This window comes from Xenopus laevis, chromosome 7S, assembly GCF_017654675.1.
Source record: "Xenopus laevis strain J_2021 chromosome 7S, Xenopus_laevis_v10.1, whole genome shotgun sequence".
Taxonomy (NCBI): domain Eukaryota; kingdom Metazoa; phylum Chordata; class Amphibia; order Anura; family Pipidae; genus Xenopus; species Xenopus laevis.
Genome location: NC_054384.1, coordinates 43,533,693 through 43,650,101, shown reverse-complemented (window position 1 = coordinate 43,650,101; position 116,409 = coordinate 43,533,693). Strand labels below are relative to the sequence as shown.

General features: G+C 38.5%; 4 protein-coding genes, 1 long non-coding RNA gene and 6 other non-coding genes across 12 annotated transcripts; 3 read left to right on the top strand and 8 right to left on the bottom strand.

Annotated features, from left to right (window-relative positions):
* Positions 1 to 16,778: 16,778 nt before the first annotated feature.
* LOC108703379 (elastase-1) lies at positions 16,779 to 28,037 on the top strand. The gene is made up of 6 exons (XM_018239455.2): positions 16,779 to 17,159; positions 19,895 to 20,004; positions 21,233 to 21,327; positions 21,600 to 21,880; positions 23,064 to 23,227; positions 27,843 to 28,037. The coding sequence occupies exons 1-6, from the start codon at positions 17,063 to 17,065 to the stop codon at positions 28,020 to 28,022; spliced, it is 927 nt and encodes a 308-aa protein (XP_018094944.1). The 5' UTR covers positions 16,779 to 17,062; the 3' UTR covers positions 28,023 to 28,037.
* Positions 28,038 to 45,240: 17,203 nt separating this feature from the next.
* ncoa4.S (nuclear receptor coactivator 4 S homeolog) lies at positions 45,241 to 64,614 on the top strand (the record flags this gene model as incomplete). Its single annotated transcript, NM_001095769.1, is given in 10 exon segments — positions 45,241 to 45,492; positions 46,943 to 47,088; positions 49,772 to 49,912; positions 50,990 to 51,078; positions 51,360 to 51,468; positions 51,570 to 51,674; positions 53,693 to 53,842; positions 59,081 to 60,028; positions 60,911 to 61,003; positions 62,222 to 64,614. Coding segments are annotated over 10 exon segments (1,878 nt in total). The 3' UTR covers positions 62,228 to 64,614.
* On the bottom strand, positions 64,615 to 69,100 carry LOC108703380. Its single transcript, XR_005962980.1, has 2 exons — positions 65,557 to 69,100; positions 64,615 to 65,347 (listed from the first exon to the last, which is right to left on the bottom strand). It is a non-coding gene; the product is annotated as an uncharacterized LOC108703380 (long non-coding RNA).
* A 499-nt stretch (positions 69,101 to 69,599) lies between these two features.
* LOC108703381 (mitochondrial import inner membrane translocase subunit Tim23) lies at positions 69,600 to 86,104 on the bottom strand. Its single transcript, XM_018239457.2, has 7 exons — positions 85,968 to 86,104; positions 85,222 to 85,280; positions 83,816 to 83,909; positions 80,450 to 80,534; positions 75,811 to 75,869; positions 71,972 to 72,082; positions 69,600 to 70,412 (listed from the first exon to the last, which is right to left on the bottom strand). The coding sequence occupies exons 1-7, from the start codon at positions 86,071 to 86,073 to the stop codon at positions 70,297 to 70,299; spliced, it is 630 nt and encodes a 209-aa protein (XP_018094946.1). The 5' UTR covers positions 86,074 to 86,104; the 3' UTR covers positions 69,600 to 70,296.
* On the bottom strand, positions 71,430 to 71,599 carry LOC121396706. Its single transcript, XR_005963145.1, has one exon. It is a non-coding gene; the product is annotated as a small nucleolar RNA SNORA74 (small nucleolar RNA).
* Positions 73,154 to 73,357, bottom strand: LOC121396703. Its single transcript, XR_005963143.1, has one exon. It is a non-coding gene; the product is annotated as a small nucleolar RNA SNORA74 (small nucleolar RNA).
* LOC121396702 lies at positions 74,372 to 74,575 on the bottom strand. The gene has a single exon (XR_005963142.1). It is a non-coding gene; the product is annotated as a small nucleolar RNA SNORA74 (small nucleolar RNA).
* LOC121396700 lies at positions 75,580 to 75,783 on the bottom strand. The gene has a single exon (XR_005963140.1). It is a non-coding gene; the product is annotated as a small nucleolar RNA SNORA74 (small nucleolar RNA).
* On the bottom strand, positions 79,000 to 79,202 carry LOC121396701. The gene has a single exon (XR_005963141.1). It is a non-coding gene; the product is annotated as a small nucleolar RNA SNORA74 (small nucleolar RNA).
* Positions 82,045 to 82,244, bottom strand: LOC121396705. The gene has a single exon (XR_005963144.1). It is a non-coding gene; the product is annotated as a small nucleolar RNA SNORA74 (small nucleolar RNA).
* Positions 86,105 to 86,281: 177 nt separating the features above from the next.
* On the top strand, positions 86,282 to 112,400 carry haus7.S (HAUS augmin like complex subunit 7 S homeolog). Of its 2 annotated transcripts, NM_001127757.1 has the most exon segments (10): positions 86,324 to 86,437; positions 88,105 to 88,220; positions 89,007 to 89,074; positions 91,443 to 91,504; positions 99,198 to 99,307; positions 103,028 to 103,186; positions 104,788 to 104,878; positions 106,728 to 106,937; positions 107,622 to 107,733; positions 111,647 to 112,400. In NM_001127757.1, coding segments are annotated over 10 exon segments (1,047 nt in total). In that variant the 5' UTR covers positions 86,324 to 86,383; the 3' UTR covers positions 111,712 to 112,400.
* Positions 112,401 to 116,409: the final 4,009 nt, after the last annotated feature.

The following is a 116,409-nucleotide window of genomic DNA, read 5'->3' as shown; positions in this document are numbered from 1 at the left end:
TTTGCTATGGGTTACTGCACCTGGACACCTGTTATAAAAGTTACAAATAGAAAAAAATGCATAAATAAGAATAAAAAGTCAAATTTTGCAATGTTAGACTCTTAGAATATTGTGTATAGCTGACTTATGAGGCATTCTTGAAGGTGGCATAATCTATTGGAGTAAACAACTTTTTCATAAATAGAACAGAAATGGTTGTCATTTAAAATGATATTAAATCATTACTGTTCTCAATATATTCCCTTAAGGAGTAAATGTAGAAGCTCTAAGAATCATCCTATGTGGCTTAATACAGAAGTAAAGAAGTTAATAGGAAAGAAGAGAAAGGCATTTAAAAACTACAAATCTGTTGGGACAGAAGCTGCATTTAATGAATATAAACACTGTAATAAATTTTGTAAATCAGCAATCCGGAAGGCAAATAAAGGAAATGAAGAGTTAATTGCAGTGGAGGTAATAGTAAAAAGATGCAGGTTGAGAGTGTTGCTCCATTAAATAATGATACCAGTATGGTTGTAACAGATACGGAAAAGGAAAATGTGCTAAATCAGTTCTTTTCTTCTGTGTATACAATAGAGGAGTCGGAGTTCCCAGGCTCACTTTATAGCTGCACTAATGGCTCAGCATAATCTAGCCAGTGGCTGACTCAGGATATAATTCATAAAGCTTTAATAAAAATTAATGTAAACAAGGCTCCAGGGCCTGATGGCAAACACCCCCGGGTTCTAAGAGAGCTTAGTTCAGTTTTAGACCAGCCCCTATTACTGATTTTTTCAGATTTACTTTCATCTGGTATGGTGCCTATGGATTGGAGAAAAGCTGATGTTTTTCCAATATTTAAAAAGGGATTACAATCTCAGCCTGGCAATTACTGGCCAGTAGGTTTAACATCTGTGGTGGGCAGATTAATTCACATTCAAAATTTTGTGCTAGTGAATGGTATTATAAGCAGCAATCAGCATGGCTTTATGAAGGATAGGTCATGTCAGACAAATTTGATTGCTTTTTATGATAAGGTAAGTAAGATGCTGGACAGTGCAGCAGGACAGGAGATGTGATCTATTTGGATTTTGCCAAAGAGTTTGATACTGTGCCCCACAAACGACTGCTTTCTAAACTAAGGTCTTTTGGGCTTAATGAAGTAGTTTGCACATGTATAGGAAACTGGCTACAGGATCGGGTACAGAGGGTGGTTGTTAATGGTACATTCTCTACTTGGAGTAAGGTTCTTAGTGGGGTCCCTCAGGGCTCGGTATTGGGTCCACTTTTATTTAACTTGTTCATTAATGACTTAGAGGAGGGTGTTGTAAGTAATGTATCAGTGTTTGCAGATAACACAAAACTATCCAGCCAAATTAATTCCATCCAGGATGTGGCAAGCTTGCAACACGATCTTGACAAACTGGGCAGCTAAGTGGCAAATGAAATTCAATGTTGATAAATGTAAAGTCATGCACCTGGGATGTAAAAATAAGCCACTTATACCCTTAATGGGACTGCACTAGGCAAATCCATAATGGAAAAGGACCTTGGAGTCCGTGTAGATGATAAACTTGTCTGTAGAAAGCAATGCCAGTCAGCAGCATCAAGGGCAAATAAGGTCTTGAGCTGTATTAAAAGGGGCATAGAATCACGGGAGGAGGGGGTCATTCTTCCACTGTATAGAGCACTTGTAAAGCCCCATCTAGAATATGCCGTGCAGTTTTGGTCTCCATCACTCAAACAGGACATTGTGTTATGCAATATGTTGGCGCTATATAAATACATGTTAATAATTGTATTACAGAGGGTACAGAGAAGGGCAACTAATCTGGTAAAAGGTATGGAAAATCTTAGCTATGAGGAAAGACTGGCCAAATTGGGGATGTTCACGCTGGAGAAGAGGCGCTTAAGGGGAGATATGCTAATTATGTATAAATATATAAGGGGATCATATAATAATCTCTCTAATGCTTTATTTACCAGTAGGTCTTTCCAGCTGACACAAGGTCACCCATTCCGATTAGAAAAAAAAAGGTTCCACCTAAATATTCTGAAGAGATTTTTTACAGTGAGATCTGTGAAGATGTGGAATTCCCTCCCTGAATCAGTGGTACATGCTGATACATAAGATAGCTTTAAGAAGGGGTTGGATGGCTTTTTAGCAACTGAGGGAATACAGGGTTATGGGAGATAGCTCATAGTACAAGTTGATCCAGGGGCTAGTCCGATTGCCATTTTCGAGTCAGGAAGGCATATTGGAGAGGCTTCAGATGGGTCTTTTGCCTTCCTCTGGATCAACTAGCAATTAGGCAGATTAAAAAAAAACTAAAATGTTGAACTTGATGGATGTGTGTCTTCTTTCAACCTTCCTTACTATGTTACTATTTTATTACATACACTGTGTAAACTATACTGGTGCAAACTGTACTGATTACTTAGAGTTTGAAATTTTGCCCTGTTTACTGCAATAAATAATAAAACACAAGTATTTCAAGGTTTTGTCTTAAAGGAACAGTTCAGTGTAAAAACAAACACTGGATAAATAGATAGGCTGTGCAAAATAAAAAAATGTTTCTAATATAGTTAGTCAGGCAAAAATGTAATGTATAAAGGCTGGAGTGACTGGATGTCTAATAAAACAGCCAGAATCCAACTTCCCTCTTTTTCAGCTCTCTAAAGGTGGCCATAGACGCACAGATAATATCGTACGAAACGAATTTTCGTCCGATATTCGTTGCGTGTATGGTGGAAAAAGAGCCGACCGATATCGGCAGAAGACTTGGATATCGGTCGGCTCGTCGATCGGGCTTTGTTAATGCTGAATCGTCAGATACAGGTAGAATTCTATTGTTTCTTCCGTATATCTACCTGTATATCGGACGATTCAGCTCTACACGTGTGTATTGAAACGAACGATCTTTCTTGGAAAGATCTTTTCCAAGAAAGATCGTAATTGTTACGTCTATGGCCACCTTTTTACTCTGAGCTAGTCAGTGACTTGAAGGGGGGCCACATGGGACATAACTGTTCAGTGAGTTTGCAATTGATCCGCAGCATTCAGCTCAGATTCAAAAGCAACAGTTATGACCCATGTGGCCCCCTCAAGTCACTGATTGGTTACTGCTTGGTCACCAGGGTAACCAGTCAGTGGAAAATATTCTCAGATGGAGGGCACTCCATCTATATGTATATATAATATGTATATAATATGCAATATTATTAACTTATGGGTGCAAATAAAGTCCAAAAGAAGCCCCCATATAAGGCCAAACACAGAATAATGTTAGCAAAAAAAGGGGCCTGCGCTCCAAATAAATAGATAGACCAAGTGGTATTTGAATAGTCATATATTTATATATTTAAAAAGAAATACATGCATAATACAGGGCAAAAAACATGCCAGAAGATATCACAGAAAATCAATTATACATACCACTTAAAATATGGTCAAACAGCAATATGAAAAAGAAAGCGGATACACCTGCCCTGAGAGGAGAATCACCCCGACGTTTCGGCTTTTAGCCTTTCTCAAGGGGAATTCTGACCTTTGTGTTCAGCAAGCAGCTATAAATACCTTTATGGCTTCACTGTCATCGTTCAGCGTTTTCGCGCGCTGCAGTTCCGCACGTCGCAATGTGCACACTTCCGGACATGTCATATCCGTGGACGTTGTGTCCAGATCAATGACGCGGTTCACGGACTTAATTTGGAACGCAAGCAACTAACCCTAGTAGCCATTCATTGGCATAGTATATCTTAGCAACCGCTTTATGCCCTGCATAATATTGACATTGCGACATTATAACACTTTTATTTAGACACTCTCTTACTTTTATATATAGCCACTATACATATACAGAGTTTATCGCAAAAAACTTCTATCCGTTCTTGTGATAATGCATTGAGATCCACTAATATTAAGTTACCACAATACACTCCAATTAAGATCAATATCCTTTAAAAACATGCGCATATTGTATTAATTTTAAACCATATTCACTTATTATACAAGGACTTTCTTCTAAATCAATTATAAAATATCTATTTATTTGGAGTGCAGGCCCTTTTTTTGCTAACATTAACCAGTCAGTGGAAACCAAGAGAGCTGAAAAGCAGGAAGTAGTGTTCTGTTAGTCATCCAGTCACTCCAGTCTTTATAGATTACATTTTTGGCTAACTAACTATATTAGAAACATATTTTATTTTGCACAGCCTATCTATTTACCCAGTTTTTATTTTTATACTGAACAATTCCTTTAATGTGAAATATGAATGAAATCTGTAGAAAATATTGTTTAGAACAAGCCCAATTTATTGAACTAATGCTGACGAGGGGGTATACAACCCCTGAAAAGTGGACCTGTCACCCAGACACAAAAATCTGTATAATAAAAGTCCTTTTCAAATTAAACATGAAATCCAATTTCTATTTTTTTTTAAAGATTTCATAGCTGTTGTAAGCTCATTTAAAAATCTCATCTGTCAATAAAATATTGTCTGCCCCTCCTCTATGCCTTAGGCATAGAGGCGGGGCAGACAATTACTTTCACTTTCCACTGCTCCCCCATTCTGGTGCACATACAATATTCTGAGATGATGCAACGCTTGCCTTAATAACAGTGTCCACAAAATGGCTACTGCCTGCTTGCTATAATTCTGAATTCCCAGACTGAAGGAAACAAGATTCAAATAATTTATATAGTGTAATTAAAGTTTATTTTGCCACTTCCCTGGCCTACACAAATACCCTGCTCCAAACCCAGCTCTCTCTGTTTCAAGTCATACCCCAATCCACCCCAAAACCCTCAACTAAAAAAACTAAAGCTAGAAATGCATTGGTCCTGCTGGCTATACTCCCCATAATACAAGGCTGATGTCTATTTAGCTATGAATTAAAATGCTGGGGAATTCCCTGCTACTCAGTTGAACTGAAGAAGGCCACTGTCCAGAACATTTCTAGCTTGATTACAGCTGTGCTTCTCATCTACATTTAAAGAAAACACCCCTCAGAATACAGTATATAACAGCTATCATGAGAAATGGATTGTGATTCAGATAGGGGTCCCTAATACATAGTAAGTTAGGTTGAAAAAATACACACGTCCATCAAGTTCAACCTTCCAACCTTTTTAACCTGCCTTACTGCTAGTTGATCCAGAGGAAGGCAAAAACCCCCATCTGAAATCTCTCCAATTTGCCTCAGAGGGGGAAAAAATTCCTTTCTGACTCCAAAATCAGACTAGTCCCTGGATCAACTTGTACTATGAGCTATCTTCCATAACCATGTATTCCCTCACTTGCTAAAAAAACATCCAACCCCTTCTTAAAGCTATCTAATGTATCAGCCTGTACAATTCCACATCTTCACAACTCTCACTGTAAAAAAAAACCCTTCCGAATATTTATTTCTTCTAAATGGGATGGTGACCTCGTAATAGGTTGATAGAAATATTCCGCCATCTGACAGTTGTTACAACTAAATGCACAACATGGGAATGTACCTCTCCTAGGAGGGAATAGATACGTCTATGATCCTGTATCAGCTTTAATGAAATAATTAATACACCATCCCCTATATGTAAAAAAAGTCACTGTTTGCCTAGGAGCAGTAACCCACAGTAACCAATGAGATGTTTTTGACCATTAAATTCTACCTGCTGATTGATTGCTATGGGTTACTGCTCCTGGGCAAACTTAGTGTATGTTATTACATAACCCTCATTATGTTTAAATAGATAGCACATTTAAAGGGGTAGTTCATCTTTGAGTTAGTTTACTTTTCATTTGGTCTTCATTTTTTATATTGTATAGGTTTTTAAAAGATTTGTCTTCTTCTGCATCTTTCCAGCTTTCAAATGAAGGTCACTGACCCCACCAGCCAAAAAACTATTACTCTGAAACGCTACAATGTAGCATAACTAAACTAAATTTTAACTGTTGAACTGCCCCTTTAAGATGGCAGGGGCATTACTTCTGAATAAAATGGAAAGTTTGTTTGCTGACTGTTTATTTTGTTGGTGCGTTGGTAACAGACAAAACTTTTCTAAAGAATGAAATATTTTCTCTTTGTTTAAAATGCTGCATTTGTGTTCTAGAACAAGAAGTATTTTCCACATGCACCTCATATTACTCATGCACCACTTCCCCAAAGCACCCTTTGTTGGTTAAAGAAGTTTTTTTGTTAGACACCATTCCTTTGTATAGTTTTCTATGTCAGAGAATAGAAACCTAATAAAGAAAGCAATCCTCTGCTGCTTGCATCAGCGGGTTTTAATCAAGTGACATCTTGTGGTTAAGCTCATGATTGCAGTATTGTTAAAAATGAAAGTAAACTAAACTGAAGGTCAATGAATCCAGCAGTCACAATAATAATAAAAAAAATTCTTGCTTGATATTGCCTGTGAAGGAAAATGATTAAACAGAGCAGACTTGTTTGCAGGGACAGTTGTTAGTGCTGTAATTTGTCATGTCCTGTAGAGCAAAAATTCCATACCCAGAGAAGTTAAATATATGCCCCATAGATGTACTGTATTGCTTTACTTGGAAGGGACAGCTGCAGTAGGGTGGTCTGTACATCATTACAGAAAGGCAATATGGTGCAGGTTACACTTTATAGCAGGATGTTTTGCTGAAATGCTGGGCATATGTCACTAAGGGCAGCCCTGTGGTAGTCATGTTCAGTATTACATTTATGTTGTCTTTCTCACCCTTTATTTAAAAAAAACTACCCATTGATTTCCAGCTTTTGTTTTTTTTAAATTTGGCGGCTTGTCCAATGCTTCATAAATGAGACCATATAGCTTTTAAGATAGCAGTAAAGTTTTCAGCAATAGGTTTCACATAGGCAGATTTTAGCTGACAGCGCAGCTCCTTCAGTTTTAGTTGGCAGCTAATCTACTTGTGTATGTGGCACTCGACAGGCCTATCCAACTGGTTATCTGCCCATCAGACTGGTTTAAAAATCTTGGTCTGTATTCCCATTAGTGATGTGCGGGCCGGGCCGATACCCACAGGACCCGTAGGTTTAACCGCATTTTGGGTGGGTTTGGGCTGACTTCGCTTCCCAATTTGCAGGTTCCGGGTTGAGCTCATCTGCCTGCTCTCCCCACCCACGACCTTACAGTGCCAGCTTCCGTTTTTTTAGATGCGCACCTGCTCGCCCCGCCCTTTTGTGACGTCATCGGCAGGGCGAGTCGGTGCAGGTCTATAAACGGAAGGGGGAAATCAGGCGCGGGTGGGTGCGGATTGATGGAGGTCAGGTGCGAGTCAGGGAAAACTCGCTAATTCCTGTTATTGTGGTCCAATATAGTCCACCTCAAAGTGGGCATATTATAACATAACACTGTTTCAGTCTGGCAGCTCAGTAATCCAGGTGCAGATTCTAAACTGGTACAATTTGCTCCATTAGTTGATATATTTCTCAACAATCCTGCTATTGTTTTGTAACCTGCCTCCAAAATTGGTTCTCACAGAGGAAGCACTGATACACCCTATTAAACTGGCTGCAATCCCATGGATACTGTATGTTAATAGACCCAATAACCTTACCCTAATGCTAGAGCAGACCCTGAATACCCGGGACAAGATAAAATATAAAACAAAGCTGCTATCACCTCACTGCCCAGCTGCTTCCATCCTGGGCAATGCAGAATTCCCACCAGTATATGAGGGGAATTGTGGAAGCACTCAAGGCTAAATCAAAATATATCCAAATATAATGGAAGTGCTACTTACAATGCACTTCCCTGGGCCCCTGTCTCATAAATAATTCAGTATAAATGCAAGTGCATATGTTTACAAAACAGGGGTTTTTAGTTACCAAAGTTATGATCATAAAATTGAAAAGCCACCATACCACGTCAAGGTAAACCCCATATGGCGGTCCCTAACTTGCTTACTTTAAAAAGAGATACTTCTCTGCATAATAGCATTACCTGTGTTCAGTGTGAGCATTGGTTTCAATTTGAAGGCTGAATCCTCCCCCGCCAGTAAAGGCTTTTAAGAGAGAGAGATTGCCCAAACCAACGCCCATATTTAAAAGCGTAGGACCACCATTAGTTTTAAGGGGGGGTATGGGGTGCTATTGAAAAACCACATAAAGCTATGCCACAGCTTCAGGCCAATATACAATATATGAGGGGAATTGTGGAAGCACTCAAGGCTAAATCAAAATATATCCAAATATAATGGAAGTGCTACTTACAATGCACTTCCCTGGGCCCCTGTCTCATAAATAATTCAGTATAAATGCAAGTGCATATGTTTACAAAACAGAATTCCCACCAGGCCTAAATGGGAACTCCTTTGGGTGGTGGAAATCTAGAGGCCTTACAATGCTAAAACACCTATATGGTCTATCAGGCCCCCTACAATGGGACAGATTTTAATAGCTCTATTCCCCCCTATTGGAGATCTATTTTGATTTATACAAGTAAAGCATTTCTTGAAATAAAACCATAAATGTTCGGGTACACCACCTTCATCCTATCTAGAAACAATATGCATAACCTACCCCTGCTCCAAAGAGTACTATCCCACTTAAAGCAAATAATAACAAAAGCTTACTCTCTGACAACCCTTCCCTACGCACAAGCCTGAGAAGGAGATTTAGGCCGGCCTCTAGATTAGCAGGAATGCCTCACAATATAGAATGTCTCACAATATAGCTCACAGGTCAATTAATACCACTTTACTGGAAGAGGGGTACAAAGTTCTATTCCGTTGGTACCTGGTCCCAACCTGATTACATAAAATAAATACCCAGTATCACCCAGCATGCTTCAGAAGGTGTGGAAGTGAGGGTATGGTACATCATATATATATATATATATATATATATATATATATATATAAAAAGTTTTTTTGGGGTTAATGACGTCATTTTGGGTGCCAAATTCAAATGGGGGAGTGGTATAAATTCACTTTTTTGTTGTACATGCATTATCCTTGAGAAAGGCCCTAATGTGGGCCGAAACGTCGGAGCTATGTACGAAATAAAACACTTTGGTTAAATGAAAACTTTGGTGTGCGGATCCTTGCTGACAAATCGTTATATGAATCTTTTGGACCCTGCACCCACCAAGAGAGAACTAAGTCCGGTCTTCAGAGTGCGGTCGTTTGTCACAGACTATATATATATATATATATATATATATATATATATATATATATATATATATATATATATATATATATATATACATACATATGTATATACATTCAAGTTTTTTTTCCTCCAAAGAATGGTGTTTTTCCCTTTAAAACTCCGACCAGAAAAATATTGGACTTTAATTAAAAAAAACCCTTAAAGGAGTAGTTCAGTGTGAAAATAAAAACGGTTTCTAATACAGTAAGTTAGCCAAAAATGTAATTCAGTTTTCTAGCACAGTGCAATTTCTCTTTGTGCTAGCGATGCGGCCCCCACCGGCGATCTGAAGTTAAGTGCGGGGAAGGGGGCTGGCATTCATATTCACATAAGACGGGGAGGAGGGGAGGCATTCCAAACACCGCCTCAGGTGGCATTAATATCCGAAACATGCCTGGAAGGTGAACAACCCCTTTAAAATTTCTGTCTCTGGTGTTTCCGTCTGGCAGCTCAGTGTTCCAGGCGCAGATTCCAAATTGTTACATTTTGCTCCATTAGTTGATACATTTCTCAGAAGCATTTATGTACTATTAGCAACTAATGTATAAATTATAACAGGGCCAAATATAAGAAATGGGTAGATACACTTTATCAAGTGTACAAAGACCATTACCATGTGCTAGTATATATCCAAAATAACCTTTAACCCAATTAAACCTAGGGTACTCTGGGTAAACACTTCAATTAGACCTCATTAGGTCCATAGTGATTATATACACATTTTCAAAACCATAACATTCATATATATTGAATTGAATAAGTCATTAATACAATGTGGCATATAAGTGCAAATAGTAAAAACATTATAAATACAAAAGGAGAAATATGGTTAAGAAAAAGTCCAAAATCATAGTCCAAAATCATCCATAATCAAAATTTAAGCACAGATTCCTTTGGAGAAACCACAGGGGCATCAAGCATAAACAGTCCACACTTATGGTTGGCCATTATATAAACATGGCCCTCCCGATGATGGGAAACTGCCCTGAAAGGGCCTATCCCAGGTACCATACCCATATGTTGCAGAACTACAACTCCCAGATTGATTTGACTCTTGATTCTGTATTGGAGAATGGTGGGAGTTGAACTACTAGCAATATCAGTTTACAGCATAATATTAAGCAAGGTGGCATAGACATTTGGTAAAATATACAGTTTATAGAGTACTCTAAAGAAGCCAGCAAAAGCATAATAGAATCTCCTCTAACTCATATATGTGTAATGACAGCAGGAGATCATTGTAATACTGCAACTAGCTGGCCATTTCTTAATGGCTTAAAACAGCTTAAAGGACAAGGAAAGTTAAACTAAAGAAGTAGGCTATAAATTTTGTAAATTATGTTTTGGGCTTTTGTACCAGCCCCAGGCAATTAAAGCCATTTAGCAGTAAATATCTGTGTCTCCAAATATGCTTCAGTAGCTCCCCATCTTCTTTTCTGCTGATTTACTGCACATGTTCTGTGCTGATGTCAGTAACTGAGTTTAGGGGCTGACTCAAAATATATAGTACACATAGAATATAAATGTCACAGTATAAGGCTCATTAGTAATTCATATGAATAATTACTACATGCCAGAACAGAAACCAGTGCAACTAGCATCATAATTTAATAATCAGCCCTGTAGCATCAGCTTATATGACAGGCCAACGTCATTCTCTGCTTGATAATTTGCAACAACCCCTAAGCTTAGCTCCTCAACAGCTACTCAGAGCCCACTGAGCATGTGAGTGTCGCAGACACTTTCCAAGATGGTGACCCCTTGTGACAAGTTTGAAGTCCTGGAACATTGCTACTATTGCGAAGCTGAAACTTTAGGCTGGTGCAATAAGTTCAGTATATAACATGCCATTTTCAGCCCTATTAATTTTTAGGGTTTAGTTTTCCTTTAAAGTAAACTGATCATTCATACCTTTAGGTATGATACTATCCAGGCGACTGATCCACCTGGCCTCCCTTCGTAGCAATAGGTTATTCCAGTCTCCACCTCTCGTAGGTTTCAGAACCAGTTCTAATAACTTCCATTTAAGCTGGCAAGCACTATGTTTATTATTGAAAATGTCTGGACACTGGAGTCTCCGTATATGAATCTGTATTGAAAGTACGAATAGTACTCTTATATTCTTGTATACGGGTATACACTGGGCGTATGATCTTCCCTACAGCATTCCGCAAGAGCATTTCAATGCATAAACCACAAATTAATTTTTGCATTTGGCATATGTTTTTAAAGGGATTTCCACCTCACTGGATGGATGGTGTATGTTGGGCCCCTTAATAATAGAACTGAAACAATTGCAGGACAGGCAGAGTAAAGTGCCAAATTTAGGTTTACTCCTCTTCTGTTATCGAATCTAGGGGAGTTGCAAAAAAGTCCACCATATTTTGTATCTGACTTTAGAATAGGCCAAAATTTTCTTCTATTCTATGGATTTTCTTTTCATATCTGTTAACAAACAGACACCTGTTATCATAACCTGTCTTTGGTTTGGATTTAAGCAAGGTTTCATGGGTAATTCACCAACCTTATTGGCAATATGTTCCAGTTACTAAAATAACCTCTCTTAACGAAACACTAGTCAAATCCTTATATAGGGGGTCATTATTTTCCTAGCTCGCATTAATTGATCCTAGGGTATAGCCTTTAAGGTTCGAGCGTGGTGGTAGCTTTTTGTATGCAATAGGTTATTCCTGTCCATCTTTTTGCGATAAAGCCCAGTCAGCAAAATGTTATTAACCAGTCTAATATTATCGTCCAAAAAATTAAGTTCACTGGCTGAAATTTAAAAGATAAATTTAACTGTGGGGTGGGACGTATTAGCTATATTTACCATCTGTTCAAATTTATGTATCGGACTGTCCCATATAATCAGGGTATCGTCCACATATCTAAAATATTGTAATCCTCATTAAGGAATAACTCTTTTTCCAGCCCATACATGAATAAATCAGATAGGGATTTTGCAATTGCAGAACCCATAGATGTCCCCTGTTTCTGCCAGTAGAAGGACCTATTATAAATTAAATAATTCTTTCTCAAGACCATTTCGAGGCAGTCTATGATAAAATATACCAGAATTAGGTAGATCAGTGTCAAGTAAGGCATTTTCCACACACGAGACCCTCTTCCTGTTGGATAGATATAAACAAACTCTCGATGTCGATACTGCAAAGTAAAATATCACATTCTAGAGGGCCCAAATTGTTTAATTTATTTAACAGATCAGTTGTATCTTTAAGGCATGTAGGGAGATTGTCAACTAGTTTATGTAGTTCTAAAACAGAGCCCCACACCAGAGACTATTGGTCTACCCAGCAGATCAATCACTGTTTTGTGAATCTTAGGTAATATATACATTAAAGGAATTTGTGGAAATTTAGTAGTTAGAAAATCTATGGTATCTTTATCAATAGTTCCCAACAAAAATGAATTATTAACCCTACTATCTATATTACTTTTGATCACACTGGTGGGGTCAGAGTCAATGATACAGTAGTGTCCCTGTATCCTCAATAAATGCATTACCTCATCATTATATTTATGCGTATCTATAACCACCACAGCCCCTCCTTTGTCTGCCTTCCTAATAGTAATGTCAGAATTATTTCTCAATACTTTTAATGCATGACGCTCATTTTTTGAGAGGTTAGGGTAATGTGGTAAAGTTACATCTTTCTCCCAGACTTCTTTAACCTCATTTGTTACAACTTGTGCAAAAGTATCTAGACATATGCTAGAGATATTAGGCAGGTATTTACTTTTCTTTCTGAGTGAGGGTCGTGTTGTGGGAGGACTTGGAAAATCGGAAAAACACATTTTTAATTTTAATGTCCGAATAAACTTAAAAAAAACAACTTCCCAGTCAAAAAAATGTGGTGGAATAGTCTGGAACAAAACCTAACCCCTTATTGTGAACCGCTATTTCAAAACTAGTAAGACAAATGGAGGAAAGGTCAACCACCAAATTATTTACCTCCTGCTTCTGCAGGCTCTCTGGGGGTATGCTTCTCTTCTCTCTGCTGTACTGCAAGTTGGAGTGATTTCACCCCCTCCATTCCCCCCCCCAACAGCCAAACAAAAGAACAATGGGAAGGTAACCAGATAGCAGCTCCCTAACACAAGATAACATCTGCCTGATAGATCTAAGAACAACACTCAATAGTAAAAACCCATGTCCCACTGAGACACATTCAGTTACATTGAAAAGGAAAAACAGCAGCCTGCCAGAAAGCATTTCTCTCCTAAAGTGCAGGCACAAGTCACATGACCAGGGGCAGCTGGGAAATTCACAAAATGTCTAGCCCCATGTCAGATTTCAAAATTGAATATTAAAAAATCTGTTTGCTATTTTGAGAAATGGATTTCAGTGCAGAATTCTGCTGGAGTAGCACTATTAACTGGTGAAAAATGTTTTCCGATGACAGGATCCCTTTAAAGTTGAGCAATGCAATCTTAAATGCACAAGTCTTTTTTCAAGCTGTAAAAGCCCATTGGCTGGTTCATTAGTAACATTGAGTCAAAATTTTAATTCAATTGGTTGCTCCTCTCTCCCTCCTCCCCTCCCTGCTATAATATGAGCCTAGCGCTATGAGTGAGCAGGGAGGACTCAGGCAGGAAGTGATGTCACAGCAAGAGAGAGCTTCTGTTTACTCAGGTATGGTAAAACATTTTGCAGAATAAATATAGTCTTATAGCTTGCACTATTGTGGCTAATCTATTGGCAATATACAGCTTCACTAGCTTACCTTCTCCTTTAAAGATACTTGTGCCTAAATCCTTTCCTGGCATTTCCGCATAGTTGCACTCAGCACCACTCTGGGGAACCCAGGACCTATTGCCATCCTTGAATGTGACAGTAGCTTTGGGGTTCTCACAGCCTGCGTCAACAGACAGCGCCAAAGCATTGTGTGAAGACGTATTTTTGACAGCAACTGCCAGACATTCTTCAAAATCCCATTCATGATGTAGGACACAGTCACATGTACACGTGTAAGTGTAAAGACTGCATTATCTATACATGCCTCTACAACGTTTTCATTAGTATTTTTAGCCTTTTAATATATAAACTTTGCTATTGTTTTTAAAATGTTTTTAATATTCCCCTTTGCTATCTACTGCTCAGAATGTGATATTTACATTAACTGTAGCTTGGTAAATAGACATTAGACTAACAAAAATGTCACCACTGCAAAATATTCCAATAAGCAACCCTTTGTGAATATTTTTATTGGTTTCATTATTTAGGGGTACACACAAGGCCACCATCAGAAATCACGGCAATACGACAAAATTTCCTGGGGCCCCATTGCATCAGGGGCTTAGCCTCCTCCTTCTCACTTACATTTGGGGGTCTATAGCATACTCCTAATATGCTGGATTCTTTACAAACGGTGAAGAGCTCCACCCGTAAGACTTCTGCCCCCCTCATTTTCTAACATCACCTTCTCCTTTATATTAGTTTTCAAATCCTGCCTAACAAACAGACATACCTCTCCTCCTTTATTGTTGCCCCATCCCTCAGCCTCGTATTAAATCTCCCTAAGCTCCCGCTGTCTTCTTAACGTTGCTTGTGGCACAGGTAATATCTATGTGTACCAAGACCGTCGGGTCTTCCGGAGCCCCATCTGTCCACTCGTTCCACCAGATGCCGAACCTTAGCACCAAGCAAGCAGCAGACTGTTCGTCATGAAGGATCCTTGCAGCAGATTACCCTATCCACCTTTCTAATAATTGAATCCCCTATAGCCAGAACCTGCCTTTCCTTCCTTGCACTCCCCCCACCACCCATATTAGAGCCACTGCCTCCCAGGGTGCTCTGAGAGTCAACCTGCTCCATACATGCCAGTGCAGAGCTGTCCTCCCCAGCTTCTTCAGCCAAAATGGTGAATCTGTTGCTTTGGACAAGCTGTGAACCAACCCCCCTACACTTCTGTTCCCTACTTCCCCTCCTAACTGTCACAAACCTATCTCCATTTTTAGCCTCAACTGCCCCTTCTCCACCCCCCACTACACAGGCCCCTGCCAGTGGTTGCTCTGTCAGCCTCCTTTCCTCTTACTTTTTGCCACTGCCCTCAGTGCTGCAAGTTCCTAGGATTCCAAGATGAAAACCCACCCACATCTCTCACATGTAAATACTGCATGGAACTGCTGCTCCAACACCACATTCATGTAACGAGACACACACTGATAAATACCAGCAAACCCACTTGCACTCATTTACACTGGGTACTTACAGTCTCCCAAGTGGAATTCCTAAAATAGCCTTTTTGGTTTTAAACGCTGGTAACAATTAATTCACATGCAGCACTTAGATCACATGCAACACTCGCTTAGCAGCTTCCACACTTGCTGTGTAGTCAAGGACTTATTGAGGTTTCAAACCAAAGAACACAAAGCCTGGTCAGAATTTACCTGATTTACTCCTCCCCCTTAATTAGCAGGCAGAGGGAAGAAAGAGAAAAAAAACAGTCGAGGTAGGAAGAGGTCAGAAAGTGTTTCAGGCAAGGGGAGCATTTATGGGCTGATGGGGATCACTATTTTTGCTGTGTCCCGCTGTACGGAATGCATTTTAGGACATCATGCTGCTAAATACCTGTCCTGCATGCGATGTCCTATGCCTTCAGAATGGCCCATCGGTTGCTTTTGCCATCACCGATCGTCCAAATCTGCAATCACACCTCCGTCCTCTACCCTCCCTTCTCAGCTGTCAGTCATACAAACTCCCCCCCCCGCACCCTTCTGCCCTCAGACTTCCGACCTCAGTCTTCTGCCCTCTGCCCTTCATCCTCCTCCCTCAGTCATCTGCCTTCCTCCCTCATTCCTCTGCCTTCCACCCTCAGTCCTCCTCTTCCTTCCGCCCTCGCTCACCACTTTATAAACTTATGGATAAGACTGTCTGCTGAAAAGAGAGATCTGAGGGGCGAGGGCTGAGCAGCGAGGGCGGAAGGAAGAGGACTAAAAGGAAGAGGACTGAGGGCGGAAGGCAGAGGACTGAGGGCGGAGTATTGAGGGCTGAAGGCTGAGGGCTGAAGGCTTATGGCAGAGTTCGTATGACTGATGGCTGAGAAGGGAGGGTAGAGAACGGAGGTGTGATTGCAGATTTGGACGATCGTTGACGGTAAAAGCAACCGATGCGCCATTCTGAAGGCATAGGACATCGCATGCAAGACAGGTATTTAGCAGCAGGAGTCCTTAAATGCATTCCGTACCGCTGATCCAGTCCGTACTTGACCATACATGTACCAATAATCACATTATTTATAAGTGTGTGGCCAGCTTTAGGTGTGAAGAAATTCTTGTGACCGATGGGAAAAGGGTATTATATTGGTCGAAACTGCACACCTTCAATTAGGTTTAGGTGTGCCCAGTGACCGTATGCTTATTTTAACCTTGTAAAAAGCAAACTCTAAAGCAGTAGTTCCCACTGGGGGGTTGGTCTCCCTAAAGGAGCCAAGTCAGTGGAAGGGGTTCAGAAAGATTGAATTCAACAAATAAACTTTTGTTTAGTGTTTAAGAACTGACCCAAAAAAAAGTGGAAGTATGTTAAGAAAAGCTATAAGATTAGCATTTTCTAGAAACTGCAATGATTCAATTCAACTAACTGCATGTAGAACCAATATCATAATTTTAATATAATTTGTGAATATGAAGCATGAGAACCAGTCAACCAACTAAAAGTTAAGCATTCTTATATGATCCTGGCTGAGCTTGTTTTTGACTTGCACTGTAAAAGTGCTGATATTTTATCCCAGTGTCAGTTTGTACCTAGAATGCTGGGCACAGGCAGAACCATCCAGGCCCATGTGTTTTCAACAGGCTGTATTGTTGAAGTCTTTTTATCACACCACTGGTCCCCTGTGTAACACTCGTTATGACAATTCCTGTGCTGTATAAATACCAACAATGCCTTCATTTTGTTAGTTCAGTCTCCTGGAAATGATTTTAAAAGATTTATTTTTCCTGCCATTTGTGCTATCAGTAGCACAAGCTGCTTTACCCCAGCACAGAATTTATCCAAAGTTCCTGCACCTTGGTAAGTAACACCAGAATTTTTTTTTATTTTTCCCATACTGATATTGCGAAAACAGGTACAGTAATAGTTTTTATTTTCCCTTGTTCTATGGATAACATTGTGAATACTTACTATTGCTTATACTGTGTGTAACATGCATTATATCTCAGTATAGCTGTTCAATGTATATTTGTAAGTTCTCTGTGTACATAAACACACACATTTATATAATATTATATACAGAAATGTTTATTATGTGCTGTTTTAATTTAGAATACTATATTTTGGCAATAAGCTTCTATTCTACATATCCTGTGATTAACCTCAGTCATATGTTCACCTGAGCACCTCAATGCCAAATATCTGTGTGAAATTGGCACTATGCAGTATAAGAGCAACAAACTGGAATGTCAGTGACCTACATTAAAACTCCACATACATTTAAGATTCCCTGGACGAGTTGCTAAATCTGTTCCACCATTGGGCTGGCACACGTTATTAAAGCTTAAGTATCGTAGCTACAGGCACAAGGGCTGTGATGAAACAAGTGCAAAGAAGCCCTGCTTAGTGTTTAGCACCTGTTTATTGCATTTTGCAAAACATCTCCCCATTTGTAAATGAGCCTATATTTTACCATATGTACCAAAAAAGGTGTAACTAGAGTAAGGTGCAGAGCACCAAGCTTTGAAAAGCTGCAAGTGCTAAATGAATGGTACCATAAATGAGTTCAATTTCCTGACTCATAGCACAGCGATGTTGTCTTGCTCCAGGAATCACACTTTAAAGCTTCAGATAATATATAGGCTACAAAATAATATATGTAACATTATATAATAATGGGCTATATTCTCGCCTATACATGCAATTATACCAGGCATGTAGCCCCATAAACAGGGGTCATTATATTGTTCCCTATTAATTGGCCCCTATTAATTCCAAAGTAAATAGCTGATCCAATATTGCATTGCACAATATACTACTGTATCTCTCACTGCGAAACTCAAACGCTGGACATGGAATCATTTTCTCTCCATAGCTCTCAGGTTCCCAAATAAGCCAAGCAGTTCTGAGCACTGATTAGATCACATGCATTATTCGACTGATGGTGTGTGAACCATGCATTTTACTTATGAAGTCTTTCTAATGCTTTGCAATCCCCATATGTCCCTACTCAATCTACATTATACCCAACAAGTCTATGGCAGGGCTGTAACTAGGGGTAGGGAGATGAGGCATGTGCCTAGGGCGCAATGTTGTAGGGTGAAGGGGCTACCCAGGTGGCCCAGCTCTGGTTTATGAACACTTATCGGGATACAAAATGAATTAATCAATCTCTGAAGTCTTCACACTTAATATGGACGAGTGAACTAAGAAGATCCTTCAATCCAATTTTAATTATTAATAGAGAGCATCTCATATTAAGTATCTTGGAGTTTTTATAACACCCCAGTACCATAGATTGTATCAAGCAAACTACATACCCTTGGTAAAAAATATAGTTTTAGATATGCAGGAGTGGAAACAGCATACAGTCTCATTGCTAGGGTTTATAGCTGCTTTCAAAGTGAACATTCTACCTAAGTTGCTATACCTCTTTGAAACACTGCCTGTTTGAGCCACTACCACAATGCTGAAATGCATTCAAACAAATATTTATGTACATCTGCAAATACAAACAGTAGCTAGCAAGAAATAAAGAGGTTTGGCAATCCCTTATACTGGTAAATATTATGAGGTGGCCCACCTATGTCAAACTCTAGCCTGGTAATCCCCTATTATATGGCCTCCTACAAAAAGTTAGAGTTCCCCTGGTCCTATCCATTCCATATAAGTAATCTTCTATTGTCTGCTATCATGCTTAGTACCAAAGCCTACATATGATACAACAGATGCAAGCAGGGCACTCTAACTCACACTCTCTGACTCTAATTGGTCAATAGGTACATGTGAATCCTACACCCCTTGAGAAAATACTTAGGGGCAGATTCACTAAGGGTCGAATTTCGAAGTAAAAAATACTTCGAAATTCGACCCTCGAATTGAAATCCTTCGACTTCGAATATCGAAGTCGAAGGATTTAGCGCTAAACGTTCGTTCGATCGATCGAAGGATTTTTCGTTCGATCGAACGATTAAATCCTTCGAATCGAACGATTCGAAGGATTTTAATCCAACGATCGAAGGAAAATCCTTCGATCAAAAAAAGTTTAGCAAGCCTATGGGGACCTTCCCCATAGGCTAACATTGACTTCGGTAGGTTTTATCTGCCGAAGTAGGGGGTCGAAGTTTTTTTTAAAGGGAAAGTACTTCGACTATCGAATGGTCGAATAGTCGAACGATTTTTCGTTCGAATCGTTCGAATCGAAGTCGAAGGTCGTAGTCGAAGTAGCCCATTCGCTGGTCGAAGTACCCAAAAAATACTTCGAAATTCGAAGTATTTTTCATTCGAATCCTTCACTCGAGCGTAGTGAATCGGCCCCTATGGGTACATTTCCATATAGAGGCCTGATTTCCCAACTGTACCAAAATATGCATACCCTGCCAGAAGACCCTTTCTTGAAAAATGCCTATATCCAATATTTGTAAATAATCATGGAAAAAGTGTTTTCCCCTACAAGTGGGACACAATTTGGGAAAGAGCGCATAAAATAGTAGTGTATACCCACAGTAGTGTTCTTATATTTAGAAACATTATGAAAAATATTTGTCCTGTCCCTACTGTTTCATGCTTCAGCTTTTACTTATTGAATTTTCTAGACTGGCCAGCAGATTGTGGTGTTGCATTTTTCCAGCAAAACACAGCAGAAAGGATTGTGTCTGGAAATGAAGTGCGTCCCTTCTCTTGGCCTTGGCAGGTTTCATTGCAGGTAAATTAGTCTGGGTGTCTGAGCATTGTTTTTTTCTGTCTGCCTTTTTTCCATAGTATATTGAGTTCAACAAAGTTAAATGTAATAAAATGAAGTTAAAAGGTCAATGGCTATATAGATAATATTCAGAAAACATGTTTTTACCTTTACTCAGTTCAGGTTTGTTTTCGCAGAAAAGTCAGATTTCAGAAATATAAAGGGAAAAAGGGAAAAGCAGGATTTACAATAGAAAAATGTTCAGGGTACATTTTAGTATATTGTAAGTTATTCTAATGCAGGAGCCTTAATTATCTGCATATGTAGTACAGTCAAGATACTCAGTGCTTTAAGATACCAAACACTGCACACCAGTGCCCTACCTGCTTCAGAAGCTGAAGCCCAGAAGACTGCAAGATATGAGGTGCTGGGGGACGTCTTATGGGCAGGCCAAATGCCAATGTTAAAAAGAAAATGTAGCTTCCAATGGGAGCAAAAGCAGAAGAACAAAAAAGGCACAGGAAGATGGACGTGGTTTTGGGGAGGGTCCTTCTGATGGGAGCAGGGGGGAAGGGCTACCCTGGTACGTACCGATACGCCATTCAGCAAGGAAAATTGATGATATTTGTTAGATGACAGCAATGTCTTCCACTGATATTGTCTAGACTTTTTCCCCTTAGCTGATTCCCTTTCTTTATCTAATGTATGTGATCCTGAAAAGAAAGGGTGCCTATGACACAATGTTTGTGATATATCTGCCTGCCACTCCTTTTTTTACTATTGCGGGGCAGCTTTATTAAAATGTGAGTTTAGAGCTTAATTAATAAAAACATTATATTCATTCCAATGTGATTTTTAGAACCATAATTATCAAATGGTGAGTTCTAACTTTTACCCATTAATAAATACAATTCTAAAAATACAATAGAAATAGACTAACAGTGCATGTAAACATTTATGAGCCAAGGTTATCTCACTGGTGGTAACAGGCAGGCACCAAAACACCACAGTAAGCTTTTCTGCATGGGGGTCCACCATCACCATCAGTGTTTACCATAGAGAGCAGCATTCCCATGTTTTTCTATAGAAAGCAGTGAGGAAAGTGTGCCAAGTAAACTTTAGTACACCTAAGGTTTGCGAATGTCCATTTAGTCAATTGATTTGTTTAGTGAACATAGTGTTTAACATGTAGTACTTTTCAGTGATATGCAGTGTATTACAAATATGTTACATTTCCTTTTGTTTAAACAAGGTTAAACCTCGAGGAGGTAAGAAATATGCTCATGTGTGTGGGGGGACACTCATTCATAAGAACTGGGTTCTCACTGCCGCCCACTGCTTCCAGAAGTAAGTGTTTAAAATAGTTAAGTGTTTTATATATTTATTTGGAAGTAAAATATCATCTATTATATTTATTCTACAAAACTGCCTTTTAAAATATTTACACAGAAAAGTAAAAATAACAACAACAATAATAATATTAACAAGCTTTAATTATAATAGGTTTACAAGGTATGATATGGTAACTTCTTCATATTTGTCAACTGAATATGCCTGTGTCTGTAGTAAGGCAATAAATATAAATATGTATTTACATGTTATATGTGTTCATTGATAAGGGGGAAGGTAGAAGATGCAGCAAACTGGAGGATTGTTGTTGGAAAGCATAATCTCAACCGTACAGAAGCTACACAAAAGGTTTACTCTGTAAAGCGCATATACAGACATGAACGTTTTAGCTACCCTCAGCTTAATGACCTGGATTACGACATTGCTTTGGTCAAGTCAGTAGAAGACATAATAACAACACATTTCATACACTATGCCTGTCTTCCAAAAAAAGAAATGGCTATGCATCCCGGGCACTTCTGTTGGGTGACTGGATGGGGGGATACCAGAGGTAAGACCACGGTGTGCATCCTTCTTAAAACTTCTTTCTTTTCAAAGCTGTAACACTTAAAGGACTACAAAACCTAATGTACAAGTTCCTTAATCAGGGCCAGAACTAGGGGTAGGCAGGACAGACACCTGCCTAGGGCACAGTTGGTGGGGGGGGGGCAGTTTAGAGCACAATTGGAGACTGGTGATAGATACATGGTGTTAGTGATTGACATGGTGGCGGGGAATGACTGCCAGGGACAAAGTGAGGAAGTGAGTGACAGCAAAGGGTGGGTGCAATGCGCATGCTGAACTTGCTAAAGCACAGGAGAGGGGGTAGAAGGTGAGTTTGCAAGTGGAACTGGGGGGCCCACCAGTAGGCAGTAATACTTCATAACGTGGGTCTGTCCTTAATGCATTGCTCTCAGTTTTTTACATTTTGTACTCTCCCCATTTCTTGGGGTGGTATTATATATTACCTAGAAAAAGTTTCTTTTTTTTCAGGACATGTAAGCTTAAAAAGTTTTTGTATAATTCCGCTTTCACTTCCACATTCTAAAAATGCATATCAGAAACCTATTTTATGTATGAGAACACAAATAATTTGGAAAGTCCCATGTCACCTGAACATTCCAATTCATAATATGTATAGGTTTATAGAGATTACTTACTCAAAAAAATTCCCAGAACTAAACAACTAGATTTATAAAGCATTTTATAAGGGTAAACATTTCACCCCAGCAAACCATATATTTTTAAACATTCTCCCAAATCTATAATGGGTAAATGTGTCTCTCTGAACTGATTTGTTAAAATATTAATATTGTTATTCATTTTTGAAATTGTGTGCTGTGAGTGCGTAAAACTCCACCCGCCCCAAAATGTTAAATGTGTAAGTGTAAATATGCATGAGTGTAGTGTAATATTGTGTAGGTACTTATGCAAGAATCGTAGGGCTAAATTTTGAATAATAAATGACATCCATACTAAGCTATATCCAAAGGAATTTCCACTATTGTTGTTGCTTATAATAATATATAGTATACGGTAAATCTGTTCCAATGTGAAAGCTTTTTGTTCAAGATAATGTATACGTTGTGGAAAACCTACAGAGCATATGTTGACTAATGCACACCAGTACATTAGTAAAATAAGTGGGGTTTATATGGGAAATTCTGAATATTTCTATAACTTGTTTAATAAAGGTGGTCAAGGAAATGTAACACTTTCAGAAGTTCTGAAACAAGCCAGGCTACCAATCATCGACACAAAGACATGCAGGCAGAAGAAATTCTGGGGTGATAGAATACGGGAATCAATGATATGTGCTGGTTTTCGTGATGTTGGAGGTCCTCCTGCTGCATGTCAGGTAAAGTGAAATTAAAAATGTTATTGTCTTTATTTTCAAAAATTTATAAAAATTATTTATAAAGCAAAACTCCATATTTAATAATAGTTACTATTACAACAAATAACAACATACTATCACCTTATTTGAACAGTAAGGGGCATATTTATCAAGGGTCAAATTTATAGTTTATGGGAGTTTATAAAAACAACCATAAACTCGAAATTTAAAAAAATAATTACCAATTTTATTAAAAAATTTTTTTTTTTTTAAAATTCGGATTAATAGGATCGACCTGCAAACTCGAATCCTACAAATTTATTGTAGGAGATCCACCATAGGCTAAAACACCAATTTGGCAGGTTTTAGATAGCAAATAGTCGAATTTGAATTCTTATAGGAACAGTACATGATAAATTTTTAAATTTGAATTTCACATTTTTTTAGGGGCAAATTTACTTATGGTCGAATATCGAGGGTTAATTAACACTCGATATTCGACTGCCGAATGGAAATCCTATTTATTTATTATTTAAAAATTCTGATTTTGAATAATCCCCTAAATGACTCTTAGGGGCAGATTCACTAAGGGTCGAATTTCGAAGTAAAAAATACTTCGAAATTCGACCCTCGAATTGAAATCCTTCGACTTCGAATATCGAAGTCGAAGGATTTAGCGCTAAACGTTCGTTCGATCGATCGAAGGATTTTTCGTTCGATTGAATGATTAAATCCTTTGAATCGAACGATTCGAAGGATTTTAATCCAACGATCGAAGGAAAATCCTTCGATCAAAAAAAGTTTAGCAAGCCTATGGGGACCTTCCCCATAGGCTAACATTGACTTCGGTAGGTTTTATCTGCCGAAGTAGGGGGTCGAAGTTTTTTTTAAAGGGAAAGTACTTCGACTATCGAATGGTCGAATAGTCGAACGATTTTTCGTTCGAATCGTTCGAATCGAAGTCGAAGGTCATAGTCGAAGGTCGAAGTAGCCCATTCGATGGTCGAAGTACCCAAAAAATACTTCGAAATTCGAAGTATTTTTCATTGAATCCTTCACTCGAGCTTAGTGAATCGGCCCCTTAGTTAGGCTTTTAAAAAGTCCTGGCGGGTGAAAACTAGTTGTTTGGACCTGTTACTCTAAGAAATAATTACAAATCCTTTCATATATTAACTGAGCAAAACAAACTTTATACTAGATCAATTATTTATTTCTTGTTTGCTTCAGCCTGGTAACTCACTATCACAGCGAGCAGTGGACACTGTTAATAGGGAAAATTTTGTATCACCCCAAAATCTTGAGTATGTGCCAGATTAGGGGACCTAGTGTCCATAACCATGCAATGCATTATAGATGGTGAGAAGGGGGGGGTTATATGAAGAGTGCAGTGACATCTAGGAAGTGCTGAATGGAAAGTGAAAGTGATTGGCTATATATGAATACTTAAGCAACAGAGAGTTTATATATAATTAAGTGGCATATTAAAGAATCTTATCAAACTGGAATATTTATTTAAGTAAATATTGCCCTTTTACATCTCTTTCCTTGAACCCCTATTTCATGATGGTCTGTGGGCTGCCTCAGAGATCACCTGACCAGAAATACTGCAGCTCTAACTGTAACAGGAAGAAGTGTTGACGCAAGAGACACAACTCTGTCTGTTAATTGGCTCATGTGACCTAAGAAGTATAGTTTGTTTGGCATGTTTGTGTGCACAGTGAATCGTACAATCCCAGGGGATGGCCCTTATTTTTTTAAAATGGCAGTTTTCTATTTATGATTACCCAATGGCACATACTACTAGAAAAATGTTTTTTTTACATGAAGCAAGGTTTTACATATGAGATGTTTTATGCAATACCTACATTGTTTTTGTTGTGTATAGTTTTCCTTTAAACACATTAATAACAGTTATGAATATTTTAATGAAAAAATTATTTTGATTCCATGTTAAATTTGCAAAGAACTTTTTTATACAGCTTTTTATGTGTGGGTGACAGGCCCCCTTTAAGCTAATTTTTTTTAGTTGGCTTTTTATCAGGGTCGGACTGGGCCAACGGGGCACCTGGAAAAAACCCAGTGGGCCCTGGCCCTGGTGGGACCACCGGCCCAGACCCAATTCAGGCCTAGGCCGCTGATCTCCCTTCCTCGACGCACTGACGGTAGGTTTAATTTACGTGCCTTCAGGAGAGAGAGTAGATTGGGAGGAGGTGGCGCTTGTAGGGAGGTGTGGGGGCACGGCAGGAACCCCTTGAGGGGGTGCGGGGGCCCCTGGGGTTGCAGCCGTGGTGGCCCGTGCACCCACCATTCTGGCCTTGCTTGCTATAAATGGAGGTAACAAAGCATAAATCTATATACTAAATATTCAATAGAATGTAATATAATAGGGTCAGACAAAAACTGCAAACCTAAAACCTAATAATGGAAAATGTGATTTTTGCATCAGTTAATAGTGCTGCTCCAGCAGATTCCTGCACTAAAATCCATTTTTCAAAACAGCACACGATTTATTTATATTTAATTTTTAAATCTGAAATGGGGCTAGACATATTGTCAGTTTTCCAGGTGCCTCCAGTCATGTGCTCTGATACACTTCAGACACTCTACTGCTGCAGTGCAATGATATCACCCTTCCCCCTCCCAGCAGCCCATTAGCAGAACACTGTCAAAGTCACCAGATAACAGCACCCTAGAATATACAAAAACAGCATTCAATAGTAAAAACTATGTTCCACTGAGGCTACTCCAGTTACACTGAGTAGGAGAAACAGTAGCAAAAGGAAGGCAGAATGGAGCAGGATGCAGTGACACAATGCTGGTGCCCCTCTAGCAGTTTGTATGATGTGTGAACAGGTGAACAATGTGGACACTTTCAGTCTGGGTATGAGGTATTAACAGTACAGGGCTTTAATGTTACATGTGTGAACAATGCAGGAGGGATTACAGGTGTGAACAATGCAAGATTTTACAGTCAAACGTTTAAAGTTTATACAAGGTAAGGAATCAGAGCAGGCATAGTTTAGTGGGAGCTACACAAGAGGGGGTTGAGGACCCCAGTTGAACAGCGGTGTCCAACCAGGGCCAGAAATAGCTTATTTGTAGCTTTTAGATTAACAAATATAGATATAAAAAAAATTTACTTTTTGATGTTAATGGCCCTTTAATGCACAAAACGTTTTTTACATACATTAGATAGACAGATTCTTTTGGAGTCAGAAAGAAATATTTCCTCACGCAGACATATTAGAGATGGCTTTGGGGTCCCCACACCCTTCCCCTGGATCATCTAAATGGCAGGATTCACTTGGACAAAATTTTAAACTTGAAAAATGTGTGTTATCTACTATGTAACCATGTTTATACTGTCATCACAAAATGATCTTTTATTATGCCATTTACTTTTTTAAAGTGGACCTGTCACCCAGACATAAAAAGCTGTATAGAGGTGTAGGCATAGAGGTGGGGCAAGCAATTGCTTTCACTTTCCATTCAGCACTTCCTAGACGTAACTGTACTCCCCACAGTTCTCTTAACCATTTAATTGTGTAGCCAGTGCATGGGGATGGACATCAGGTCCCCCATTCTGGTGCACAAACAAGATTTTGAGATGATGCAAGGCTTGCCTTAATAACAGTCCACAAAATGACTCCTGTCTGCTTTCTATAATTATGAGTTCCCAGACTGATGGAAAAAAGATTCAAATAATGTATACAGTGTAATTAAAGTTCATTTTGCTTGACTAACATGATAAAATCGGATTTGGAATATTTTTTTTGGTGACGGGTCCCCTTTAACAGGGTTCTGTTATTTTCTACCAAAATACAGGCCTCAGCTAACTGCACCCCTTGCATTTACTCATTTACAAAGTACTTGTCCTTTCAGCTCATTAATTCTCAGAGTCATAGGCATTCCCAGCAGAATTGCAGAGAATGTAAATAGCTTTTTGAATAATAGTATTTCAGTTTTTAAGGGCATTTTGAAATACAACTGCGAGCAAATGTAAGGTGGAAAACTGAGTGCATAACATTATTCACTCAGCCAACTTTGAAAAAATGCACAGAAGAACAAAGGTAGGTTCTTTCACATGGTGTAATTCCAATATAACAAATAAATTATACATTAAGGCATCTCTACTCTATATGGGCGCTATACATGGTATGACCAACTTTCTGTTGTTCCATTGACCCATACCATTGGAGCTCCAGTACATTTTCTCAGCTGACAAACACAGTATGCACTTGCTGGCATAGTTCATGTTTTTGTTTTATTAAACAGTAAATACAACCATTGGATGTATCATAAAATGGTCACATTGTGTAGGACATTAAAAACAAGGCATTAGTACAATCAAATAAAAAACAAACTTAAGAAAATATAGTAAATAATAAAAGGTAACTAAGAATTAAGAAAATATTTTTTTTAATTGTCTTATTACAAATATTTTTGTGTATTTACATTTTACTGAACTGTTTTAATTTAGTCTGGTCTTCCTACCTGTGGCCATTGGGGAGATTTTTTAAAAAGTACTTATTACAGACAATACATTGTAATATCTTTAGACAATTCTAGAGACATTTTAACATTTTTGGTTGCTAATCTCGTTCCCTTTGTAATCAAACATATCTATTTGCTACAGGGCGATTCTGGTGGGCCATTTGTTTGCCAAAATGGAAGAGGTAGATGGGAAGTGCACGGAATAGTCAGTTTTGGTCCTGTTGGCTGTACAGTGGAGAATAAACCAAGTGTCTTCACAAAAACTTCCACATATATTCCTTGGATCGAAGCCACAAGGATCCGTGATCTTTTCTTGCAATAAAGAAAAAATGGAGAAGCTCAAGTGTATCATTTGTTCATATCTCAGAAAGGGAATTGATGCTTATCATTTGCTGCAGAAATATAGGTTTATCACAGGGAACACTTTGTTACATAGTTAAATTAGGTTGAAAAAAGACAAAGTCCATCAAGTTCAACCCCTCCAAATGAAAACTCAGCATCCATACACACACCCCTCCCTACTTTGTTGATTATAGCATCCACCTCTGTGGCACGGCACACTAACTTACAGTAGGTTAAATGAGTAATAGTAGTGAATAACAATAAACACAGCATAAAATATAGAATACATGGCTAATTCATAAAGTGTACACTCACATTCCCTGAGGAGTAGTAATCTGCTTTTTCTTTGTAAACACAAAAAAGCCATTACTAAGACCCATTAATTATCCTCCACAAACCCTATAATTTTGTAAGTCATTTAATTATAGTACAAAACAGTTGAAAATATGTATTTCAACAACTAATGTGCAAGTTGGTAAACATAGAGACCTTATGGGAATTGTACAGTGTAAAAATAAAAACTGGGTAAATAGATAGGCTGTGCAAAATAAAAAATGGTTCTTATATAGTTAGTTAGCCAAAAATGTAATGTATAAAGGCTGGAGTGATTTTATATATAACATGTCAGTCAGAACACTACTTCCTGCTTTTCAGCTCTCTTGGTTTACACTGACTGGTTACCCTGGCTACCAGGCAGTAACCAATCAGAGACTTGAGGGAAGGCCACATGGGTCATATCTGCTTTTGAATCTGAGCTGAATGCTGAGGAGCAATTGCAAACTCACTGAACAAAAATGTACCATGTGGCCCCCCTTCAAGTCGTTGAATAACTCAGAGTTATAGAGCTGAAAAGCAGGAAGTTGGATTCTGGCTGTTTTATTAGACATCTGTTCACTCCAGCCTTTATATATTACATTTTTGGCTAGCTAACTAACTATATAAGAAACATTTTTTATTTTGCACAGCCTATCTATTTACACAGTTTTAATTTTCACACTGAACTGTTCCTGTAACATAATTTTTGAAAAACACATCAAAAGCTGTACTTTGCACCCACTCCCACAAAGGCAAACTATCTTGACTATGATTGCCATTGTTCTTTTGAAAAAGCACATGGTATATGCAGTACATATAAGTGCAAACTTCAACTTTAGGCATGTTTTTTGCTGACAATGTATCATTTTTTTCCCATAGTTCCAGGGTAACTGGGACTGCTATATTTTAATGAAAATTCAATAAAAAGAATTTTAAAAGAAAGAAAAATAAACCACCCCTAGATCAATGCTGTTCAACTGGCGGCCCCTGTGGTGCATCTGGCCCTTGCCCCCCCCCTTGTGTGGCCCTCCATTAAAGTCTGGCTACTTTGATTGCTTGCCTTTGTGTAAGCTTCAAAAGGTATCAGAACTGAGATGAACTTACCCGGCCTTTATCACATCTCAGATTGTCAGTGCCCACACTATTCAAACCTCAGACAAATCACAATCTAGAGTAATTGGAGAGGTTGTGATGTCACTAAGGGAGGAGCATCAAGGTGGGTTTTGTGTTAAATCTAAATTATTTGGAGTTTTGTATTTTACACTTGATAAAGGATCCATGTTGATCTGAAACATGTTGTGATTAATAAAGTATTTTGCAGCAGAGCCTGCGAACTCGTGTGCTCCATCCTATCCCTCGGCTTGAAAGTATTACATTGGTATTACATTTGTCTGGCTGGTGTGACCTAAGCAAGGAAAGAGAGCATTAACACATGTGGTTGTTGTTAGAACAAAGTCTTTCTTAACAATTTACTTTTACGGACATTTCTGAGCTTGCAATCTTGCAAGTAGTGCTATAGCACACAGAGATTGTGACTATTATTGCCCTCAGTTAGCAAACATCAGCAGTGAAACCATCTGCCTGTCACTGCTCCTGAAAAGGTATGTACAGAATGGACTGCAGTGATAAGTGACCTTGAGTCTAAAAATTCAAGTGAGAGGTTTTGCCTGCCACTATTCTCAAAGATATTTAGGCCTCTATTGTTCTCTGCCTGAGGTCAGTGGGGGTCAAAATTCCCATACGCCCTTTAAAATAATGTATTAAACGAGAAGGAAAGGTTAAAACTAAGTAAGCCTTATCAGAAAGGTCGATCAAAATATACCAGTAAACCTCAAAAGTAGTGCTGCTCTTAGTCCCCTGTCAAAAGAAACACTGCATTTCTTTCCTTCTATTGTGTACACATGGGCTTCTGTATCAGACTTCCTGCCTTCAGCTTAAACCTCATTGCCCTGGGCAAGAGCATGCTCAGTTTGCTCCTCTTCCCCCGCCCCCCTCCCTTCTCTACTGTAATCTGAGCCCAGAGCAGAGAGAGACTCAGGCAGGAAGTGATGTCACACCACGTTAATACTGCAGCTCCTATCCTAAACAAACAGAGAGTTTCTAGAGCTTTTTACTCAGGTATGGTAAAACATTATACAGAATAAATATAGCATTATATAGCATTGCACTATTGCAGCTAATCGATTGGCAATAAAATGCCTCCGTAGCTTTCCTTCTCCTTTAAAAAGGTAACTTTGCTATTTTAAGAGGTAGACTGTAATATGTAGACTGTAAATGTATAAATGTGTAATAATTTAAAGAATATATTCTAAGGGTTCAGTATTGGATCCACTTTTATTTAACTTGTTCATTTATGACTTAGGGGAGGGTATTGTAATTAATGTATCAATGTATGCAGATGACACAAAACTATCCATCCCCAATTAATTCCATCCAGGATGCGGCATCCTTGTAACAGAATCTTGACAAACTGGCAATCTCGGCAGCTAAGTAACAAATGAGATTCAATGTTGATAAATGTAAAGTCATGCACCTGGGATGTAAAAATATTCAAGCCACTTATACCCTTAATGGGACTGCACTAGGCAAGTCCATAGCTGTATTCATGGGAGGAGGGGAGATCAATGGAGGGAGGGGAGAGCAGTACAGGGGAGTGAATACGGACTAGGGGTAGGTAGAAGACCCTTCAATGGGTACCTGCCCAGCGCCCCCCCCATAATTCCATCCTAGGCAGGTGCCTCTTTTGGCTACCTATAGTCCCGGTCCTGGAGAGACTGCTGAGGGGACATCCATCAGACATTGTCTCTTTGTTATGTAGAATTGCCACTTTCCTGCACCTCACATTAGGGAGTCCTCTGACCTGCAACCTGCACCCACCACCACCCCACTATAACCCCTACCCAGACCCACTACATGGCCCACATCTGCAAGGGTTTACTCACCACCTGACCCCTGGACCTGCGCAACCAGAAGTGACATCACCATGCTTAAATACAGGAGGAAGACACAAAATTTTATAAATTGCAAAACACGTGTCTGGCATGAATGGTTTTTTTTGGAAAGATGATGGTTTGAACCTCTTTGCTTAACAAGTATTTCCTTTGTAAATTGTACAGAGCACTGCAGCCCACTGGTATACAAACAATATTGTGTACATTATTGTACTATTGTACTGTGTACAATTTACTATTAGTACATTCTTATAAGGTGCCAATATATTCTGCAGCACTGTACAATAGATGGTTGTATACCGCAAACAGACAGCATGCTGCGATGGTTGACTATACTAAATTGTGAAAAATTGTAAGTTTCATGCAGAATGTTGTTACTGCAGAGAGATTTGGCTAAATTGGACAACTGAGCATCAAATTGGCAAATGAGGTTCAATGTTGATAACTGCAATGTTATGCAGGTAGAAATAATCGTGAAGATTGGGGGGTCTTCGTAAATAACAAACTCTAGACACTCAGTCGCTACTAAAGACAATAAACTGGTGTCTTGCATAAAAAAGGGATAACAAGATAATTTTTTGGCCTTGGTCTTAAAGAAGGATATTAGTGGGCTTAATTGAATTGAGAAGTATTTTATGAGGGTATACTATACAAATTGAGGTTCTTTTCTCTAGAGCAGTGATCCCCAGTGGCTCATAAGCAACCTGGTGCTCACCAACCCCTTGGATGTTGCTCTCAGTGGCCTCAAAGAAAGTGGTTATTTTTAAATTACAGGCTTGGAGGCAAATTGTGTTTGCATAAAAAGCAGGTGTAAATGCCAAACAGAGCCTCCTGTAGGCTGCTGGTCCACATATGGTATACCAAATAGTCACTCTCTGCCTTTTTTTGGCACCCCCATGGACTTTTTTCATGCTTGAGTTGCTCCCCAACTCTTTTAACATTTAAATTCGGCTCACTGGTAAGAAAGGTTGGGACCCCCACTCTAGACAAAAGATGCCAGTGAGGAGACATTATTACTCTTTACAAGAATATTAGATGAAGTTATACAAACACAGAACAAGAAGACCTGAACTTTTGTTGGATTCCAAATGCATTTTGTGAAAATACAACTGATACGAGAGGTAAAGAAGGCTCTGCTCAGATATGAATATTATTACTCAGTTGACATTATCCCTGTTTCTTTGTCTGTTTTCTGTGGTTTTTTTCAGTTAAGCGGAAGTTATTCTATGCACCAATATATGAGTCTCTTACTTGACATATGGTATACCTCTATGAGAAAAATGAAGTTGCTTGCCTGTTGAGGGTTTGTTTGCATTCCACTGGATAAACTTTTGGAGGGGTTGGAAACAGTTAAACCTGATTTTTTATATAATTATATTGTTATATTTTGATAAGAATAATTTGCCCATCCACTTGTGTAGCCATCACAATCACATAGAGTAGTGGAGAAGTATGAATCATAATGTTTCATGCCTTTTCAAGCCATTTAAGCAATTCCAATTGATTACTTTTCCCACTAGATTTTCGGAATACCAACAGTATGAAGAAACACTCCTAACTAATATCTTAACAGGTTTTAGTTGGAGTAATTAAAAAATAATTTTATGGTATTTTTTTAACAAAGTCTGTCTTGTATTTAATTTCTCTTACCATATGTACCTACATCTTCAACAAACAATGGATATAGATTTCATTATTTGAATAGCTATTCCAGATTTAAAGTTAAGAAACAAAGTGCCAAAACTGAAGTATGTAACTGAATGGCTCTTAGTTAGGCATTAGTGTGCAACTGGATCAAGGCAGTGTTCTTTTGAAGCAGTGTCATGCAACTTCTATGAAGAATAGAGGTCATAAAATCTTTAGAAGGGCTGGGACAGCCATGTTGTAAAGAATAGCAAGCTGAGATTACCTGCTCTAGTACCAATTTACAACTTCCTATAAATTCCCCCATTATTTACCTTTTTTGAAAAATGTATTTTATGTATCTTTGGACAAGACAATTTTAGCTGCAGGGGTGGAACTACCGGAGGTGCACCCTCTTGGGGCCCTCCAGATGCTCGCGCCAATGTGAATACAAGGCGGAGTGTGGGGGGCCAAGCTAGTCTCCCTGCCCCATTGTTGATAGTTAATGTTTAGCTGTTTTAGCTGTTAATGTTTAGCTTATGGTAGTTGACAGATGTTAAATGCAGTCATAAACAGTAAAACATTAAATGTTTTGCCTATTCTAAACAAGATATTTTTTTTATACCTACTTACTCACAAAGGGGCAAATACACTAACCAGCGAAAATTCGCCAGTGCTGGCTTCGCGCCCATCGCAACACTTCGCCAGGCATAAATTCGCCTGGACAACGTAATTTCACGAAGATCCGAAGTTGCGCATAGGGTACACTCAGCAGTTCGAAGTTACGCTAGCATTGGCTAATTAGCATATGGCGTGCAGTTAAAGTACAATGGCCGCATATGCAGCAGCAAATACATTACACTACACAAGGCCAGGGAACTTTAATAAAATTATTTAAAATTGTTATAATGCCCTACACATGTGCCCACAGTATAGTTTAGGTGCCATATGTTAGCAAATGTAGGGGGGAAGGAGTGTACCCCAAAAAAAAAATGTACGATCTTTTTCAGTCTATCACCCTTTAAATAGGAAAAAACCCCAGCGTTTTTTTTTGAGGAACTCCTATCTACTCTATTGCACTTCGCCTGGTCTGAGGTGGCGAAGGCAAGTCTGGCGATAGAGGTAACGTTCAGTATTATCAAAAACGTAGCGACTTTGCGTAGTAACACTACCAAAAATTCACCTGGCGTTAGAGGGCAAAGTTGCGCCAGAGTCTATCTCCTTGGCGAAATTACGCCAGCTACCATTAGTAAATCAGCAAAGTGCCTAAATGACGTCACGCTGGCGAATTTTCACCAGTGTTAGCCACTTCGCCCTTAGGCCAAGTATATGCCCAAGGGCATCACTTAGTATCCACACTTTTCCATAATCCGAACAGCTGTATACAATAATATTTTACAAATTTGCCTGTCTCTGTTTTTTTAGTTGTTTTTGTTCCCGTTCCATATTGCCTGATGAAGCAGGAAATGCCTGCGAAACGCGAAATACTGTTTTGTGAATAAACTATTATTGAAAATTACCACTTTCGTTGGTGTCTGCTTGGAGGAGGTAAGTTCATTACTACCTCCTCTGAATTACCCATTGGGTTTTTAAGTGCTTTTAGCTATTTTTATCCTTTTTGGCGCCTCTGTTTTGTCTTACTACCATATTGAGTCCACCCCGAGTGGAGGGGTATCATCCCCGTTTTCTTCTTCTACAGAAGTGGGGTCAGGATAATCTCCCCACCTGCCTATACAGTGGTTGCCTATCGGTAACCCTGGTTTGTGAGTATTAACTTGTTTACTCTACCATTACTTCTTGTAAAAACATATTACACTATTGGGGCTCTTGGTGTTCCTTTTTGTCTCCTTGATCTTTATATACTTTATCTCATCACATTTCAATTATCTCTTGCTGCACATGGTAGTAGGGATTTAAAATAAGAACATAGTAGCCTAAGTTGTACTATAATTATTTAGAGGTCTATTTACTAACAATAAAATTTCTAAGCTTTTCCATGAATCACAAAAAAAACTTGTGGTTTTTCCTATTTTTCGAAAAAGTTATAAAAATGTGAGAATTATCCAGTGAAAAAAACAGTAAAAGCCTTTCATGCCAAACTTAGCCAAGAAAAAGTTGTTTAGGTACTGTAGAAATCAATAGGAGTAGCATTGTCCCTATTGGCCCATTTTGAAACCAAAAAGAATGTTATAGATTTTTGGTTTCTTTTTCTCAATGAAGTGTTCAAAAAGCTTGAATTATTAGAGCTATTCATGGTATTTGGATTTTTTTTATAATCAGAACTATTAATACATTCAATGACAATCATGGTTTTAGAGTGAGATTAGGTTTACAAAATCTCTTAAACCACTAAAATCCGATGTTTAATAAATAAGCCTCCACTTGATTTGTCTTAGTTTGTGAGCACAACTTAGGGGGTGATTTTTTAATGTTACAATTTAAATTTTTGCCACAATTTGAATTTTTGTTGCAGAAAAAGATGAATTATATTTTCAAAAACTAGAATTTTTGGTATTTATTAAGCACAAAAAAATGTAAATCTTCAGCATCTAAAAGCGTTCAAGTTCACTTACAAGTCAATGGGAGTTGTCCTAGGCATTCCAATGTTTTTTTAATTAAAGATTTTTGAGTTTTTGAGTAAACTCACTAATTCGAGTTTTTGTTTTTAATTTTTTGAACGTGTAAACTCACAAATAAAATTTTTTGAGTTTTTTCACAACTGTATACAACTGAGTTTTTTTATTTGGGTTTTTTAATAAATAAACAAACAATTTAGTTTTTATAAATTGTGAGTTTATTTGAACTATAAAAAAACTCAGAAATTAGATTTTTATAAATAAGCCACTGCATCAATCGGCACAGGAGATAGCTGTTCTCAGCTAAAGGGAAGTGCAAGGAGCGTCTCTTGCACATTTTTTGTTATTTTTCTTCTCAGGTTGGTTAATCACAGAGCGTGATTATTATTCTTTATTTAGTCCTGACCAGCAAGGAATTGTCGGAAATCTTGGTGGGACGAGCGCTGGCAATTTACTAAAAGGCGAAGAAGATAATTCGCTAGGGAAAACAATAGAAGTTTCATGCCGTTTTGCCAGACGGACAATAGCTAATTCACAAACTTATATTATTAAGTGTGAACTTTTCTTTACCTTACCCTTTTCGCCAAAGATGAAGCTACATCATCAACATTATTATGCCAGTGATATCATATCCTGTATTCCATATTTGTGGGTTGTATTCATGCTTTGGAGCAGGAGGTGGGGGGCCAGGAGAGTACAGAAAATAGTTAGGAATATAAGATCTACCATGGTCTGAACTAGGGGAGCACAGGCAGGAGGGGTACATGCAAAGCAGTCCACAAACTTTGCGTCCTAGGCACATGCCTACCCCTAGTTCTGGTCTTAATACAGTTACATTAAAGATTAAGAGCTAAGTGTCAGAGAGACAAGCAGATGGAGGTTCCTACATCATACAGCTTACAATCTAATTGGGAGGGCAAATTTCAGACGCAAATAGAAGGATATTAAGTGCTGTAGAATACAGGGTTGACACTGCAATATAAATGCCAGTTCCCAGTTCAGATGTTAGGCAAGTGCTCCAAGAGGTCAAAATAACTTTATCCAATTAAGGATGTAAGATAAACTAAATGACAAATTGTTTTAGAGAGAGAGCATTTACTCAAATCCTGTTTATATAATGTACTAGCTTTCTAACAACAACCATTAATGGCATATAAAAAGGTTGGGAACTTAAAAGATCAACTTGTAAAACCTGATATTGGCACCTTAAAGGAGAAGGAAAGCTAAGGAGGCATTTTATTGCCAATAGATTAGCTGCAATAGTGCAAGCTAGAATGCTACATTTATTCTATAGAATGTTTTACCATACCTGAGTAAAAAGCTTTAGAAGCTCTCTGTTTGTTTAGAATAGGAGCTGCAGTATTAATGTGGTGTGACATCACTTCCTGCCTGAGTCTCTCCCTGCTCTGGGCTCAGATTACAGTAGAGAAGGGAGGGGGGTGGGGAAGAGGAGCAAACAGAGCATGCTCTTGCCCAGGGCAATGAGGTTTAAGCTGAAGGCAGGAAGTCTGATACAGAAGCCCATGTGTACACAATAGAAGGAAAGAAATGCAGTGTTTCTTTTGACAGGGGACTCAGAGCAGCACTACTTTGGGGGTTTACTGGTATATTTAGATGGACCTTTCTGATAAGGCTTACTTAGTTTTAACCTTTCCTTCTCCTTTAAAACAGCATCTGACCCAACTCCTGTGTAGCCCAAAAGTTGGGAGATATGTGATTACTACACTTGTAAATTTTAATTTATAGTGTAACTATTAAATTACCCCTCTAAATTGGTAAAACCACACAAAAGGTGAAAGACTTCCATCATGCTAAACATTTAGTCAGTCAATTATGTTTCCAAGTCACTGATTCAGTAGTCAGTAGATTTGTATGCTTAAAAATTGACATGCAGTGTATACCATGTGGCCACGATGAATCAATAGGAATAATACCCTCGCAAAGTTTATTTAGACTTAATTAGGTATGACTATTCTGCATTTATGGAGTACAGAACCAAAAACAAATGCTGTCACAATTCATTGATTGATTTTACTCATTCTCCCTAACTTCTCTTTTGAAGGATTTGGATCTACAATTAACAGCCTGAGTGTCAGCGCATACATTGCCTCAGGTATAGTGCTGTATCTTACAATGGAATCAGGGGGTGTCTTAGGCACAGACAGCTCATCTGTTTTAGAAGGTACTTATTTCAATCCTATTTCTAGATGTACACTGATGTGAGTATATTCATTTATTTCAGGCCTGGACTGGAATTCAAAATAGGCCTTGGCATTTCAAGTACACCGAGGCCCAAACAGCCCAATAAATAGTAACTGTCTGTGGCACCTTATAGCAGCCCATTCGGCATTTGCCAAAACCCACAGATTGCCAGTTCAGGCCTGATTTATATGGACACTGATATAGATACGGACTTGGTGGATTTAACCCTTTAACCACCAAACACGTACGGCGTACGTGCTGGCGGTTCAGGGCTCAGGCTTCCAAGAACGTACCCCGTACGTTCTCCTGCAGCTAAGCCCTTCTCTCTGCATCTGCGGCTTTTGCCGCCTCTGCAGAGAGTCAGGGGGGAAGACAGCCCCCAGGGCAACGTGGCTGGGGGGCTGTCAAGTCGGTTCTGCAACACGATTGTCGCAGATCCGACTTCAAAGTAGCAAATGCGCAATGTGAGCGCTGCTGCTGCTGCTTTCCTTACCTGCTCCACGTCGCACACCCGCCCACTCACTTCCTGCTGCGCATTTACTCTGCTGACACGCTGCCTTGGAGTTCTCCTTCGGTTCCTGCGAGCCTCCTGCTTCAAAAACGGTCAGTGCACGTTTATTTACACACTTACCTGAACTTACACATACTTACAGTACATTTATACACTTACACACACATTTTAGTAAAGATTGGTATTTTTTATTTTAGCACACTTGGTCCCTTTTGTACACTTATTTACATGTATTTGCACAACTTTTATAAATGCACAAATATGTTTTTCTAACTTATTCATTGTACTGTTTGTTTTGCCTAAAAACATGTTATTTTGACAGCGTGACTATTGGATAATCGATTTCAGCCACTAATTACGCTGTCTGATCAATTATTTTGTTATTTCGTTGATTTACGCTATTTTTGTGGTTTTATTTCAATTTTATCCTTGCATTATTGTTCCTTATGTATCTTGAGTATAGTTTTGCTGTTTGGTGCATTGGTATAGAAAGATTTATTTTACTTTTTTTTACTTAGCCAGAATATATGCTTTCCAAAAATATATAGTTTTCGGGGGGTCTTTTTACAGTTAGGGGGTCTTACGGCACATAACGCACAGTTGGGGCTCTCTTTTCTGCTGCTTAGTTGGCTAGCGTGAAAATTCATATGCACGTTTTTCATTTTGGGTCTGTACACACCACATGCATTGGTAAATCTATGCATATTGGGCATCAAACTATTCAGTAGACCTCTGACTGGTATATTTAGGGTGATTTTTCTTTGTACGTAAAACATTGTGTGCGATAAATGCGGCAAACTGCAACAATTTTAGTTGATTTTCAGAAATGTTATAAAAACCTCTACGTTTAGAAAAGCTTTGCAGTTTGGTAGTTTGGTGTAGAACTACGTCTTTATCTTTCTTGGATTTGTCAGAATGTGTACTTTCCAGAAATATATGGTTTTGGGGGGTCTTTGCTGTTAAGAGAGTCTTGAGGCACATAATATGAAGTCAAGGGTCTATGTTCACAGAAGGCGAAGCGGCAGCGGAGAAAAATCATATGCACTATTTTCATTTGAGGTCAGCACATGCCAGCTGCCTTCATATATCAATGCTTATTGGGCATCAAACTGTTCGGTAGACCCTTGGCATCAGTATTTATGGTGTTTTACAATTGTATGTAAGAAATTGGGTGAGATAAATGCAGCCAATTGCAATATTTTTAGGCAATTTTCAGAAATGTAAAAACTGTTGCTTTTATCGCCAAATTTAGAAAAGGCTTGCGACTTGGTACTTTGGAGTACAAAGAAATGCATACCCAATTTGGATTCGAAGGAATGTGTACTTTCCGAAAATATATGGTTTTCTGGGATGAAAGTACTTTTTTCTACCTTTGCTCCTCCCCAAAACTATGTATATGTGTTAATTTTGCAGTACCTGAAATGACAGACTAAATGGGGGTCTTCATTTGGGGCCCCTATATGCCACGTGCTTGGGTACACCTATACATATTGAGCATTAAACTGTTCAGAGGACCCTAAGCTTTCATATTTGGGGTGATTTATCTTGATACCTAAAAGTATGTGGGAAATACGATGTTGCAGGGTGGAAATTTTTTGAGGTGATTTTTGGAAATGTCACCAAAATCACCAAATTTAGGAATGGTTTGCGGCTTGGTACTTTGGAGTACAAAGACATGCATACCCAATTTAGGTTTGTGGGAATGTGTACTTTACGAAAATATATGGTTTTCTGGGGTGAAGGTACTTTTTTCTTCCTTTTGCCGCCCCCCAAAACGATGTAAATGTGTTGATTTTGCAGCACCTGAAATGACAGACCATATGGGGTCTTCATTTTGGGGCCCCTATATGCCATGTGCTTAGGTACACCTATACATATTGGGCATCAAACTGTTCAGAGGACCCCAGGCTTTCATATTTGGGGTGATTTATCTTGATACTCAATAGTATGTAGGACATACAATGCGGCAGGGTGGAAGCTTTGAAGTGATTTTTGGAAATGTCACCAAAATTGCCAAATTTAGGAATGTTTTGCAGCTTGGTGCTTTGGAGTATAAAGACATGCATACCCAATTTGGATTCGGGGGAATGTGTACTTTCCGAAAATATACGGTTTTCTGGGGTGAATGTACTTTTTTATAGCTTTGCCGCCTCCCAAATCGATGTAAATGTGTTGATTTTGTAGTACCTGAAATGGCAGACCATATGGGGTGTCTTAATTTTGGGGCCCCTATATGCCACGTGCTTGGGTACACCTATACATCTTGGGCATCAAACTGTACAGGGGACCCCAGGCTTTCATATTTGGGGTGATTTATATATGTACAGTAAATGTATTGATTTTGCAGTATCTGGAATTACAGAACTGATAGCTCAAATGAGGTGTCTACATTTTAGGGCCCCTATATACCACATGCTTAGGTAAACCTATACATATTGGGCATCAAACTGTTCAGTGGACCCCAGGCTTTCATATTTTGTTTTACATTGATACCTAATGATGTGTGGGAGATATGATGCTGTAGAGTCATTTTTCAAAAAATTCACCAATTTCTATAAAACATTATAACTTTAGAAAACAATTGCAACTTGGTAGTTTGGAGTACAAAGATATATTTACCCATTTTTGATTCACCAGAATCTGTTCTTTGTAATAATGGGTAGTTTACTAGGGTGAACCTACTGTTAGCGGAATGTTTGGCCTTGAAATCAGCAGTATGCCGTTTGTGGAGCGTGCTTTGGAAATTTGGTAGTGTACTGCTTGTAGATTTTGAGCTATACAAGTGAGAAATCTCCATAAAACTATATATATTTGGTATTGCTGTGTTTTCGTATATAAAATAAATTATGTTTCTGATATATGTGATTGTTCTTTGTGAAACATGATTTTTTTCATTTTTTTAGACACTAAAGCTGGCCATAGATGTTGAGATTTTTAAAAGTTCTGATCCTCACTCATCGTGAGACCACAATTTTCTCGGAACGACCATCAACTAAAAAGACCAATTTGCCAGGAAAACAAAGGGGAGCTGCCTGCTTGGCCCTGCAAACATAGACAGAAGCACTGGGACCAATAAAGATTTTTTGACCTGCCCGATCAATTTCCTGACAGATGTCGGCCGAAAAATCGCAAGATGTATGATCGTTCGAATCCCACTAGCCGCACGATAATTTTGAAGGATTGGTCGGACTTCCCTAAAATCGGTCGTTCGGCAAGAAGAATTGTTGCGTCTATGGGGAGCTTTAGAAGCCAATATTTTTTTACAGTAGAATTACACCAAAATTCTTGCATATTTTGAAAGTTCAGGTTGTCCTGAAAAAAAACAATATTTTGTTTTCCTGGGTAAACTAAAAGACCAGCCCAGGAAAGGCCCTTAAAGTGAAAGAGTGCAAAATATCTAAAAACTGCTTGGCAGTAGATGTTCACATCTAGGACAAAATGGTTGGCAGGGAAAGGGTTAAAGCCAGTTTATTTGCATCTCCCTTAAGGACTCTTTGAATAATGGACTATGTTACGGGGCAGAATTAGCCTCCTTTGCACTACTTAGATCATTCTTGCTGTTAGACCATTTAGGCTTGACAGTGGGCCCTGTGTTAAACTAAAATGTTGCCACTACTTTGTGAGATAAGGAAATATTATCACCTGCTTTACAGCATCAGAAGTGACATTTGTGTTGTTTTTTAAAGTACAAGTTATGAAGAATTGCAAGTGAGACCTGAAACCAACCTGACCCAGCAGACTGAACTCTTGCACTAGTGTGAAAAAGCCCTGAGGCCTCATACTTTTGTTTTGCACAGGGTTCAAGTACAGTGTGTGACACATTTTACTTGCTGGCATGGTATTTTTAATAAAATGTCATATTTTCCACCTGTAACACTACCAGAATGTGGGCGTCTCTATGGAACAACCAAGTTGTTCCTTTAGCTGTATGTTGCTTTGTCTGATTTTGACAGGACCAGTGGTATAAGGTCCTAGGATACATGGAGTGTTGGCTCTGCAGTTCTCAGCCAAAGCAGATCCACTCCCTTCTGCGGCTCCGTGTAGCTAGGGTTGCCACATTTTCTGGGGGAAAAAGCAGGCTTCCTATATTTTTATGTTTTTTTTCTTATTAATAACATTGCAACAAGCATAATTTTTTACCAGCAAGGTGGCAACTCTACCCAGAGCAGTATTGACAACCACGTTATGTGGAATATTTGTTTTCCGCACCTTCTAGCAATTCAACACTGCCCATTAGAAGTCCAAAAATTATAGATGTGCGTACAACTCCATGAATTAGCAATTATTAGATACTCAAAAGAAAGGAACTACCAGAAGAGTTATTAGTGTTGTACAATCCATTAATTAATTAGTGTAAAGTTCATTGTGTTTAAAAAAATTTTTTAACAAGGGAACAAAAAGAAAAATCACTTTTTTTCTTGTGTGTCATTCATTAACACTCTAACACTCTAAAATCACTAAAATAAAATCAACCAAGTTCATTAAGTGAAAACCATTCCTTGGTGTGATTCTTAAATCAATTAGTATTAATTGTTAAAGGAAATCATTAGTAGTAAAGTGCTTATAGTGAATAAACCTGATTAAAACACAACATTTAATAGCTCTGTCAAAAAATTACGAGGGAAAATTCATAAAGTTAAAGGAAAACTATACCCCCAAAATGAACACTTAAGCAACAGATAGTTTACGTCATATTAAAGGACCAGTAACATCAAAAATTTTTACAAAAAAATTTGTTACAATACAACGAAAAAAAACATCAAGACCAATTGAAATTTAAAATAGCAAATCCTTTATTAAGATATAACTTACAGAAACTCCACTTCCTGTCTTCTACAGAAACGGCGAAAGGGCGACCATCCATCCTGTTGTGCTTGATTGCTCTTCCCTGGCAGCGTGTCGATCTCCTCCAGCTCTTCAGAAGGCCGCAGCGGTGTTATTATGCCTGTCCCCACTGTAACATAGCAGACCGCCAGCATACAAGGGTAACCCAGAACCCCCTGCCCCTGCATTATTTTAACCCTCCTGGCACTGAGAATATTCCTTCTGCCTGCTGCTGTGGGCTGCTGGGGAGATGCGCAGTCAATGTATGGATCAGTAAAGGGAGCAGCGTTTCTTCAGATCCTGCCTTCGGAAGGTGAACCAGCAGACCGGCATTTTTGTGAATGGCAGGCCCCTGCCCAATGCTGTCCAGCTCTCTCCGCAGATCCCCAAGGCGAACTGCTGCCTTAGCAATGGCTCCAATCACCTAGCAGCCTAGTTCCCTGTGCCGAGACCCTGCAGCTCCCGCCTCTCGTTTCCGGATTCCTCCAGAGCGGTTACATCAGTAACTAAAACCAGAGTAATTCCGGCACCAAAAGGAGAGCCTTGCACACAATAAGGAAGCCCGAGCGGGGCAAAAGGCTGAGGATTGTATAACCTCCGCTCTGGAGGAATCAGGAAACGAGCGGCGGGAGTCTTGGCGCTGCTAGGTGATTGGAGCCATCGCTAAGGCAGCAGTTCGCCTTGGGGATCTGCGGAGAGAGCTGGACAGCATTGCACAGGGGCCTGCCATTCACAAACATGCCGGCCTGCTGGTTCACCTTCCGAAGGCAGGATCTGAAGAAACGCTGCTCCCTTTACTGATCCATACATTGACTGTGCATCTCCCCAGCAGCCCACAGCAGCAGGCAGAAGGAATATTCTCGGTGCCAGGAGGGTTAAAATAATGCAGGGGCAGGGGGTTCTGGGTTACCCTTGTATGCTGGCGGTCTGCTATGTTACAGTGGGGACAGGCATAATAACACCGATGCGGCCTTCTGAAGAGCTGGAGGAGATCGACACGCTGTCAGTGAAGAGCCAGGGAAGAGCAATCAAGCACAACAGGATGGATGGTCGCCCTTTCTGTAGAAGACAGGAAGTGGAGTTTCTGTAAGTTATATCTTAATAAAGGATTTGCTATTTTAAATTTCAATTGGTCTTGATGTTTTTTTTCGTTGTATTGTAACAAATTTTTTTGTAAAAATTTTTGATGTTACTGGTCCTTTAAGTGCCATATTAAAGAATCTTACCAAACTGATCTATATATTTAAGTAAATCTTGCCCTTTTACATCTCTTGCCTTGAGCCACCATTTCGCGATGGTCTCTGTGCTGCCTCAGAGATCACCTGACCAGAAATACTTCAACTCTAACTGTTACAGGAAGAAGTGTTGAAGCAAAAGCCAGATCTCTGTCTGTTAATTGGCTTATGTGACCTAAGAAGTATAGTTTGTTTGATTTGTTGTGTGCACAGTGAATCCTACGATCCCAGGGGGCGGCCCTTATTTTTTAAAATGGCAATTTTCTATTTATGATTACCCAATGGCACATACTACTAGAAAAGTATACTATTATTAAAATGGTTTATTTACATGAAGCAGGGTTTTACATATGAGCTGTTTTATGCAATATCTTTTTATAGAGACCTACATTGTTTAGGGGGTATAGTTTTCCTTTAATAACATTTAAAAAAAATGATGTGTATCAGGGATTTCAGCATATATAAATATTTGTCATGCTGGTCTAGGTGGGACTAGCAGTGTCTGACTGGGACACCAGGGGTCCACCAAAAACCTTTGACCAGGGGCCCCCTCTTAGTATTATTTTTCTTCCTCTCCTCACTCAATTTCTATTCTCCTAGTCTCTTTTCTTTACATACTATACTCTATTTTCCCAGCTATTTAGCCTCTTTGTTCTCATACAAATAGGGAATGACTCTGAAATAGGCCAAATTTTTAGCAGCATGAGGTCCCACAGACACCTGGGCCCACCGGGACTTTTCCTGGTATCCCTGTGGACCAGTCCGACACAGCATGACAAATATTTTATTTATTGCTTGGTTAATGTATGCAGCTCTTACGGGCCTAACTATTTATACTTGTCTATATTCTTTCGACCTGTAGACACAGGAAATTTCTCATTTAGCTCACCAAATTAGCTGATCATGCTGGGCTATGTAGGGCAGAACATGATCTTTGTTTACACAAGCACGCTGCTGATAACAAACTCCCTCTCTAAAGTTATCTTGAACAGGCCTCACATTAGGTCTTTATCTGCTCCGACTTCTCAGCCGCCCCCTCCCTTCCAGCCCTACGTGTGAGTCAGCTCTCAGCTCGTGGCGTCTAATTTTTAGGTCCTCCCCGGATTTTTATTTTGCGTCACCATGGAACGTATCGCTTGTGTGGGGAGAGAGACGGCTCCTTCCTGTTCTGTCAGCAGCTGGAGAAGGTCCATGAAACCGTGCAGCCACACAGGTACTAGACGTTTTGTTGGTGATCTGGGGATTGTGTCACGCTGGGGGGTGGCTGGACACATGCACGGTATCTTCTGCATTCTTTCGTTGACAAAACGATTTGGCTGTTAGGCTGTCTGGTCGCCATTATTATGCACATTGATGGTGGCAATTCGTATGCCGAAACAGTTATTTACTGTATGGCTTTTCGGCCGAAGCTACTCAGGCTAAGGGGTCTCAAAATGGCGTCATTGTGCTCGTTGTTGTTGTAGGTTACGATTAAGTTTTTCTGAACCGCCACTGAGTTCAGAGGAAAAGAAAGTGAATGTGAACAGCTCAGAGGTTCTCACTCTGTCCCCTGGTTGTGCCGGCCAGCTGCCAGGAGGACTGTGTGACTTTTTCACACTAGAGGACATGAATATGGCTGAGCACTTCGCGTCCCTTTCCTGGAATTGTCGAAGTCAGGTGGTACAACTGGCTAAGAATTTAACCCTTTCACTTTTACACGCGCAGGTAGTATTTTCTACATAGATTAAAAACGGACAGCTATCATTGTACAGTACAGTAATGAACTTTGTTGTGAAAGACAAAAGACTCATGGTATTGATTTTTATACACGTACAAAGGAATAATTTGTTACATAATAATCAAACTAGGAAACTGTAGTAACAGTCCAATATTTTATATTTTAGTATAGTAAGACTGACAACCCAGAGAGCCCAATATGTTAACCAATAGGTACAGAAAGGAACTTTGTGTGTGTGTGTGTGTGTCCCACGATCTGCCTTTACATTTTGTTCCTCACTGTATCTGAATGCTTGGTTGCTGTTGTATTATTATTATTATTGCTGGTAAGGTACTGCTAACCATCCTTATTTGAGCAATCAAACATTGTCTGTGTCAAATTTCCACCTAAAAATGCCCAGAACTGTACACTGTGGGGATTGTATGATTGCACTTTTATACGAAAACTCTGTAAATTCTAAGCAGATGGCACATAGAGGTTTCAACCGTGTGTGTGTGTGTGTGTGTATATATAAAAAAAAAAAAAAAATATATATATATATATATATATATATATATATATATATAAATATATATATACATATACATACACTAGTGTCTGCATTCGCAGAAAAAGATAAAAAGTCAAAAAGATCAATGGTGCTGATTAGCTCCAACGTTTCTATACTAGAACCTTCCTCAGGGAACAGAAGATATATATATATTAGATTCCTGAAGAAGGCCCGCAGACAGGGGGCGAAACATTGAATTAACTTTTTTGTTCTTTTCACCATCATGAAATTATTATGATTATTATCTGGATGTTCGTTGTGCACCAGGATTGGGACTGTTTGGTGTTACTTGTCATTTAAATTAAAAACTGGTACTTCTTGGCCAGGTCTTGTCATATATTGAGAGTAAGTAAATTCTGTGGATTCTTTATACTTCTGTATTTGTTTCTTCTTCAGGGCTAACAAAAATGAATTTGCACCAAGATCATGAATTTAGCAGCCAAGATCCGCTTTCTAAATGTCTCGAAGCTAAAAAGGAATTGGAATCTGCTATTTCAGCAGTGCTGAAAGCGGAGCAACAAGTTAAAGAAAATGGAAGAGAGGTACTGGAAAATCTGTGAAAAGAATTTGCAACACCCGTGCAGAGTAATTCTGCAACACCAGCACTCTTGTTTGTTGTCAGCATATGACATACAGCTTGCTGCAAAATAGCATGGTGTGACACGCAGACTAGTTTATTTTAAAACAAAATGTTTTTATTATTTAAAGTTGTGTGCAGGAATGGAGCCTTTCAAAATACCTCATAACTTCTATACAGTATATAGTAGTGGTAAGTTTATGTAAACAGGGCTTAGTGAGTAATCGTAAAGCGATACTGACATCAGAAAATAACCTTTTTTATTATCTATCATAACATTGTCTTTGAATGCTTTTTATAATTTTGCCATAAAAGTATTTGCCTGATACTTTTACATTACCTTTCTTACTACCCTGTTTATTCTATGACGGGGCTGCCATATTTTTGAAACAGTAGTCCCTTAGCATAAGAAACTCTAACTGACAGGTAAAGAAGGAACAGTCAGGTTTAGGAACTTCAAGTGACAATTACTTAAAAAAGCAGAACTATGAGCGAAAAACGATCAACATGGTAACTTTACTGTAGATTAATATTTTGAAAAGAAATTTTTTTTGTGTCAGTGTCACTTTAAAGGGGTTCTGTCACGGGAAAACATGTTTTTTACAAAATGCATCGGCTAGTGTTGGTCCAAATCTGAACCGAAACCAGTTTTTTTTAAAAAACATTTTTTATATTTAATTTTCAAATCTGTCATGGGGCTAGACCAGGGGTCAGCAACCTTTACTATCAAAAGAGCCATTTTGCCCCTCTTCCACTAGAGAAAAGTAGTCTGGAGCCGCAAAATATAACACAGCTATAAACGTTTAAAAGTTTTAACCTTTTTTAATTGTAGCTGTTACAACAACAGAATACAACAAACAGAAGTGTGTATGTGTAGGCCTATTTTGAAATAAATTAAACACTGAATAGCCCTATTAAATGTTAGTGTTCTCATCGGTTTAATGTGACTTCTGTTTCTGATCCATGCTGATCTTCCCTCTCTTGTCTTGAGTGTATGACCGCGGCAAGGACCATGATGAATCATCTTGCTGCGGCTCGGTCTTGCCTGTCATTCCTGGGACGTCTATACAGCCCTCACACCTGCTGACAGCTTCTTGAGTGTGCTTACCGCGGTCGCACAGGGCTGTATAGACAACTGAGCCGCAGCAAGCAGGATGAAGAGCCACATGAGGCTCCTGAGCCGCGGGTTGCCTACCCCTGGGCTAGACATAGTGGGGGTCATTTATCAGTACTGGGCAAATTTGCCCATGGGCAGTAACTCATGGCAACCAATCAGATTGCTGCATTCATTGCAGTGCAGTGTAAACAATGTAATCTACAAATAAAAACTACACCATAAAAATCATGACTGTATCCCTTTAAGCACAAATCAATTGAGTTCAGGTCTAACTTATTACAGCTACACACAGTATATCATGAACATGATGGCCGAAAACCATTGTGCACATTCTCGTTAGGAATATGCGGTTGGTTTCTTCAATGTATTTAGAACATACCTTTTTTATTGTTGGAAAATTCCAAGCTTATTAATGGAGTTGTTCACCTTTGAGTTAACTTTTAGTATGATGTAGAGCAGTGATCCCCAACCAGTAGCTCGTGAGCAACATGTTGCTCTCCAACCCCTTGGATGTTGCTCCCAGTGTCCTCAAAGCAGGTGATTATTTTTGAATTCAAGGCTTAAAAGCAAGTTTTAATTGCACAATAAATAAGCATAGTGCCAAGTAGAGCCTCTTGTAGGCTGCCAGTCCACATAGGGCTACCAAATGGCCAATCACAGCCCTTACTCGGCACCCCAATGGGATGCCTGTGTTGCTCCCCAACTCTTTTTACATTTGAATGTGGCTCATAGGTAAAAAAAGGTTGGGGACCCCTGATGTAGAGAGTGATATTCTGAGACAATTTACAATTTGTTTAATTTAAAGAGAGTGGAATATGAATAGGAGAGGGCCTGAATAGAAATGAGTAATAAAAAGTAGCAATAACAGTACATTTGTAGCCTTACAGAGAATTTGATTTTAGTTTAGCTGATCCCCATTTGAAAGCTGGAAAGAATCCAAATAAAAAGACAAATAATTCAAAAACTATAAAAAAAAAAAAAATGTTGAAAACCATTTGAAAAGTTGCTTAGAATTGGACATTCTATAACAAACTGGAAGAGAACGTAAAGAGCCAACCCTTTTAATATTTTCTGTTTACAGGAAAAAAAGAAAATGCTAAAGAATAATTGATGAAACATTCTGGGAAATGTAAAACCTTAATTCGGTGTCTAATATGTGATAACACATAAGTAATTCACCCAGTATCTTATTCTAATTGCAGTTCACTTATATGGGCCCTAGAGAGGGGGCAAACCAACAGGAAGGGTGGAACCTCTGGCTAATAGTGGTTGTATTAAATGCCTGAGAAGCAATTTTCTCAGTAGCTTGTACAATTTTCTTTTGTAGCGTATATATTGTCAGCTGGGGATATTTAAATTCTTTATGGAAATTCCAGGCAATTTCAAGTTGTACAGAGCTTGTTTGCTTATGTTTATATAAACAAAACATTGCACTAGTTGTAGCTTGTACATTCTTTACATCATACAATCTGTTATTTTTTTATTTCTGTAGTAAATGCCTAAATATTTGTATTTTTCTCTTACTTTTTAGGTGAAGTCTCAAGTTCAGTCATACATTAGCCGCCACTTGGAGTGTCTCCGAAGTCGGGAAGTATGGCTCTTAGAGCAAGCAGACCTTATTCAACAGCTAAAGGAAGAGACATTGCAGCAGCAATCTCAGCAACTTTACTGGGTAAAATCTTCTTACTCTAACATCCTTAAATGGATTAATGAATGTGTGCACTGTTTTGAGAGTAAGGGACAAATGTTAAGCAAGATTAAGGAACATAAATGTGAGTGTATAGATTTTAATATTTAATAATCTTAATTTGAAATATTTTATACAACAGCGTGTTTCTAAGTATATTTGCTTGTTATAGAATATATTCCAGTAGTATTCTATAGTAATATTTTTCTTATTAAAGACAAATCATCCACAAAATGCACACAGCATTGTTTAGTGGAGCAGTGCAAGGCCGTCAAGTGAGATCTGCTCACCCATGTGCTGGGTGAAATTAGGCTGTATATACAATGGGCCTACAGAAATTCATCATCTTAGGACAGTGCATTTAACAGGATTTTCAAAACAGATAGATATCTCATTAATTTTTGACCAGCGCTTGGTCCAACTGATACATGAACCAATAAGTGTATAACTTGTTCTGGTTGAGTTATATCTGTATAAATAGCCTAGTACATAATTTACCAGTTTTGATGGTATTTGGCAGAATTGTGAAGTATATAAAATCCCTTTCCTCACTTAAAATTACTTCAGAGCTTCTCATTTCTTCTCTCTGGTTTTTAAATTTGTTAATATTACACTAACAGACTTCTCATCTTACTAACCTGTGTTGGGCTCCAGCACGGCTTGAATTGAAAAGCTTTGTAAGTGACAGTGTGCTTGAGGATGGGAAAGTGCTCTGACTGGAGGACAAATTAACCCGTGCCTCAGCCTATGAACTTTACCCTGACACCACAGAGCGAAGTAAGCAGGAAGTTGCTCAACTTCAAGCCATGCCAGAGACTGACACAGGTTAGTAAGGGGCGATGGTTTATGTAAGCATAGTGACATGTACCTGTTAAAATTGAAACATGTCACTTTCACTTGAAATGTCAAGAAGAATCCACATCACTCTTTTCAGTTAGGAGTATTCACCCAAACCAACACAATTCTTTCATATAGTTTTAACTTAAAATTCCCACATGTCTGAAGATATATATTAACCAAAGTTTTTCAGGCAGATTAATTTTTGTTTGACTATATTTACAGTTGCTGGGACAATTCAATTGCTTGATTCACCAGCTGGAAACTCCTCACAGCACTGATCTAGTCCATCAGATTTCAGTTTGCTTGGAAAGGTAAATGCAAATATATTTGGTTTAACAAATGTTTACCTCTGTCCTAAATTTTACAAGCTACATTGTTTACTGTGATGCAAACACATTTTGTATCTAGAAGTAGTTCTGCTGCATGTTATCCTGTGGCTTTAACCTTCAAAGTTTTACCATTGGCTAATATATTGCAAAAGCGGGTTTTGTGTTAATGATTCATAGTGTCACTGGTCCTTTTTGTTGCTAAAACAAGTTTAGTCTCAAAATATGACCAAGCTTTTGTATGTGGTTTTATTCTGTGACTACAGGTTAGGTAACCTTGCTCTCAAACCGGAAGAGTCTTCCACTCTATACTTTGAAGCAGATGTTCCCTTTCTTCGACAAGCAATTGCAACATTTGGATCCATTAAAACTTTGGTAAAGATTATTATATTTAAAATTATTAATCTTTGTGGGTATGGAGTCCTTTTCCCTGCAAATGTCATTAATGCTACGTTTTTATATTACCATTTTCCTAGAGTTCCAGTGAAGAAAAGCAAGTTCTTTCCACTGCTGTGCCATGCCCCTATGTGAGTCAAAATCCGTGGCTCCTAAATAACTGTTTTGTTCCAGCAGCTGAACAGGTAAACCATGCTAACCCAGATCAGTATTCCATTCATATTTGTACCCAATGCTATGTGAAAAAGTTTTTAAAGGTATACTGTCATGGGAAAAAAATGTTTTTTCAAAATGAATCCGTTAATAGTGCTGCTCCAGCAGAATTCTGCACTGAAATCCATTTCTCAAAAGAGCAAACAGATTTTTTTATATTCAATTGTGAAATCTGACATGGGGCTAGACATGTTGTCAATTTCCCAGCTGCCCCAAGTCATGTGACTTGTGCTCTGATAAACTTCAATCACTCTTTACTGCTGTACTGCAAGTTGGAGTGATATCACCCCCCTCCCTTTTCCCCCCCAGCAGCCAAACAAAAGAACAATGGGAAGGTAACCAGATAGCAGCTCCCTAACACAAGATAACAGCTGCCTGGTAGATCTAAGAACAACACTCAATAGTAAAAACCCATGTCTCACTGAGACACATTCAGTTACATTGAGAAGGAAAAACAGCAGCCTGCCAGAAAGCATTTCTCTCCTAAAGTGCAGGCACAAGTCATATGACCAGGGGCAGCTGGGAAATTGACAAAATGTCTAGCCCCATGTCAGATTTCAAAATTGAATATAAAAAAATCTGTTTGCTCTTTTGAGAAATGGATTTCAGTGCAGAATTCTGCTGCAGTAGCACTATTAACTGATGCGTTTTCAAAAAAACATGTTTTCCGATGACAGGATCCCTTTAAATACTATGCGAAAAAGCTTTTTACGCAAATAATAGTTCGTTTTTGGATGGAGGAAGCTTTATTAAAGTGTGCTTGTGTGTTAATATCTATAACAGTCTGTACCACAGAACTTCTAGATCTACTGCCGAGGTGAACATGCAATATACAAATGACAGCAGCACTAATTGGTTCGAAGACTTCTTATAAAACCTTGGCAAATAGAAACTATATACAGATATGGGATCCGTTATCCAGAAAGCTCAGAATTATGAAAAGGCTGTCTCCCATAGATTCCATTTTATCCAAATCCAAATTTTTTTAAATTATTTCCTTTTTCTCTGTAATAATAAAACTGTACCTTGTACTTGATCCAAACTGAGATATAGCTAATCCTTGTTAGAAGCAGAACCAACCTATTTGGTTTATTTAATGTTTATAATTTTCTAGTAGACTTAAAGCATGAAGATCCCAATTACGGAAGAAGATCAGTTATCTGGAAAACCCCAGGTCTCGAGCATTCTGGATAACAGGTCCCATACCTGTATAAACATATTCCACTAAAACAAATAATTGCAGGGTTCAGTGTAAACCATATATTCACATGAAGTTTGCTGATCCTAAAATTTTATGATCAGCAAACTTCATGTGAATATAGGGTATGAAATATTGAGCACTCTTGGCACTGTCAGGCATTACTACCTCATTACTAATGTTTAGCATCAAATAATTTTAATATTCATGGTTCTTTCAGGCAATATCATCCAGGAAATTGAACAATGTCTAAAATGATTCTAAGTCATATTAACCAGATCTTAAGGTTAGAAAAGGAGACACAAATAGAGAAAGGCTAGCTATCTAGATTGATAGCATGAAAAAATGTTGTGTTAAAGCAACAAATTATGTAGACTGTTGTAATATTTTTGCATAGAGACGTGTTCAGTGGCTAAGATACCCTTTACACAAGAACAAATTGCATAGTCCTTTCAAACATTGCAATTAAAAGTAACCATGTTAGTGTACTCTATAATTCAAAAAGTACAAAAATATGATCTTTGAACTAAAGATCCATTTGCATTCCGCTTGTAGTAGTCATTGGGACCTGTCACCTCCTCTAGGAAAAAGTGTACATGGGTCAGCAATCATACATTTAAGGACTAAAAGTGGGTGGCCCTTTTTCCATAAAAGTCTGGTAGTTCGTTATCCAATTTTGTAGCTCAGCCTAGCATTAGGATTTGAGACTTAACAGAATTCTTATGAGAGCCAAAAGTAGCTGTGTTTCTGTAAAATACAAGACCTGGCAATATGCATTCTTTGTTGTTGTAGCGACCTTTATCTGGAATGTGGAATACCCCGCTCTCTGATTGGCTGCAGCAAAAGAAACCAACTTCTGTCTCTCAATGCTACACTCCATACATTCCAAGCCTTTGCACCCAGGATTGGCTTTTGAAAAACCACGTTGCTGAGCCAAATGAGGTACATATTACATTGTTCGTTAAAGTTGTTGTCTAAATGTTTATGGATGTAATATGCAATTACACAGTGTAGACAGGTGTAATCAAGCCAGCATACCATAGCATAAATCAGTTATATTCCAAGGTTTCCTGCTGCAAATACATTATGCATGTTGCCAACATTTGCATCCATTTGAAAGATCGGTTGTGTGGTGTGGTTTGATGATTAGATATTAGACTGTAAGCACATGTAGAATGATGTCTGACTTTACTTCCAGTGGTGCTACTGAAAGGGAATGTAGACTATACATGTCTTTGAGAGCTCTCACCCACTCAGTTGGCTTTAAATATAATCTGTACGCTAATGATATCCAAATATATTTAGAAAACCCATTTACAGTGATCCTGGAGAAAGCCCCTTGTCTAGGCCCTCCTGCAGAAATTGTAGTAGTTGATGGATCTTAAAGACAGGAAATGAGAGTTTTTGGTGGTTGCACCAGTCCCTATATCAACACCATACTCTGTAATACGTTCTAGAAGATACTGGTTTTCTTGCTGCAATCATGGTTCGGATGACTGAGTCAGAAAATCCTTTGTTTTTAAGCACTAGGGTTTCAACAGCCATGCCGTCACATTTAGCATCCCTGGATTGGGGTGAAGAATAGTCCTTTGCAGTAAGACATCTGGTCGTGTGGGTAGAGTCCATTGGTTGCCTCTGGCTAGGTTGATCAGCTCTGAGAACTACACTCTGCGTGGCCACCTTGGTGCTATGAGGATTACTGTGCACCGTTCTCGTTCTCAAATCTTTCTTAACACCCTTGGTAGGAGAGGTATCGGTGGGAACCCTAGTTGGAATTTCCAGGGTGTTGTGAGTGCGTCGGCTGCCAGGGCAAGAGAGTCTCTGTAACGAGCCATGAACTGTGGAACTTGTCTGTTTGAACATCAAGTATATTTCCGGCACGCCCCACCGTTCGTTGATCGCTAGAAAGACGTCCTTGTGTAGTGACCACTCTCTGGGTCTAGAGTCTGTCGACTGAGGAAGTCGGCCTGCCAGTTTTCTGGACCTGGAATGTATACTGCTGATAAGCTAGTGTTGTTCTTCTCTGCCCAGGATAGGATGTGTCCTACTTCCTGAAGGGCTTGACAACTGCAAGTGCCCCCTTGATGATTGAGGTAAGCCACTGTGGTGGTATTGTTGGACTGTACTCAAACATGTAATAGGGCTAGCTCACCGCCCTCTGCTCCAATATATTTATGTGGAGACTAGTTTCTTTTGACGACCAAAGTCCTTGAGTGTCTGGGACTGCCAAACTGCTCCCCAGCCTTTGAGCCTGGCGCCTGTGGTGAGAATTATCCATTGTGGTTCCGCGAGGGACCGGCCCTTGGAAAGATTTAAGGGGCGGAGACACCACGTTAAGGATACTCTTGTTTGTGGAGAGAGTATTATTCGCTGGGACAGGTTGCTGCTTTTCCATTGTGAAAAAATGTTTCATTGCAGCTCCCTGAGGTGGTATTGAGCAAAATGAACGGCCTCCATGGACAACACCATGGATCCTAGACTCTTCATGGCAAATCGTACTGATATGCGTTTCTCGCTCAGAATTTGTCTTATCAAGCTTTGAATGTTGGTTATCCTGTCTTGAGGCAGGAATACTCTCTGTAGAGTTGTATCGAATATCATGCCTAGAAATGTGAGGCGTGGGCTCGGAGTGAGGTTGGATTTCTTTTTGTTGATGATCCAACCCAGACTGTCCAGGGTGTGCAGTGTCTGAGACAGTGTGGTCTGGGATTCTTGTCTGGACGGTGCAGAAGGATATCCTTAGAATCGTCACTGCTGCGGTCATCACCTTCGTGAAAACTCGGTGCAGACGTCAAGCTGAACGGAAGGGCAACAAATTGGAAGTGCTGATTGCCAAAGGCAATTCTTAATACATTTCTGATGGTGATGGAAAATAGGAATGTGTAAGTACGCATCCCGAATGTCTAGAGAGGCTAGTAATTCGTTGGGTTTCATCCCTGCGATGACGGATCTCAGAGATTCCATTTTGAATTTTACCGGTCGAATGAATGTATTGAGCTGTTTTGAGTCCAAAACTGGTCGATAGGTTCTGTCCTTCTTTGGTATTATGAACAGGTTGGAATAGAACCCTCAAAATCTTTCTTTTTGTGGTACAGGGGTGATCACTCTCTTTTAGGAGGTTGGTGACTACTGTGAAAAAAGGCCTTCTTCTTCTTCTAAAGTTCGACTGGAACACTGGACATGAAGAATCTGGGAGGAGGGGTGGATGTGAACTCCAGATGATACCCCTGTGATACAATCTTGTGCACCCAGCAGTCTTGTGTGTTTTTTTTAGCCAAACTTCCTGAAAAAGAGCCAATCTGCCCCCGACTGACGACTGTGAGGGGGGATTGTTGTGGTAGTCATGCCGAGGAGGACTTGTAGGTAGACTTGGTCTGATTACGTCTGGTCTGCCAGTTGGATCTGAACTTTCCTTGAAAACAGGGTTTAGAATTTGAGGAATGTGTGGAATAGTCTCTGGAACTTGCCCCCTCGTTTGTGGGGGAGGGAGGGGCGAAAAAAGCGTCCCCTTCAGAAAGTAGGCTTTGGTTTTGATTGCGGTAAAAGGGTACTTTTTCCCCCCTGTTGCTTGGCTGATTATTTTATCTGGACCAAAAAGAAGTTTTCCTTTTAAGGGAATGGTTGTAAGTGATTTTTTTTGATGAAAGGTCTGCTACCGCCAAGGCTGAGGTGCATCCAATAATTTGAACTGCATCTAATGTTGCCTCCCCCAAGTAGTCTGCTACTTCCTTAATCTGCGAGGCAGTGTTTAGTAGTTCGTGTCTGGGCTTGCCAGCTGCAATGTCATCCATCAATGAGTTTGACCATGACTGGAGTGCTCTGCTAACCCATGCTGTAGCGAGAAAAGGGCGCACGGTTTCTCCTGCCGCTGTGAATACGGACCTAAGGAGGCCTTCCAGTTTTTTGTCCATAGAGTCCTTAAAAGAGGAGATATCTGGAACTGAAAGTGTGGTGTTCTTTGAGAGAAGGAAACTGGAGCGTCCACTGATGGACGGATAGCCCATTTGTCTGTGCTTTCCTTGGGAAAGGCATATAGTCGCTGAAAACGACGACTAGCTTGAAACCTCTTCGCTGGATGGTCCCATTCTGCTTGAATAATGTCATCCAGTTTTGGATGTGAAGGAAAATGGGCACTGACTTTTTGTGTCTTTTGAATAGAGATTGAGTGGCCTCTGCAGTAGAATCGTGTTCTTTTGAGGTTGATACATTTTAGTACTGCGAATATCAATTTATCTAGTGACTGATGAAGATTTTGGCAAATCTTCTTCCTCCTCCGCTTGATTGGAGTTAACCTCTCCTTCGCTGAGTGATTGGTTATCCTCAAGGGTAGTGTTAGAAATCGTTTCGTCCTCACTGAATTCCTCTGGCAGTAGTTGCTTGTGTGACTTTGGATCTATGGTACCTTGTCAAGCAGCTTATCAAGGCAGGCTGCTAATTTTGGAATGCCTGAAGATAAGTGCAGGGCCCAATCAGGTGGATAGAGGAAGACCTGCTATTTTCCCCCTAGGTGGAATACTTCAGTCGCTCGTCCGGGTCTTAGCACCACAGTCTCTGAGACCAAAACCAGACTCGAAGAAGCACAAGAAGTCTAGTGGTGCGTAGCCGCGGTCTCTGCTGTATCGTGGAAAAATGTCTTCCGCCGGCAGATGCCGTCAGCTGTATTGGCGCCAACTTGAGGGGAGGAACTATGCACGCATGAGAGAACTTCGATTCCCTTGTGTTCCCCAGTGGAATGCATGGATACGCTTGCGTTGGCTCTAGTTAGAACAAAAGGGCCGGTACAGAGCAGAATACTCCGGAATCAGAGTGAGGGACCCAGGGAGAAACAAACGGCTGGCAGAGGAGTACAAATTGGGAAAGGCTTTGAGGGTAATAGAACAGACCCGCAGCCATTTAGTTACCATACCAGGGTAGGCGCTGGCGATACTCACTGTTAGTGTTGCGTATTCGGGGGTTCGCTTGCACTGAATAGCAGGGCTCATTTAGTATAGAGAGACCCTACAAGCTGTGCGGCTTGCTCTCAATGGGAGTCTTATTAGCCTTCGTGCAGCTATCCCACGCAGGAGGCAGCCCTTCTGTAAAGACTTCCTTGTTTTGAGTGCTCTGAGGCAGCCCCTGTTTGCCTAGACTAAGGCCTGGCAGTCACCGGTTTCATAATTGATACCTGAATTTTTTGTCTTTCTTGATGAAGACGGAATGATAGACGTCCTGTCTCCTTGAGGACACTAGAAAAACTGAAGTCCTCTAAAGTCCCTATTGGGAGTATAGCATGAGGGAGGAGGAGTCGGCTTTTTACTCTAGTGTCCTGCCATCTAGCGGTAGATGCTATACCCCAAGGTCCCTGTGTCCCATAGACACCTGCAAGAGAAATACTATTATCTGGCCTCCCTAACTTGCACCTCTCTCTCCACTACAGTTTGTATTACATTCTGCTGCTAGAATTCTCTTCCTCTCATTAAAGATAGTTCAGGCCCCTCCACTGCTAGAAATCCTTATTGTGGCTTCCCATAAAGCAAACAATAAATTATAAACTCCTTCTCCTAACTCTCAAAGCCCATAATTTTTCTGCACCTCATTATATCTCTTCTTGTGTCTTCATAAATTCCTGGCTGCCTCCTCTACTACCGCTGCTGATCATGCCTTAGACCTTTGTGTCTTGCTGCTTCTTGCATTTGGAATGCCATCCCTGAATTCCTTTGAAGAATATCATCCCTCAGTCTCTTCAAAAATAAACTTATGGACTACCCCTTGGAGAACTCGCATAACATTTGACCCAGTTCTGGCACTTATAGAGCAGGGATAACCACTGTAAAATGCAGCACTTAACTTCCTTCCATTTGTGTCTCTTAGTTAGTCAGCCACTTAAATTGTAAGCTCTATGGAGAAGGGACTTCCTTCCTCATGTCTTTTTATCACTTAACAATCTTTAATGTAACTGCTTTTTTTTTTTTTGTATTGATTTTTGTAGTGAACCTTTCTTGTTCTATTACTTCATTGTTCTGCTTTACATGAGTAGCGCTATATAAATACTATATGTATTTACATATAAATACTTATATAGTCGCGCTATATATGTACGTATACATAACTGTTTTATTATTAAACTGTATATAGTGTGAAATCCATATAGGATAACATCAGTGTGTATATTGGGCTAATGCTTGTCTGTATAACTTATAGGAGTTGAGCAAACCTAACATGGAGGAAATCTGGGGTCAGCTGGGAGAACTGAACAACTGGTTGCTGCAGTCTCAGCAGAAGGAGAATTTGGAATGCAAGAGCTCCAGCTCTCAATTCTCCATAGAAAAGCTTGAAGATAAAGATGCAGAGAGTCAAGATCTAGAAGATATGGATTTGTCTGATTGGTTGATATCTCCTGAAGTAACTGAAGATCCAACAGATGTGGCTGTTTTTAAAGCGTTTGATGAGGACTACAAAATAAATGACTGGCTACTAAAAGTTGAAGCATGTGGTAATTGTTGTGGCCGTCAGACTTCTGCACTAGAGATTGAAAACCTTGGGAAACTTAAGTGCCTCAATGACCAAATTGGAGGAAAGAACAATGTTAGCTCCAGCAATGATATATGGCTTTTGCAATCCTCACAACCAGTGTTTAAACCACAAGATGTCTGTAAAGCAAATGAGCAATGTTCTACCTTTGCAGAGTGTGTGTGTGATGAAAGCTGTGAGAAAGAAGCTCTTCGCAAATGGCTTTGGAAAAGGGAAGGAAAAGACAAGAATGGAGTACTGCAGAAACAAAGGCAAAATCTTAAAAATCGTGAACCTGAAAAGGCAGAACCTTCCATTAGCATGTGGCTTCATCCCTGCAGAAGAGATGCACAAAGCAGTACCCAGAAGACACAAGAGTGTGATCCCTCTGTTAAGCATATGATGGATTTGGTTGAAACTCCTTTGAGCAAATGGATGGCAAAGTCTAATCTAACAGAAGAAAAAGCAAGCAAGGAAACCACACAAAGTAAATGCAGTCCCCAAGCAGAAACTCTATCTCCATTCCATCTGCCTCTGAATGCTGCTAATTGGGTGTTGCCCTTAAAGACTGTTGATAAGTTGGAAAAGTCTGAACAGTCTGCAATAGAGGATAAGTGGTTGCTACGTAAAAAGGCACATGTAAGTTTCTGATACGGACTTTTAACTTAATTATCTGTGCACATTGGGGGGGGGGGTTTAAATGGATGACTTGTGCACAGTGCTGTAAATTCTCTCCTCATATCTTAATAGGGTTGAAGCTATTATGTTGATTTTGCTGATAATTCATGCTTGGTAAAGTGTACTTAATACTTATTTTAATAAAGTCAAAAGGTTAACTGGTGCTAACAGAAATAATATATAAAAGTTGCAGAAGATACTATTGCACTCTAGGGACTTTAGCAGATAAAATGAACTTTATTTAGATTGACGTTTCAACCCTCACTGGGGTCTTTATCAAGATAAAAAACATAAGTCAAGACAGCATATTTATAATCTCATTGGTACACTAGACAAGTACTATCAAAGTGTCCAACATTGAACCAGAAAGTCCCATGTACCGTGTGTAGATACTAGCAAACACTGCCACCTAAAGGTGAAACACAAAAATGACCAAAATAAAGGAGTAGAAATATTTTTTAGTAAAAAGACACTTTTTTAGTTACAAAGTTTGTACAAAGTATGCATAAGCTGATGCACCCTGTCAAGGCAGTGTCCATGCGTCAGTCTTAACTAAGTGAAAAAGGGAGTATTCCCTTTAGGGGGAGAAAGACCATGCCTGCTTTTCTCTTTATTTGGCATGATCTCTTCCAAATAAACCATTAGACAGTGGTTGGTAGAGCAGGCATTGAGGAGAGAGCCACCTCCCCATAATACAGAAACAATATGCCAGTGCTGTCAGTGTTCCCTAAAATTTGTCTTCTTGTGGACTTTGCTGTAGTCATTGCTTAATGTTTCAAGTAAAGTTTTTAAGAATCTTCTACATATACCCTTTCAGCATTTAAATGCATTTTGTTCCTATAGGACTATTATGGACTTCCTAGTGTTTGTGACCTGTTTGCTTGCATGAAGCTAGCAGCTGACAAAGAGAAGTGGCTATACCAGTCTCCCTTGCAGGTAAAGTTATAAAGAACACGACTTCTCTCTAAATCTAGTTAATCTACAATAAATAAAATACACATTATTCAGAAAGGATTATGCTGTTATCCATATAAAGGTATGGAATCCATTATCTGGAAAGCCCTTATCCAAAAAGCTCTGAATTACTAAAAGGTCATCTCCCATAGACTTTATTTTAATCACATAAATCAAAAAATGTTAAATTATTTCCTTTTTTCTTTTTAATGATAAAACATTATATTGTACTTAATTACCAACTAAGATATAATCAGTCCTTATTGCAGGCAAAACAATTCTATTGAGATTAACTAATGTTGCAATGATTTTTTTTAGTTTAATTAATCTGGAAAACCCCAGGTCCTGATCATACTGGATTACAGGTCCTATACCTTTATGTACACTTTGATAGAACCTGAGCTAAATGGCTATTCAGCTCGGGGAAGACTCCAGTCCATATTTAATTTCAACAATACTTTGCATTAAGTGATGGGGCCAAAATTAAAGGTTCTTAAATCTGCCCCATTTCTTAAGTGAATATTTGTTCACTTTTTTTTATCTGCATGGAGTGTTTTCCTGAATACGTAATATCAAAAACAGAGTTGTGTGCCTCTAGCCTGTAGACAATGTTGTTAAACATCTATCCTGGTTTTGTGTAGACATGCATGTCTAAGCTATGATGAACTTCACTTTTTTATTGTATTTTTAGGTCAAAGGCACAATAGTGTATTGCCCGCTTCTCTCCACCTATCTGATGACTATCAATGAGGCAGAGAGAAGCAGATCCGCTGAAGTCAGTGCCTGCATGTAAAAGTACAGTTTCTGCCTGTTTAGCAACACAGAGTTGAACGAAGCAGAGATAAGCTTCAACATGCCTGCTTTTGGTTTTTTTCAGGCTGATCTCCTCTCTGCTCTGTATAGCTGCACACATAGGTGTAAAACTGTACTTTTAAATGCAGATACAGGAAGTGTTGATTTTAGTGCATCTACTTCTCTCCACCTCATTAATATTCACCAGGAGGAGAGAAATACACACACACACACACACACACACACACAAAACTTAGTCGGATAATTTTCCTTTTTTCTAATTTTGCACTGTATGGAAAATGGCCTTGCCATATTTAACAGATTTCTGAATTACAGGTTTCCCAATAATACATGCTGTGCATGTATTACAAAAAAAAGCATGACACATTTTTTCCTCTCTATTTGCAGATGTGACTTGCCTTGTGAATCCTAGACCCCCAGCTGACATTATTCTGACATTATTGTTGATGACGCACAATCATCGATCTTCGTGGCAAATCCTTTTTCACCATGCTTGTTTTTGCCTTTAAGATTGTGTACTATTGGCATGTAGAAAAAAAAAGTGAAGTCTGAGGTGAAGCAAATCCCTTAACAGACTGAACTATTTACTACTGAGTAAGTAACATAAGGAAAACTGTCAGACACTTCAGCACTTTCTAGTTTTAAATTCGGAATTTGACACAGTTCCCTTTATATAGCAGATCATTATGTTCTGTTGTCAATTGGCTTTGGCATTTACTGTTATAGATTTAAATATCGGCTATCCGTCTGCTCACTTTAACATTTAATTGAATTAGAGCATGGTGATAAGATATTTTATTTGGTCAAACTATTGCCAATAAATTGCTAATATTTTAACATTTCCATGGCAATTTGTTTATTTTCATGGACCTCATCTCCAATTGGCATTTTTTAAATCAAAATTACACTTCTTAATACATTATTTCTGCCGGTATAGTTTAAAATTGCTCCGTTATGCATACTTGTGGCTTTCATTTTTAGAACTTTATTTAGATTTATTGGTAGGCATATAAGCCTTTTATCTCCATAACCTTAATCATTTTTATTTGTCTGCTCATAAATTCAACCATTTGATTTTTCTTTTGCTTAAAAGGGTAAATTAATTTGTACTGTTTTAGTTTCCTTTTTAAAATATTAACTAATCTAACAAATCTGACTGAGCTAATACTTCAAATGCAGCAGTATGCACTCTCCACAACCCAACGATGTCTCAGCTGTGGAAGCTGCTGAACTTCCTTTTTATAAGACAGGAAGTGTTTTAAAACAGCCATATAATACCATTAAAATGTTATAGTTGAGAAATGGCTATACTAGCCTTATTACTCAACCTATTGCGTATTATGATTACCTGCTGTTGTGTGCTGAAAATCCATTTTCTATGAAACTTGATCAGCATAACCAGTAGGGTGAGACTGTGATGGTGTATGGTTACAGCAAGATATAAAGCTCTATGGATTCTGGACATTGGTCTGGAATGATTGATGGTAATTTCTCTCAATATAAAGGCAAATCTCTGCTTTTGGAACATACTTTGTCTGATATTTTTCCTTGATTTGATTGATCAGCTTAGCCTCAATGAAGACTTCTCACACTCTTTCACTTTGTTTAGCATTTTGCACAGAATAATGAGAACATGGCAATTTCTACAAATGGGTTAATTTGAAGCTTGCCTTAAGGATCTTTTTAATACATAAAATCATTGTTATAGATACCTTTCAGCTTAGAAGAATGGGGGGGGGTCTACCATTCACATGGTATGGTTTTTATAAAAGTGATTCCACACCAACTCATCTGTTGCAAAAGTCAGAATCACATCTTTGTTTTGCAGTTCTATGGAGTAGTTTAGGCTGCAGCTTTAAACCAGAGAAAAGTAGCACAGCAACCAGTAATTAGTAAACCTTTGTTGAAATGGTAGACCACTTGTTTTAAAGAGCTGAAAGATTACTATAACATAAGATTTCCAAAAAAAAAATTTGATTAGAAGGTATACAACCCCTTTAATCATGTTAACCCTGTTTGTGCCATACTGCTTCGCTCTGTATTACTAATAATTATATTGCATGGTCTAGATCGAAGATGAGACTAGAATCTATGGTGCTGGCATCGAAGTACAGTCTGGCTAACACTATTGATTCTACAATCCTTTATCTTGGGTATATTGTATCTTGTCCCTGCAATAGATTGTGCTTTTCTGTTCTGTATGGAGAATGCCTTAGCTGAGTCAAGCAGTGTTAAACCTGCTGGATACATTTATAAATTACAATGGGCAGAGGAGCTAGATCCCTATAAATTTTTTTTATTTATGGGAAATAATGCAATTTAAGTTTTTCTGGAATACATGTAGCCAAGTTGCTTTAGAATTTTTTTTTAATGTTTAGGCTTTGAATCTAAATTTCGGTGCCCATTTTGCTAATGGGGAGTTCACCTTTGACCTAGTCTTTGCAGCTTTTGTAGTTGATCTCCATTGTTTTTGTATGGCATATAAATCATTAGGAATTCCACTCATCCTATTTTTAGTCTGCAACTAAATATGCTACATAATTAGGATTTGCGGTAGACTGTTTAAATAAAGACTGGTTGCAAATTGTGGGCCTCCTATATTGACAGGGTATAATTTGCATCAAAGTAAAATTCTTTATTGTTTGAACATATAACAATATTAATGTTTAACCTCATTACAGTAAACCCTGTGCTTTTATCAGATATGCTAATTCATACAAATAAGTAAGCTAGTACATTTAACTTCATATGTAATTTTCCATTAAAGAGTTACAACAATACAGCTTTCTGGTGGTTTTTATTTTGAAAGTCTGTGTCCAGATTTTGATGAACAACATGCCCATTCATCACATTACTTAATGGGAGTGTATTTCTCTGTTGTCTCAGGGGGGACACAGGAACTATTGGGGTTAAACTGCACCCTCTAGGAGACAGGACACTTAGAACTAAATAAGAGGGGGCGTGTCTGGGACCCCGGTTTAACCCCACACTGCCAATAATCCCTCAGTTTTTAAGTGTCCTGCTTACTAGGATGAGGGACAACCATCCTCCTAGACGCAAATGAAGTCGGTTGCGCTGTGGTAACGTTATTAGGTGAGCGATGTCTGTACCTGTTTTTTTTCCTGCTAGGACCTTATGTAAAGAGAGTAAGTGCTGAAAGTGGTAGCTCCCTTCCCTGTGAGGCGGCAGAAAGGCTAGATACTGCATGGTGGGGGGGGGGGGGGGGGAGACAGGCAGGCACTGTTATCTAGAGGTTTCCTTCCCGTTCAGCCAGTCTGTTCGTGCCCTGAGAATAGTTCTGCTTCCCTGTATGTCTAGGCTGGTGCAGACCTCTGTGTAGGGGGAACAGCACCCCTAGGGAAAGTTGGAGCTTGCCTGCAGTCCTCCATAAAGCGGTAAGGCAGACGGGCAATCTATTTACTTAGCTGGTGGTGGAGTCTTTTCAGCTCTCTGGCTCCAGGGTGGCATGACCCCAACTGTAGTATAGATAATTTGCTCGAGCCACGGAGGTCACTAAAAGATAAACTGAATGTATAATTACTTTAACTCTATATCAGATAAGAATAAGTTTCACATACAGGCTCGAGAAGCGCTAATAACTATAATACCTAAACAGGATAAAGACCCGCAGTTATGTTCAAGCTACAGGCCCATATCTTTAATAAATATTGATATGGAATTATATGCTCAGATATTGGGGAAGAGAATGAAACAATACCTACCTTCTCTAATACATTCCGACCAAGCAGGATTCGTACCTAAAAGGGAAGCAAAAGACAATATAACAAAAACAATATCGGTAATTCAATATGCAAAAAAAACATACTCCATTATGCTTGCTTACGACAGACGCAGAAAAAGCGTTTGACAGAATTTCATGGACATTTCTAGAAAAAACTTTGATAAATTTTGGATTTAGAGAACAATTTAGAAATAGAATATTGGCACTATATGATAAACCGTCTGCCAAAATAAAAGTAAATGGTATTCTTTCACGGAGGGTCCAGATATATAATGGTGCAAGACAGGGATGCCCTTTATCACCTCTCTTGTTCCTTTTAGTGATGGAGGTCCTCTTAACACATATCTGGAATAATAGGGATATATCGGGTCTTCAGATTAAGAGGCAAGAATATAAGAGTGCAGCTTTTGCAGATGATCTCTTGTTGTATATAACGAAGCCATTAGTAACAATACCAAATGTGCTTAATTTGTTTAAACGTTTTGGAGAAGCTTCGAATTTCAGAATTAATTATTCAAAATCGGAGATCCTGAATATCAACACTGAAAAAGAAATAGCTACACAAATGAAAAATAATTTCCCATTTAAGTGGTCAAACCTCAATATTAAATACTTAGGGGTTAATTTAAGTGCGGACCATGAAAGATATCACGATAATTATGCTTCACTTTTAATAACCCTACAAAAGATAATTGATAAATGGAAAAATATTAAAATCACGTGGTTTGGAAGAATCCAAGCTATTAAAATGATAGTGATGCCCAAAGCATTATACCTTTTTCAAGTTTTACCAATCGATTTACCTCAGTTTTTTCAAATCGCTTAGAGCGATGATTTCTAGATTCATATGGGGTGGGAAGAATGCGCGACTGAGTTATAAGATATTAACAGAAACTAAAGAGGAAGGAGGGATGGGATTACCAGATCAATACCTATACTTTGTCGGTGCATTTAGTAAGAATATGGAATTGGACCACGAGAAAAGGTAAAAAAGACTGGTGCGAGCTAGAACAGGTATGGTCCAATTACCCTTTAGAAAACTCACTTTGGGATGATAAATGGATATCGAATGAGGTAATGCTTCAACATCCTTTAATTAAGGCGACTCTCAAAATATGGCATAGGAATAAAATTGCATTTCATCTGACTAGTGCTCCCTATGCGCTACAATCATTATGTCTCAATCCAAATTTCCCGCCGGGGTTGGAAAAGGGAGCATTCTCAAGATGGGAGAAGTGGGAGGAAAGATCAACTAGAATACAGGATTTAATTAAAGGAAAGAAGCTGGTTCCACTGGAAGTGATCCAGAGGAGGTGGGGGAAATACCCTAGGGACCTATGGGGCTACTACCAACTATATTATTTTATAAAAAAAAATAGAGACAAGGAATGGGATAGAGCCCTAACTCATTGGGAAAAAATAATAGAGGAAGATCATGAGCTAGTTAAAGGAGAAGGAAAGCCAAAAAACTAAACTACCCTCTCTTTGTTCTCCATCAGGACCCCTCCTGAAACGCCACAGTAGAAACTCTGAAACCGGTGCTGATTCTGTGCACCAAGCGTTTGGACGTTTTGCCCCTTATAACAGTTTGGTGCAGCCATTTTCAAATTGGCACTTCTCTTCATGCGCATGCGCCTCCTTCATGGCCCCCCTGATGTAATCATTCTCGCATTCAGACTGCTAACAAGGAGCCACACCAGACCTCAGTCAGAAAGACCCGAATGTTGGCTGCCTTTTTTTAAGCTCCTTTCCTTAGCTCCTGCGCTCGCTCACTGACAGACTGTAAATTAAAAGCAGAGCGAGCGCAGGAGCTTCAAAGCTTCCCCTAGTTTCCTGACAACGGGAAGCTGCATCGGCTATTGGAGCATGAATTAATGAGGCGGGGTCAGAGAGGTCAGCGATGATGAATGGCTGAGTCACGTGACCGCATCATCATTGCTGAACAAGGAAGACAAGACTCTTGTGCGCATGTGCAGGGCACTGCTGGAAGCTATTGCGCATGCGTGTGCCCTATTCAGATGGATTTCTTACAGAAACAAGGGTATGCTTTTTCATACATGTCTAAACTTTTTAAAAAATCGATTGCAGCAAAATAATTAAGGGAAAAACTAATGAGGGAATGCTTGCTGGTAATTATAAATACTATACATTGTCAACATTTAGAGCTTAAGTCGTTTTTTGGCTTTCCTTCTCCTTTAAACCCTTATCAAAAATGTACACTATGATATTAAATAGAGATAGCAATAAAATCTATGCATTTTGTAATTCCTGGGAGGGAGAACTGGGTAAGCCTATACCAGAAGAGACGTGGAAAAATATATTTAAATATGGGCATAAGATGACAAAAACTATGAGCATAAGAGAAGCAATGTATAAAGTGATAACTAGGTGGCACTATACACCGGCTAAACTTAACAAAATGAATCCGAAGACATTCGCGTCCATATATGGTTATCATGCCCAGTCCTCAAAGACTTCTGGACCCAGGTTCTAGATGATATATATAAAATAACCTCTATTAAAATCAGGATAGAGGAATATTCGGTTATTCTTCTCAATGTTTATGTAGAAAACTCAAAAATGTTAGAAGATACTCTTACCTTCCACATGATTCAAGCAGCTAAGTCTCTTATACCTAAAAAGTGGAAGAATAAAGATGCCCCTACATTTAATGACTGGATAAGAACGGTTAAAGATATAAGAGAGATGGAGGAACTAACCTCTATATACTATAACAATAGCAAGATATTCTGGAAGATATGGTCCCCATGGATCAAATATAAAGAAAAGTTAAATAAATAATACTAACTGTCTTGATTAAGGGCTGAGGAACTAAATACATGTTTAAGCTGCAACTTAATGTGAAAGTGATACTGTATAAAATGTGATTTTACCCATTTATTTCCCTTTTTATTTCTGTAGCCCTTTATTTTGAAAAAAATACTAAAATAAAGAATTATAAAAAAAAAAAAACTGAATGTACTAGGAGGCAAGGGATGAAGCCCAGAGGAGGAGTCACTTAACATCTTTGTGTCCGCTCTCCAAGCTAATTAATTGTATGTTTCAGGCAGGAGGCAGCCAACGTAGGTAGACCTGACATGCGACATTCTATTAGGTGAGGCTTCCTTTCTAGCACATTCTGGATCTGAAAGCGATTGTGGTTATCTTCTCTTCTTTGCATTAGTTCAGCAGGCGCCAGGCAGCATCAGCGTGGCACTGGCACACCCTGTCCTAACTGTCCACTGGCACATAATCCTAACAGAAGACTTTACTGAACCCCTTGTTGTAGCATCACAGAAGGTGGCACGCACAGGTACTGACTTTTTGTCTAAGTCTAACTAAACAAAAAAAAATTCCTTAAAATGTTCTGTATGTCACTTAATAGGGTGGGGATGAACAGACAAAAAGTCACAAGGTGATATTATGCCTTTAAGTTAACTTTTATCATGTTATAAAATGGACATTCGCTGCTGCATTTCTCACCCTAGGTTCCTCAAGTCAATAAGTTTTCCTAGTTTTTGTAGGTGAAACTAGGTACCTCGGCTTATACTCTAGTATATACAGTATTTAGCTTTTTATTTAGAACTTCTGCAGTTTGCAATTTCAGCAGTCTGGTTGCTAGTATACAAGTTACCCCAGCAACCCTGCACTGATTTGAATAAGAAACTGGAATATGAATAGAAAGGAGAGTAATGAAAAGTAACAAGGCACATTTGTTTTTAGATGGGGTCAGTGACCCCCAGTTGAAAGCTGGAAAGAATTAAAAATAATGAAGACCAATTGAAAAGTTGCTTAGAATTGGCCGTTCTATAACATACTAAAATTAACTTGAAGATGAACCACCCCTTTAATAGGACAAATACAGAAGGTGGTACTTTTTTGATACTGTAGGTGAAGTTGAGGCAGGCAAAGTGAAAAATAGATAATTCATACCCAGCAACAAAAGTTTTGGTCACAACCCTACCAAACCTTCCTCCCCCCCCATATACTGGATATTCATATGAAATTATGACAAAACTATAATTACATTAACAGAATTAAAACTGTATTTTACAGTATATAAGAAAACTCACTAACACATTGATCAATTAAAAATAAACACCTTGTTCTGTAGACCAGAGAGGGGGTCCCCACTTAATGCCTCTAGATTATATCATCAATTATATTTACAATATCTATGGATGAATACCTTTTATAAGGTAAGACTTTTATGGTTAAACAGAATTTACTTCGAAAAAGATCATAAAAACAAAAATAAAGTACACGTTACTTAGCGACTTGCTTGAATTGAATTCAAAACAGATGAAGCTGGTTTCATTTTTAGTCCCATAGGTATTTCTTTGTAATAAAGCATTACTACTCTACCTTGCAGCACATACAAGATCTATACAGCTTGTAGGTATGTGCAATAAAAATTCAGGAGAAGGTCAAAATTAAACAACTTTTAGATATACATGTGCACTTGTATATTGTATTTAAATAGCAGAAAATGTACACAAATATTTTATTTATGACACGAGGAGAGCACTGCATATGAAAGGCTGTGGCCAAATTATCTTTGAAAGTCATGTGCGGCTAGATCGGGTTTTTGGACTGAGGATAAAGGCTTCATAAAACAGACTCGGCTTGTGGAACCTGAAGCAGAATGGTACTATATACAGCAAGTAAGCGTTCACAAGAATGATTACAGATTCTCTTTTTGCAGTCCAGAAAGTTTATATTATAATGACACTCGTGACGAAGAGCCTTTGATGTGTTCCCAGTTATTATATAGCGCAAACGCGCCTGCAAGAGCCAAACCAGCGAATCCACCACGAGCCACACCACGCAAACCGCCTGTAAAAGAAAGAAGTTGTCAATCTTTCAAAACATGTATCATTTATTACAATCTCAATGACATCTGATCATCAGATTCACATATGAATTAGGATAGTTGTCCCAATAAAAAACAGAATTTTAGCTATAAAATTATCAGTGAAGACCAAATTAAATGGACATGATAAACACTCCAATCAAAGCGGGATACAGATATATTGCAGCAACTGCCACAGTTGTGTAAGTTATTTTATTATTACCCTTTTATGTAGTCCCAACAACATATTTCTCATTCATATTTGCTCCTGCCACAGAGGAGCTTAGCATTGGAGGTCCCTATTATGCAAGTATCCAGAGGAAACTTACAAACTTTTTGGCATGCCCCGATTAAAATCAAATTTTCAACGAGAACCTTAATCCAGAATGCTTGGGACCTGGGATTTTCCGGATAACGGATCTTTTGGTATTTTGGATCTTCATACCTTAAGTCTACTAGAAAATCATTTAAACATTAACATAACCCAATAGACTGGTTCTGCTTCCAATAAGGATTAATTAGATCTTAGTTTGAATCAAGTACAAGGTACTGTTTTAGTTACTATGTCTCCCATAGACTCCATTATAATCAAATAATCTTAATTTAAAAATGACTTCCTTTTTCTCTGTAATAATAAAACAGTACCTTATACTGTTTTATTATTACAGAGAAAAAAGGAAGTCATTTTTAAACCGCCTAATTTGGAACTTTCTGGATAACGGGTTTCCGGATAACCAATCCCATACCTGTACTATAAAAGGTCAACCCCTATTAATTTTTCACCCAGACTTCCAAACTACTCCAGACTGCTAGCAGACCCTAGCACGTTCCAAACTGGAAGGTCACAGATTTTCTACACTATTAGTTTATTTTTATTTAAACATGAACTGCCTGTTTAAAGAAGTCTTTAAACAGCCTGTCTGACAACACTGCTTGAGCACAAAAGGAACATGAGATTAAAGAATTTTTCATAACTAGACTTTCCAGTACATCTTCAGTAAAATGTGCTCTTCCAGACTAGTGCCATAAAACCAGATTTGTAGGTTAAGGCCCTTTCAGTGAAGAATGACACTACAGCACCAGTTCAGTAGCTGCAGCAGTGCCTTTTTCTTCCAGTGGTGTAACACAATCTCAGGCACAAACAAGCACTGGATAGCTGACTACCACTGAATATTTGTTACATTTAAACTCAAGGCTTGGTAAGGTATGCCTCAGGAGTCTATATTCCACCTTGGAGTAACCTTAGTGCTTTCAAACAGCCTATGTAACGCCAGGGCAATGTCCAACGCTCATATTTAACATTATTGTGCACTTTTTAGAATACACAAGTTTCAGCAAGTAGCACAATTCAGACATGTTTTACTGGGTACTCATGACTCTAGAGTATTATGGAAGTAGAAATATGGATGCTAATCTAAAAATATAATTAAATATACTTAATTAAATTTCATATATTTATGTACAATAAAAACAGATGCCCGTTACTCAATAACTTCCTTAAAAAAGAAGAGTAAACCAAATGCTATGGTTTCAGTAGAAGCACCTGTGGATTTGTAGAGCATCCCAGTCATTGTGCCAGCAGCTATAGTGTTGAGATCATCCTCTGCTCCTCGTGTCTTTTCTATAATAACCCCAAAGGCACTGTACAGTAATGCTGGGGGGGGGGGGGGGAAACAGAAGAACTAACATTAATTTAATAATAAAAATTACATTTCAAACTATGCAGTATTTTTAGAAACGAACAATTCTGTTATAAGGAGTAATAAAATCATATAGTGGCCATTTTAACATGTTATAAAATGCTAATTTCCTGAAAAAACTTGGGTACATAAGACCCATGAAATACACTGGGAATTGTAACTTTATATACTTTTTTTCACTCAAGTTTTACTTGCAAGTCCAAGTATTATTATTGGACTTGCAAGTATATGTGTATTTGTCCTTCCGATACAAGGGGTATTTGTGGAAAAATCACAATGGATTGATGCCTTTAGAAAGCGCTTAGCTTATTATCCCTGACACAATCCACTTGTTACATGGAATACATTAAGTAAACAAGACTAGTGTCATATTTTGGGTGCTTCTCCACCAGCTAAGATATCTGCCACATGAGCCTAAAGCCTTTAAAGAAAAACAGTAACAAAAGTTTCAAAAATGAAGGTGTGTTTTAAAGGAATGACAATATTTTGTACTGTTGCCCTGCACTGGTAAACCTGGTGGGTTTGCTTCTGAAATGCAAGTATAGTTTATATAAACAAACTGCTGTGTAGCCACGGGGGCAGCAATTCATGCACAGGATACACAGATTACAGATAAGTTCTGAAGAAGCCCACTGTATACTACAGAGCTTCTGTTATCTGCTGTGTATCCTGCGTCTTTTCTCCTTTTTCAGATTTAAATGGCTGCCCCCATGCCTACAAAGCAGCTTGTATAAAAGTAAAGTTTCTGAAACAAACACACCAGTTGTACCAGTGGGGCACAACATTATATTCTCATTGCTAAAAAACTTCTTTTTTTAGTGTTACTGTTCCTTTAAATCCAAGCCATGCCATTTTCAGTTTAAGGAAATGAGATGTTTTTCTTAAAAAGGCCCGTCTATGAAATCAGCAGAAACCTAGTAGCATATTGAATTACTGTATTTCCTCAAAACACAGATGCAATGAAAATGCAGGGAGGAAGCTACTATTAATTAAAACACCAAACAAAAAAAAGTTTGCCATACAGTTTTGTTTGCTTCCAGACTAGCACCAAATGGCCAAAGTAGATCAGGGTGCACTCTCAAGGAAGCAAGAGACAGCCTGATACTAGAGTCACATGAAACCAGAACGGTGCCATGGGCATCTAGAATATAATAGCTATATCTTTATCTGCCAGCAGTGTAACACTATCTCAGTCATTGGTAAGCACCGGACAGCTGACTACCGCTGGGAGCAATTCATTTATTCAGTTCACTTACCTAAAGATCCCAAGGGGGGGGGGAAGCAAAAAACAAAACAGAAGATCTAACATTAATTTAATAATAAAAATTACATTTCTAACAATGCAATATTTTTAGAAAAGAACAATTCTGTTGTACGGAGTAATAAAATCATATAGTGGCCCTTTTAATAGGTTATAACATGCTAATTTCCTAAAAAAACATGGGTACACAAGACCCATGAAATACACTGGGAATTGTAACTTTATATACTTTTTTCACTCAAGTTTTATGGTTTCATCAGAGTGGACTTGCAAGTATATGCATATTTGTCCTTCCGATAGTAATCAGATTTAGTTATATTCAATTTTGAAAATCGGACATGGGGCTAGACATATTGTCAATTTCCCAGCTGCCCCCAGTCATGTGATGTGACTTGTGCTATGATAAACTTCAATCACTCTTTACTGCTGTACTGCAAGTTGGAGTGATATTACCCCCTCCCCCCCCAGCAGCCTATCAACAGAACAATGGGAAGGTAACGAGTCAGCAGCTCCCTAACACAAGAGAACAGCTGCCTGGAAGATCTAAGAACAGCACTAAATTGTAAAAGCCAAGTCCCACTGAGACTGATTCAGTTACATTAAGTAGGAGAAATAACAGCCTGCCAGAACGTAATTCCATCCTAAAGTGCAGGCACAAGTCACATGACTGGGGCAGCTGGGAAACTGACAAAATGTCTAGCCCCATGTCCGATTTCAAAATTGAATATAACTAAATCTGTTTACTATCGGAAGGACAAATATGCACTAACTGGTGTTTTTGAAAAAACATGTTTTTCCATGACAGTATACCTTTAAGGAAATGAAACAGGTTTTTCTTAAAAAGGCCTGTCTCCTATGAAATCAGAAGAAACATAGCAGCATATTGAATTACTGTATTTCCTCAAAACGCACATGCAATGAAAATGCAGGGAGGAAGCTGTTATTAATTAAAACACCAAGCAAAAAACGTTTGCCATACAGTTTTGTTTGCTTCCAGACTAGCACCAAATGGCCAAAGTAGATCAGGGTGCACTCTCAAGGAAGCAAGACACAGCCTGATACTAGAGTCACATGAAACCAGAACGGTCCCATGGGCATCTAGAATATAATGGCTATATCTTTATCTGCCAGCAGTGTAACACTATCTCAGGCATTGGTAAGCATCGGACAGCTGACTACCGCTGGGAGCAATTCATTTATTCAGTTCACTTACCTAAAGATCCCAAGGGGGGGGGGGGAAGCAAAAAACAAAACAGAAGAACTAACATTAATTTAATAATAAAAATTACATTTCTAATAATGCAATATTTTTAGAAAAGAACAATTCTGTTGTACGGAGTAATAAAATCATATAGTGGCCCTTTTAATAGGTTATAAAATGCTAATTTCCTAAAAAACATGGGTACATAAGACCCATGAAACACACTGGGAATTGTAACATTATATACATTTTTCACTCAAGTTTTATTGTTTCATCAGAGTGGACTTGCAAGTATATGCATATTTGTCCTTCCGATAGTAATCAGATTTAGTTATATTCAATTTTGAAATCGGACATGGGGCTAGACATATTGTCAATTTCCCAGCTGCCCCCAGTCATGTGATGTGACTTGTGCTATGATAAACATCAATCACTCTTTACTGCTGTACTGCAAGTTGGAGTGATATCACCCCCTCACCCCCCCCAGCAGCCTAACAACAGAACAATGGGAAGGTAACGAGTCAGCAGCTCCCTAACACAAGAGAACAGCTGCCTAGAAGATCTTAGAACAGCACTAAATTGTAAAAGCCAAGTCCCACTGAGACTGATTCAGTTACATTAAGTAGGAGAAATAACAGCCTGCCAGAAAGTAATTCCATTCTAAAGTGCAGGCACAAGTCACATAACAGATTTCAAAACTGAATATACAAAAATCTGTTTGCTCTTTTGAGAAATGGATTTCAGTACATAATTCTGCTGCAGCAGCACTATTATTACTGATGTGTTTTTGAAAAAACATGTTTTTCCATGACAGTATCCATTTAAGGAAATGAAACAGGTTTTTCTTAAAGGCCGTCTCCTATGAAATCAGAAGAAACATAGTAGCATATTGAATTACTGTATTTCCTCAAAACCCACATGCAACGAAAATACAGGGAGGAAGCTACTATTAATTAAAACACCAAACAAAAAAAAGTTTGCCATACAGTTGTGTTTGCTTCCAGACTAGCACCAAATGGCCAAAGTAGATCAGGGTGCACTCTCAAGGAAGCAAGACACAGCCTGATTCTAGAGTCACATGAAACCAGAACGGTGCCATGGGCATCTAGAATATAGTGGCTATATCTTTATCTGCCAGCAGTGTAACACTATCTCAGTCATTGGTAAGCACTGGACAGCTGACTACCGCTGGGAGCAATTCATTTATTCAGTTCACTTACCTAAAGATCCCAAGGTGTTAGCCCATAGTGCTCCCTGCCTTGTAACCATATTTAAAATCCTAAAGGTGAAGGAAAAAATATATTCTGGTTAGCAAGTGTAAAAATCATTTTTGTCCTACTTTCAGACTATACCCCCAAAATGAATACTTTAGAAACAAATAGTTAAATATATATATTCCAGTTTGGTAAGATTCTTTAAGTTAATATTGCCCTTTTACATCTTTTCCCTTGAACAACCATTTTATGATATTCTCTGTGCTGCCTCAGAGATCACCTGACCAGAAATACTTCAGCTTTAAATGTAACAGAAAGACATGTGGGAAGCAAAAGACATGAACGGCTTGTTTGTGTGAACCATAGGATCCTTATTTTTTAAAATGGTAATTTTCTATTTAGGATTACCCAATAGCACACACTTAAAGTATATTATGAAAATGGTTTATTTACATGAAGCAGGGTTTTACATGTGGGTTGTTTTATGCAATATATTAAGACCTACATTGTTAGGGGGTATAGTTTTCTTTAAATGTCATGAACAAAAATTGTATGAAGGAAAGCTTTGTCTTGGTGGTGAAATCCCATTTCAACTATAAAATACCTCTTTAAAGATAATCTTTGATTGAATAACGAAGTTCAAGAGTTGAAAATAAGGTAGAATACTCCATTTTACAGAAGCTTTAGTGTACAACTGTAGTCAGATTTTGTATGATTGTATAAATACAGTACATAGTTTTAGATTTTACCTCATATTATTGCTGTATTTCGTTAAAAGTGAATAGCCACTGAAAACGGTTTTTGAATAATAAAAAAATGAGCATGTATAAAATTACAAACAAAAGCAGTAGTTGGGTCTATATTCTCTGGTTCGGATACCTAAAACAATTAAGCAGAAACCAGATGATGACAGACCTGTATGAGAACGAAATTATGGTACACTGGTTCAAAGTCAGAAAAGAAAGGCATACGTAAATAATGTCGATAGCAATTACATTTAAAAAACAAACAAAAAAAAAGATTTTTTTTAAAATGTATACTGGAAAGTAGAAATCCATTTATAGTGGGCAAAGACATACACAAGAAAAAAGGCACAGATAATGCCAGTTTACATATAACAGGACAGTCCAACTGAAGACCTGGGAGATAACCATGATTTTGCCAAGTATTTCTATGGCTCAACAAAGGATTTTAATATTTTAAAATCACTTGGTTTTGTTAACAATGCATTAAATTATAAAACTGTCCCAAAACATTAAGAAAATTAGATAGAATATTTCAGCATACATTTTGGCAAGGCAACATACATATTAAAATAATTATACATTTTTTATAATGCTCAGGACCTGGGGGTTTTCCGATAAGGGATCTTCCATAATTTGGTTCTCCACATCTTATATCTACTAAAATCGTTTAAACATTAAACAAACCCAAAAACATTGTTTTGCCTCCGATAAAAATATTAAATTATATTAATTTTTACCTCTTCATAGAAAATAAAATACTGTATCATACAATTTCTAGCTACCATCATCACTATATAAAATGTGCGATTTACCTCAATTTTTTTTTTTTTTTTAAGTTAAATGGCTATTAAACTTAACTGCTTTGTTTCAATTTATTACATGGTTATAGCACACTTTTTTATTACCTACATGATTATTTGCTGCTGTTGAGTCTGCTACCAGGGCTTTTAGCAATAATAACATAGTACATGACGAATACAATAGCTTACATTATAAAAGTGCCGATTAACAGGATCAGGTGTAATTTGTGGATATATACACATCAAGATGAAGAATATTCTAGTATAGGGGTAAAGGGGTTGTACACCTTCCAAACACAGTTTAAAGTTTAATGTTCCTGTCTCTAGTGTCTTAGTCTGGCAGCTCAGTGAGCATTGTGAATGGTTACAATTTGCTACATTTAGTTGATAACATTTCTCAGTAGTATGCGGAATATTAGCAAGTATGGTATAAATTCTAATAGCTGCCTTTAATATTGCGGTTTTATTATTATTTAAAGGAAAACTATACCCCCCAAACAATGTAGGTCTCTATTAAAAGATACTGAGTAAAACAGCTCATGTGTAAAACCCTGCTTCATGTAAATGAACCATTATCATAATAATATACTTTTTTAGTAGTATGTGCCATTGTGTAATCATAAATAGAAAATTGCCATTTTAAAAAATAAGGGCCGCCCCCTGAGATCGTAAGATTCACTGTGCACACATACAAACCACATGTAAGGTCACATGAGCCAATTAACAGACAGAGCTCTGCCTTTTGCTTCCTCACTTCTTCCTGTTACAGTTAGTGTTGTAGTATTTCTGGTCAGGTGATCTCTGAGGCAGCACAGATAGAGTCACGAAATGGTGGTTCAAGGCAAGAGATGTAAAAGGGCAATATTTATGTAAATATATATTCCAGTTTGGTAAGATTCTTTAATATGTCATTCAATTTTATATAAACTATCTGTTGCTTAAGTATTCATTTTGGGGGTATAGTTTTCCTTTAATATTACTGTTGCTGCAAAGAAACATTTAAAGTCAAATAGCATTTAAACATTTCCACTTTTTGGAACAGGTGGCTCTTTAAATACTAGACATTTTATCAGGGCCCATTAAGACATTTGCATGCATGCTTCCAACATCATCTTGATATATACTGAACAACTTTCTCTTTTATCTCTACATACTATACTCTATTCTTCCATTATAAAGAAATAGGGAATGACCATGAAATAGGCCAAATGGTTACGAGCAAGAGGGCCCATCTTGAGTTTTCTTGGTATTCCAGTGGGCCAATCCCACACTGGACTGAAATTCAATTAGAACAAGAGCAGATACTAGGCCCTGTATAACAATTTAGACGGAGTGACTGAACTTCAATTAGAACAAGAGATACTTCTAGGTGCTGAATAAAATGTATTATTCTGGCTGAACTTCAGTTACAAGAAGATACACTCCTAGGTGCTGAAATTTTTTTAGACTGACTAATCTTCAGTTACAAGTGATGCTCCTAAACTAAACCCTCCCAATAAGAAAAGCCCCTAGCTACTAACCTAGGTAGTCCCTGCTTCCCCCCCGCATAGTTTGTTACCTGAAAGTGCCCCTTACACTTTGCTCACGTATGGGTGCAGAGTAAGCGCAGTGGAGCTCATGGGCACCACCTTCCGATCTCCGGTCTTCTGCATGTGTGCTTCCAGACTAGCACTTAACATTCAAAACAAATGTTCAGCACACTCTCGAGGAAGCCTGGCACTGCCCAATGCAAGTGACATGTGACCAGAACAGTTACAATGGCACTTAGCATAAGGGGGCAGTGATTTTATCTACCAGCAGTGTAACACCATAACAGGCATGGAAAAGTGCCAGACAGCTGACAACTGCTGGGAATTACTAATGAAGCACAAGTGTGAAATAGCTTTGTTAACAGCACCACCATAGAAGATTTATCAAAGGAGAACCAAAACCGTAAAAATGAATGCTATATATATATATATATATATATATATATATATATATATATATATATATATATATATATATATATATAATTATGTGTGTGTGTATATACTAAAGCAATGCTATATATATATATATATATATATATATATATATATATATATATATATATAATTATGTGTGTGTGTGTGTGTGTGTGTATATATATACTAAAGCAACCAATGTAACGTTTCACATAGGGAAGGAAATTCCCTGTGTTGCTGGCCTTTTTCGGATTATATATTTTCTTTAACTTGCACCTGGGTCAAAACTTGAGAGTGTGCTGGCCACTTGAACAAGTAGCAGCTTTAATAAAGGCATTTTAATTTTAAAGGAAGGTGGTGCTGTTTCGTCTTGTAACTGCAAAGTGTATACCCGTGGAAAAGTAGCCACTGGAAAACCTGCACCACAAGAAAGAAAAAGCCAGGAGGCTGTGCCGACTACTCTGTATATAGCAGCTGTTGAGAAGCCAAGCTTGTTTCAAATTATCAAGCAGAAAATGAGGTTTGACGGTCATATAAGCTGATGCTACATGGCTAGTTTTTAAATTCCATGCTAATTGTGCTAGTTTCTGAGCTGTAATATACCAATTATCTGAATGAACTGCTAAATAAGACTTATATTGTGACATATATAGCCAATAAGAAGATAGGGAACTACTGGGGGCATCGTCAGAGGCACAGCTCTTCACTTCTGAGTTGTGGATTCCTTGTTCTCCACTGGTCAATCTGCTCCATCCTACCCATCTTGTGTTCGTACTGGTAGACACAGCATATGAATGTCATAGGGCACATTGGGTGGATTTATATTTGAAAAAGCAAACATAGGCATTTTCACAAGAGAATAAATTCTGGGAATGTGTTGATTAGCCAACACTTTGTCAGTGCACACACAAGACACATGGGAGTTGGTCAAAGAAGCAGAAAAAAATGCTGTGTACGCCACTCACCTAAAGTAGAATACTTATTATATTTGCTTTATATGTCATCAGCAAAGGAAACATTTGGGTCAAAGATTATAATACAAAAATACAAACAAAAGAAAACTGTAGCGCTAGATCTTTAGATATATCTAGAACTGTATTTATATTATCTGGTTTGCAAATGCTGTACCAAACCAATAATTTTCCTCACTTACTGAACATTTTTGGGTTTGGACCAGGCCATGTTCTGGGTTTCTTTAAATCCAAGCCTCAGACCATTCAGTGCTCCAAATGCTGCTCCTAAATTAAAAAATAAAAAGTGTATTTAGATATATATGGTACATAAAACAAATGAATTAGTTAAAGGGGTTGTTCACCTTTAAATTTGTTTTTAGTACAGTGTAGAGAATGATAATTTCCAGTGGTTTTCATTTTTTATTATTTTCATTTGTCATTTAGCTTTTTATTCAGTAGCTCTCCAGTTTGCAATTTCAGCAATGTTGTTGCTAGGGTCCAAATTACCCTAGCAACTATGCCCGGATTTGAATAAGAGACTGGAATAAGAATAGAAGAGGCCAGACTAGAAAGGGGAATAGAACATAGAAGAACAATAAATGTGTAGCTTTACAGAGCATTTGTTTTCAGATGGGGTCAGTGACCTCCATTTTAAAGTTGGAAGAAGAAAAGTTAAAAACTACAAAGAATAATGAAAAAACAATTAAAAAGTTGTTTGGAATTGGCCATTCTATAACATACTAAAAGTTAACTTAAAGGTGAACTACCCCTTTAAGTTATAAAAATAGCTTATAGCAAACAACTTTCAAAAGCGAAGTGATAATAAATGATAAATAAACATAACTGAAACACAAGTCATACCAGAGACCTTTGTATAATGTAGTCTAAATGTGAAATGTAATTATTCTTTCGTTAAGCTTTTTTTTTCTGTAACTAATTTTAAAGCAGGTAATTTTGCTGAATTCAGCAGTGATTGCTAAATTACCTGACGAGATTACTCATTTTAGATCAGAAATAATATAATGTATTTTAACTTAAATGTATATGCTTTGTATTACTAAACAGTTTGTCTCAGTTAGTCATAAGGGAAACAATTAGGCAACAAAGGTATACAAAACTACAAATTGATGCAAAAGGTAGTGTCAGATTCACGAATAGTGATAGGTGTGAGCACCAAGTAACAATAATTCTCTAAAATAGGCATTTTGCTAATGTGTTAGCGAATCAGTCATGATTTTTGTGGTATGCTTTTTATTTTGAAATTACACAGTTTACAAATAATTCACTCATAGCAACATAGTAAGTTAGGTTAAAAAAAGACACACATCCATCAAGTTCAACCTTTTTACTTTTTTTAAACTGCCTGCCAGTTGATCCAGAGGAAGGCAAAAAAACCCATCTGAAGCCGCTCCAATTTGCCCCAGAGGGGCTATTTAAAATTTTATTCTTGAACCAAAAAATTTTTTGTCTGATCCTGTGCTTTCAAAAAGAGCCAGCACTTCAAAACAGAAATGCTTTCAGATAAGATACTGCATTCCATACAATGCAAGTAGAGGAGCAGTGGTGGGGCTTTGCAGTTTTATTCTCAAATCTACCACTATATGGGGAAAAGGGCAGTGCAGTGCATTTTCCAGGCCAATCTTCACTCTATGATCCAGCTATACTTTTCAGTGCAGATAAATGGAGCTGCGGAATGGAGGGGGGATCTGCTTCTCTCAATCTGCAGAAAAAAACCCAAGCGGAGAGCAATGGAGTCAATTATCCATGTAACCTTGTCCTTACAACACATCAAGTGTGTGTATGCTTCCAGACTAGCACCCATCAGCCAAAGCTAATTTTGGGCACACTCTCAAAGAAGCCTAATACTGCCCAAAGCCAGTGATAAATCACTAGAACAATGACGTACACTTAGCAAGAAAAGCAGCGTCTTTATCTCCCAGAAGTGTAACGCTATCACAGTCATTGAAAAACACTGGACAGCTGACAAAAACTGGCATCCATTCTGAAAGTCATAACTGTCACAACCACAGATTAGAGTGACAATGCAATTTAAACCAGCATACTATTTACAAATAGCATAGATCAAACAAAACATATTCTAGGTCCTTACCAGTTCTGTTGAGCCTCTGAAATAACTGTCTGCAAGGTTTCCTCAGAAGTCTTCCATAACAAATGCTTCATACAAAATCAATTTAGTCTCATTTGACCCTATGCATTATCATCGTGTCAAAAGATACCCAAATTAACCCAACCTAAAACATGAAAATCTATTATAAATACAGAGACCCCCCACGCCTAAAATTTGCAGTACACACTGCCACATGGCTCTGAGAGACTAATCAACATCTAGGGAACAAGTATGCATCGGATAAGTAAAACACATACATAAGTAAGCAATTAAGAGTACTATTCTACCAATTTCCATAGTGTACAATAACCACAAATGTTTTCAAACGTTTAACTGAACAATGTGAATACATGGGGCTGTTAACACAGTCAAACAAACCAGTTTTCACACAAATCTGGATGTTTACAGGAATGCATAGGCATACATAGGGATTGCACATGTTGGTCTGTGCTATTGCCTTCTCAGTTTGCCAGACTATAGAAACAACTTATCAGAATTTTACTCTATCCCAATTCCTAAAATGCATTCTATGTTTCGTTAATTTCTCCAAGTATAAAGTATACGGTACTTTATAAAGTATAAAGACAATACTATGGGAATGATTTGTTCCTTCTTTGTAGGTCTATTAAACACTGTGAAAGGCATTTTAGTAATTTGGGTCTTTTATTAAAAAAAAAAAAAAATTGTAAGAGGCAGAAATTGATTGCAATAGCAATTCCATTTACAAATAAGATACGTTTAAATTAATATATATTTGATAGTTGCTCTTTACTGCAAAAACACTTTTTCGGTAGAGGAACCCTTTAAGTTCTTAAAGTGGACCTGTCACCTACATATAAAAAGCAGTTAGCAAATTAAAACATGGAAGCCAAATTATTTTTTATCATTAACGCATCCATACCCGTTTTAAAAGTGCTTAAACATCTGAGCTGTCAATCAAGTATTACCTGCCCTGCCTCAGCACTTCCTAGATGTCACTACCCTCCCCACATTCCCCCTCACTCCTAACACTCTATAATTGTGTAGGGCAATGTGTATGGGCATTATGTCCCCCATTCGGGCTCATACACTAGATTTCGGGGTGATACACAACTTGTCTTAATTACAGTGTCCACAAAATGGCTCCTGCCTGCGTGCAGAGGAAAGCATAAATAAGATATGGACATGCGCAGTAGATTTGAAGTGTTACGTTGAGATTCAACAAACTGATACAATCCTGTGCAAAAAGGGGTTGACGACCCCTTCCCTGATGCCTCTAGTAACACCTGCCCTAGAATGAAATGCTAAGTTTACAGGTATTTAAAAAAATAAATACAAAATTGATTTTCTTAAAGACATGCATTACATATTTACTTAAATTACATATCTGCTCTGATAACTGCATTTAACTGAAGGTGAATAACCCCTTTAAATGAAACATAAAACTATAAAAACTAACCTGATATACAGCAACCCCCAATTGTAAAAAATGCCAACTCAAATCTGCCACGAGTCTTGTTTGCACCAGTGGGTAATATAAATTCATCAGTGTCCTATAGAAAAAACAAAAACAATCGATATCTATAAAACATCAAAAAGACAAGGGAAACTTAATTTCAGTGATGTCAAAAATTATTTTCAAAATTAATAACTTTTTGTGGCACAATATTTCCCCTTAGATTTGCTCTTTAACAGAAGAGATGCACCACTTGCCAAACTACTGACTACTAAGCTCTATTGTGAGTTGTGTACATCCCAGCCAACTGTGAGGCACGGCATCTGCGCTTCACCTTATACATCAGTTTAGTGTGTATGGTCACCTGAGGCTTAAGGTGGCCATACACAGTCCAATGAAAACTGAAAACCGTTCGGGTTTTCTTAGGTCTGGCAACTCTAAAGACAGAGCTTGGAAAATAAATTTTATCAGAGAAGGAAGTTTATTGTTATATCAAGCGCAGAATACAGATGCATTCAGTAGTCAGGGGAGCTCTCCCTCTATATGAACATTTATAATGTAGTAGAGTATAACAACATTATCATCATATATAGCTAACATTTCACTGGCTATAAATTGCTTTGTCACTATGATTTGTTACATTTTTGCATTAATAGCAAATGTTATACAAATATGTATCTCATAATCATCAGTCTCTACGTTAACTTTTATCAACGTTTTTCTAGTTTTTGCCAAGTTCTATTTTCATTGTTACATATTAAATTTGCTTTCTCACGGTCAGGTTTTCATCACAAAGCTAAATTAGCTAATCATAGCAAGAAGTAATTTAATCACAGGCATAGTTAATATTGATTTGATGCACAAATAATCATTACTAATCAATAGCTTCCATGCTCATACCTAACACAAGTTATTCACAAATAGTTATGTATACAAAGTAAATTAGTGAGGTCTGCAGAATGCCTACTTGAATATGGCCTTAAATTCAGATATCTAGATATTTAAATATCTACAAGAGGTCCTATTGTATGAAGTGGTTCTCAAGGAAGCTGCATTGTATAGTGTAGTCTGTAGTAAAAATTCTTGCCTGCTTTTCATGAATGGAATAAAACAGGAAAGTCTTGTCTCACATATACAGGGGAAAAAACAGTTTTTGGACTTACTAAAATTTTAAAAGGGGAGCAGCCATATTTTAAAGATAACAGAATCCTTTTTATTCTATACTGACCAGAATCATATTTTTTGCACTAAACATTCTCAATTTTAGACAGAGTCCTTAAAAGACCAGAAAAGGAACTGATGATTTAAAAACCTCAAATTTAAGAGCTGCAACACACAAAAGTTGTCAGTTAATAACATAGAAGTGCCATTTACAAAAGGAATATTTTAAAAAAAAAAAAATGTCCTACCTGAACTAAATACCTTGGATCCACATTTAAATATGGAGAAAGAGGGCTCATTCCAGTTACTGGGGATTAAGAAAACACAAATGTTAACGAAAAATAAACAAAGGCACAATTCCTTTAAACTAAATCGCATTTATTTTCTCAGTTACGATGTACGGCTAAAACCAAGTAGTTCTCCAGCTACATAGTAGTAATAACTAAATGGAGGGGGATTTTTGGAGTCACTACACTAGATTCACTACCGAGCCACCCAGCGCTTATGAGAAGCGGTACTTACCAAAGGTGAGAAGTAAACTGACCTCAAACTAACCCCATAGAAAGGACTTTTTCTCCTGGTTAGTCTACTTTACACATGCCTTATAGTACAATATAAATTCTGCACTGTGGGGTTGCTGCAATTGGTGACTGGCTTCTCAGGATTACTACATTACAGGTACTATTTGTTTTTATTAAACCTGATCTCCACAACGCACAGAAACATCCAACCACCGCTCAGCTATTCTAGTATGCCTATTATAGTATGCCTATTATAGTATGCCTATTATAGTATGCCTATTATAGTATGCCTATTATAGTATGCCTATCCTGCCGCATGTCCCTTCTAAATCTACTCCGTTCATCAAAACATGCAAAAACTGACTTTTGTTAATACGAAATGCAGTTTAGCAACACCCAGTTCCGCAGGGTGGACTATTCCCCAGTAATGGCCCTTTCCACCATCTTGTCCAAATATCCCTCGTGTTACTCACATGGCACGCCAGCAAGATCTGAGTGAGAATAACCGGGGGATCCTCCGCCGAAAATACTACCGATTCCTCCTCTGCCGCCCGCTGATCCGGGGTGGTTTGTGTCCATTTTAACAGGGTTTGACACCGTTCTATGCAATAATACCAGACTTCACCCTCGAGCCACCAAATTCTCCTCTCTGACCTCTTCAAGCGCAGCCGTAAAAGAGACCATTTCCGCTTGCGCAATTCGTCTTAAACGCTTTTCCTGTTTTCTGCATTGAACTCACTTTCCGGCACTACATTATTTCCTCTTCGCAAATCATTACGAATAGCCAATGAGAGTACGGAACTCCCCCACAAGCATAGTCGAATTGTGGCGCGGGCTCTCTTACCAGTTATTGGTGAATCGCATTGGCTGGATTCAGTTAGGCGCTGCCATGACGGGAGGCAAGGAGCTTGGGGCGGCTGTGGAGTTGTACGAACGGCTGCAGGTGTGTAGAACTGGTATATGTCAGTGCTGCCTGACGTAGTACCACAGAGTGAAATAGAGCTCATTAGAGGATAGCTCTGCTGCTTGACTTATTTCAGCTCAGTTCTTCAATGTGTGACTGTCTTAAGTACTACCACAACAAGTGAAATAGAGCTCTTTAGAGGGTAGTTCTGCTGCTCTTTTTTTTAAACTTGTATGTGAGTTTTTGAGACATATTTATTTAAGGGTTAAAATGAGAGTTCACCTTTTGATAAATAAGCCTGATTTATATTTCATTAGTTCCAGAGAATATAACATCCTTTTTTCATGTCTGAGATAAAGACGATGAGAGATGTAAATAGTCATTTCTCAAAAAAACAAATTTTCCAACAAAAAAAAAAACAGCCAATTAGGTGTAGATATTTAGAGCACAGGAATTAGGGGTTGAAAACGAGGTACAAAAATGGTCAGCTTAATTCTTAGTTGCTCACCAAAGGAGCAGATCATTAAATGTTGCTCATCCAGTCCCGGACTGGGATTCAAATTAGGCGCTGGCATTTCAAATACACAGAGGCCCAAGCAGCCCCACCACTAAGTAGTGACTGTGGCTTCTTAAAGGAAAACTACACCCCCAAAATGAATACTTAAAGCGATACTGTCATGGGAAAAAACATTTTTTTCAAAATGAATCAGTTAATAGTGCTGCTCCAGCAGAATTCTGCACTGAAATCCATTTCTCAAAAGAGCAAACAGATTTTTTTTATATTCAATTTTGAAATCTGACATGGGGCTAGACATATTGTCAATTTCCCAGCTGCCCCAAGTCATGTGACTTGTGCTCTGATAAACTTCAATCACTCTTTACTGCTGTACTGCAAGTTGGAGTGATATCACCCACTCCCTTTTTCCCCCCAGCAGCCAAACAAAAGAACAATGGGAAGGTAACCAGATAGCAGCTCCCTAACACAAGATAACAGCTGCCTGGTAGATCTTAGAACAGCACTCAATATTAAAAACCCATGTCCCACTGAGACTCCTTCAGTTACACTGAGAAGGAAAAACAGCAGCCGGCCAAAAAGCATTTCTCTTCTAAAGTGCAGGCACAAGTCACATGACATGGGGCATGTCAGATTTCAAAATTGAATATAAAAAGATCTGTTTGCTCTTTTGAGAAATGGATTTCAGTGCAGAATTCTGCTGGAGCAGCACTATTAACTGATTCATTTTGAAAAAATGTTTTTCCCCATGACAGTATCCCTTTAAGCAACAGCAGGTATTGTAATTATGCAGGACAAGGTGGCAGCCACAAAGAACATTCCACATTATTGCAGACGGCCACAGTAAGTTCTCGGTAGTGTGGTTTGGTAGAGGACCTAGTGTAATGGGAATAAATATAGACACATGACCAGGAGGCTTTACTTGTCCTTTAAGAAACACAATCATGATTAAGTACTAGCTTAATGATGAGCTAGTGTGCAGCACAGAAACCTGTGAAGATGTTTGTGTAAGGTTTTTTCCACCCCTATCTTATCACTTATGTTTCATGCAAAATTCATAATCACTTTTAAGGGATCAAATAACATAATGGAAATAGAATTTCATGGAAAAAGAACTTTACCTCACTTTACGTTTTAATTTCTCGACACCTATTTATTGATTATTATCACTAATTTGTTTTTCCCTTTATAGATGCTCTCCTGTCCATGCTTAGAGGGTGTGTATCTCACAGATCCTCAAAGTATATATGAGCTGCTCTGTACCCCATCAAGTCATCGTTTGGACATCCTACAGTGGCTGTGCTCAAGGTAATTGTTATTTACACAGTCACATGTAACCCATTCCAGATAGGCTAAATGCACTTAATCAACCAGCCTATTATTAAGTGCCAAAAAAAAAAGCATGAAACGTGAGTGTGGTTTATTCCTTTAAGTACTTTTTTAATGATCTTGAAAATAATTGATAGCATAAGTGATTCAGTTAACTTTTATAAGTTTCAAGAGGTGGATAAAGGGCGGGATCCTTAGTATCAGAGCAAGATCAATTGGCTAATGACAGTAGTGAAAAAGTAGAAATTCTGAAGGGCAATTGTACACTAGCAGATTAATCGCCAGTGATAAATCTCTTCTGCAGGTGACTAATGTCTTTTAAGCTTTCCCACCAGCGATAAAGTGAATTGCTGCTAGTTAGACCAATGTGTCACTTCAGTCTTCCTTAATCGAATGAAGTTTCCTCTTATGTCTGTTTACACAGCTGAGGAATTAGTTTAATTTCTCCCCTATTCTAATAATGTAACAGTTGAGGGCTGGTTGATGACTAGAACATGTGACAGTAAATAAATGTCCTGGACCAGATGTTATTCATACCAGGTTACTAAAAGAACTTTATTATTTGATTGTTAAACCACTTTACTTAGTTTTCCAAGATACTTTGATGTCTGGCATCTGCACGAGAGACTGGCAAGAGAGTACAAATCATTCTAAATAATGGATCATATACCTGTATTATGTTTCTCTAAATTATACAGACCACTACTATTCTTAGAACTCTTGTTAGAATATATGATATAGTTTTGAATATTTTTTCCTCTGCAGAATTTACCCTCCAGTTCAAGAACAATTATCCTCTTTAAAGGAATCTCAAACAGACACTAAAGTAAAAGGTTTGTTTATTTTTACATACACTTTGAACATAAAGCTGTAAATATAATAAAATACATAGCAGGAGGAAAAAGAAAACTATAATTCCCAAATGTTTGTTTTATCTGCTCTTCGGGAAGCAGGCTTGCTTCTCTCATTGGGGCTACAGCACGTGTCCTCCTCAGACTTTAAAGGTAGAATTACATGATCGATTTTACCTGCGATAGCATCCGTTCTGACACACTGAGATGAATCGCAGGCGTCAAGTCGGATGTGAATCAGAAGAAAATCTAAGTGCAGGACAAATCCACAGCAGTAATCTTTGACTGCAAATATTTATTGGGAACGTTAAGAAGACTGACGGTGTTCTTCACGTTCCCAATAAATATTTGCAGTCAGAGATTACTGCTGTGAATTTGTCCTGCACTTCGATTTTCTTCTGATTGACTCTATTGGGGGATTGACACAGGATACCCGCAGGACAACCGTTATCAAGCATTTAAACGAACGGTGAGCTGCAGCGTATCTATATATTAGACTGTCGGACGTCGTAATGGGAATGTCATACATTGTTGTTGAGTGCACACGACACAACTGTCTGGTGCGAACGCTGCATGTTGCGTCTTCATCCGACAGTCATTTCGGATGCACGCAGTGACAACCCACGTGGCGGCCATGGGCGCCGCCATTTTGGGAGCGAACACCGGCAGGGAAGGACGCGCCGCCCGGAGCTCCTGGACCTGCTCCGGGCGGCGATCGTGACAGTCAGTCACAGACAGTCCTGCTGGGGCCGGGTTACAGGGGGTCGCACTGCTGGGCTGGAAGTCAAAGCTCTGCGGGACAAGAGTTCGATGCTCAACGCTCTCCTTCGATCTTCGCTCTCCAGTTGCTCCCTCTGTCTCTGCAGGGCTCGCAGGGTACTGGGTGTAAAGGGGAACATTTCTCCAGCCAATTTATAACCTGGCCCACACTGATCCTTCTCAGGGTAAGCATATTTTTGCAGTGTCATGTTCCTGCTGATGGAATTATGGGGAGGCTCTTTTAAATAGTTTTAGATAGATTTCTATGCCATAAAACATGATTACACATTTACACACACATTTTGAAATCTGACATGGGGCCCCTAGGCTTATACACGAGTCAATACATTTTTCCAGTTTTCTTAGGTAAATTAGGTACCTCGGCTTATACACGGGTCGGCTTATACACGAGTATATACGGTAACTGATTCAGTTTAAAAAAAAAAAAACTTTCCCATGACAGTATCCCTTTAAGGTCACTTTTAGTATATTATAGAATGGCCAATTCTAAGCAACCTTTTAATGGCCTTCTTATTTTGCGTAGTTTTTTAATTATTTGCCTTCTTCTTGTGACCCTTTCCAGCTTTCAAATGGGGTTCACTATTTCCACGTAAAAACAAATGCTCTGTAAGGCTATACATTTATAGTTATTGCTAATTTATTTTTAATTTATTAAACTCCAGATGCCAAAAACCCAAAAAATTTGTGGGTCTTTTTTTTTTTTTTTTTACTATAAAATCCGAATATTTAGTGGGGGGAAAAACCCAAATTTTTTGGGATTTATTATACCCCAAGGATGGAAAAAGTCCAAATTCAAAAATCTGGCATCTCAAACTGCCGAGGTTGCATATAAGTCAATGGGAGAAGTCCCGAAGTTATCTTGATCTGCAACTGGGTTTGGTGCAATAATCTGAAGATTTTGTGGTTTTCAGGAAAAAATCGGAGCGTTCAGGTGGAAAATCTGAATAATTTATATAATTCATTTTTTTCACGATTGATAAATAAGGGGAAAAAACCTGTGTGGATTTGGTCAAAGTAATTTTCAGAAAATTAGATAAATTCTGACTTTGATAAATGGGCCTCTAAGTGAACACTTGTGTCCCATGGAACAAATGTTCCCTCTAAGCTGTATGCACACGCATACAAATTTTTACGACAGTGCACACTACATAATGTGGTACACACAAAAGAAATTTTTTGAAAACACAAAATGTTGCATTTGTTTTGACTTGCACCCATCCTTTTTATAAAAATGAGCACACAAGCTTAAAATTTGTGCACAAAAGATTTTTTTTTACGCACATAGCCAAGAAAGAATTAGAGGGAATATTTAATTTGCTGACTAAGAGTTTAGCATCTTGAGTAAGCCCCCTGAGTCAGTTTACATCAGTTAATTTTTTGGGTTTATGTGGTGGCACACAGGGAGATTAGTCGCCCACAGAAGCAAAAATTTGTCGCTGGGCCACAAATCTCACTGTTTGCCACCACCCTTAGGAGCATCTAAGAATCTCTGAAGTGTTGATCTGCTATAAATATGTGCAGATATTCTAAACACCTACTGAATCCGTCACATGTTTTACTTTTAACACAGAAATTGCCAAGCTATGCTTTGACCTCATGCTTTGCCATTTTGATGACCTGGATCTAATTAGAGTAAGTATAAATTTATGATATGTTTATTCCCAGTAATGGGAGATTCACCCATTTCATTGCTCCAAATAAAACATGTTGTTTTTATAGTTTCAGCATGTTAGGTGATACTATAAAGGTGGCCATACACTGTTAGATTCGCTTGTTTGGCGAGGTCGCCAGACGAGCGAATCTTAAGCCAAAATGCCACTAACTATCGGGTGAATCTGAATGTTCCGCCCTGGGGATTACAATGCTTGACTGATCGTTATCTGAACGATTTTTGGCCTATCGATCGGGAGGACCCATCTGGAACCCCCCCACACACAGGCAGATAAGCTGCCAAATCAGTCTAAAGGACCAATATTGGCATCTTTAATCTGCCCCTGTATTGCCACCTTAAGATGCAGGTTACGTTCAAAGCCTACTGGCTGGTTGTGCTGTGCAGTTTCAAGAAATTCTCACATGGTAATTCCAAGCATCCTGGAGAACCTGCCACAGTTTAACTGCAAACTTTGGGCTCTGTGGGCCATACTATCTGTTGCTCAATTCATTTATTTTTTCACTTCTCAATTTACTTTTTTTATTTTGGCCCTGTGTCTTGGTGTTACTGTCATGCTGCAGAATTGATATGGCAATTATCAGACCCTCCCTGATGATATTGCATGGTAGATAAGAATCTGGCTGTACTTTTCAGCTGTAAGTGTGCCATCTCATTGAAAAAAATCACCAATTCCACTTGAAGAAATGCATCCTCTAAGCTGCAGGAAACATCCGCTGTGATTTACTGTTACATATGGACATTAATTTATGAACCATTCTCCAGACCTTTGGTGGAAAACCTGCCTTCTATTAGAGACATAGTTCATTCCTAAAGTAGCTTTCACGCACACAGGCTGGTTTTCAGAGGGAATTTAAAATTATTGTATACTGACTAAAGCCACTTTTAAAGATACTTAACATCCTAAGTCACACTTTCTGTTTTGGTGAACTTTGAATTGTGCCCCTTTACTCTATGTTGTACTTGTTATATTTTTCATCCACTGTCAGAAATTACAGCTACAGAAATAAAATCTCTGCTCTTTCAAATAAGATAATTTCCTATAACAAATAACATGTACATATATGTTCTATATTTTTATATGAATGTGACCTAAAACATTATATGATTTTTCAAGAAAACCTAATCAAACAAATGCAACAAAAATAATTATATTTGATCATGTATTAATAAAAAAAAAAAAGAAATATCCAATAACGTGTGTGACAAAAGTAAGTGAATCATTATTCACTTACTTTTGCTCAGTATTGGGTGTGACCCACTTGTGCAGTAATAACTGCAACTAAATGTTTACAGTAACTGTTGCTCAGTCCTGCACATGGAGGAATTCTAGCACATTCCTCCATACAGAACAGCTTCAGCTGGTGTTGGTGGGTTTCCTTACATGAACTGCTCGTTTTAGGTCTTACCACAACATTTCAATTGTAATAGGGCTGAACTCTACGAGCGTTATTCGGAGAGTCGTGTCACCTGGTAAAATGCAGGCGACAAGTCCGATGCGTCCAAATATAATGGAACTGATAGATAAATCGCAGGTATAAACTACATTCCATCCGACACAAACAACTGTCCTGGGATTTTTCTATCAGTCCCATTATATTTGGATGCATTTGACATCCGACTTGTCACCTGCATTTTATCGCGGCAAAACAGTCTGTCCAAGGCCCGAACTAGGGATAGGCAGAGTAGGCACGTACCTTCTCTGTCGCCTACCCCATCTCTGGTCCCCTCTCTCCTCGACTCTGAGCAGCTTCTCCGTCTATTAGCACTTCTACGCATGCGGATGGGACCGCTCAGGTGTATCCGTGGAAAAACGCTTGTGGAGTTCAGTCCTTAAAGCAGAATTAAACCCTTAACTAAAAATAAAAAAAATACCCCCTCCCTCCTTCCCCCCAGCTGCCATGAACTGCGATCCCTGAATCTTCACCGAGGGGTAAGTAAAAAGTTGGGAGCATTTCCCCGGGGGGGGGTCTATGTAGGCTAGGGCGGTAGGGTTCTTTATAGTTGAGTGTTGAGTTCTCCTTTTAGGTCAGGACTTTGACTTGGCCATTCCAGAACATTCAATTTATTCTTCAAGTAGAATGACGTGTGTTTAGGATCATTGTCTTGTTGCATCTTGAGATTCAGTGGAAAGATGTCTTGACATTTTCCTTTAGAATTCAGGATTCAATCAATGATGGCAAGCTGCAAAATAGGCCCAAACTAGAACATACCAACCACCATGTTTCACAGATGGGATATGGTTCTTATGCTGGAATGCATTATTTTTCTTTCTCCAAATGTAATCTTAATTTAAGACAAAAAGTTTTATGTTGGCTTAGTTTTTTTTATTGCCATTTCAGACACTAAAGGGTAGGTTTATTAACCTTTGTTTTCTAATTTTTAGGTGACAGTCCAAATCTAATTGCGGATTGGTTGCTATGGGCAAAATCAGTGGTGATGTTTGTCTCCCTTTTTAAAAATAAATACTCCCTTTAGTGCAGATGTATATATGTGGGCTGCTTTTGTTTTGTTTTTTTGTCAAAGCTGCTTTTAACTCCCAGTCTGGTACTGGTCCAGGTGCCATCATGAGATTATCATGTAAAAATGTAAATATTTGAGGGAGGTTCACCTTAGGAATTGAAAGGTTGACTAAATAAATTTATTGCATTCTTTAGCAGTTAGTTTCTATGGAAAATGCCCCTTCCCTCAGGACACAGATTCAGTTTATCATGACCTAATTTGAGAAGAAATTGGACCAAGCATATAGTAACCATAACTCCTTACAGGAACACTGTAGAGAAATTATATAATATGTAGAGGTCATATTTATTCCTACTGGGTTCATAAATTCCAATTAGTAATACTGTGTGACCTGCCTTTTCCCAGATGTTCCCATCTTATATACCAAGAGCCAAACTTAGTCATGTTTTTATAGCGTTTGTACAACTGGTATGGATTCTGCGATGATAAATATGTTTGTATATAGGTAATAGTGTGACCTCCACTTTACCTATGAGGGGCCTTGCTGTGAACTTTACGTTCCCCCTCCATGGGCTTTCACCCCTCCACATGTATTGGCACTTATCAGACAAGGCTTTGAGCAGGGCATCACAGGCTGTGACCCCTTTACGCATGGCTGGTTCCAGACCTTAGTGAAGAGAGGCCTGCTATGAATGGTCGGATTTGTGGAAAGGCCACCAAGGCCCGGGCCTAGGGCGGCAGGATTTTAGGGGGCGGCATGCTGCCCAACCACACCCACATTGGTTAAAAAACACTGGGGATATGCGCCAATACCCATTGCTTGGGTCCCAGTGATGAAATTTGCACAATAAAGGGGAAGGGGCAGGGGCAACGAATAGGAGTGGGCCTAGGGGTGCCTGCTATGTAAATCCGGCCCTGCTACTACGTATATGATTTTGGCGCAGAAATATTTATTTAATGATGCCTTGGCCTGTTTTATTAACTCTTATAGTCCTGTATCATGACTCAGTGGCTATACAACTAATATACTAAATATAAGTTCAGTGATTCAAAGGAAAGAAAAATCTTGAAACATGTTTCAGTTTTTAAGGAAGAATGCAGACACTATAATTTTTTGGAATGGCCTAATATTCCCTTTTTACAATTTCTGTAAATTATTAAAACAAATTTGTTACATTTTTGTTCACATTTTGATTTGGAATAGAATGTTATGTGTTCCCAATGTTTTTGTGTGTATGGAAATACAAGCTATTATGAGGATTTTGAACTAACTTAGTTCAACTAACTTGAACTAACACTGCTATTATTCTGAACACAACTGTACACACAAACTTTTTTTTTTATTTTAACATTTGTCTGTTGTTTTCCCCCTTACAATTGTTTATTTCTCAGTGTGATAACTGGATTGGATAACCATTCTGTTCAATTATTTTCTTAATATAATCCAAACACTTCAAACCCAATGTATACCTTTAAGCTTTGTTGTACTATGTTAGTCCCAACTAAATAATTCACCATCAAAACACAAAATATCCAAACTTAACCCCAGTGCTCAATATAAAAATATTCCCTTTGAGACATGTTAAAAAGTACTTCCTTTAACTTTAAAAAATGTGATTTAAGGGAGTTGGGGGCCCTACTAGGCAAAATTTAAAATATAATACATTCTCAAAACATATTTCCAAAAATGCCATTATTCAGGCTGTGTGGAAATTCAGGGAACGGTCCCTCCTACAGTTCTTAATGTTTTGACTGCAAACTTACATTTAAGTCCGTAAAGGTAACAGAAACAGAAGTATGATAACAGGAGACCGAGGCAAATTGAACTTTATCCTTGGTGATAAAATCTTGCAGTCAGTTGATAATTTAATTTGAAGGCACCAGCATATTCATTTACTAGTTGAACCATATTTTTACAAGATGGCTAATTGCCAGAGGGCATGCCACAGAACAGCAGCCATTCTATATCCGAAATATACAACTGACGGGCTTTTGTGAAAAACCTGGGTGTCAAATTATGAGATTGTTTTTCATGCAGTACCATCCTATTGTACACTGCTTGGTTACTATTCCTGAATACTATAGAATCCTGTTTTGATAGTGTCGTATGTGTAATTTTGCACCCTGGAGGGGTCCCTGCTTTATACCACATTGGTTTTAAAATTAAGGGAATTACTTTTTTAATTGGTCAGTTTCAGAAATATCAAGAATGGTAACTGTAGGAAAGCTTTGTTGTTTGGTATTTTAGAAAGCTGTATTTACCTTTTTAGGATTCAAGAGACTGTGTACATTCTACAGTGGTTTTTATGGGTCAGCATACTTTTTGCAGTTTCTAGCACACATTTTGAAGTGGTTACATTTAACCCATAGTACACGCAAGGTATATTTTGGGGTCTGAAAATAGAGATTGATCATACGCACAATTTTTATATCTAGATAAGCAAGAAATAAGGTAATGTGAAAGGTCAGTCATTGTGGACAAAACATTGGGCTCTCAGTAAAAGATTTTCTCTTGCCTGTATTGGGGGACACAGGCACCATGGGGATGAAGATCCTGCAGCTGGAGATCAGACACTAATATGTTAAATTTGACTCCTCCTGCTGTGGGCTTCATCCCCTGCTCTCCTCCTCTTGGATCTAGTTTCTTTTAGTGTCCTCAGAAGGAAGACACAGACAAGTGGCTGGAGCAAGTGATAGGAACCACGGTTGAGGTCATGCCACGTCTTTGGGGCCAGTGAATACAATCCAGAGCCTCATCAGCCAGCTAGGTACAGCGCAGAGAGTTTCTGCCCAATTGCCTTCCCGCTCTCTGGAGGCTGCAGGCACACACCCCCTTCCCTGTGACTGCATTCCTACTCGTGTGGCCGGGACTTCCTCCAATGCGCCATGGAGAAAGGGAGCAGTGTCACTCACACTGAGCACATCAGTGGTCTGCGCCCTCCACCTCCCTTCTCTTCCTGTATGGGTGGGGTTTCTTCCTGCGCGTCAGAAAGAGTGCGCCACATGCACTACAGCCACTTCTTCCCTACCGTTCTTGGCCTTGCGTCCTAATCAGGCTCTCCTTATCTTTCAGAGCCACAACAGAGACACGATCCGCTTCTCCCCTGCTCCCCTTACTAAGAAATTAAAGACATAATACATAACATGACAGACCTAACAGAGGAGGCAGGCTCATTAAAGCCCACAGCACCTACACGCCAGACACTTCAGGTGTCCTATTTTGCGTGTGCAGTGTGTAAAGCCAAATATCAAGGCGTTTCGGCTGAGCCAGTATGTACAGCATTTAGGACTTCTCCTAACATTAGCCAGACTCAAACACCTCCTCCTCCCAACACTACAGACACTGACCTGGTGAGGGCACTTTCTATCTCACTTGCAGGCTTACAAAACCTGGCACGCATACCAGGGACACTGGATAGTGTCCTTGAGACTGACTACCCCTGCTAAAGCACAGGACAATTGTCCAGCTACTACCAGATGCCCTGTCCTTCCCTGGGACCTGAACTTAGTGCTGTCAACACTACAAGAGGAACCCTACGAGCCATTAGACATGGTTCTGTTACCTACACTTACGGAAAAGGTGGTATTCCTTTTAGCTATCACATCGGCCCGTAGATTGTCAGAACTGGCAGCACTTTTCTGCAGATCTCCATTCACTATCATTCATCATGACAAAGTGGTGCTGAGACCAACACCTGATTTTCTGCCAAAGGTGTTATCAGAATTCCATCTCAATCAAGATATGGTGGTACCTTTTTTGCCCTGAGCCTAAGCGTACAAAATAGTCTAAACAAGTTGGACGTTGTCCAAGCAATGAAGACTTACCTTGAGGCTACAAAGGACATACAGAAAGTTGATGCACTGTTCATTATTCCAAGTGGTCCAAAAAGAGGAACTAGAGCTTCCAAGGCAACCATAGCAAGGCGGTGGATCCACTCTACTGTTACCAGAGCCTACGCAATTAAGGGAAAACCACCTCGGTTCAAGATCAGAGCTCATTCCACGCGCTCCCATAGCACATTCTGGACCATTCGACACCAAGCTTCAGCTGAACAGGTCTACAGAGCTGCTACCTGGTCACACGTTCACGCGCTTCTACAAGCTTCTTGTGCAGGCATCAGCCGAAGCCTGTCAGGACCGCTCGGCGGTCTCTTCCTTCGGGGCCTCCATTGGCGCATCCAAGATGGCGGCGCCCATTGAAGCCACGTGGGGACGGGCACGGTGACGTCACACGCTTGGCGCGAACTTCAAAGTTAAAACTGTTCCAGATCTCTGGACTTTGACACTGCCTGGTTATCTACTTTGCTGTTTATCTGCCTGCCTTTTGAACTCTTGCCTGGACTTGGATACGATTTTGCCTGAACCCTTTTTTGTACTTCGAATTTGGACTTTAACCCTATAGCTTCCTCCGTTGGGAGCCGATAGGCCCCCTGACAAAGCCAACTTCGGGAGAAAGGAGTTACAAACTGTAGTTAAGTGAGTACCTAGGGGGTTGTGTCCCACCCTCAGGGGTTGCTTTGGGACATCCCCATGGTGCCTGTGCCCCCCAATATAGGCAAGAGAGAGAGATTTTTGTACTTACCGTTAAATCTTTTTCTCTTGACCTACATTGGGGGACACAGACATCCCCTCCCTGTTCAATTATGTTAAGGGTCAACTCTGGTTGCACAAATGTTAGGTTACTCCGTAGTCTGAGTTTTTTCTTAGGGGTTGAGGGACTCCTTCTCTGTTTTGGCTTTCATGTTATGTTCCTTCTTTGGGTCCGAGAGGAGGAGAGCAGGGGATGAAGCCCACAGCAGGAGGAGGAGTCAAATTTAACATATTAGTGTCCAATCTCCAGCTGCAGGATCTTCATCCCATGGTGCCTGTCCCCCCCCCAATGTGTATGTCCAGAAAAAAAGATTTAACGGTAATTACAAAAATCTCTTTCTTTTTGCCAAATCCCATAGAGTGCTATATTTTGGATATATATATATATATATATATATATATATATATATATATATATATATATATATATATATATATATATATATATATATAATGTCACAGATAAAACCTTTTATCTGTTTTTAAAGGGCACTCCTAGCTTTGCAATATTTATTTGTACATAGAACTACAATTACACTTTTAATTTTTATCCATGTTTTGTTTCTGATCTTTTTTTTTAAATTAACTTTGTCTTCATTGTAGGGACATGCCAGCCCTTTCAAGCAGATCTCCTTTATTGGGCAACTATTAGATGTCATCCAGTATCCTGACACAATATCAAGTAATGTCATACTTGAATCATTGTCTCACAGGTAGTATTCTAAACATTTTCTTTAACTGTTTTTTATGTGTGTGTAGGTGACATTATACTGAAACATAAGTAATATTATACTGATTATTACTGATTTTATATGGGTTGGCTCCCCTTAAGTTACACACATTATTATGGCACATTTATCTTTTTTTGTAATTTGGTATAAATTTTGCTGCATAAGCAGATTAATAGCAGGCAAAACAGTTGCCACTCTGTTGTTACCAGAAACATTGGAATGCTGCTTTCTTTGTATTTATGGAGGTGGTGGTGCTCCATTTTTAGAAATCAACCCTTACAGAAGAAATCCAACAAAACACTACAGAGTTTAAAGGAATTGTTCAGTATAAAAAAATGGGTAAAAAGATAAAATAAAAAAATGTTTCCAAAATAGTTAATTAGCCAAAAATGTAATCTGTAACGGCTGGAGTGATCGGATGTCTAACATAATAGGCAGAACACTCTCTTGATTTCCACTGATTAATTACCAGTCACTAACCAATCACTGACTTGAGGGGGGGGGCACGGGTCATAACTGTTTGCTTTTGAATCTGAGCTGAATACTAAGGATCAATTGCAAACTCACTGAACAGTTATGTCCCATGTGCCCCCCCCCTTCAAGTCGCTGACTAGCTCAGAGTTAGAAAGCTGAAAAGCAGGAAGTTCTGTTATGTTAGACATCCACTCACTCCAGCCTAACTATATTGGATACATTTTTTTATTTTGCACAGCCTATCTATTTACCCAGTTTTTATTTTTATACTGAACTGTTCCTTTAAGGGTAAAGAGAAACTCAACAGAAATAAAGAAAAACTATACGCCCAAAATTAATATAAGCAACAGTTTATATCAAATTAAGTGGCATATTAAAGAATCTTACAAAAAACTGGTATATTAAAATAAACATTGTCCTTTTACATCTTTTGCCTTGAACCACCATTTCATGATGGTCTCTGTGCTGCCTCAGAGATCACCTGCCCAGAAATACTACAACTCTAACTGTAGGAAGACGTGTGGAAGCAAAAGACAGAACTCTGTCTGGTTCATGTGACCTACCATCTATGGTTTCTTAGGTCTGTTTGTGTGTACCATGAATACTAGGATCCCTGGGGGCAGCCTTTTTTTTTTTTTTTTTTTTTTTTTTTTAAATGGCATTTTTTAATTTATTATTACCCAATGGCAAATACTACTAAAATGGTTTATTTACATGAAGCAGGTTTACATATGAGCTGGTTCATGCAATATATTTTTATAGAGACTTACATTGTTCAGGGGGTATAATTTTCCTTTATGACCAGTGCTTTGGTGTTTAAAGTCCATAGAATTTATCTCCTTCTCACCAAACTTGTTTTTTATGATGCCAGTTTGCTGCTAGTTCTACTCAAAAAAATGCGTTGACAGAAGCCATTCAACATTTCAAACAGAAAAATCATCTGATCATGATCAACAACCGCTTAATCCTTTTCTTTTGACAAGTATTCTTCACTTTAAGTTGGATACTAAAATACACAGAATAAGGTTTCTGGGAATGTTATCAGACACAAAGTTTAGAAGATCATCATTGAAACAAACAAAAGAGAAATAGGGATCTTCAAAATGTCTCCTTTTCTTCTGGGAATATTAAAACAGGGGTAAATTAACCCTTAATAAAGCCCAGCCTCTTGCAAGCAGGAATTTTTACCACCACCCAGCCACAATTCAAGAAGGGGTGCTGAGGTACAGAGCACAGAATACAATGGGCAAACTGAGTTTAAAGCTATGTGAAGCACTCTTCCTGCTTTCCAATATTCCACAAGATATCTGAACACACACACACACAGCTCTTAAGTTATTATCCTTCACTTTTTTGTTACTAAATTGTATATTATCTTGTATGCTGGAGGGAGTTTGGGGTGCTTATATGTATATGGAGATTCTCATTCATCCAGGCCATGATATTCTTATCTAATTTTACTGGAGACTGGGGTGTTTATATTGGATTTTTAATCCTACAGTGTAGAGGCATCTCTTTTCTGTGCTGCTTATGAAACTAAGGGAAAATTAATTTACCATGAGTATAAATTTAGTATCTTTAATTTATCTTGCACATTTGCCCATCAGATGCATACCCAGCACATGGCTAAATCCAGTGCTTCTTGTTTAAACAATTTGTAGTCTGCAGGGGTTGTAGTGTATTTTCAACCTGCTGAAATAAAATTACCTAGAAATCACTCCACATGACAGGCTTAATGGAACATTCACAAAAATGGTAATATTAAACTAAAATAAACTTGTTTGGTTTTCCCTACGTGTTCAGTGTTGTATCCACATTTGTGAATTAATCATTTAAAAACACAGGTTCCATATCATATTTTAACAACATTTGTTATAATTATCTTTTCTTAACATGTCAATCAGCTTTTTTTTTTTTTTTTTTTTTTTAAGTACCAGTGCACAGATCTTCCATTCTACTCCACATCTAAATAATTTATATTTATCTCAACTTACCTGTGCTCTTATAATATATCCAAAAATGTAGGGTCTCATCGCCATCTTAAAAGTAACTCATGGATCTTAACCAGGAACAAGCACCGTAGCTTAAGATCACAGTTTGGTTTTCAGTTTGCTTATACCTGCTTCACTATCACCAAGATCAATGCTCGACACATAGGTTTTATTGCTGTTTACTTGATTATACAGGTATGGGATCCGTTATATAGAAATACATTATCCAGAAAGCTCTGAATTACTGAAAGCTTGTTTTCCATCATAATCAAGTAATCCAAATTTGTAAAGATTTGCTTTTTCTCTGTAACATTATCTTGTACTTGATCCAAATTCAGATAAAATGTATCCTTATTGGAAGCAAAACTAGCTGATTGAGTTTATTTAATTTTTACACGATTTTCTAGTTGATTTAAGGTATGAAGAACCATATTATGGAAAGATCCATTATCCAGAAAACCCCAGGTCCCAAGAATTCTCGATAACAGGTCCCATGCCTGTACTCCACTATTTTACAAAATAAATTTAGCATTCTAGGTTGCTATATGCAGGCCAATCTGTTGACATTACTGTGTCAATTACTGAGTAATTTCCTTCTTTATTATCCTTATGAATCTTCTGTGATGCAGCTGACAGAACTGTGACTGGGTCAGTGCAAAGCATTAGAGCTGAGATTTGAGCTTCCATAGGGATATAGTGACCTTTACACCATTTTTAAAAAGTATGGAAGAAATTTTTTTTTTGTAATTTAAACAACAAACTAAGGGGGTTATTTATCAAAGATTGAATTTATCTCAATATTTTCTAAAAAAATCTCCAATCTGACCAAATCCGTACAGTTTTTTTGCGCTTATTCATTAATGCACTTTCCCGAAAATTTTGTTAGCGGGAAAAAATCCCAAAAAAGCGCAAATCAAAAAATCATTGGGATTTCTCCAATTGACTTATATGCAACCTTGACAGGTCTGAGATGCCTGGATTTTCAGATTCTGACTTTTCCATCCTCAGGGTTTAATAAGTTCCAAAAAAGTTTGGAGTTTAGTAAATAACCCCCTAAGTGTCTGTAAATTCTTTCTTTCTACAATCTAGGACCTTAGATTCAAACAGGTAAGTTTATTGGGCTGGTGGACGACTGTTTCATCCTCTGTGTACTTATAATGTCTGGGCCTATAGTGAATCTCAGACCTGAAATAGACTTTGCTAAAGGTGTATATTTTCTCTGTACTTTGTTTCTCAGCACAGAGAAAAATGTTGTGACCTGCATAAGAGAAAATGAAGAGCTTTTAAAAGAATTATTCTCCAGTCCTCACTTTCAGGCCACCCTCAGCCCTGAGTGCAACCCCTGGCCTGCAGACTTCAAACCTCTTCTAAATGCAGAGGAATCTCTTCAGAAAAGGTGTAATTTTTTTATTGTTTTTGTCACTACTCACTGATGTGAAAATGTGGGTATATTATGTACACAATACAAAAGTTGGCACAAAAAATGGAAATGATCAAAATGTAATGCAGGTGTAACATAAAGGATGCTGACTGGATGATACTGTCAGAATATTAAAGGAATTGTTTAGTGTAAAAATAAATTCTAGGTAAATAGGCTGTGCAAAATAAAAAATGTCTCTATATAGTTAGCCAATAATGTAATCTATAAAGGCTGGTGTGACTGGATGTCTAATATAATAGCCAGAACACTACTTCTTGCTTTGCAGCTCTCTTGGTGTCCACTGTTTGGTTACCAGGCAATAACCAATCAGAGATTGGAGGGGGGGCGCATGGGTTATAACTGTTTGCTTTTGAAACGGAGCTGCATGCTAAGGATCTATTGCAAACTCACTGAATAGTTATGTCATATGGCGTCCCTTCATGTCGCCGGCTAACTCAGAGTTAGAGAGTTGAAAACCAGGAAGTTGTATTTTGTCCTGTTAGACATCTGCTCACTCCAGCTTTTATAGATCACATTTTTGGCTAACTGTATTAGAAAAAAGTTTTATTTTGCACAGCCCATCTATGTAGCCAGTTTTTATTTTTACACTGAACTGTTCCTTTAAGTATGCATAACTTGGGGCTGCAGGAAAAAAAGAACGATTGTTATAAAACCAGTAAAAAGTAGGTTACCCTCCCTACATTTTCGTTTGAAATTCACTCAGCCATTGACTTATTTCCCCTGTACAGGCTGCAGGGACTAATGGGCTGCCATCAGAGCTTTAAAAAAAAAAAAAAGCAAGCCAAAGTTATAGCCCTTGTTTAATCAAATGTTTTTGAATATCACAAGCCTACCATCAATACATAAAGCTGCAACAGAATTACAGCTGCAGATGGGTCTGCAATTGTGTGAATTGTCCAAATTAACTGCTAACTACTAATGTAAAAAATAAAGCAAATGTATTCATCAGGCACAATATTAATACTAGAGCAGTAGCCACTTTGGATATTGCCTAAGCATGTCTTCCATTAAAGCTGAAGGACAGTCATAGATCAAACTTGGTACACGTTTTCAAATTATGCGTGTTAAACATTGCAGAGGTGGCTAGCTGGGAAGTCCCATAAATTGCAACTGCCAAGGGCCCTGTTCCAGGGTTGAATATTTACAGTATTTAAAGATTATAAACAGAAGCAACTTAGCTTTAGCCTAGGGCCCTAGGCTTGTTATATAAGCCAGTGCAGGGCCTGGTAAAAATTTCCGATGTAGCATATTATTCTGTTGTAACTCAGCATTAACTCTATAAAGTTTAATCAATGGAAAAGAGAAAAAAACGAACGTTACAATACACAAAAATTCCAGGCCAAACTTCCCCATTAAGATAAATGTTACCTGCACAGTGACTTGTAGATAGATTCCATAAAAAAATATTTCATTGTTCAAGTAACAATATATTTACACTTTTCCAAAAACTGAAATGCTGATAATACTCTTTAAGTAATCATTTACTGTTAAAGACTCAATAACTTGTGTCTATATAAATTATAAGTAAACACTTGCTTAACTTGTCATGTCTCCAGAGCAACCCAGTCTAGCAAGGGAAAAGATATGAGTAATTCTGTAGAAGCTTTGCTGGAAATTTCTTCATCTCTGAAAGCCCTTAAAGAAGAGGTAAGCAAATGTAATTGGACTGTCCAAGCAAGAGCATATTTTCCATAAAAATCATATATACTTATCGTATGTAATTAATAATTAAAAAATTTTCATTATGAATTACTAAATGGTTCATTTATTTGTTTTTACTCTTATTACCATACCTCCCTACCCCAAGAAAGTAGAGGAGTTAGTTAAGAGAGAGATATTGAGCTTTGTATAAACTCTTTGCTTCAACCACCTGCTGCCTTTGTGTCAAACATACAGATAAAAAGGACACTCTTAGACTAATGTCACACTTACCCCTCCGTGGCCTGTGTTAAGTGCCCTGACAAGCACAGCATCAGCCTGTGTGCACACATGGAGCAGATTTGGGTGAGGTGAACGACAAAAGTGGATGGCTGGAACAGCCTAGTGTGATATTAGTGACTAGTGATTAGTGTGATAGTGTGACTTTTGCTGGGAAGGTTAATTCACCTCAACCTTTGTATGCAGATGCAGACTGTGAAACTTTTGTGTTTAAAAAGCCTTTATTTCAGCTTTGGGCATCACCGGAATGTTTCAGGCCATGCGGCCTTTTGTCAAGCTTGCCATACCTAATTGCAATTAGCTGTCAGCCCACATAGAGCAGCGGCAATGCAGACAGCCCAGAAACACCAGATTCCCAGTTCAACTCCAGGCTGGATATTACAGCTATAAGCACACTGTATTTTTGCAGACTGAAAGAAGCAGATCTGCTCAGTGCCCCTGCTCTATTGATTGTACTGCTGTTTTGGAGCTGAGGTCAGTATTTGGGCTAAGGTCAGAATTTGAGCTGAGATCAGCCTGTGTGTGACCGCACACAGGCTGATCAGATTCAAATTAATGGAACGGGCACTGAGCAGATCTGCTTCTCTCAGCCTGCAAAAATACGCAGGCTGACAACAGCCAGAGCCAACAGACTGTGTGCCCATAGCCTTAGTGCAGCAAATAAAACATTTGCTTACTGTTTAAATTACAAAAGACACACTGTGCATTCTATATTGAACAAAGGTGTTTATTGCCAATTTAAGGCTTATGTACCCAAACTTCGGCATAAAGAAATGAATGGAATATGGGGCTTAAAGGAAAACTATACCCCCAAAAGAAAACTTAAGCAACAGATAGTTCATATCATATTAAGTGGCATATTAAAGAATCTTACCAAACTGGAATATATATTTAAGTAAATATTGCCCTTTTACATCTCTTGCCTTGAGCCACCATTTCGTGATGGTCTCTGTGCTGTCTCAGAGATCACCTGACCAGAAATACTTCAACTCTAACTGTAACAGGAAGAAGTGTGGAAGCAAAAGACACAACTCTGTCTGTTAATTGGCTCATGTGGCCTAACATGTATGGTTTGTTGGTATGTTTGTGAGTACAGTGAATCCTACGATCCCAGGGGGCGGCCCTTATTTTTTAAAATGGAAATTTTCTATTTATGATTACCCAATGGCATATACTACTAGAAAAGTATGTTATTATGAAAATGGTTTATTTACATGAAGCAGGATTTTACATATGAGCTGTTTTATGCAATTTCTTTTTATAGAGACCTACATTGTTTGGGGGGTATAGTTTTCCTTTAACTTGTATGCCAACTAAGACTTGACCTGATTTGATTTTATGCTTATATTCTGTTCTGGATATTCCTTGAAGCCCTCCATGGGGTCAATTATGGTTAACAAACAATTCTTATAGCATGATGAGTCATCCAATAATAGTTTCAAATATATTTCCTTAGATAAGGAATGCCTTGGCTTAAATGTTGGTGTTAATAGAAAGTTTAACATAGCTCTGAGCTATGAGTTGTTTTGTTTCATTCTTTATATTTTTACTTTTGCAGTGTGTGGACCTCTGCAGCTCTGTGACTGATGGTGATAAGGTTATTCAGAGTTTGAGACTGGCCTTGACTGATTTTCATCAACTGACTATAGCCTTTAATCAAATTTATGCGAATGAGTTCCAGGAGCACTGTGGCCATCCTGCCCCTCATATGAGCCCTATGGGACCCTTTTTCCAATTTGTCCACCAGTCCCTTAGCACCTGCTTTAAGGTATAAATCGCAGTAAAGCTTTAGGCATTCTCCTTGTGTTAAGTTATTACTTGGCTACAGTGGTGTTTGAAAGTTTGTGAACCCTTTAATCATGATTTTCAAACAAGGCTTAAAAGTAGATGACGAAAACCTAGTTAAACAAATGAAACACAAATTATTATATTTAGTCACTTATATACACAAAACATTCTTCCAGTATCCTTCTGGTTTGTCCACTCGATCTTTAGCAAACTGTAGGTTGTCAGCAATATTCTCCTTGCTACCCTGCAATACACACCATTGCAGTTCAGTGTTCTCCTGATGCCGGACTCATCAGTTGCCTTTGTAACTTCTCAGACTATTCCATGCTTTGGTCGACCACTTCTGGGTAGGGTAACGGCAGTCTTGAATTTCCTCCATTTGTACACAATCTGTTGGTGAAGAGTTGATGCCCATAAAGCTGAAAAATGTTACAAGACTTTTTTCTGAGGTCCTCAAACACCTCCTTTGTTCAAGCCTTGTTACATATCAACAAATGTGTTGTATGTGTGATCAGACTTTGCTGGATCCTTGTTCTTTAAATAAAATATGGTCAGTCACTCACACCTGATCAGCTGATATTTTAAAGGGCTTACAAATTTTCAATAACCACTGTATGGTGCATGCTGAAATTGTCTTTTATGTATGGCTGATCTGTTCTTATAGGAGCTTGAATCCATCGCCCAATTTACGGAAACTTCGGAGAATATTGTAGATGTGGTGAGGGAGAGGCATCAGTCTAAGGAGAAATGGGCTGGAAGCACAATATCCACTCTGTGTGAGTAAGCTCTCCCCTGCTACATCATCCCTCAACATTTTCTTATGAAGTATACCATCTACTTTAGTGCTATGTCTGCACTTAATGCCATGCATTTGAACAATGTGTGCTTTTTTTATACAGTTTAAGGGCATTTCCTAATGGGGAGACTTTTAGTTTACCTAGACAAACAAGAGGCAGCTAGCTGGGTGACAGTTAGAAAATCTAAGGTGGGTAAAAGGAAAATGGAGGCTTATCCGGGGTTCAGGATCTAAGAATCTTAGGCTCTAAGATTAAGAGAAGGTCTTCCAATGTAAATTTTTCAGAAATTCTGCCCATGCAAAGTGCAAGTTTAGGAAGACAGCGGACAGAGATTGGAGGAGTGTTTAAACTAGGCAAGGTGTGGGTGAGATAAAGAATTATGGGGAAGCTAGGGTAGACGCGGCAGTGGGATTAGTAAGGGGTCATGGGGGAGGATTAAGGGGGAGCATACAGTTTACCAGCTAAGGAGGCCCCTCTGTTACAAGGAAAACAGACTAATATTAACTTAAGATATAATTCTCCACTAAGTAATGCAAATTTCAAAAGAAAAAGTAGTAACCTCCGATAAATGCTGGCAAATGCACAGAGTTTGTCAGGTAAAATGGGAGACCATGCATGCTTTAAAAATTTACATACAGTGGTGTGAAAAACTATTTGCCCCCTTCCTGATTTCTTATTCTTTTGCATGTTTGTCACACAAAATGTTTCTGATCATCAAACACATTTAACTATTAGTCAAAGATAACACAAAACAAACACAAAGTAAACACAAAATGCAGTTTTTAAATGAGGGTTTTTATTATTTAGGGAGAAAAGAAATCCAAACCTGTGTGAAAAAGTAATTGCCCCCTGAACCTAATAACTGGTTGGGCCACCCTTAGCAGCAATAACTGCAATCAATCGTATGCGATAACTTGCAACGAGTCTTTTACAGCGCTCTGGAGGAATTTTGGCCCACTCATCTTTGCAGAATTGTTGTAATCCAGCTTTATTTGAGGGTTTTCTAGCATGAACCGCCTTTTTAAGGTCATGCCACAACATCTCAATAGGATTCAGGTCAGGACTTTGACTAGGCCACTCCAAAGTCTTCATTTTGTTTTTCTTCAGCCATTCAGAGGTGGATTTGCTGGTGTGTTTTGGGTCATTGTCCTGCTGCAGCACCCAAGATCGCTTCAGCTTGAGTTGACGAACAGGTGGCCGGACATTCTCCTTCAGGATTTTTTGGTAGACAGTAGAATTCATGGTTCCATCTATCACAGCAAGTCTTCCAGGTCCTGAAGCAGCAAAACAACCCCAGACCATCACACTACCACCACCATATTTTACTGTTGGTATGATGTTCTTTTTCTTAAATGCTGGGTTACTTTTACGCCAGATGTAACGGGACGCGCACCTTCCAAAAAGTTCGACTTTTGTCTCGTCGGTCCACAAGGTATTTTCCCAAAAGTCTTGGCAATCATTGAGATGTTTTTTTGCAAAATTGAGACGAGCCTTAATGTTCTTTTTGCTTAAAAGTGGTTTGCGCCTTGGAAATCTGCCATGCAGGCCGTTTTTGCCCAGTCTCTTTCTTATGGTGGAGTCGTGAACACTGACCTTAATTGAAGCAAGTGAGGCCTGCAGTTCTTTAGATGTTGTCCTGGGGTCTTTTGTGGCCTTTCGGATGAGTTGTCTCTGCGCTCTCGGGGTAATTTTGGTCGGCCGGCCACTCCTGGGAAGGTTCACCACTGTTCCATGTTTTTGCCATTTGTGGATAATGGCTCTCACTGTGGTTCGCTGGAGTCCCAAAGCTTTAGAAATGGCTTTATAACCTTTGAAATTGAACTCAGGTGTGATAAACCACAGTTAAGTTATTTTTTAACAAGGGGGGCAATCTCTTTTTCACACAGGCCCATGTAGATTTGGAGTTTTTTTTTCTCCCTTAATAACGTAAACCTTTATTTAAAAACTGCATTTTGTGTTCAATTATGTTATCTTTGACTAATAGTTAACGGTTTTTGATGAGCAGAAACATTTAAGTGTGACAAACATGCAAAAGAATAAGAAATCAGGAAGGGGGCAAATAGTTTTTCACACCACTGTAATTGGTATCACTGAGACCTGGTGGGATGAAACGTGACTGGACTGTGAATTTAAATGGTTACTCCCTTTTTAGGAGGGACAGAGGGATTAAAAAGGGTGGAGGAGTGTGTTTGTATGTAAAGCCTGAATTAAAGTCATGCACTAAAGAAATAACCGTTGCTGGCACTGGTGAGGGGTGGAATCCCTCTGGGTAGAGATTTTGACTGGGCAAAAGGTTACAAAGAAAATTATCATTGGTGTATGCTATAAACAACCTCATATAAGTGACGAGTATGAAGCCCAGCTACTCCCAGCCCAGTATGTTTGTAAATATGCTGAATGACAACTTTTTATTCCAGCTCGTTCAAGAACCTACTAGGAATAACTGTCTTTTGGATCTTGTAATAACTAATAATACTGAACTCACCTCTAACATTTGTGTGGGTGAGCATTTAGGGAATAGTGATCAGGCAAGCTAAAATTGATATGCAAATGGATATTGCAGCAAGCAGTAAAAAGAGTCCAAAATTATTTAATAAATATCTTAATAGTAAAAAAAATTAAGCAGGAAGGGATGGGATCCTTAATACCAGAGGGGGTCAGCTGGTTGATGAGAACAAAAAAAGCTGAGATTCTGAACTCATTTTTAGTCTTTCTACACAAATGAGGAACCAGTTTATGAAGGTTTCTTTTTTTAATAGTCCCAATTATAGTAATACAACTAATGATGCATGGTTCACACATGAGGAAATTCAAAAGAGAGTAGAACATGTTAGGATAAACAAAGGATCCGGGGCCAGATGGTATTCATCCCAGGGTACTTAGCGAGCTTAGCTCTGTGATTGCCAAACCTCTTAACTTAATTTATTAGGATTCAATGAGGTCTGGCATGGTGCAGAGAGACTGGCGAATTGCTAATGTGGTGCCACAATTCAAAAAGAGACTGCACCAGAGGAAGGACCCAAGAGGTCCGAAACATGTAGTGTTATGCATCTTTAAATAAACACTACAAAGAAGTTTGATTTGCTCTCCATTGGATTTATTTGCTATATTCAAAAAGGGATCCCTTTTCTCAGCCTCAAAACTATAGGCCAGTTTGTCTAACATCAGTGGTAGGAAAGCTTTTCGAAGGGTTAATAAAGTATAAGATACTGGACTTCATAGCAAATCATAATACAGGTATGGGATCCGTTTTCCGGAAACCCGTTATCCAGAAAGTTCAGAATGACAGAATGAACATCTCCCATAGACTCCATTATAATCAAATAATCCAAATTTTTTAAAATTATTTCCTTTTTCTCTGTAATAATAAAACAATAGCTTGTACTTGATCCAAACTAAGTTATACCACTTGAATAACTTAAATCTTAGTAAAAAACTCAACAATCAAAAACACATCCAATCCTAGTTCCTATTCAAATGGATATATTGTGTTTATAAATTGATAGTCCCCTTTTCAAACCCGATGAGTTGGTTTATCTATGATTTAAAAATTAACCACTGCATTATATACTTCTGTAACTTACAAACATTTTGGTCACAATACAATCACAGGACTTATATTTACTCTCACCATACTTAAATTAACTATATAGGCTGGATGACACCCAAAATGGCAAATTTCTAAAAACAAAGAACACAATATAAAATAAGGTATTTTTACATTAAAAGATATCCACTATGAATTATCTTTATAAGTACACACAGAAGAATCCTGGCAATCATAAGTGGGTTTATAATTTATAAAGCTTGCAGCAAGCTTTGAGCTGATATTCTGTCTAAAAAAAAAAAAAAAGTATAATGAATTCATATTTTTGTTTGTTTTATATTTTAGGTGAAAAAATGAAAGAACTGAGACAGAGCTATGAGGCATTCCAACAAAGTTCATTGCAGGACTGAAGAACTGAGCTTTTGGTTTCTTTGTGCCGAACTTCAGTGCTATCGCAAAAAACATGTGCTTTTCAAAATGACTGCCTATAACTTTGACACATGATGAAGACTGGACAGTTGAACTTGTACTGATACATTCAGCAATGCACATATTTTTATATTTATTTAATGTGGTACACATTGAAAACAGATTGAAGAGCATACATATATGGTCAAGCACATTGATGTAGAATTTAGTTTTAAACATTTCTCCCATGCCTTTTCATGTTGCATCACAAGATAAAAAGGGAACCCATAAAAACAACTGTTCAGCTAGAATAAACTTACATGTCAAAAAAAGTTGTCTCGTTTTCCATCAAAAGATACTGTCTTGTCTCTGGTGAATCAATGGTTATTTCAACTGTAGCATAACAAATGTAACTCTTTTAAGGATGTTATCTTTAAAAACAACAAGGTAATAAACGACCTTTTGCTGTTAAGTAGTAGTGGCTACTTTTTGTACCATTGTGCAGCAACTGTTTTACTGTATAAAGAATTTCTAGCTGTTTGTGTCAAGAAAATATGAAATTGCTATAGGCAGAATATTGAGTGCCTATTTGGTTATACATTTAGGTTAACTCGTTCAGACAGGGGCGTGGTTGCCTATGTATATACAATTTAATAAAATAAAGCTATAGCACATTTAAAGCAGTGTGCAACATTTTGTGTCTGTCATTTATTTCGTTATTGGCTTTAGCCAAACATATTGCACACACGGGTCCTTCAGTTCAAAGTACAGAGTTTCCTCCGCTACATACAGGTACACTTGTAGTATCTTACAATCAGTGTCCAGCTGGTTCATCAAGGCCCACCATAGAACCTAATATTCTCCTTTAAATGCATGATAAATGCTTCCACAGAAGCCCAGGTGGGTAAGCGAGTGTTGCATGTGAATTAAGTGTTAAGTAGTGTTAAAAACCTTAAGGCGTTGGTGTTTGCTGGGAGTGCTGGGTGCAAGGAGGGAGTAGGTGCAAATAACTGACTTCTGTGTGCTCTGAGACAAACAGCTTTTTATTTTCTCTGTTTGGGTAGATACATTGGTAGATACATTTAGGGCATTTATTTTCTTTTTGTGTTTTAGGGTTTCTAAGGAAAACATTTTTTAAAGTTAATAAGGGGTTATTTTACTCTATTTTTTCTCTCTTTCCTACTGCCTGCTAATTAAGGGGGAGGAGATAATCCGGAAAATTCTGACCAGGCTTTGTGTTTGGTTTGATACCTTTATAAATCTGTGAATTAAAAGCCAGTATGGGAGCTGCTAAGCGAGTGTTGCATGTGATCTAAGTGTTGCATGTGAATTGTGTTAAACAGCGTTAAAAACCTTAAGGTGTTTGAAATCAAAAGGTGTTTGAGAGGCATTGCACTTGGGAGACTGTAAGTACCCAGTGTAAATATGAGTGCAAGTGGGTTTGCTGGTGTTACTCAGTGTGTCTTGTCACATGTATGTGGTGTTGGAGCAGCAGTTCCATGCAGTATTTACATGTGAGAGATGTCGGTGGGTTTTCATCTTGAAATCAGAACTGCAGGGGGAATTGGCAGCACTGAGGGCAGCGGCAAATGTGGGGTAGGAAAGGAGAATTGCAAAGCAACCACTGGCAGGGGCCAGTGTAGTGGGGGTGGAGGCTAAGGGAGGCAGGTTTGTTACAGTGACGAGGGGAAGTAGGGGACAGAAGGGTAGGGGGCTGGACCACAGCTTGTCCAAAACAACAGATTTGCCATTTTGGCTGAAGATGCTCGGAAGGAAAGCTCTGAACTGGCGTGTACGGAGCAGGCTGACTCTCAGAGCACTCTGGGAAGCAGTGGGGGGAGCGCAAGGAAGGAAAGATTTTACTTATAGGGGATTCAATTATTAGAAAGGTGGATAGGGTAATCTGTCACAAGGACCCTTTATGCCGAACCATCTGCTGCTTGCATGGTGGTAGAGTTTGGCATGTGGTGGAACGAGTGGACAGATTTTTGGGAGGGCCTGTGGAAGACCCGGTGGTCTTGGTATACATAGGTAGCAACGACGAAGCTGAAGTCAAAGTAAACTTTGTCATCTCAGCAGTATATGAATACAACGTGGCTTAAGCTAGTACAGATGTCAGAGAGTCTCTGAGGTAGATTCAGCTGTGTCTGGAATGTAGTGGGAGGGCAGGCAGTTAGGAACTAAAGCATTTTTTAACACAATCACTTCATTTCAGGGGCTCAAAAGTAATTCGACGAATAAAAACTGAAAATAAAATGTTCATTTCTAATCCTTGGTTGAATCCCCTTTGCTGGCAATGACAGCCTGATGTTTTGAACTCATGGACATCAACAGATTCTGGATTTCCTGCTTTTTATTGCTCTACCAGGCCTTTACTGCAGTGGCTTTGAGTTGCTGTTTGTGGGCCTTTCTGTCCGAAGTTTAGTCTAGTGAAATGCATACTCAATTGGGTTCAGATCAAATGACTGACATGGCCATTCAAGAATATTTCACTTCTTTGCTTTAATAAACTCCTGGGTTGTTTTGGCTGTATCTTTTGGGTCATTGTCCATCTGTGTTATGAAACACCTTCCAATCAATTTGACTGCATTTAGCTGGGTTTGAGCAGTCAGTATGTCTCTGAACACCTCAGAATTCATTTGGCTGCTTTTATCCTGTGTCACATCATTGATAAACACTAGTGTCTCAGTGCCACTGGCAGCCAGCATGCCCAAGCCATCACACTGCTTCTGCCATGTTTTATAGATGATGTGGTATGCTTTGGATCATGAGCTGTTCCATGCCTTCTCCATACGTTTTTCTTGCCATCTTTCTGGTAGAGGTTGATCTTGATTCCATCTGTCCAAAGAAAGTTTTTCCAGAACTGTGCTGACTTTTTTAGATTTTCTTTTTGCAAAGTCCAATCTAGCCTTTCTATTATTGATGCTTATGAGTGGCTTGCACCCTGCAGTGCACCATCTGTATTTACTTTCATGCAGTCTTTATGGTAGACTTGGATATTGATACATCTACCTAGAGAGTGTTGTTCACTTGTTTGGCTGTTGTGAGGGGGCTTCTCTTCACCATGTAAATAATTCTGCGATCATCCACCACTGTTGATTTCCGTAGACGGCCATATGTTTTTGCGTTGCTGAGTTCACCAGTGTTTTCTTTCTTTCTCAGGATGTACCAAACTAGATTTTGCCACTGCTAATATTGCAGCAATTTCTCGGATGGGGTTTTCTGTTTTTGCAGTGTAAGGATGGCTTGTTTCACCTGCATGGAGAGCGCCTTGACCGCAAGTTGTCTGTTCACAGCAAAATCTTCCACATACAAGCACCCCCCTCAAACTCCAGTGTTTTTATCTGCTTCATTGATAAAGACATAACATAGGAATTGCCCACACCTGCCCATGAAATAGCCTTTGAGTCAATTGTCCAATTGCTTTTGAGCCCCTGAAATGAAGTGATTGTGTTTCAAAAAAGGTTTTAGTTCCTCATATTTTTATGCAATCTTTTTTTTTTAATGCTGAAAGTCTGCATTTCAACTTCATCTGAGTTGTTTCATTTAAAATTCATTGTGGTAATGTACAGAACCAAAATTAGAAAAAAAGTTGTCTCTGTCCAAATATTTATGTACCTACCTGTAAGCTTCCTCATACTGAAGTAAGAAACTTTCTAAATACAATCAATTAAATATTCTACATTGTTTCTGAAATAATCAAGTTTATATTCACTATCCCTCTCTCAGCATCTGTTTCTCTTCATTCTGTCATCATGCAGCAGTTGGGTGTCAGATGAATATTTTTTATAGGGGGGGCTTCCTTTCCTAGCAGATGTATTAGAGCTCTCTCAAATAACTGATCCCAGTACAAACAAAATCTAAGAAAATAACTGTCTTTTGCACAAATTCTGCATGTAGAGAGACAGGATTTCCGGTGATGTTAATAGAGTGAGCTCTAATACCTCTTCTAGGCAAAAGTAGCCCCCCTATAAGATATATTGAATCATTAATCTGACACCCAACTCCTGAACGAAGACAGAATGAGGAGAAACAGATGCTGAGAGAGGAATAGTGAAGATAAACTTGATTATTTCAGAAACGGTACAGAATTTTTAATTGATTATATTTAGAAAGTTTCTTATTTCAGTATAATGAAGCTTATATTAAATTTTCATGATAGTTCCCCTTTAATAACTTGCCTATATCTGCCACGGTTTTATTTGACGATAGGTATTTTTTCTATGGATTGCTGTCACTGTTGCCTTGAATGTTTACATTAGTGACCCAAACACATTATATCCTTGCCAGATGTTAAGGTATTTTTTGCCTGGTGGATTAGTGGTCATTGCTGCATTGGAGGTTAAAAGCAGGATTGGGAAGAGGCCTCTGGCATTGTGGAGCTGAAAATGCTCCATCACAGACGTGTTGCTAAGTAAGTTGCTAATTACAAAATGATCCTTTGCCATAACTGATTTGTAGAATGCAGTATAGTTTTATGAAATACCAGGCAGGTTAATGGGCCAGTAAACAAAATTACTTTATAAACATTAAAATACTTTTGTAAAAATTGTTTGTTGGCTTCAGAAGTAGAAGAGTAGTTATCAGTAGTGATGAGCAAAATTGTTCTCCAGGTTTTGCAGTGAAAAAATGTCGCTTGTCAAAAAATTTGTCTTGTGTCACCCATAGACTTCAATGCATTTGGTGAATTTTTCACAGTT

Excerpts from the sequence above, each read along its gene's own strand:
- LOC108703379 (XM_018239455.2), top strand. The coding sequence starts at position 17,063 with ATGATTTTAAAAGATTTATTTTTCCTGCCATTTGTGCTATCAGTAGCA. Across the intron at positions 17,160-19,894 it reads TCCAAAGTTCCTGCACCTTG|ACTGGCCAGCAGATTGTGGT; the intron begins GTAAGTAACACC and ends TGAATTTTCTAG. Across the intron at positions 23,228-27,842 it reads GTCCTCCTGCTGCATGTCAG|GGCGATTCTGGTGGGCCATT; the intron begins GTAAAGTGAAAT and ends TATTTGCTACAG.
- LOC108703381 (XM_018239457.2), bottom strand. The coding sequence starts at position 86,073 with ATGGACACAAACCACCCCGGATCAGCGGGCGGCAGAGGAGGAATCGGT. Across the intron at positions 80,535-83,815 it reads TGGGGGTTGCTGTATATCAG|GAGCAGCATTTGGAGCACTG; the intron begins GTTAGTTTTTAT and ends TTTTTAATTTAG. Across the intron at positions 75,870-80,449 it reads TCCAAACCCAAAAATGTTCA|GATTTTAAATATGGTTACAA; the intron begins GTAAGTGAGGAA and ends CTTCACCTTTAG.
- haus7.S (XM_041570307.1), top strand. The coding sequence starts at position 86,282 with ATGAGAGTACGGAACTCCCCCACAAGCATAGTCGAATTGTGGCGCGGG. Across the intron at positions 89,075-91,442 it reads AACAGACACTAAAGTAAAAG|AAATTGCCAAGCTATGCTTT; the intron begins GTTTGTTTATTT and ends CTTTTAACACAG. Across the intron at positions 107,734-111,646 it reads AAGCACAATATCCACTCTGT|GTGAAAAAATGAAAGAACTG; the intron begins GTGAGTAAGCTC and ends TTTATATTTTAG.